The sequence below is a fragment of the Rhodamnia argentea genome, chromosome 6 (assembly GCF_020921035.1).
Source record: "Rhodamnia argentea isolate NSW1041297 chromosome 6, ASM2092103v1, whole genome shotgun sequence".
In the NCBI taxonomy this organism is placed as follows: Eukaryota; Viridiplantae; Streptophyta; class Magnoliopsida; order Myrtales; family Myrtaceae; genus Rhodamnia; species Rhodamnia argentea.
Window position 1 is genome coordinate 27,349,458 of NC_063155.1, and position 140,776 is coordinate 27,490,233.

Sequence of the window (140,776 nt, forward strand, 5' to 3'; positions counted from 1 at the left end):
TCCTGTGACTTCTCTTATGGAGCATGATATTAGAAGAGTGCTCTCTTATTTATTTCTAAGCGCGGTCGCAATTCAGAAGGTATAGGGCCGATTTGTCTTAATCTTTCGCTTTTACTAAAGGAAGTGAAAACCAGCTCACGGTGACCCGAGAGTTAGGAGTATAAGTCGGTATCGTAAACTCGTCTTTCCATCTTGTCAATCGATCAAAATAAGTGAGTTGAGAGATACGTTGGCGACATTGATTATGCAAATTAAATATGTTGCTGTTTGGTTCGGTAGTTGCCTAACAAAATGCTTACTAAACTCAATTGATCTTTCAGTTTCATAAATAAATGTTAACCCTTGTTCGACCACATGGGTCCAAGAAATTCCAACCTTGGAAGGCTATGTCCACTTTAATTCGTACGAAATTTGGTAAACTCATATGTAGCTGCTGAGGTCAAGCGGTAGTGTTGGTAGGCATAGTTATTTGCAATTTTTTGCAGAATGTCTGTGGTGGTGGGGAAGTTAAACGCTAGAATTGGTCATTTTGTTCTGTCGGGTGATAACGTGCGTGGAAATCGAGGGACCTAAACGTAACAAATATAGCTTTGGCCACGCCTGTCCTCCGATGGATGGCGACGCGGATTGTCTGAAAATCCTTTGCGGGTCGACACAACACGCCCCCAATGGACCACTGTTCCGTTCACTAGTGTCGTGTAACGTTTTTTAACTTTTTCACCCCCTCTTTGGCTTCGAGTACGTATCTATGAAATGGATTTGTACTACTGAAAATAAGTAAGTTTCGAAAAAGGAGTCGCGTTTCCTTCCATCCTTGGTCGTGCCAATCCAGAACGGCGAATTATTTCTTCAAGAAATTTTTGACCTAAATGACTCAGACTTTGGAAAAGAAGAATGCACACCCACATCCTTCTCCTCCACAATACTCTCTCTCGAATTGTGCTGCTGCTATCACCGACCATGTTTGGATCGTCGCTGTTGCTTTCGAAAGGTCTCGTCTCCTCTCTCTCTCTCTCTCTCTCTCTCATAGCAATTGAGAGGGGATACCTCCCGCTATATGATTTCAAATGACCTCGAAGGTTGAGGGCCGAATCTCTCCACCGAGATCGTGGTGGGGGCCTTTGTCCTCCAGGAATCCGATCCTTGCTCGAGATCGCGCTCATGAGAGAGCAAGATGGAGGGGCAGGGGACATGCCAACTACCAATATGGCAGGAGATGATGGGCACATCACAATTCCAAGGCACGTCTTACATCTAATTCTCTTCTTTGATTTTTGCTCTGTTTCTTTGCAGAGCGCAAGAGTCGAACCCCATATCTATGATATTAGCATCCCTACCACGTAATCCCTTTACCACTAAGGCCGCATGCCTATTGGCTTTGATGCTAGTTTTACATGTCAATTTTCATAGGAGTTGTGTAAAAGTATGCAACTCACCCATTAAAAGTAAAGTTAGAAGGAATTTTCCTCTAATGAGAGATGGAGAGAGTACAGTTAATAATTCATGATCTGGCATATACAGAATGATAAAAATAAATAGAAATACTAGTAATAATAGGGGGGATGTAGATTAGTGCCAAATTGTTGAGAACAAAAAAGGAAAAGGGCCACAGAGATGTGCCCTGAGAACTGTCTTTAATGTTTGCTTGCCAACGTCGTATTGACGTTGTTTTTTCTGGTCTGATAGGCACTTTCCCATTCTGCTGCTTAAGGAATTTCTTCTTGGGGTAGCATCTTTTCTTCATATGTTACCATCACTTTTACCTTCTTAATCCTACTTAACACAAAGTAAGCACTTTTTCGACCTTTTAATTATTATAATCGGTCCGATTATGTGGACCTATTTAAACATTGCCAATGCCTTATAGGATGCATGCAGAAATTAGAGAAAAATGAGAAAATAAAGGATCACTGCCTTTAGAATCAACTATTGCGAACTTGCTCCATCAACTTTATGGCTATATCAAAACCGGAGGTTGCGAGTTCCCTATCTTTATGCCGAAGAGCGCTTGTTTTTGCGCTAGAACTGCTCATTGTGGCACAAGATACTTCTTTACCGGATTACCATTTCCGTCAAGAAAGTAGCTCGACATGTATTGCAAGTAAAACAACCCAGAAAAACTTGGTTCCTAGGATTTTTTTTTTTTTTTTCATTAGGTTCCTAGGATTAAGCATTTCACTTTTTGGAGCTTTTCCCGGCAATAATAGTCTCATACCGAGGAAGTAAGTACTATGCTCAAGCCGAAGTTTCGGATTGAAACGAGAATATTTTGCACTTTATACTTTTTGGGATGCCCATGGATATCTCTTCCTGCTTTCTGCCAAACAAGAAATAGCCACTTCCGTAGAAGAGGCAAATTTGCTGGCCACCTTTCCTCAAAAAATGATCAAGATAAACTTATTACCATTTTCCTTTCTAAGACTTCGTTTAAACACTGAAAATGAATAATTTGAAAAGCATTTTTCTAAAAATGATCGCTCGTATATGCCCGGATCTTTTGTGAAATAGAATAAGGCATTGCACTTATTCATGCATTCTTGTACATGTCATTCATTTGAATAGGCCAATGGCCTGAATTTTCGATAGAAAAGATTATAAAGTATGTATCAAGAGATTAAAGGTGGAATTTGGGAGATAAAAAGTCCTAAACTTTCTAATTTAGTCATAATACTTTGACGATTTGCTAAGGCCAAGTTTGGATGGAAATAATTGATGTGGACATTGTCTGTGCTAACACGAATGCTTTTTCAATTTTGCCTTTTACTTTTTCGAATTTTTTCCCTTTTCTTTTCTATGACACTTCACCGATTGCTCGGGCCTCGGCAATGTCCGGTGGAAGTCGCCAGGCCCTCGCCGGATATGAATGGATCTACAAACTTCTAGCAGGGTTGTCGAGGCATTGTATGTACTTTTACAAGAAAGTGGGACAGATGTTAACACATGCACAAGATTCAAATCCTTTTTCTCGTGTATTGGTGGCTTTTGGGGTCTGACAAAGATCATGTGAACCGCATCCTCCCCTCTATTTCGGCCATGAACTACATCCTCCGGTTGCGGGAAAAAAAAAAAAAAACATAAAAAGACAAGCGAGACGCAAAAGAGACCACTTCCAGCAGCAGTCATTTCACAAGTCGGCCTATGAGAGATACCTTTCACATTCAAAACGCAGAATTTAGTTGACATTTATGTCACTCGCGTGTCATAACTATGAGATTGATCCATATATATGTGCATGCGAGAAATGATTAGGCAAAAGAAAATCTCGCATCAAAGATATGGTGTAAGGTGAAATTATTGGCCTATCTTAATTGATCATAACTCATTAACATCACCTTATGTCATAACTATGAGATTGATCCGTGTAAAGGCACACGTGAGATATTATTAAGCGAAAAGAAATAATACTTAAACTTTTGAGTGAAATTTAGATCTGTTTGAATATGTTAATGGATTCGGACTTGTATTTCCTCATAATGATATTGACATGCTCAGGCTCTCTCTCTCTCTCTCTCTCTCTCTCTCTCTCTCTCTCTCTCTCTCTCTCTCTCTCTCTCTCTCTCTCTCTCTCTCTCAGAGGTTAAAGTCCATAACATTTCAAGAATACACGAGACTTCACGGCGGTGCTGCTTGCACACATACTTCTATTTTCCCTCCCAAGGACAACATGTGGCGGAGGCTGGGCGTGCCCAATACAAACGACAACAAGTTGAGGTCGACCGAAATGATAGGAACCAGGAACAAAAGATAGGGATGAAAGTGAAACTACATGGGACTGACGCTAGAGATGATGCAATCGGAAGGGAAGGACGAAAGACAACCGAAAGGGAAGAGCACTCGATCTCGACCCGGATCACGGATTTTGATGATGGCGTCACTTGGTTTGACGAACAAATCAGAGCTTCAAAGCAAGTTTGTCTCCTTCCTGGAGGTGTCTTGTACGTACCTTCTTCCCATCACTCCCCAATTTTTCAGCGGTTGATCCGCGAGCCGCGTGCCCAGCAAGTTCATGTGGAATCTGCTCAAGATGATCATACTTTCCACCGGCCGCGGCCCCACTAGTGTCTCTCTCTCTCTCTCCCTCTCCCTCTCTCACGATTCATGATCAGTTGAGTTACAATTGGTACAGTAAAACAGATTTACTAAATTAATATGCTAAGTGATGAGGTAGTTAACGAACCTAGATATTTCGTGGTGGTCCAAAAGTTATTTTAAGCAAGTGAAATGGCATTAAATCTCAAATACAATATGAACTTAACATCTTCGTCCGACTCAATCAAGTGATGAGTTTTTTCAAGTGGAGCAATCGGATCTCAACGCTTTCCCCATAAGTACAATCAAACACTAAGCATATATTGAAAAGTGCGACTCAAAGTTATCACGAATGCAAATTTCAAGTGTCATGTATGCGACATTTTTTTTATTCTATTCATGGAAATAATTGATTGCACTTTGCGGAGAATATTTAGAACTTGATTATACTTTAAATAAAAAATATCTATGACTTGGTCATACTCCATGCAAAATATTTAAGATTTTGCGACACGCTTTCCTTTTCCATGTAACAATATTTTGTTGAAAGAAGGATGTCTCTCCCTAGTCCGTAAAGCACTTGTTAAGCAACTAAACACAAAAGATGTCCCGATTTTTTTTCTTATTTCAATGCCCTAGCTTTTTCCATTAATATTGTAGTCTACATTGTCGAGTGGAATCTTTCGTTGTTAAGGAAAATACCAAATTAAGATCCTAGATACTTCTCACATCAATTCGACTTGTATTTCTTCTACTTCTTAGGTAACAGTTAATTTGCATTCTGAATTAGGTCTCAGACCATAATTTTATTTGATATCAGCCACCATCGTGCCTTTATTTTTATAGAATCATCATCGTTTTCTCTCGTGAATTATTCCTATGACGATTTTCAAATTCCTCACCCACTAGAAAGGCAAGACCCTAATCCTAGCTTCAGCCTTCAACCGCACCAACACCGCTTACCCTCGTTGCCGTTGCCACCTGCCATCTGCTGTCAAAAGGGTTGCTAGTTGCTACCACACCCCATGGAGAAGTAGAGTTTTCAGGGATTAAGATTCGATGATTTAGGAGTTAAGGGTCCTGCAGGAACGTCAACTGGGTATAAGGACGTCTGAATTGATCTGTATAGCAAAACATTGCGTCCTTTCTTGTGAGGGGAAAAAAATATGGGATAGATCTCAATCATCGTGCGTGAAAGTAGTGGCGAAATCGTACACAGATTTCAATCATCATCTTTGAAACGTGGGGGGAGATCTAAGTGATACCTTGGAAGAAACGTGGCGCTTGAATGGCCCTAATTATTGAACCTCCATGTAATCGTCGCGGCCCTCAAGAGGTGAACGAAACTTTTACTTCCTTGTAATCTTCGAGGATGGCATGAGAATAAGGGGAAAATTAACAAAAAACAATTCTAAATTTATTGTAATTGTGCCAATTCAATCGTAAATCTTTTTTTTACTGATTCAGTTCTAAACTTTTTACAATTATGTCAATTCGATCAATCCAGCAAATTTTGGCCAGGTGGCAACCCGAGATTTTAATAATTTTTTATTTTTCTTTTCCTTCCCCTTCCCCTCCCCTGTTTTACCTCCATCTAGTCGCCGAGGCTCGGCAATTGGCCAGAGGATGAACGGTGAGGCGAGGCGAGGCGAGGCCGAGCCTTGCCGGCCCAGATCCGGTGAGGTAAGCGTCGCCTAGCCATGGTGAGGCTCCGTTGTCTTCGCCCGGCGATAGCAAGGTCAGCCTCGCTCGGCCATGGCGAGGTCGGGTCACGCCCGGCTATGGCAAGGCCGGTGAGAACTTCACAGGGCTATAGCGAGGCTGGCGAGAGCCTCACCGATCGTTCTCTAGCCGGTCCCGAGGTCCGGCTATCGGCTGGAGGTAGAATAGGGGAGGAGAAGGGGAAGGGGAAGAAAATAAAATTAAAAATAAAAAAAATTTCACAAAAATTGAACAAAATTATTAAATTTTAGGTCACCGGCTAGCCAAAATTCGTCGAATGGGCTGAATTGGCGTAAAATCAAAAGGTTTAAGACCGAATCGACAAAAGAAAAAGTTTAAAACTAAATTGACATAATTATAATAGATTTATGACTTTTTTGCTAATTTTTCCAGAGAATAAGAGTTTTCTTTTATCATAATGGTGCGCAGTCCCGAGACATATTCATCTTTTGATTGCCTTTTGAACTTTTTTTTGGTAACGTACTTTGTTTCTTTTCCTTTGGCCACTTTCTATGGTGACTTCATGGTGACAACCAAAAAGATGAAATACATAATACCTAACGAGAAAGAGAGTAGTAGTCCGGTGTCCGGGCCTTTCTTGGGAGAAAGTAATGTTCTAGAATGTAAAAGGGGCATCCTCCAGATTTCATGACGTGTTGTGTGTTATTTGGAAAAGTGCAAATCATTCTTTATTTGTTCGTATTCGAAGTTTTACCGAGGAGTGGAAGTAGGACAGGCCACCTTTCTTTCCTTTTTTCTTTTTAAATATTTCAGCTACATAAATATATAGAAATTAAAAAAAAAACAATAGAATGAAAAGTAATTCTAAGGTTTAGTGTTATTTTGTGCTGTTGCTTTATCTATGATTTTTGTACTATTTTTCTCTACCATCTAAGAAATTTTGGCTTATTTTAGCCTATTTTTATTCATTACTAAATATCAAAGCAAGATTAGCAATGGAACACACTGTATAACCTATATTATAAATACAGGGATAATAACATAAATAGTCATTGAACTTTAATTCAATGTGCAATGTAGTCCTTGAACTTTTAATTTAACCAATATGGTATCTAGAACTTTAACGCAATGTATGATATTGTCCCTAAAATTTTAATTTGAGGCAATACGGTTCTTGAACTTTTGGAACATGTTCAATTTAGGTCCTGAACTATAGGAAGATGTTCAATATAGTCCTTCAATTAATTCAAATTCAGGGACTAAGTTGAAAATGTTTCAAAAGTTCAGGGACTATACCGATCAAATTAAAAGTTGAGGGACTACATTACATATTAGGTCAAATTTCAGATACCATCTTGTGTAAATTTGCCTTGAATATGTGGAAGGCAGGCCTCCAGCCTGCTCACCCACTTACCTGAGCTAGGATTTTTGTTTTTTCCAAGCCTAAGAAATTCGGCGAAACTTGTCCATTTATGGGCTAGCCTGAGTCAGCCCCGTAGGCCGCTCACCTGTTGATCACATCTTTGCAAGCTAGATAAGCCGGATAGGTTAGGTCTAGGTGATTGCGAGATGCAAACCACCCTAGATATCTTTAATTAGTGATTGTACAACGTTCACACTTGTGATTGTGATTGCAAAAAGGAGGCTTATAATGCAAACTAATGATTGAAACCAATAAGATTAGATCAATCAGATGCACGCCAATATAAGACGAATAGGATTAGAGGGCATGAATGCATTATGGTCGGATCTCCAATTGGATCGATAGCTCTTCACTCGGTCCTTGAGCTGTGATTACTATCTTATCTAATATTTTTTTACAGAATAGACAGCTGTTGGTCGGCCATTAATCTCTTTCAGTGCTCATTGAGGTGCAAAGTTCACGATGTTTTGGTTGTGTTTATTACAGGACAATGAATTGCCTTACTCATTGCGACTTTTAGAGGCAGGGTCCTTATTTCGTACACATCATGTAGAAAGTTTGATATCTACATATTGTTTTAGACGCATGTCCTAAATTTTAAATTCCAAAAATGACTGCATGGTATCGCATCTAGGGGAGATCTGACTTTATAAAACTTGTGTACGAACAAAGTTGATTCGAATTACTAGCATTTTTAAACGGATTTTATTACAAGTGCCCTTCGAATATTGTGTAACGCATATGTCATACAAAAGTATATGTTCTACTCAAATACACTGACTATGCATAATACGAGAAATCACTGCATTGACCCAGCCCTAAGCCGAACATTTAGGCTTTAGACCTTTATAGCCAACCCAAACCAATCTGGCTAAAAGCAATCATTTATTCGCAGTGGCTAAGGCCCAACCCTATCCTTACCTGATTATTTCGGTCTTGTCCGTGTTTTCGAGCCCTGTGTCTTTTTTCGCTCAACCCTACTTGGGTTTGAATTATTGACAATTGCATGCGAGAAAACATAGGCATTTTAAACACATGGAGAACGTGTGAACAAAGGTTACCTAAAAAAGGAATATTCAATCTGGTAGAAATCTTATCAACCGATAAAAAGTAAGTCACGCAATACATGACTACCCCTACCCTTTGCCCGGCAGAATATCCATTACTCTTGTGAGTTATGGGTCCACTATATCTCGCGTTGTTTTCTGACGATAAAGTGAATTATTAAATACTTTGACTCAATTCTAGATAATCATTTTAGAAATAAAAAAAAATTCTTAGCTTCAACATGAAATTAAAAGATTTGAGCATTTATGTTCTTGATACATTGAGGTTCTTTGAAACTCCCTATGACGTGAGATTGACTTATTGGGCATACGTCTCTAAAATTGCATGTCATCTATGTCTTACCCATAGATAGTAGAAAACCATCTCTCCTGAATTTTGCTTGGTAATATATTACAATGGATTACAACAAGATTAAACATCTTTTGTTGCTGAGCCTCACGAACAAACCACTCCGCATGCGGTTGTTGACACTCGATTTTTTTATCATTCAAATTTTAGAAAAATAATAATAAAAATGATAAAATTAAAAAAAAAATCAATTTTGGAGTCGTTGGCCACACCTAAGGGATCTATTGTTGAACAAATCTACAATTCTTTTCCTTCAATTTCTGGAATTTCTTTCCATTTAATTATGGCCGAAAATAGAGAAAAATACCAAACGAGGTCAAAAAAATATGAACAAATAGTCATTCACCTCATTTTAATTCCAATTGCATTTTTTCAGCTTCAATTTTACAAAATTCAATTTGGGTCCTAATTTTCCCCAATGGAGGGGAGTCATACCCAAATTGAGTCAAAACTATAAATTGAGTCTTTTCTTGTCATTTTCTCGTCTCAAGTCAGCTATGACATTTGATCTGGAGACTATCAATTACATATGGGTCAAGCCAATTTTATGATTTGAGCATAGTGATAATTTTCCCCAATTTCTAGGGCATTTTGGACCAAATTTGGGGGGTTTTGTCCAATTGGCCATTTTCGATCAAATCTGAAGCCTAATCTAGACAAAATTGATTATGGACAACTAATTGGTGGCATCAATTTTACAAGAAACGGCCATTAAAAGTTTTAATGGCCTTCGACAAAAAAAAACTTTTAATTGGCCAATTTAAACATAAAATTGGCACATCAATTGGTCAAAATTCCCCCATACCTAGGCCCTAAATGTGCCCTAGATTCCAATTTTAACTTCAATTTCATGAAAAGAAGTCAAATTAGGACCGAATTAGAACATTTTTGCCAAATCGGGTCGGCTAGGTCAGACTCGACCCAACTCAACCAACTTGACCCGACCTTCATAGAACCATTTTGGTTTTGCTTTCTCGCGTGCCTAAGAACACCGAAGCTGCGGTGAGCCTCTCGGTCACCGTCACCGTTTGTGGAGGAATCAAGCAGGCCCAGGCCACTACCCACCATCACTCGAGTGTTAGGCGTGCGGCGACCGACGTCGAGCCGGATCAATTGTCATCCACGCCACCGCGGTGCGTGCTCTGTTTTTGCTCAATATTGATCGTGATCGTTGGCTCGATTTGATTTTGATCCAACCAAGCCAATCTAGGGGATATGTAATGCCGATTGAGGTCTAAGTTGCACGAATATTGCTTTCGTTTTGATCGATTTGGTCTGCTGACCAACAATTGTTTCACCTTTTCACGCTTTTGATAACTACATGCCATGCGTTTGATGAAATGCCTCGATGAGATCCGATTTCTTGCGTGGCCTTTAATCGCAGGCTACCATCTGTCGACGGTTGTTAGTCCGTGGCACCGGCTAAGGTTCGGGAGGTAAGAATAGCTCAAGTAAGCTCTCGATTCATACTCGAAATCGGATCTCATTGATGCATTTCAGCATGTAGTTATCAAAAGCGGGAAAAGGTAAAACTACTATTGGTCTGCGGACCACATCAATAAAAAAGAAAGCGATATTGTGCAACTCAGACCTTGATCGATATTACCTATCCCCTAGCTTGGCTCGATTTGATCAAAATCAAACTGAACCAACAAACAACCATAGTCACTATCAAGCGAAAATAGAGCACGCTGGTGGGAAGGAGAGGACTGACTTGTTTCATCGTTGCGACGACGTCAACGGCAGTGGATCTTGCTCGATGTCGGTCCAGCAGCTGAGTAACACTTGAGCAATGGTGGATCGTGACTTGGACCTGCTCGATTCCTTCACTAATAGTGGTGGCGACTGAGAGGCTCATTGTTCCAACAATGATCAAATTGAGCTCCTCTAGCTCGAGACTCTCTCTCTAACTTCTCTCTAGCTAGACTCCTTCAGCTCGGGATACGTAGAACCAAGTCCAAAGATATTCCCACCCGAAATTTGTTACACCAGCTGACACCCCGTGATTGTCACGCGTTCGTGCCAGCTGGTCGACATTGGAAACTTCTGGGCAACTGGCCGGAGGTCTTAAGTTGGCTGGATCTTCTCTAATTTGTGCCAATTCCTACGTTGCAGCTTCGATATTCTTAGGCGCACAAGAAAGAAGAACCAAAATGGTTATGTAAAGACCGGGTCAAGGGGGTCACGTCGGGTTTGACCCGGCCGACCTAGTTTGGCAAAAATGTTCTAATTTGGTCCTAATTTGACTTCTTATCATGAAATTGAAGCTAAAATTGGAATCTCAAGCACGTTTAGGACCTAGGTATGGAGGAATTTTGTGTTTTTGGCTCAATTTGGGTATAGCTCACATCGATTGGGAAAAGTTAGGATCCAAATTGAATTTTGTAAAACTAAAGCTGTAAAAATGCAACTGGAATTAAAATGAGATGAATGACTATTATTTCAGATTTTGCTGACCTCGTTTGGTATTTTTCTTAATTTTTTTCCAAAACTAAATGAAAATAAATTCCAGAAATTAAAGAAAAAAAGTGTAGAAGATTATTTTTGTTAAAAAAATGGACCCCTGAGGTGTGGCTAAGGACTCCAAACTTGATCTTTCAAATTATAATTTCTTCTTGATTTTTATTATTTTTTTTAAATTTAAATGATAAAAAATCAAGGGTCACATATTGCATTTGGAAAAGAGAAGAAAGTACACTACGAGAATGAAGGGAAAAGTGCATTTGGAATTGGAAGTCCTAAAATTTATCACGAAAGTATAATTGAGTTTTAAAAACTCGCAAAAAAAAATACAATTATGTCATAAAACTTGTTAAATTAGTGCAATCAAATCCTCCAATTAACTCCGTCCAATTTAGCTAACGAAAAATGCCGACGTGACATTTTATCTTATTATTTTTATCATTCCATTTCCTACATAGTGAAGACGACCCCAACAGGCCATCCCCACCCTCTCGGCCCTTCATGACCATGGTAGGGCGGCGACTATGTATCAATGAAGACCCCAACAGGCCATCCCCCACCCTCACTATCCCTTTGACGGAAAATTAAGAATGAATTTAAAAGAAAAACTATGTAAGGCCAAGAGAGTTATTTAGCGAAAACTAGAAAAAGAAAGTGGAGAGAAAGTGCTTGTGAAGATAAAATGTTGCAACGGACCGGTTGATCTAGCCTTCCCTTACTTGACCTTAGTCAGCCTTAGTCACCACACTCACAAGGATTCTAGGGAGAAAAGTTCTTAGAGAGAAGCTCTGGAAATGATACAAGTGAGGAGGAGGGAACACTTATATATACAAGTAACCTCTAATTTCAAAGGGCAACAGGGGAAATATATACTATTTTAGAGTGTTCTTGGAGTCAATGTGGGTAGTTGATAGATTGGAAGATAGAACCTCCACCGCCTTTAGATTAAGAAGAAATGTACCTACTTCAACCAAAAAAAGGGCTGCCCCCTATTCAAATCAAAAGAAGAACCTCCCCTTACTTACGAAGAAGTAGCTTTATGGCTCGCCCAATCTTCTTGGATCATCCTTAGTCCTTCGTGCATTGAAAACCTCTGGACCGTGATAAATGCCCCTCCCAAGAACTCCCCTTGCACATATATTGAAATATTAACTTGTGTGTAGCCACAACCAAAAAGTTTAACGATCACAACACTATCAATATATATATTTGTAAAAGTAAAACTTTGATATTGTAGATTGCTTAATCGTTTGCTTATAATAACATTTGTAATAATCTCTCTAATTTCTTGATTATCTAAATAAATTTGCAAAGTTTACAAAGTTTTATTATAGACATTGCACGCTGGACAAAAAGTTCAAGACTGTATTGAACAAATTAAAAGTTCAAGGATGACATTGTACATTAGATCAAAATTCAAGGACCATTTATGTAATTGTTTTTTGATTAAACGAGTTGAGAGCGAGTTCTTTCCAAACCCACTAAAACCTACCATTAATTGGTCGTTGCTTTATTAAACCCGTTCTTACCTATATTTCAAATCTTAGGCAACCCATATATCACCCCTAAACCATTAAAATATGAGTTGTAAAATCGATTTATGACTCATTTTGACACCTCAAAATCCAATATAAGACTTTCGTACTATATCCTGCGAAATAGAGTCAACATGAGTTAAATGCATCGTTTGATCTAGAGATGGCCGGTTCCGGGCCGGATCCCGAGCCGATTCCTTCCGGTTCCTTTTTTAATTTTAATTTTTTAAAAAATAAATTATAAAATAAACATAATAAATTATAAATTATAAAATATAATCAAATTGTACATTGTAATAAAATGTGGGGAAAAAAAAGAGAGAGGAGGAATGGGCTTGAACTTAATGAATTATCATTAAGCGCCTACATATCTTCTTGGGGATAGAAGAATCAAAGTCCATGTAGTTCTTTTACCTTTGATAACCCCAACTTACCTCATCGTCAATCGTCGCTACCCGTTGTGGTACCCGTGGCGGTGGTATCTTCACAATCTTCGCTAAAAAATTCGTGCTCTCGATCCAGCTCTTGGTGTCGAAATTTCGTCCTTGTCCAATCGTCGACACAAGCTTGAGCTTCCACGGACTCCGTGCCTAATCTTGAACGGCGAGAGTCCAAAACTAATTCTCCAGCGCCAAATGATTGTTCAACCGCAACTGTTGAAGAAGGGGTTGCTAATATCTGGCGAGCGATGAGGATGAGAACTGGGTAATCGATTTGGTGACTCTTCCACCACTTTAGGATTTCGAAATCTGTACTATGTTCTGCATCATGAAACTCAAATTGAGTGGTTAAATATTTTTCTAATTCAGAAATACTACCTGTTGCCCATTTTTGTTTTTTTTTTTTTGCCTACTCTTAAGCATATTATACCCTCTACTAAGTGAACTATCACCTTCGCTACGTGAGGCAGTAGATTGCAAAAATCCAGAATCACTTGAACCATATTTACTACAAAATTCTCCATATAATACTACTATAGATTCTTTAACATCTTCTTGTATATTTGAAATATCTATTTAATCTTTCAAATGTAAACAATCATGATAATACACATTCAAATAATCTAGTAAACCGTCTAATTTAATACGTGGATCAAAAACAATACCAACTAAATAGACAAAAGGAATTTGTAAATAATAATGCAACCATTTTTCTCGCATTACTAAAATAGTTCGAGCTAATTTAGTATCATTTTCATATTCACTAAAAACACTACCAATAGTAACACACTCTATTAAAAATAAATGCGTAGTAGGATAATAAATACCAGATACAGTTTTAGTAGCATCATTAAAAATTTTCAAAAAATCTAAATTTTTTTTGCAAACGTTCCAATGTTGCGGAAGTAAAGTAATTTCGGGAATCTTTTGTGAAATAAACATACATAATAAATCTTTGTAATCAAAAGTTTGCCGAAGCAACTCGTACGTAGAATTCCAACGAGTCGGAATATCTTTTGGAAATCTTCTTGTCATTCTCCCATGTTGTTTACAAAATTTTCCCCATGATTTCATAAAATGGGGACTTCTCCATAAAAATTTAATTGCATCCTTTATTGGGGCGAGAGAAGTGTCAAGAGTTCGTAAATCATCTTATACACATAAATTTAAAACATGACGATCACATCTAATGTGAAAAAATTGTCTACCAAAAGTGGGTTTGCAAATATTTTCTAATTCGGGAATAGAAGCGGTATTTGCGGCGGCATTATCAAAACCAATTGAAAATACTTTATTTATCAAATTATATTCTTCTAAAATTTGCCTAATTATTCTATAAATATTATGAGCCGAATGTCTTTCATTAAAAACTCGAAATGTAATAAGTCTTTTTTGAATGGTCCAATCGTCACCTATCCAATGACACGTGACACCCATATACGAATGAATTTGCCAAGGATCACTTCAAATATCGCTACCTATATGCACACGTCCATTGAATTCCGCAAAAAATTTTGCTAAAGATTTTTTTCCTTTTTTATAAAGATGAAAAACTTCGCGTTTAAGAGTACTTTTTGGAATTGTTGGTGCTTGAGGAACCAACGCAGTATTTTTCAAATATTTCATATTAAAATTTTCACCAATATTAAACGGAGCATGATCAAGGGCAAACATATTCAGCTAATGTTTGTTTATAAAGTGCATCGGTGTAACGGAGTATAGGATGAGGATTAGAAGTGGCGTACCCAAAAATCTGTTCTTGCGTATTGTCCATTCCCGCTTGCGTTGGATGTTTTTTCGTTAGATGCGAACGGAATGTTCCGTAGCTGTTTCCTTTCGTAAATTTATATATTTGCGAACAATATTTACATTTTATATTATACTTACATTTGCCTTCATCACGTACCTTATCGAAGTGTAGCCATAAGTCGGATGTATTATCTCGGCTCTTCCGTTCTGGCTCATTTGCCGTTGACTTTTTTTTCGACACCGGTGGGAGGATGAAAACTTTCTTGTGTTGGAATGTGCTCGACGTTCGGAATCGGGACATAGTTGATAATATCGTCGTTGTCTTCTTAACATGCATACTCACGAGGATCATATTCGGGAATGGGATTATCGAAATCTCCCATAGTCATCTTGCCCTTGTCGGCATTTCTGCTTCCACTTGCCATTTTTTAGAGAATTGATCGGAAATCCGATTAAGAGAATTGAGGCGGGATTGAGAGAATTGAGCGAATTGAGAGGATTTGAAAGAATTTGAGAGAATTTGTGAGAAAAATGAAAGGGAGAGGATAGATATTTACAGGCAAGAATTAAAAATAATTCACAATTTTTTTTTTGAAGGCAACGACTAATTCAATAGTCGGTTCCGGACCCACGATTCCAAATGGCCACCTCTAGTTTGATCTAACGTGCGGCTAGCCAAATCCAACCCTACAAATTCTTTTGCCACCTTTAGTTAAAACAATAATTTATGAAGAATCGTTCTGAATTAGAAAAAATAAATTGAGATGGAAATGCACCATGAAACGTCCCTATCTGTCATTGAAAGAAAAAAAAAAGCCCCTATTTAAGTGCTTAATTTGAATCCATCAAATTCTGTATTCAAATAACAATGTCACCACTTGTATTCACCGTGGGATTTGAGTTTGTTAATGTTACCCTGTGAATGGACCCTCATTCGGTGTGCATGGATGGGCCAGTTAGCGTGCATCCATGGGTCCACTCAAATGGCAGAGTTCCGACATCCGTTGTATAACCCTTGCCCCAACTTTCCATTCCCATTCCATTCAAATCGATCGACGTACACATTGAATTTTTAACCATTCTAGGAAAACAAAAGTTTAATAATTAGCCATATGGTAAAACAATGACCTTCTCACACTACACTATTGCTGTAACATGAGGACTCGGGCCCGTATACATAAGCTGTGGATTATGCGGGACCTATTCATGGGACCCGCATTATTTGGTTAAGATACAGGAGGGTTAAGTAAATTCGCAATTCAAACAAGACTTTGCCAATGGAGAGAGTGAGTCCACAAAAAGAGAAACTCTTAGATGTATTTTGAGACTATTGTTAGTATTGCGGGACCATCTACTCAACGAATCACGAAATATCAAATTTCATCGAATTTTTTCCAGAGAAAAGATAAGTAATTCATAAATTGAAGCCTTGCTGTTAATTCACTGGTTGGTTATACAACAATTAATAATCACAAAACTTCCCCTTAATAACCTTAAGAAATTGACCGACTGATCAATCGCTTTAGTTGGATACGTCGGATCTCACATTCCAACCTTATTCTCCGTCGCCTAGAGCGATCTTTTGAGAATGATAGCCACTCTATTGAGCCATATTCGATAATGCAGAGATATGCATTTCGTTCTTGTGACTACTCGAGCTGCCATTTCAAATACCTCATGTAATTGAAAAAAAAAACTGAGAGAAAAGGAAAATTTGCCCGTAGTAAACGAGAAAGTACATTATGTGGGACGTTTATACCATGTAAAAACAACACTTTTGGGTCTAAAAGAAGTTGAAGTGATGTTTGAAAACTCAAGCGATAAATGTACCGAAATACATGCTACGTAGTGTTAATGTGATTTGTCGATCGTGCAACCAACCTACAAAGTATAGTTTTCCACAGTGAAATGACTGCCCTTGGCTTCGTTGAAAGACCACAATGATCCCTCAATTTATAAGCTGAGAATGAGCACGTTAAATAAAATCGCATGCTCTCGTCTCCTCTCATGGGGCATGTAGCGACGTTGGATTGAAGTCTCCGGAAAAATGTTACATAGATCCGTCTATTTACAGTTCATCGCCTTATTTAGGGAAAAATTATCAAAAAAGTCCTAAAACTATAACACTTTTATCAATTCATTCCCAAATCTTTTAATTTTGTCAATTTAGTCCTAAACCTTTTACATTTGTACCAATTTAATCCTACATCTTTTTTTTATGTCAATTCAGTCCGTTCGACCAATTTTGACCGACAGGAGCGAAAGTCAATTTTAAATATTTTATTTTATTTTATTTATTTTCATTTATTTTATTTTATTTTGTTGTTCATCTTCTTCTCCCTTCTTTCTCCAGAGGGGTTCTCGCTGCCCCTGGTGCCACCATCGTAGGACGAGGCCGAGCCACCCATGACTAGGAGAGGTCCAGCCTCGTCCAGCGATGGCGACAGCCGAGTCTCGCTATTGTCCAGCTGGTGCCACAGCTGTTTATGAATGAAATGGTTGGGGAAAACTTATGAGATCATATCTGCACCACTCAAATGCTCGACACATGCCTTGAAATTTTGTGCCTGACCTGCTATTTATGAATGAAATGCCTGCGAAAAGGATGTGGTGGATCAAGACGCCGCCTGTCGCGGAAGAATCCGCATTTCACGTTTTCAGGATGCCACCCTTCGCGGAAGGAGCCACATTTTGATATGACCAAATGAAAAATCTCAATTGGACCAAAAAAAAAAAAAAAATGAAAAATCTCAACACAATCTCATAAACTATTTCTTGACAAAGCAGGAGAAATCACCCCATGGACAATCTGTTTCTCCAAAGGAGAGAACCAACAAGTGGACAATCTCATCATGGTTTACTAACTTTCTCTATGAATCTGCAACTAGAACTCCATACCGGCATGTGATCACGATTCACAAACATCGTCCTGTGATTATCGTCGACATTTACATTGTCTTAGCGACAGCGGCGCTAGCCTCATCCAGTGCCGGTGGCAGTGGTGGCGAGGTTCTTGCCGATCCTCTGGAGGAAGGAGGAGGAAGCAGATAAATAGTAAAAAGAAAAAGAAAAACAAGAAAAAATAATAAAAAATGGAAATATATTAAAATATTATTAAATTTTGCCCCGTCAGTGTCGGTCAAATCCACGTTAGCACTGGCCTGCCAAAAATTCAGGATTGAATTGATACAAAAAAGGTTTATTGCTGAATTAACACAAATATAAAAGGTTTAGGACTATAATGGTAAAAGTACAATAATTTTATGACTTTTTTGACAATTTCCCCCCTTATTTAGCATATCAATCTACTAGATCAATCTTATTATATTTAGTAATTATCGTTACTTGTTTAATAAATCGCAATCGTATCGCATGTCACCAATAGATGTCATTTATATCATCCAGTGCGTTTATTTCTTGGGATTCTCAAATGCATATTAAAAATCATGATATTTGATTGGGTGGGAGATTTCATATTTCTCACTTACAGCAATCAGTTAAAAAAATGTGGTTTCCCGGAATCCCTTGGGCAGCATGTCTAGAACTAATAAGGTCTAGGAAGCCATGGTTTCCAGCTTGAGGCAATCCACAAACTACGTCATTTACACAATTCCTCGATTCAACCTTATACTCCGCAAAGATTCATTCATTAATTATTCCATTAGAAAAGACATAACAGAGCTTTGTAGCTTATCAAGCATGGATAGTTATTTGTTATGTGTGATTGCACTGACGTGTTTTACTCATGAGAGGGTAGGATTGTCGTGCAGGTGGGGCTGGAGGTGGGTGGACAGAAAGAAAACAAGAAAAATAAAGAGATAGAGAAGATGAGAGACAAGCAAAATCAAGCTGACTATTTAGAAGTCCTCAAAATGAGGACTGACAATTGGATTAATGCCCAAAACTATTCAAATTTAAGAGAGTACAAGGAAATTTCAAAAGTACCTTCACTTTTGAAACCATATGATATCTGACCAACGCTAATTACCAAGTAACAAACCCTAAAACTTGATATCGTGAAATGAAAAATCTATCTTCTATCCACGAAACCATGGATGCAATCTTTTGCAATACTTGTTTCTCTGAAGGGGAGGTCCATTCTTGATACCTATGGAGACTCCCTGTGAAATCTGTGAAGAGTTCATCCACTCCAATCTTGTTTATCCAATAATCATATTCGAGGTACAGGGTCTTGATGGAAGTGAAAATGCAAGAACGAATTCTCATTGCGGTAAGTGTAAGGGTGCACCTGCAACAAAAAACCAGAATTCATAACCAAAAGCAATTTTGTGCCTTTGCAGTATTGTATGAATTGGAATGCTCACCTACATGCCAAGAGCATGTGCTTTCGCTATGTGATTAGTCAGTTTCTACAAATAATTACCTACTGAAGGAACAACCGTATCCTTCCATGGTCCGATTCCCATCACATAATCCTTGATATAATTAAAATAACTGTCCGAAGTAATTTCGTAGTATGTTTGCACAAAGTTGTAATTTCATTAGAAAGAAAACAAAATATATAAATCACATTCAAAACTAAACTAACCGGGATAAGAAAGAGGTCGAACCTTATTAGTGTCCTCTGTTCATATGGTAGATCATCAATCAAGGAAACTTTCGGCAAGCTTGTGAGATTGGAAATATATACAAGTGAAGTGGGCACAAAGCTCTGGATAAAGGCAAGTCGCTTCAGCAAGACTTTCGACAGGTATGAACCATTGTATCCAAATTTTTGGAGAGTTTCTATGAATCTGTCTTCGAGCTTCTTTCCATCGGACCTGTTCTAAGAAGTATGAAACATTGTATCCAAATTTCTGGAGAGTCTCTACGAATCTGTCTTCGAGCTTCTTTCCGTCAGACCTGTTCTAAGAAGTATGAGTTGCTGATGACTAGCAATAGTGTTTTGCAAATGAGAGCCAAAAATATATAATATTATCAACAACTAGCGTACATGTTTGTTAACAAAAACCGGATTTTTTATCTCTGGATAAATTCCAACTATTTTTTTCGCATCAAGCACAATTGAGATGAACTCCTCAAAGGTAATCGGTAAAAACTTAGGTCTGATCAGAATAAATAGCGACTTTGATTTTGCTCTTAAATGGTCGGAATAAATAAATAGCGAGTTTGAAAAAGGCAGTCGTGAACCAACCATTGTATTGCTGATCCCGGAAAGCATATCATTGCTTGTTTTCAACTCTTTCAGAGTGAAGTCAACTTCACATGACCAGATTAGCTATTAGCTATATAAATAGATAAACTTCACAACTAACTTCGTATGTCCTTTTTCGGTCGGCAAACTGTTTACATTCCGCAACATCGGTTCTATGTCCAGCGTTACGTCATGATTGCAGACCAAGATTCCATAGGCCTGGATATCTGTTTCTATGAAATCTGCTCCCTCTTCAATTGCTCTCTGTCATTAACAAGTCAAACATTGCATTAACTCAGATCCATTCATCCGTGCTTAGTTCCAATCGAAATTATTATTGCCAAAAAACTGAAGTGACCGCTTGACAAAGAAAGAAAACGAAAAAAAAGAAATCATCAAATTGGTAATCATATGAAATATGAAAACATAGTAGAAACCAGAAAAGATCTGTGAAGCAAGATTTTACCATGTAACCGGCAGCCGTTTCATCTGGAAACTCCCCGTTCGACCCTCGATGCACCATATTGTATGGGCGAAATGTTTGGAAGGGTTGTTTTTCGTCTTGAGGACACTACTCTGCAGTGGATACGTCAACGGTCTTCCAGCGCTTACATTAGCAAGCTTGGAAGTTAACATTACCGCAAAAACCACACAACCTGCGAATTCACTATATATATAAAATTCGGTAACTATGGCCAACATGAGCAACTAAACCAGAAAGTCAAATAAAAAAAATGCAACAGAGATATGCATCTGCGTTTTTACTAATCAAGGCCATGTTTCCCTTCATCTTGACTTGCTCTGTAGCTACTGTTAGAGTCCCTGTTTTGCTTTCATCCTCTCTTTGTTGCGGTCAAGCTCATAAAGAGTTGGAGATTTGCCTTCTTGTTATACACTAAAAATCTGCATTCAAACTTTCAAGATTTGGTAACCGTGGAAAAGATTCGGCAATTTGTTGCGATCATAAAAAATCAGATTTTCAATTCTTTTCTATTTCTATTTTTATGATTCTAATTGACATGACACATACGCGTTTCCAAATGGGGTAATATACTAATGTTGATACTGATGTTTTAATTGATACAAAGTTAAAAATAGAGTAATTTTGTATAAGTAAATTGGAGAGCCCTTTTCATTTTGTATGACTCAAACTTGATGCACGTATAATTAACAAATTTTAATTACTAATTTGTTGAGTGATAATAAATTCATAATACCGTATACTTTTTTTAAAATTGTCAAATGAACTGTGTTAAACTTATAAAATAACGCACTAATTATGCCTGCCAAACCAAACTTTTAAGTTATTGTAGCCTGCGTTAACTTATGAATTATGATGCTGAAAACATTTGATAAAATCTTATAAATGCCGGCAATTTGAAAAAGAATATAATAAGTCAAAAGAAGAGAAAGACGACGGCAAATTGAGAAAGAATATAAAAGGAAAAATATGTAGGGCAAAGAGAGTTGTTGAGAGAAAATGGAAAAAGAAAGAGTGAAGAGAAAGTTCACGACTCGCAACAATTCTAGAGAGAAACTCTCAGTGATAAAAGTTGTGAATTTCTAATAAAGGGAAGGGGACCCATATATATACAAGTATTTCTCTAATTTCAAACCTACATCTCTCCATAATCAAGTGGTGGAGGTTCTATCTCCCATCTATCAACTATTGACATTAACACTCTAGAATAGTATACATTCACATATTGCCCTTTGGAATATTCTAGAGTATTCAAAAAACCCTAAGTCCTTAGAAGCGTCAAAGCTCGCCCGCTCTTCTTGGATAATCTTTGGTTCTTTGTGCGTTGAAACCTCTGGACCGTGACACATTTCCCTCCCAAGAACTCCCCTTGCATGTATACTGAAATATTAATTCGCGTCCTGCCATGACCAAAAAAATTTAACAACACATAATTATCAATGTTTTCGTAAAATTAAGACTTTGATATTGTAGCTTGCTTAATCGTTTGCTTAATCCTTTTAATTTTATTAATATAAATTTGTAAGGCTCTCTGTAATATCTTGATTAATCTAAATTCATTTTTCAAGTAAAGTTTACACGGTTTTATTATAGACATGCTCTAAGATACTTGAGGATCTATCTATCAACCAATGAAAAACATAATTCCAAAGTTACCTTTGCATGTAACGAGTTCGTGTCAAATTTGAAGTTGAGAGACTTATTAAAATGATTACGTCATCCATGTTTGGTCATAATAAAATGAAAGAGGTAATTTTTTTAAATCGGAGATTACACGTTAACAATAAATGCTTAGATGACTTGATTAGTGAAAAAAGGATAATTTATAATGAAGTTCTAACAAGAGACCAAGAAGGGTGAATTGGTCTATTTCAAAACTTTCGTGGAAGACTTAAAACATAGTCCACTCTCTTAAGCTAGCAGCCACAAATCAGGCAAATCCACCATTAATCTCAAGAGATTGCAGATTATAGCTGGTGCCACTTTTCCTCAAAGCTTAGTAGACAACTCTACAATATCCAAACACCTCTATAGCTATAGACACCAAATTCTCAAATTACAAAGCCCACAACCCTTTCAGAGAATGCCAATCTCAATACTAGCTGTATAGTACAATTGAGAGAATGAGAGTATTCAGGACGAGAGAATAGAAAAGCTTTTCTAATTTTTGCCACTCCTCAATAAATCCTTAAAGTCCTTTATATGTAATCTTGCAAGCTTCATCCTAGCGGTTGGAAGTCTTCTCAAGGTCAAAGCATCCATTTGAATTCCAATCAAATTAGAATATGATTTGTGTCTTCCTAACCAGGAACGCAGAGGCACTCAACCTTGTTTTCGCCTCATCGATAGCAAGACCTTCTCTACGGTTCTACTAGTCATTTCACGTTTTTGGCTTAAACTGATTATTTACCTCCTATTCCATGGTTCTTCCAAGCATATTGACGAGTTTGATTCTATGAAGTTATTCACCTTATATGATCCATCCTAGTCTTCCTTTCTTATTCAACTTCTACTCGCATTATCCGATCAAAAAAAGGAAATTACCCTTATGCTCGTATCCATCTAGCTTTTAGACACTTTGTTCATCCAGTACCAATATTGACCTTTAGTAGAGGAAGAGCCCCCCCAGCTTTTTGATGATCTTGTTAGGACTCCATCTTGCATATATATCGGCATTTGCGTCTATCAACTGGTTCTACACCATTAATGTTCATTAATGCTCACATCAATAGCTTTTGATTTTTGTCATCTTCAAGGCGTTTTCCAACAACTAATTTACACCTCCTTTGCAAATAGTGAATTCGTGATCATGTATAAGACGTATTTTTATGCGGTCACTATCGATGAATTTCGATATTGTGAAAGCATTTTATTTAGGAACTCAAATAGAAATTTTGACATCTACTAATTACTCATATCAAATTTTGTATATGCACTTTAAATTTTGGCACAAGAAAAAAAAAATTGCCAAAATTTGTCAAAAAAGTCCTAAATCTATTGCATTTTTGTCAATTCAGTCATAAAGGTTTTAATTTTGCCGATTCAGTCCTAAACTTTTTCAGATTTTTTCATTTCGGTCCTAAACTTTTCAATTTTGTGATTCAATCATAAACAATTTCACATTTTACTAATTCAGTCCTTCCTATTAATTTAGGTTAGAAAAATGCTTACCAGGATTCCTAGTCAGCATCGCCCATCCTATGTGGTCGGTCCTAGTGCTGATGTGGACGCCAAAAATTAAAAATGATATTTTTTGCTAGTTGAGTCCTAAACATTTTGCAATTGTGTCAATTCAGTCCACTTTGCTAGCCAACATTGCGTTGATAAATTTTATAATATTTTTAATTTTTGTCCTTTCTTTATTTTTTTCCCCTTTCCACTTATACTGTGGCCGGTGAGCTCCAATGAGGGTCACCGGAACTTGCCATCCACTGGGTGAGGGATTCGCAGCCCCCAACCGGCTGCGGCCAAGGGCGACCTCGCCCGTGGCCGGCGAGGCCATGGCAAGGGTTTCATGAGGCGCGGCTGTGGGCGAAGGTTTCATGAGGGTTTCTCGTTTTCCATCTTCGCAAGGGTTTCGTGAGGTGCAACCGCGGGCAAGGCCATAGCAAGGCTACCCTAGCCCGGACCTAGGCGAGGCCCAGCAAGGCCAATCGAGGGCCACGAAGTCCTTGCCGACCACAGTAGCAATAGAAAGAGAAAAAAGAAAAAAATAAGGAAAAAATATTTAAGAATATTAAAATATCATTAAAAAAAATTATCCACGTTAGCGCCGACAACAAGACATTAGCGTGGCTGTCAAAGTGGACCGAATTGGCACAATTACAATAGGTTTATGGTTTTTTTTTTATAATTTTGTCTATATCATCATTTACCAAAAAAAAAAACTAACAACCAAAGATATATTATTATTATTATTATTATAGAGCATACATTTTTAAGTTATTAGTATGCATCACATATATAAATATCCGTCACCGTTTAATCCTTTATAAGGAAAGAGGATAAAGTAACAATCTCTATCATCATTGTGAGGAGAACAGCTTTTGCTACACACATTCAATCGATTTCTTCTGAATTGTATTCTACAAAAGAAAAGAAATGAAAAGAAAAGGCTTGGCATGCACGTAACATGTTTTCGGCCTAGTGGTGAAAAAAAAAAATCAAACATCTTCGATTAAGTCACGAGTTTGATTTATATCGTGGGTGTCGTATGAATAGACTTTCTGCATGTTTGCATATTGATGATTTGTCTCCTTTTTGTTTTTTTTTTTTTATTTTTTTTTGCTTTTCTTTTTCATTTTTTGCTCTTCCACAAATATAACTGCCATTGTTGTGTCTGGCTCCATCACCGCCGTCATCCCCTTCAATCATAGCATCACCGCCGACGCCTTCCCACTCTCTCTCTCTCTCTCTCCCGATCAATGATCGGATGAACAACTCCGACAGGTGGCGATTAACCAAGGACAGTTTCAAATCTTATGTCGTAAACCTCTACGTCCAAATTCGGAGGCTCGGATTAGGGTTCATTAGCACTTGATTAATACAAATCAATGAGAGTGAGGACGAAGAGAAATCGTTGACAAAGAGTGGTGCATAGGAGTAGGAAGAGTCGATGCAAATGGTTGTACGGTCACGTTGGCGGTTGGTGACACCGCTAGTGATGTCCCCAGTGGCGAGATCCGAATCATTGCAAATGCAGCAGCACCTATCAATTGGAGTTACATAAATCTAGTTAGGTTCGTCAAACAGTTCTTGTTATTGCTTGGACTCATTCCAGCAAAAGTAGATCCCGCTCTCATAACTGCGAATAAATTAAATACACGCTTCTTAGTCCACAACAACAAAAACATTTTTTCACCCTTTCATATACTAGGAGATTTCACTTGAAAAAGAAAATGTTCCATGCTAATAGATTCGGATCCAAACCATGGGTTCCATTGTCTAAGATCTCGCATCAATTATCAATGAGGCCCTATCAATTAATATTACATAAAAGAAATCAATTCTAGAAACTAATACAATTAGATCCGATCTTCATAGACAAACTTGGGATTTGCGATCCCAAGTAAGGTCAGTTCAAGATCACGGTATCTTTTCTATGAGATAGGAAGGGCTATTGCACAAAATTTACTTCTAAATGAGTGCCCCATAAATCCTATATCTACCTATATGAAGAAGAAATCATGTAATGAATGTGATTCTTATTTGTACAAATAGTACTTCGAACTTCGTACAAATATGAAGAAATTAACGGTACTTCTTTATCTTTTAGTTGTTCTGTCAGATCGATCACTCAAATATAATATGTCCACTCTCTCGCGACGTTCATGGAGCTTCAACACAAACAAGAGAGTTACGAAGGAGGAGACTCTTTCGATGTTTTTATGAAACTTTGATGTGAACCAAAGAATTATGAAAGAGAATGAGCTTCAACATGCACCAAAAGAGGAATCGCGAAGTTTCAATACGAATCAAAACCCGAGAGAAAAAAATGGTGTGCTTTTTCGGGGGATAGCCTTTGGCATCCTAACTTGTATCATTCTCATATCTCTACCCTTATCCTATCTTGAGCAGCACCCCATATACGATAATATTAAGTCTATAATATACCTACTCTTATTCTAGTCACCAAACGTAGCAATAGGCATTTCCAAACTGGTGGAGAACATTTCAACAACTATTACCTCAAAAAGGAATATTGAACCCGCTCGAAATCTAATCCAGTGTTGTTTCCTATCATAAAGTGAATTATCAAATACTTGACTCAATTCTAAACACCCACTTAATAGAAGATTAAAAACTTCAGAGTTAACGTGCAATTAGATTGTGATCTGAGCATTGCTGCGTTTGATGCATGGTTCCTTGAGGAGACGAAACTCCCCATGGCATAAGATTCTTTTTTTGGCAACTACTCTGTAAAATCGCATGGAATGTGTGTTAGTCTATGAATAGGATAAAAACAATCTCTGCCAAATATTGGGTGGTAAATTATTGTAATGGACTGCAACGAGAACAAGGCAATCATCCGTAGCTGAGCCTCATTAGCAAACCAATCAAAGGGCAAAATAATCACATTGGTGCACGAAGCTTGGAAAATGACAACAGGCAATAAAAAGTGAAGCAAGTACACTATTAGAATAAATAACCAAGACAACTATGTATAGAAAACAGAAATTCACAGTAACCAGGAGAGCCTGAAAGACCACAGGGTGAGAAGGAAAAAATACATCATCCACATTGCCCGCCGGACTCAGACACTCCGATAACACAAAATATTAAAGGTCGAAGGTTAACAAGATGCAACTGGAAAGGGGGAGGACACTGGTAGACATTGAAGGTGAAGCTTAGAGAGAACAAATGAACCATCCTATTTCCTCGAATCAGTCCTCATATTCATGTATGTGATCCAAAAGGTAATTAGCAGCCAGCTCTTCATTCTTGTTGCAAGCAAAATACACCTCTAGAACAATTGCTCGATCAAATCCCATCGCTTCCAGCTGAGTCAAGGAAATAACATTAACAATGGCAAGACAAACACCGTTTGCCAAAAAAAGGAACAAAAATAAAAAAAACAAAGAACGTGCAGGACAAAAGTGAACTTCATCCGAATGAAAACTACCACCCAAGATTACATAAAAGGTGGAAAGAGAGTAACTAACGGAGTCTGACTGTAAAATCTAAAAGCTCTAGTTGAAACAACCCGAAAATTTGCGCTACACACGTACCCAATCTTTCCAACGACCACAACCGAATGACATCAAATGGGTAGACACATAACCAATCAGTCGTACAGAGAGTTAAACATAAAGGGTTGTAAATTGCCAGCAGCTAAACCATTTGCTGCAAGCATCTAGCAGCATCGGCGGGTGTACCACCATAACATGTCATGAAAGTGTTCATGCATAGTTCAGCAGAAAGCACTTTTCAGAGTAAAGAGACAACGAGAAAGACATTGTAACATCATCATAAACGGAATCACAAGCCATCTTAATGAATCAGTACACACAGTATTCGTTAGTAAAACTATCCAACAACTCAGATATCAACAGTGGAAAAGAATACTTTTACTTCTCCCTACGACTTCTATTTTCAATGGCTTTTAATGAATTAACAGATACTAGTTGAACTCCAACTGATGAAGGGAGGAAAAGAAGGCATAAAGGAGGGTCGCTACACGGATGGTTAGTCAGATAACAGAATAATAAAAACTTACCCTCTCTATTGCTTCACGTTCCTCAGGCGTGACAGTTACTGCCTGTGGCATGGCTGATGCCAACTGGCCAAGGATGTTCCTGACAAGATTGATCAATGGAAGCACCATAAATATTCGACCCTAACACCACTAGAACAAGCAATTGTCATCATAAGTACTAACCCTTCTCCACCCTCCAAAGGTTCATTGATCAGCCGGAGGAAGTCAGCTTGATGCTCTTGAATAAGCCTCATAAGGTGCGGATTTTGTTTTCCAAGTTCTTGAAGCATTGGCTGCAGAGTCACAAAAGAATATGTACATTGATACTTCAAATGAGAGACATTAACAATAATTTAACAAGAAGAATAGGCACAAAAACCTGCAATATCTGAGGATTGGCCTGAACCATAGCTCTCAAAGCTTGGAACTGCAACAGAAATATGATCAAAAACATTTTTTTATTAGCAAAGACATACAGGTGCTCTGCAGTGAATGCCAGCATGCATCAACAAACTACGCTCACACATTCATGTGTGTTTGCGCTTGAATGTGTTTGTTCATGTGAGCCTGGTGTTGGGCTCGAGATTCAAGGGGCGCCAGTTGGTGGACAGAGAGGAACAAAGGAATAAAGAGGGAGTGAACATGAGAGAAAGAGAAAAAAAAGGGGAGGGGGTGGAAATATCACCTGCTGACTATTTCGAAGAAAGTCTAGAGTACCGGCACCAGCAGCACCTGAGCCCACGCTCGGAAGACCCTGTCAAGACAGATACATGATTCATTTAATTCCAACCACATGGCCATGAAATTCATAACACTCCAGCAATAGGTACCTGGGGAAACAGATCAAGGGGATTGGCATTAGGTCCAGTTGAAGGGACCGGTGCAGGTTGGGTAGGCTGTGCCGGTTGGGCAGGCGGATTTGCAGCTTGTGCAACAGGAGGAACTCGAGCAGGAGGTGGAACTTCAGCTTGCTCAGGGATACCCTAAAAAGATGGCAAATACAGATGGTCACTGTTTTAAACTAACAGGTGAAGAAAAGAGTTGACAAATTGCAACGGTTTGATAAAGAGGTTCAAGTACACAAATGATGAGCATTTGCCAGCACTTTTCTTCAGAAGCTCTTGAAGTCATACAATGCCAAGAACTTCAAAATTCAGGTATCAAGAACAATGGTGACTTGCAACAGAGGACAGTGAATCCAGATTCAAGTAAGTCCAAAAAGCTAACAACATTCACGGACCGAGTATAAATATTCAACAGCTCTCTCTGGATTGTTGTAAGCCGCACGAAGAGCACGAACAACAGTGTCCCTGTCCCATGTCCCTCCACCCATATCCAATATTTGTTGGACCGCTCCCTCTAAATTGCTTCCTGCAACTAAATTAGAAGCTGCTTGGCCATAGACATCAGACTCCGACCTGAAAATACATTAAATCATTAGGCAAGATAAAACAGTACTGGGGAGAAAAAATACACCAGTATGCTAAGAACTCACGTGAGCGGAAGTAACAGGCAAAGACATCAAGAGCATGTTGGACGAATGAGTTAGAAACAATGAATCATAACTGTAAACATCCAAATGTCTTCCCACAAACACAGACATACAAGACATGATACTTACCCAACAGGAGCAGGAGAGGATGCAGGTGCAGGTGCAGGAGCAGGAGAGGGTGCAGGTGCAGGAGCAGGAGTTGCAACAGCAGCAGGCCTGTGAGTGACAAATAACGATTGCTTAGATGTGCATGCAGACAATTGCACTACTCCAAGAGAACATAAGAGGCATTGCAATCTAAGAACATACGTTGGAGTAGCCAGTGGAGCCTGAGGCACTGTTGAAGGTGGCACTGGAGCAGAAGGTGGGGCACTCGTTTGAGGAGCCTGCACAAACAAACTGCTTCATTTTCTATATTCTGAGCATATAGGAATTTCAACACAAAAACAGCTTTCGATGTGATTTTTTGAGATTGATATCCTTCAGGTGCCAAAAGTTCCCATAGTATGGCTAACTCTGTATCATTGTAATTATGAAGTAGATCAAAAGACAAAATAACATCATGAAACATGATATGGAAATCCCACAACACGGCCACAAACTTTGCAGATCACCATCATCGGAAAGCATCAAATACCTTTGTTGGAGGTGCAGCAGAAGCAGTTGATCCCTCACCAGACGCGCTCTTACTCTAACAATGTGTAAGCAAATAGGGAAAGTTAGAAAGGACAAACCCAAAAATTGCAAAGCAAGATCGCCCTGAAAGGACACCTAGGAATTAACACACAGCACCAGGAATCTAGTTTTATTCTTATCGGCAAAAAGCCAGAATGATGCCCTTCGGCACCTTCAAACGAATGGATATCGGGCAACAGAGATACAGGGGTCTAATTTCCAGGCAAAGAAAGATAGCCTGTCCTACTCAAATGATTCACTTTCTGCCCATATGATCAATAGCTTTATGTGAGAAATTCTCCTGAGCAAGTGTTCATCGTAATAATATGAATACTAAATAAGCCATCTCATACTTGCAAGACACATTTGAAGCTCAAAGCAAGTTGATTAGCCAGTGTTACCAAAATTGCGGGTTGACTAGATTTTCCGATTCAACGCTGGAAAACGTGTTAAAATTGGAAGAAAATCATTGGTAGGGTAAATTGGGTGAACACGTGTTTTAACTCTGTAAAATCACTAAACTCGCAAGTTATCTGTGTGACTCGGTGTACTCTCCAGTGAGCTTTTTTAGCTTCTGGACTTGGAGTTTTGGGCTCAAAGAGGCCCAAAACAAAATAAAAGAAAGAACTGCAGCCCAATGCCCATCAGTTGAACTCACTGTTTTATTAATGAAACTGCCTTTCCTTCGAGAATACAACTAAACTAGAGCAAGCTTTCTTCATCTGTACAAACAGAATCCTTTGGAATACACTTAAGACGAAACTAGATCACCTAGCGATTCACTGTTACATGTTCAGCCAAAGTCTTGTGTTAGCTACTCCAAGCATAGTTGACATCTGGATCCAAAATGGTGCTACACAGATGAATTGCTTACGCATAGTACAAAAGAGAATTCAGCCTTGGTTAGTGTGATCCAGTTGATAAATTGCAGAAAATTTTCTCTAGATGACATTTTATTAGCAAATGAACAAAAAATTATTCAAGTTTGGTGACATCAGAGAAGGCGTCTTTTTATTGACGACGGTAATTTGACTCATTTCATTCTCATTGTTCTCATTGCTTATTTTGTAGTCTAGAGCTTTAGGACCCATGCAAACATAAGTCATATTACATCTTGCAGTTATTTTGCAAGATTCTCAATTTTACAATCCGATTTATGGAACCCCATCATCCTATGTGAAAAAGTGAGTTTGAATATCCAGGATCTTTTAACCAATTTTACCAGGAAAGCCCCTTCATATAGCAAGCGCCTCAACTACTTCAAAAGGTGGTACGTCAAGCGAAACGAATTTCAAAAGTTCAGTTTGTCAGGATAGACTAATCCCTTTACAAAAGACTTATACTATCCTTCAGAACCAGAAGTTCAAATTGGTTAAAACCATTCACCCACCGGCACATCCTCAATCAATAGCGACGATATAAGTCTTATTCTACTGTGCCAAAGAAGCCATTTCGGCTTCCTAAGAATCAACTTTTGAATTCTGTACCAGTTCAGACTGCTTTCGAAAGTCTAGGATAACCGTTCTAAAAAGTAGCAATATACTATTTTTAACTAGTTCATTTCTTTCCCCTAATGTTAAAAGATAAATCGAATCTGATTGCTCGAAGTAATTTTTCCAACAATGCTATGCATATAAAGATGATTGCAAAAATTGTAGAGTAAATGATGTGATATGATTGTCTTTGAAATTTCTAAATAAATAAAAAGTCTATTATCTCTTACGTCAACACACTCCTCAAGATACTCGATCAAACCATTAACACGTTAGTAAGTTTACCATATCTTCTATACCATTAAGCATAGCTATCATTACTCTAATCCAAAAGAGCAGCTCAATAACTATGTCTAATTTTTACTTCAACATAAACAATTGGGTATATCCTGCAAAATAATTTGACCGAGATTGATAAAGAAAGGGTGAGTATTGTTCCGTTGGTGACATCATATTTATAAAGACGATACTATGTAGCATAACTTCCACAGAAACTTCAAACATTTGGAGGTATATACTTATGCCTACTATAACTAGAGGCTACTTACTTCCGAACAAAGAAGTGCTTCAGCACAAGTGAAGCATACTTCTGGCAATTAGTTCGCTTCAATTTGGCAGCAATTCAGGTGCTGCATGTCTAGAATTGATGATAAGGTCCCTGAAGACACTTGTCACTACATGTGGTTTTCTGTTTGAGGCATTCCAAAACTACACCGTGGAGACTTCACTAACTTCTTCAACTCAACCTTATCATGGCTACATCAGTGGAAATTTATTCCAGGTCTTGGTTCAAAGAAAGTCTATTATTAGTTAACCATGAGTAAAATTTATTCCCTCCCTCCCCCCCAAAAAAAAATGACTTGCAACACTCAATGTGAAAGATCTTATCTTTCTACTGCAGATATTTCGTCCATTCTTTGCAATTCTTGAAGTATGTGCCATTTATCTAGGAAAAATATTAAAGCAACACACGACTTTGCAGCCTCCCCATCGGTAATGACACCGTTGATTGCAGTTACACATAGTAGTTCTTTATAAAATCAGGTGTAAGATATTGCTTACCTTTGTTAACATGATTACGATAAAACTATTCTCGGCAACTTTATTTTCATCCAAGGTAGTTTCATCCTTGAGAACTTTCCCTTGATGGATTAGCATCTGTTGAGAGGCTGGGAACAAACTTACTCCTTGAACAGTTTCAATTTTTTTCTTTACATCAGCAACCTGTAAAAAATGGCAAAAAGAATAAGCAATTAGGAATTGGGTACCTACATTTAATTAGTGAAAGTTCTAATATCAAGAAGCAGATCAACTCCATTCCCACAATTTTTGCATACAACACGATAATCACAGACAAACCAACAGAGCTTCCACGATGGAGCAAAACTTCCTTCCTTCCCTTCACTTCAGAAGGAACAACAACAAACCCAATCAGAAAAATAGAACAACTTGATACACGGAAGCAGGTGAGGGGGAAAAAAAAACACAAGAGACCACAGGTGAGACAAGCGATATCAGCAGAACTGGAAGCCTGAAACTAACACCAAACGGAACGTATCAAATCCAACTTTTTCAGGATTTCCAAAAGCTAAATTGGTTAAGCTATTGCTGCATCGTTTTTGGGCTTGCTTTTACACAGCAATATCTAAGTACCACCACACCAGTGCAGAAACTTGTAGTCAGATTCACAACAGCAAAACTGGCGAAATACTGCATTTCTGCAGCACAAGGAAAGGGGCTTGGAGAAAAGATGTCACACTTGCTACAAATCACAAGCCCCTAAACATTCAACTGGTAACTAAGGTGCTTCTTATTGTCAACATCAAGACTAGAGTAAGTTGCTAAAACGAATGTGGACACACGTCATCCCTTGGTCAGCATTTGAATTGTCACAACTGAAGAAGCCCACAACGTCTCATCATATGATGAAACCATATTTCGAGTAGTTAAATGCGAACCCTAACCAAACACAAAAAGTTCGACAGCAATTGCATTGATGACGAAAACCCCTACTTTGGCAAATCGACCAACAATATCATACGAGCCCAGAATTAACAACGCGCAATTTAAAACCAAGATTTCTACTCAGCCAAACGAAGCACAGAGCCAAAAGAATTCCGAAAAAAGAGCAGGACCAATCGACGAGCAAGAAGAGCAACAATCAACAAGATGTCCCCACCAGAAAAAAGGAAGATACACCAAACACACAAAATCAGATAGCACAGAAGCAGGCCAGCGCAAGGCAATCGAATTAAACCCTAAAAGCAGCCTCAATTACGCGGAACCGAAGCGCACACAAAGCAGCCGGACACACTAGGGATCAATCCCGACGCCGCAATCGGACACCTAAACCACCACTTAGAAAGCCCAAAGACCCCCGAGAGCACCGATTAGGAACCGAATTGAAGCTCGGAGGACAAAAACCACCAAAGAGTGGGAAGAAACTGACCGATTCTTCGGGCTCCACTTCGATTTCGAAGTTGGTGCCCTTCAAAGTCTTGACGAAAATCTTCATCTCGAAGCGATCTCCGCACGATTTCTCTCCTTCCCCCTCTCAACGCGAACCGATCGCTCCGCTCTTCACCGATCGGGAGGAACAGCGACTTCTAGAGAGAGAGAGAGAGAGTGACCTATCGCACAAGCAATGCTTTCTTGCTCCTACTCTCGCCCCCCCTTATTATTCTTATTGACGTGCTTGCCGTGCTGCCGCGCGCACGCGGGAGGGAGGGGAGTGACGGCACGCAACCGAACTCCCGGCGCTTAGGGCGACGCGCGTGTCGAGGACTCGCGATGAGCGTGAGTGGGGATCGGGTTCCTGTGGGTAAAAAGAGAAGGGGGGGAGCTAGATTTTTGCGACTGCGGGGGTCTCTCCTTGCTGTGTACAGTATTGTATCCAAAGCGGATATGTTTTCGAGTTTTTGGAGATTTTTCTTTCCCCCATCCCCTCAACTTGCTTGCCCTTTTTGGCCCTTTTCAAATCTTCTGAATTAAGTAATACACTTATTATTCATATTGATTTTTTTAATTAATGTGCAGCTAAAATAAGAGTAATTTTAGATCGGCAAATGGGACGGAACGGTGCGCCTCACTTCACGACGGAAAGAAATCGATCGATATTCGATGGAAATTAGCTTTGCACCGCGCTCTTAACACAGTTTGAGTGATAAAGAGACAGAAAGACCCGTCATTAAAAATGTATTCTTTCGTCCCCGTTATCAAAGTTGACAACACACCGTCACTGTCATATAGATACCTAACTTGGACATTGAACAACTCCGGCCACTCTCCAAAAGTGTAAGGAAAAGTTGGGCATCATTTTTGGCCGTCTCGGAATTACCCAATACAAGCATTTTAATCATAAAAACACCGAAAATGATGTACTTCGTTGTATATACCTTACGACTATAATAGCGTAATGTATCAATCATTGGACAAATAGATGGTTTCGGATGGGAAACAAAATTTTTTTCCCTTCCACCACTAAACTATTGAAGTTGAACATGCCATGGAGAGCTAATTTCCGTCCGATCCGAGGATATCTTTGCATGCCTTAATTACCTTTTAATCAAGTCACCGGTTTTCTCGACTTTCGGCGAGCATTAGCTATGATGAAAAGTAATTATCCTACATAAATTCTCGATATCAATTACCCTACGTACAATAACAGTAAGAAATCATGCAAGTTTCCTTCTTCTTCTTCTTTTAATTAAGACTTACTAAAATGTTTGTAAGGGTTACCTTATTTTGCTTTTCTCCTCCTTCCATCTTGGTCTCGTTTTGGTCCATTTTCGCTTGTACTAGCAAAAAAGTGACCCTCTTTTTTGGACCGAAGTAAAAGAGTGACACTTACGCATATACAAGAGATATAAAGAGAAAGAAAGAGAAGTGTGATTTGATTTATCTCTCTATTTCATCCATAAAAAAAAGCCCAAATTTAAATTAAATCTTTCCCATCCTCTAATAATGCACTAGATGAAGGCGTGATCACTCTTATGTTGGGCTTTAAGCGAAAGTTTTGACCTTAGAATCTCCCATTTTAGACCATAACAGATTTTATGAGATAACCGTCAACTATTTCAAAAACTTAAATTATTAGGTGCAAACGCGGCATAATAGTTAAATGCGCTAACAGCATGCGTTTTTACGGGTGCTCTGTTTGCTTGTTTTAAGAAATTGGTTTAGTTTTGTAGGAAGAAAGAATAATACACATGAGAGACAATTACATAGGATAATAAGAAGACATTTCACATTTGCCGGTATCGGTATCGGTATCACCATCGCGCGCATGTGCACAGCGCAATAATTCAATGGACCAAAACCTTACAAAAGGTGTACTTATGCTGTACGATGAAAACTAATGAAGAAACCTTTCAAAATTTTTGAAGATGGTGACTGTCTTAGAGATTTATTCCGGACGAGTGGTTAGATAGCTATTAAGCTTTTGAAGAAAGAAACTAGGAGAGCCACTCTCATCCAATTACTTTAATAGCGTGCTTTAACACGTGGAAATAGAGGTTCACGACAAAGCACGACGAGCGCAAATTATCAATTTAATCGTGAAGTTACGAAACAGACGAGGCCAAGGTTTTGTCTGTTCTATAAAACTTATTTTTCGTTCCTAAGTTCGGTTTCAAAAGTGCTAGGACCGCATTTGATTCAACTTTAGAACAGATTCGACCACAAAAAAAAGAAATCTACTTCTCTGTTCTCGAGAATAAAATTAGAAAAAATTATTTCTATTCGAAAATTGCTCTTGGAAACAGTATTTATTACCGAACAGGCTCTTAACATCCGCTATATTTACTATGGCCAAAATCTGATTAATCTACCTTTTAGCTTTTGGAAAAATGCACTTGATGGAATGATCCAAGTCCAAAGGAAATGCCCACTTTCTTCCCAAACATAATCTCCTAGTCATTATTACAGTTTCTCTTTCTAGGCAGAAGTAGAGCCCAGTGCAGTGTCTACAGATGTTGGACCATTGGGCTCCCAGAGAATCGCGGGCTTAGCGAAGTTGCGAATCGAGACTCATCATATTCGTTTTTGGTTTGGCAAAACATTGTCAAGTGACTTTGAACCCATAAAAAATCTTCGACAGAAAGAAAAATGTGTTTGGTAAATGCAACGCATCCACAAAAGCGTCTCTCTCAAGGCAAAAGAGGCAGTGCTGAAGGTGAGAGTTAATTAATTTTTTTTATTCCAATCTTGCCCTCCATATCATATCCGTTTTCGTTTTTTTTTTTAAATGTTGGAATTGTTCATCATCTCTCTCGTTTGGTCGCCAAAGCTAATCTCATAGCTCCGCTAAGAGTCGCTAGCCTCTAGTCGACGCTCGCCGAGAGTTGAAGGTCGTCGACGGTTGAGGGTTGTTGAGGATCGGCTATCAGCAGCCAAGAACATGTCATAGGCGAGACATGAAGGATTGTGAGTCTATCAGCGACGAGATCTAGAGAATGTCACTTATGGTCGCACGAGGCTTATCCATAGGTCGCCGACAGTTTCTAAGGTTGCCCAAGGGGAGACAAGGTTTGATCCTGAGGTCGCACGATTTCAGCGGGCCTTCGTGTCGTCCAAGTCACGTAGACACCAAAATGCAAGAGGTGTCGGCTGATCTATTTACTGGCATTTTCAGGTATCATTTCAACTAGCTAGGTGAAGTGCACGGTTGTAGTATTGGCCCCAAAGACAATAACAACGAGGGTCCCTTTTCTTTTCCTTCTTTTAAGACATCCAACCGTTCGCTTCCCACATTAATTTTACGGATGATAAAAAAGAATGTGATTTGTTCACAATGAATAGAAGGTAAAACGATGACTTTTAACCATTTAGGAGGCATCTTTTAATGACCTTTTACTTTTTAACATTTTGCTCCTTATTTAAGTTGGATTTCGCGATATGCACTTTATTTCTTTATTACGCCCGTATTATCTGAAGCTTTTGTAATATACCTATCTGTACATGTAAATCGCAGTAAGATTTTGTACACATAATGAAGCATTCCATTGGGGCAACTTATCATAGAATATAGTATTAAATGAGAACCAGCACCATAACTGTACACGAAACATTTGTTAAAAAATATATAAAAAAGAACTACTAAAAATAAATAAATTCTAAATTTATTTTAGCAATATCATTTTGTTAATAAATTATAAAAAATAAATATTTTATGAAATAAATAGACGATTACACTAGCACAAAATTAATAGACTAAATATAAATTATATAGTATTTATTTTATTAGCGATATGAATTGATTTCATAGTGACAAGACATAATTATTTGACTTGAATATAAAAAAATTAAAAAGAAAAATTATACGTTCTGATTTTTTAAAACTCGTCCAGGAACAAAATTAGAAAAAACTAATTCTAAACGGAATTGATTTTTGGATCAAAATTGAATACGAAACGTTCACTGTAAAGAGGGAAAAAAATAAAAACCTCCGCCCGACAGAATTTTCCGCAAACTATCCCGATAGACTTTCCGCAAATTAATATTATTTGCGGGATAAAAAAAATACACAAAAAATAGAAAAATAAAATTTTGTAAATCATTTGGAATGATTTCCTCATAAGAAACTTCCGTCATCAAGAAATGTTTTCATCAAACGAACGCACCAATCGGTTCGTTCCCCTTTCCTGCTGGACGTGCGACTTTTGTTTCGAGGATTTACATAAATTGTCGTGTGCCAATATTTGTCAAACCCGTCAAAAGTTTGAACCGGTCGCTGACGTTGAATTTGGTATCTGCCCCAAACATTCTTTTCTCACTACTTTCTCGTCATTTCCGGGAAAAAAAACGAAACAGGAAAAGGAAAAGGGAGAGGAGAGGAGAGGAGAGGAGAACTACCCTGTTTCAGCTCTGTGTTCTAGCTCCTGCTAGTCTGCTACATATATTTTTTCTGTTTACAAATGAAAAGTCAAGACAAAAAGAAAGTTAATTTATACAAATCAGCGCCCGTCGGCGCTCACGAACCCCGTTTCGACCCCGACGCCTATAGCGCCGGCATGGTCTCCCCACGCCGCCACGAAAAGCCCGGCAGATCGGACGGATCGAAACCCGCGTCGGAGTAGTCGAACAGCCCATCGAACGCCACGTACTCGCCCTCGTCATCCCCGCCGCCGTACCCGTCCCCCGCTCCTCCGAACTGGAACGAGTCCCCGTAACTCGAAATCCGATCCTCGAACTCCCAGAACTCGCTGACCCCGGACGCCTCGGACGCGGCCCGGACCAGCTCGGCCTCGCAGCTCGCCGCCTCGCCGCTCGAAGGGGTGGTCGAAGGCGGGAGGCCGAGCTCGTCGTCCGAGGCTTCTAGAAGGTACCCGAGCTCCGACTTCGAGTCGCCGGACTCCGCCGTGAGGTCGACCACCTCCACCGCCGCCGGGGACGGCGAGGAGGACGCCGGCGCCGCCGCGATCTCGTCCTGGAAGCTCCGCATGAGGGAGTCCAGATCCGGAGCCCCCGGATCGGGGTCGGAGTCGTCGAGGAAGCTGAGGAGATCGTCCCTGAGCCTCTTCACCTCGGCCGACTGGAAGTCCAAATCGTCCGAGTCGTCGGCGTCTCTGAGTCGCTTCCTGCTGCTCTGATCCTCCATGGGAATAAGCAACCACGACGCGAACCGTGTTAGGGTTTTGGGTAGGTTTTCCTTAGAAGATGTGCCAAGAAGAAATGATTGTGGGTTTTTGCTTGTGCTGCGAGAATCGCCGACTGGTTTTGCGAAGGTTTTATAGGGGAGACAAGAGAGAGAGAAGATGAGACAGATTGCGTGGGCGGGGCGGGGGGAGAGAGAAGGGTGGGTGGGTGGGGCGATGGTAACGTGCAGGGCGCGTGGGGATGTGAATCGCTTAGGTCGTCACGGACGTCTTGCCTTCTTCCTTTTTCTCCTTTTCTTATTATTTTTTTTTTTTTTTTTTTTTTTTTTTGTGTTTAGTGCGTGTCCGGCGTTTCCATGTTTTGGAATTAAATCGGGCTTTGAATTCCGTCCTGTGAATACGGTCGGATAGCGGTGGGGCCCGCTGGCATAGTCAATCACGGCCGCGGCTTTTGCCCCTTTTTTTTTTGTTTTTTTCCCCCCCTCTTTTGTCTCGTCTCCACTGGATTTCTCCGCAGTTTACATTTGGCTCGGCTCGGCTCGGCTTAACCAGCGGTCTCCGTGGCGGGGTCGCTGACCTGGCACTGTTGATAATCCAAAATCGTGTCGGGGAGTGTCCGATTTTAGTCTTACTTTGAAATGTGTTTTGGTTACTTTCAACCATAGAATCGACCAAAAAAGACTCGGTTCGGGGACGGTGACCAGCGCTGGCGGCCCTCTTTGGATTTAACTATGAGGATTTTTAGAAAGTTTGCACCGCATGTAGTCCCCAGGTCATATATAAAAATGATCACCGCTAGTTGGCTAGCAACCAAGGCTCCATAGTTTCACGAAAAATAAGTGATTTGAAATATATTTTTCAAAAAATAATAGTTTATGTTGTTTGCAAAAATAAATGAATGAAAAATGTTTATCGCGATCATTTTTTGATAAACATTTTTCAAATCGCTCGTTTTTTACGAAATTACCTGTGCCTAAGATACAATTATTATGAGTCGGAATTAGCTGACTTTATGAAGTGCACAATCTAATAAGTCTAGGGGTCTACCTTTTTTTTTTTTTTCTTTTTGGGGTAAGAAGTGTCTGCTTCAATAATTACAAGAGAATAGAGGTTGGCATGATTTTTCTAATGGAAATAGCGTGGGAAAGTTAGGGAGTCCTGGTCAATTGGCTGGCTGGAGCTTTTCAAACGGCATATTTACGTTTAGATTTGATCGAATCTTGTGGTAGACCTTGGACGAGGGTAATGGGCATTGACCGTGCGAGACGGGGCTCTAGAAAATCAAATAAATTATCGTCCGGGTTGAGATTGTAGCGCTCATTGGCTGGCCTATTAGGCACTGCACCGCCACGATATCTTCCACGTTTTATTGGTTTTGTTTTTTTAAACTAGCGATGATAGCGACGGGCACTCAAGTTCGTAGAGTGGGGCCGGGCCGGTACGAGGGAAGATTATTAGTCTTTATCGAATGCCGAGATTTTCCTCGTGTCGTGGCACGATGGGAAGGAATCAAATCAACGTACTGGTTGCTCTTCTAGAAGGGGACACAATCCAAAGGCAAATTGGTGCGCAAGGCCTCGTCGTGCGTTCTCGATTGTTGCGAAGACCGTGCCTGGAGGAAGTCGTCAAAAACCGGCACAAAAAAACAATGTGGACGGCCTCGGATTCTGACCGGCGGATGACGAGTGCGAAAGGGAAAGGATTCGAGTTCGCACTAGTACCTTTGTCTTTTCTTTGGCCCTAAGGGAACCCGAACGGGATTAAAGTAATGGGAGCTCGGAGGGAATCCCTGGTCAATCACCGGCCAATTTGCCGATTTCGGGCTCAAGGTTTGATCTGCAATTTGGGTAGGAGTAGGTGGGGCAGTTAAAACTGGAGAGGAGCTCTTGATAGGTGGGGATTAGGGGCCCAATTAGTACATATTTTGCTAACTAATCTTTGCCATGACAAGAAAAGTCTTAAGCACTAAACCAATAAGGTCTGTTGAGGAAAACCCTAAATTCTTCCTTCGTTACTTCCCCGATGAGCTCAGCCACCGCCGCAAAAGCTACGCCCTTTCAGGATGCCATGTCACAATCCCACCCCCCACGGTTGGCTACTGCCGCGATGATCTCTCTCCCTGCACGAACTCGAAGCACGTTGTAGATGGCCTAATTGATCGTCGTATGGGTGGCGAGCAACCCGACTCGTCATTGGATTAACAAAACCATTTTCCTTAAAACAGCTTTGATCCCAAGTTTGCAAGAGACCAATGATTGGTGATTTACTTTTGCTTTCAAAGATGCTCCACTGCATTTCTTCCCGGAATCTTGTTGGACAATGACCTTATCGATTTAGCCAAGCATCCAAATAGAAAAACATTACTGTTTTAAGGTACATCACTTTTTCTTTATAGTATTTGTAATCTTACTTTGAAAATTGAAATTCTAACAAATAGAATTGTCAAGAGTCATATTTCCAAATATCAAAGCATTGGGCGCAACTTTTTTTTATTAAGTATAGCAGAAAAATAATGCTATTTTAACTATTAAAGACCAAACAATTGGGGTTGATCTTCATTCATACCTTTTCCTTGTTTCTCATTTGAAATTTAGCGCCAACACGTGTTGACTTTATTTATCTGAAATACTTGGAGTTTCACAAAATGCAAATATCGTTTTGTGCGTTTACGTATAATTGTTTCATGGTGTCTTGAAATTTGAATAAACAAACGCCGCTCGGTTCAATAAAAGACTACAATGAAGGTAATTTGGTAATAATATTGTTATAGATTACAACGGATAGAAGATGCAAAACATATCTTTATCGTTCACGAAAATATCGAAACATAATCTGTCGTGAAATCATTTATGGTTGACTAATTATTTCACCCGATACAAGCGGGGCCTATGCTTATGCTAAAAGCTTTACTAAGAAAAACAAATCGTGCAGGCAAAGGTCTTCACTTCAGGCTGGCATTGTGCTGGAAGATCCCAACCCCATTTGCATCAAACTAGCGTTGCGATGATCGATGGACGAGGCCGGTTTTATTAGGCGGCTCTCTGAGGATAGTTCTCTCTTTATCCTTAATCAAGCCCTAACGCCGAGTTCCCGTGAAGGTGGTTGTCGTTATGGATGACCTCAAGTCAAGGTAGAGAGAGAGAGAGAGAGAGAGAGAGAGAGAGAGAGAGCTGAGGATGGTGTTGGTGATAGTGGTTTGGACAAGCGGTGGTGGATTGAGTGTTGGTGACGGTGGTTTCCACAAGCCGTGGTGGATTGAGTGAATGCTAGGATTTTCATATATTGGAGGTTCGGGATTATAATTCGCACAAAATGACAACTAGGTCTTTCTCGTTTCATCGGTCTTCAAGCAATAAAAAAGTATCGACACATCACGTGTAAGTGATAGATTTGTCTAGAATTTAAATGTGAATTCATACGTAGCAGATTCATCGTGATAGATAATTATAATAATTATACGTGATTAAGATACGTGAAATTCACGTGTTCGCGAAAAGTACTTTTCCTGGAGCAAGAGGTGCGGTTGCTCGATGGTCGCAGGCGTGGAATAGCATGCAAGAAGTGTACAAATGCTTTTCAAGATGGGAATTGGTATGACCGTACCTTAGAACCGAGGTCACGCAAGCGGATGTGACTCCAACATACGACGTGACAATTCCACTCAGTGGGCAACGGCCTAATTGAGTGCCCTTCAATTTCATGTCGTGCATCCAACCTCACCTTTCACGTTCTCGCCAACATGACATTGGAAATAACGCAAGAGAAAACCACTTTCTAGTTAATTGCCCTTGCGAAAATTGGGCTTCACGTTTCTCCCGTCACGGCGAAGAGCAGGTGAAGGTCGATCTACATGAGCAATTGAGTCGGCGGAGAACCGTGATTGACCTAATTCGTCGAGACATGAAAGAAATTTTCGATTAGAGAATTGGAAGCTATTTATACAAATCTCTTAAATTAGATGTACAAGACCCTGTAAGGTGTTTCATGAAATTCTAGGTACAACTCAAATGTCTAGACTTAATAACTTTATAAGGCTTGCAAGGTGTTTCGTGGAACTATAGTATAATGAGTTTTTTGCGTGGTGTTCTTGGGCCCATGTATTCGTAATAATAGCGTATAAGTCGTGTTGCACTAGTATAAAGTCCAATTCCAAAGGAGGCGATTGACAAGTCCACGTGAAAATCAGGAAAATGAGCAGGTAGATTTCCGAGCATATATGGGCAGGCCTTCTATCGGCGGTGGAGTCTGGTTCATGATCGAAAGACCCTTACCCCTCCTTCGTCAAAAGCACAGGTGAACACATACAAAAATTAATATGGAATGAATTTATCATAATTATGCTAATTTAAAGTCCGTCGTGGCATTAACCCCAAAATTAAATATCGGATGCAATTTCAAACGAAACGGCAAAGCGAGGATGCTAATCATACATCTTTTGGAACCGGGGACGCAAATTAGAACCCGGATAACTTTAACCCCGGTTAGACGCGGTTGTGCCGTAGAAAATAGAAATGTCATCCACGAAACCGCGAACAAGGGCTCGAGGACTAGCCGCCGACTGAAGTGGCGCGCCGTTTCGAGAAGCCACGTCCCGGGTCCAGCAATGTTAACGCCGCGCCGCTTGTGTTGGTTGGTTGGTGCGTCGCTGCCCAACTTCCGATCCATGGTCTAAATTGTAGCCGTCGGGTCGGCTTCGTCGTAGCCGCTCCTAGAGACAACCACCCCGCTCCCTCCTATTAATGGTCAACTTGCAATTTCCCTGCTGGCCAGAAAAAACAGCAGGACCTGCAACTTGCGCCCACTCCTTACGTTGGCGCTCTTTCTCCATGTCTTTTCCTATTCCGATTTTTCTTGCCCTTTTGTCGGTTCGCTTTCACGAGCCAAACTCATTTCCAACTCGTAAATTATTCTCAACGATTAAATATATATTTTTTTAAATTTCTCGTGATCCGCGTGACTCTCGTGCAAAATTTTAAAGTTTGCGATTTACTGCACCCAGCGAACATTGTTTAAGGTACTTTCAAAGTTGTTTTTATTAACTTTGCCCGTTTGTGATAGAGGCGTGCAATGGGATCGAGTATACTCAGAACCTAAATTCGATCACTCGAAAAATAAGTCTGGAAACCGATTCCCATTCAAACTATTTTGGAAATCGATTCTAAATTTTGGGAACCAATTGGAAACGAGCCGGTTCTCCGTTCTAAGGTACTTGAAATCGAATCTATCTTGGAATCGGTTTTTAACAACTGTTAAAGAAAAAACCCTAGTCTCAGTAGATATTAAGTTTTATTATTCATCTTTTATATTGAATAGTTTCACTTCAATTCATATTATTTTGATGGAAGAAAAAAGAAAAATAAATTTTCGGGGTAGATCTTGAAATCGGACCGACAAAATATAATAGGTTCAAAAACGGGTTCCAGGACAAACATGATAGGTTTGTGGTTCCAAAAATTTGGAATAAATTATAACAAGGTCGGTTTTTAGATCTAGGTTCAGAATCTATCTACCGGTCCATGCTCACCCTTGGTTTGTGATCCTTTTATTTCAAACTTTTTTGTGGCAAAAAAAAACTTAAAAAAATTATATTTATGTGACATATTTACTTTAAATTTTTTATCGTGACACCAAAAATCTTAAACTCATAAGCATGTGACTTGGGTAAACGTGTTTCATGCCAACAAGTTCAAGATTTTGTGGCAAATTTGTTATGAGAATAAAAGTTTGAAATTTTTGGTGTTGCAAAAAAGAATTGAAGTGGACATGCCATGTGGATACAAATTTTAGGTTGTTTGGTCTCGGAAAAAAAGGTGTTTGATGGAAAAAGTGTCGACATAATGTAAGATTTTCGGTTCAAAAAAAAAAAGATCTTTATTTGATGACTTAACGTGTGACGATGACTAAACGTGTGACGTGTTGGCGCTCGGACAATTGTTCCTTTCTTTTTTTTTTTTTTTGGGGTGGTGGTGGGGCGCTCATAGGATGAGGACAGGATCTAGAAAGGAGGATACGGTTTCAGAGGGATGGGGCCCAGCGTGTTGGGTAGTGGGAGAGTGGAGGTTTCATAAAAGCGATCACGTGATGCGATTGAGATTTAAAAATCTAATGGCGTGGGTGCTCACATTTCACGAGGTCCCGCTCGCGGGGGGATTTCCCGCCCCCCTGCATCGTCGCGTACGGGAAGCGATGGTGGGGTGCCGTGCCGGGGATACGCGCACCTCTTTCTGAGGATATTCTCTCCCGATGCCGAATCCAACGGTCAGGATATGCGTCGGCATCGCAACGGCTATCGGAGCGTTAATCGATCGGTGCCAAATCAAAAATTTAACATCGATACAATTATAATAAATTTATTTTAAATTAATTTTTTGAATTACCAAAAAATTTCAAATTGATACGCCCTTGATTTATTTACCTTCCGTTAACTTCCGTGATATTTTGCTATGCAATTATTGAACTGGATAACATATAGCAATAAGTCAATGGTCGTGGCAAGTTCACGTGAAAACCTTTCTTTCTTTTGGATTTTTTTTTTTTTAAATCATGGCTGTTTTAGGAAAATATATCTTTTCTCCTCTCGTGATTTTGACCTTGATCATTTTTATTTTTTTTTCGACTAATGAGGACGCAGAAAAGCATCTTACAAGATCCTTAGTTAACAAGAGCAGATAACCATTTAGGATACTTGTTGGGATTATCCCACATCTCTTATGAAAGGGGCACGTGAACGATTTGTAAATATGTGGGAAAATGATGCTTTCTTTCAAGTCCTCCAGTATCTCAATTAACTAATGCAAAAATGATCAGTTCCAAAATTTATCCAAGACATCATGTGAGATGGACAGCCTTCATCCCCCCACAACGGTTCGAACCGCACTCCCATTGAAGGAAATCTGAACAAGATATTATACGAATCGGACTCTGTTTGTTCCTTGAAAAATATATGAAAGTTAGTCAACGAGTAGAGATTTTTATATGGATTTGGAATGTGTCGTTGAAATCAAAAGTAGATAAGCGGGATCTCCGTACTTTCCCGTAGATTTTGAGTATGAACCGCACCTCAACACTTCATTTGATATAACCAATAGACTATGTTTTTTTTTGGGTAAGGACCAATAGACTATGTTTGTTCAGCGAAAAATTAATGATTTGAAAAATATATGAAAATTAGTCAACAAGTGGAGATTTATAAATGGATTTGGGACACATCATTGACATATTCAAACAATCCGTATTTGATTGTGTGGTGATAAAAAATCGAAAGTCATTGAGCGAGATTTCCTTACTTTTCGATCGATAGGAAATATGAACCACGTTACGACGCCCCTTACCATGCCTCATCACTCCATTGAATATAATCCTAGCACTAAAGCATTGAAAAGTAGAGACGGAATGTCTTACCCGTATTTATATAAATGCTGGACTGACACGATCAAAATGAGGACATATTCTTCACGACACGTGCTTAATTTTATGCACCGCAAAGTCAGCTTTCAGAATATTGGGACAACCACTACACTAAGTCGTCCAATGGCATTTTCACTAAGCACGTGCAAAGGCCTGCGAATTTGATCACGTGACCGAAATAAGCGATCATGCATTGCCTCACCTATTACAGCCAAAGTCGCTAGGAATTGATAATGACTGCCAAAATACAAACGAAGGAGGTTATGACAGAAGTTTCCTATAATTCAGAGTATAAAGATCAAACGACTTTCGTGGACAAGGAGGAAGCACTCGCGTGCGATCGTTGCCAAAATAGGACGATGGCACAGATGATTCGGGAACTTTGATCTTATGTATAAATCAATACATAAACTTTTAATTTGATCAATGAGATTTACGAACGTTAATCAAATGAGCAATGTGGTTCACGAACTTTTAATATGTTCACGTGATTCTTAAATTTTTGGTACATGCTCAAACTAATTAATGGACTACATGATAATGATCAATATTATCATTCCATTATTTTATGTCATTTTCCCTCGCCAACAATATAAATTGGGCTGCGGTTCAATGCCTCCACACTCGCATGCAATTCGACACGGATGGATAAGTCTATCCGTGAAAAATAATTACGAATGAGTGCATTTGAGATCCCGAGCTTTACGGTTGGATCTTGGACCCTCCTTTTCAATCGATTGAGTACCATTTATTTTGCATCTTGTGCAATAAATTGAATATGAGCGAGCATGGCGGCGGCATTTGATTGGCGAAAAATCTAGGTTTCATTTATATCGTGAAAAAATGAATGATTTAAAAATTATTTTACTAAAAATAAATCGCTTGCAAAAGTTGAACAAAGATAAAATATTTTTATCATCCTCGAAAATGTTTGGACAAAAAGCGTAGCCGGTAATGATAATATATTCCATTCACAGATTATTTCGAGCGACGTAAGAGATCATTTTTAGGAAAATATTTTTCAAATCACTGTTTTTCGCCAAGTAAATGGAGGCCTATTCTCTTTGGATATTCTTGAAATCAACGAAGCTTAGCAAGAAGATTTATGCAGCGAATTTGATTACATAAATTAATCGGGAAATAGAAGATGCAGGGTCATATTTTGACACGTGACGACTCGTGCTCTGGTCTGCATTTTCCTTTGGGCTAAGCCCTTCAGAAGTAAGCCCAACTGATTTCTTTGTTGACTACGAAGATCTTAAGAAATTACGTCCGTAATTAAATCGGATAATTGCGACCCATGAAATAAAAAGAAACACAGCTACCTGAAGACCGTGAAGATGACACTAAATTAGAGAAATTTGCACTCAATCAGCGCGGATTGAAAGTGACGTCTTGGTTTGAGCAGGAAATTGCAATGGTTTTTTTTTTTTAAGCTTCTCGACGAATTTCTAAGCGGTTAACGTGTTTGATAACGATACAAATTTTTTATCCTGGAAACATAAATTCGTTTGATAACATCATAAAATATATAGGGTTGCTGTTGATCGGTGAATGGCGGGTCGGCGAACGGCGTAACGATGATTGGCGGATCACAAACGTGAGAGAGAGGCAGTAGGTGATAAGAAGAATTCTTATTTTTCATTTATGTTCTAGAAACAGAAAAGCTAAAAATTTTAACTTTTTTATTTCTGTTCCAAACTTGTCTCTAGAACAAAGTATTGTTCCAGAAATAGAAAAATGAAATCGCGTTATTAAACGGGTTTCTGTTCCAAATCTATTCGAGAGAAAAAGGTATGAAACAGAAATAGAGAAACATAATGACTATTGTTCATTTAGAAAAAAAAATTAATGATTCTGACAATCATCTTCCACAAAATTATTTAGACATAAATTGATATCGATAATAAAACAAAATTTATCGATCGATTATTTTAAGTGATATAAGCGAATATTTCTTAAACGGAGCCTTAACTTTCCTTCCTCCTCCTATTTTTGCCACCGCTTCATCTTCCTCTTTATTTTCTTATCTTAGCGCGCCAAACTAAGCTCCTTATAATTTGGCTTCCTCACCCTCACGATCCACGATCTCGACTCGAATTTGCCCTAATAGAAGCGCGTATCTATAGGACTCCTGGAAGTTTTGCCTTATGGCGATATTAAAGACAAGTCATCCACCTCGGATTTATTATGAAATTCATTTTTCGTTGACTCAAAAACTTACATCGGACAACGATGAAACTTGGATTTTCATACTCGCTAAAGTAAGAAAGTAGCGCCATTTAGTCCACGAAATACCCGGTTAGATAAAAAGATTAGAATTTCAGAGCCCTACTCTAGGATGAATTTGGAAGTTATCGCGTAGCTAGGACTAGAATCTTGCGTCCAACGTTAGATTGGACCGGAGACGACTAAACAAAGAACGTAGCGTGGCGTGGAGGATGGTTCCTCCGTCTATTTATGCCACGAGTTTGACGTTGATAATGGCATCTTCTTGCTTTGGACCGTGTGAGCATTTGACTAGCAGAGCTAGCGATAGACGTGCTATTTCCCACACGGCAAAGACCCACTCCGGTTCAAAATTTAGGTCAATAATTGGTGCTAGACTGCCGGTCCGAATAGAAATGAAGAAAATAAATGGAGATGTGTTAGTTACTCATTCGAAAGTCTTAGCCCACAAATTTAAATTAATAAATAGAGAGAGATCGTGTGTATATAAATATTATAGAAATATCGATGTTAAGCGATATGAGATGTTTCAACATCTCCTCTTGTGTGCAACCCAGATTAGGAGTGGTATGTGAAAATTTGATTGAACGAGTGGACGCCCACGCCAATGGGCAGAAGCAAAAATCTTAACCAAGTAGGACGACCCCACTCACATGAAAGAGCATATAAATGCCATCATCAAGTAATGTCGAATATTCCAAGAACTTTCATGTGACCACGTATTTATGAAAGAGCGTGTAAATACAACTATCAAGCGAGACATCATCGATCTATTCATTCTTAATTTATGATCCCCGCTTGATGAATTTTTTGGACGATTACATCTGGGGTATATATCATCTGACTCCTGCTCCTATCACATATGTTTTTCTCGCTAGATTATTTTGGATACTAGATCACACCCAGTTTTAAATTTTTTAAAAAATTAGCAGTGATTTCACATTTTTCTTGATGAGTATCAAAGCAATAAATCTTGAGTTCAAATTTTTCCGTACCTCTTGCTGGCCTTCCTAGCCAAAGTTTCAAACTCGTGGTAAAATTCCTGACTAGGATCAAGACAAATAATAGTTTAGGCATAAATTTGTTTACATATGTTTTTACAACTATTAGGCACGAATTTAAGTCATCCTCGTGGTCATCTATATCAAATTCTACTTTTCTATATTCTCTTTTTTTTTTTTTTTTTTTGGTAAAAAACACGAAAGGCTTGGAAATATTAAAAGAAGAAACAATCAGTGTGTAACCTCGAAATTTCCACGAACGTAGCAGGCCTACCAAACCTAGCTACTGATCGCCCCGACAAGCCCAAGAGCTTGTCGCCACCTGTCACCTCAGGGACACGCGTCGCTCCGTCCCCAAGGAGAGAGTAGGTAATTTGGCGGGAAAGGAGCGGTCGTTATTGCCACGCCGGCGCCATTTGGCGGGAAGCCGAAGCAATCCTTTCATTGGTCGGTCCACCCCCAACTCGGGGTCATTGTATTGTGGTCAACAAGCACGTGCGCTCCCTGTTTCTTCCTTTTCTCTGTTTACGTTTTGGCCTTTCACTTTTTCTTCTTTTCCTTTTGTTTTGAATTGTTCTCATCCCTACATGCTTGCATGTATGTATGTTGTATGTTGTATGTATGTATGCATGCATGCCGGTGCATGTACGTTTCCTCCCGCCCGCCCGCCATGTGCACGACCTTTTGTCACTCTTGATTATTCTCGGGACTATTTTATCCTTAGATACCTTTGGAGAGGAATTGTAGTTTTGCGACGTTAGTTTACAATTGTGATTATTGCATCGTGGATAATAATCAAAATTGATGGATGGCCACGTTCTGAAACTATGCTTGCCCATTCTATAAAGCATAATACCTGCAATGATTGATGATTTTGATTAAGCTTTATCTAAGTGTAGATATGGAAGGATCCAACAAGGCAACGACCAAGAGAGCACTCGGCTGTAATTTTCAAACGTCGAGGTCAAGGTCACCAGTCCACATCTAGAGAGGAAAAAAGACCAAAAAAAGGGAAATCAAAGAAGAGTCGTGGCGAATTGGCAACATCCGCCTAGCCACGTGGTCGTTGTTTTGACCCTCGTCCATTTCTTGGTGATTGATGAGGGCTTCAGATCCTTTTCCCCCACATAGCAACCAGCACCATTGATAATATGTTGTGTAGTTTGCAGTTGTCACCGCTCCGGTTGGGACTGCTCCAAGGTCTGCTCCGATGAGAACCCCATTCTCATCGTTCTTCGTTATGCCGGTCACGTTATTGTCTCTATATTATACGATAATGGTACTGAAGACGTTGAATCTAGGTGCATACCGCCTTTTGATAAAATCGTAGCTACCGAAGAGAAAATTTTTTGCGTGTGCTCATTATTAATGATAATGTGAGATTCGGTGAGTGATTACCGTTTGTACTTTGATGCTACGAAAGATCAATGGGTCTATGCTGATTCATTTTTTAACTTTTTTTACTTTGTCGACTTTGTGTTTTTATGTTGAAGTTATGTATCTTTTATTTTTTTCATATTAAACGAAAATCTATCGGCAAAACAAAAAGAAGTCAAGGAAAGTGTGCGGCAACCCCTTTTACCTGTGCAGACTTTGACCTCAGCCTCCTGAAATAGTCCTCCATAACAAAATTGCAAAGGCTGAAAAAGAAAAAGAACCAACAAAATGGGATTCGACTCACTTCCAGAGCGTTAGTGGGGTTCATGGCATCAAAAAAGGCATGATGCAATTAGGTGAGATGTCATGCGCCATGGATGTGGATGACTCCCCCTAGGCCACGACAACACATAGGCCTCAGCATATACTTAATTCCGGGTTCTCATCTTCTCTCCTTTTGATTTCTTCTTTTCCTGACACTCCATCCTCGCAAATCTCTTTACTCTTTTATTCTCCTCCTTTCCACGCCTTGTCTTTAATGGCGTTTTGACCGCTCAGAAAAAGGTGAAGCGAGCGGCAATGAACTAGAAGCAACAAGAGCCAGTGTGGAAGCGGGCACTAGCAGGAGCAAGAACAGGGAAGCGAGCTCCGAAACATCATCACAACTTCATCATCGCCGAGGGACGCTGAGTTAGACCACGCTGGTCTTGTTCTTCTGGGTAAGTTAAGAGGTTTCTTGTTTTCCCCTCTCTTCTTTCTCGCTTGAAGTGTTTTTGTTTGGCTCTGTTTTTCACCGTCTGAGTTAAGATCTGCGAGGCTTTCGCGTGATGTGACGTCTTAGGAATATGTTTTAACTCTGCTTCTGCGAAGGTAATGGATAACATAACTCGGGGGAGACATTTTTGTCTCGTTCTAGAGAGATGAAAACGTAGTCTTGGCCGTGGATATCTGATCCTGTAAGGATCGGTTGATCTCTTTGTTCCTGCTACTATGTCGATCACGATCTGATGCGACCCTTTTTCCGCCTACTGCTTTCTGTCTCAACAGCGAGAGCACTAGAGAGGTTGAACCGAGAAAAGGGGCGGTTGAGTTTTGGGATTTATGTCGGCTGGTTTTGAGTTGGGATTTACCGGGGCCCTACTTCAGTACTCTCTTTCTTCATCGACGCCTTCTTGTTCGGCCTATGATCTGTTCGTAACCGTTGCTTGCTGCACGCTCTGCTGCTTCTGGCAGAGGTTGAATCTGGTCTCGTCCTCTGTTTCCATGCGGTTGAGACCAAAAAGGTATGTGGGTTCTTGTTATCTTTGTTTGTGAATTTGTGCAAGTTTCATGTTATAGTTTTGTTGATTAGCGTTGATTTTTGGGTTTTAATCTGAAGTTGGGTTTTGGGTGGGTTTTTGCAGGAGGTGTTCTGGAGAAGAGGGTTTTGGGGGGTTTCGCATAAAGCCATTTTCCAATCCGTTCTTGTTCTTGATGGTTGTTCTTAATTAAACAACTAGACAGTAGACACCTTTTGTGATCTTGAGAGAAGCACCCGCTTCCTGTTGTTAAATTGAAAATTTTGCTTGTGGATACTCGAGGGGTTTTTGTTGAGGGTTTTAGCATTTTCCTCTGCCAATGTCTGGGTCCTGTCAACTGTTTGACAAAAGTTCTTCCCTCAAGAAAGTGAGAGATTCCAGAATGGTGAGAAAGATCCGTGTGTTCTGTAGAGATCCCGATGCCACCGATCTGTCCTCTAGTGAGGATGAATCGGATGAAATTGATAAGAAGCTCTTTGTTCGCCTCATTGATCTTCCACTTCCTGTTGTGCACCCTAATGTTATCGATGCTGAAAGTTCATCTCGAGATACCATTGATAATGTCAATAGCGTTCATAAGAAGAGAAAGCTTGGTGAGAAAGGTGATCTAATCTTAAAGAGAAGACGGGCAGATTTACGGTATAAGGGGGTCAGGCAAAGGAAATGGGGCAAATGGGCTGCGGAGATCAGAGACCCATTCCGCCGGGGAACTCGAATTTGGTTGGGCACTTACAATACTCCTGAGGAGGCTGCTAAGGCTTATGAGGCCAAGAGGCTTGAGTTCGAAGCTACAGCCAAGGCCTCTGATGAGAAGAAGACAAAAACCTCCTCTTCAGAAACCTCTCTGTCCATGAACAAACCTATCGCCTCAGAAAATTCAGTGAGTGCATCCTCACGCACCTCCCCATCATCCGTCCTTGGCTCAGGCATGTCAGCCTCAAATGCGTCTGAAAGCTGTAATGTTTCGACGAAGAGAAGCGTTAATACTGATCCCAAGCAGCAACCGCTCACCCGAATCGAATGTCTGGAGGAGATGTTGATGCCTGGTCAAGCTGTGCAGGACTTGAGCTTGGGAAATGACTTTGATATGCTACTCATGGATGACTTTGGGCAGCTCGTGGATGATTTTTGCGGAACAGATGACTTCCAAATGTTCGGATTTGGAAATGAGATGAGCGAGCTCCCTGATTTTGACTTTGACATTGGAAACGATGAATTCGGCCATTGGATGGAAGAGCGACCTATTAATATTGCCTGCACCTAAGTTTTGTAGCTAGGAATCGGTATCACTGATGTCATTAAATGTTAGTCTTTTAGAATATGCTTGGGGCTCTCTCTAATTTGAGCGCTTGAGAGGAGTGTTTTTTTTTTTTTTGGTTCTTTTTCTGCCAATGAGCTTATTCTGATTTGTTTGTGGAGTATTGAAGAGAGAAAGAGAGAGAGAGCGAGAGAGATGAGAAGGATGAAAGCATTTTTGGAAGGTGAGGATCCTTTGGGTTTTCTTGTGCCATTAGAGCCGTCCAAAGGTTAATGCAAAGTTTTCAGACGATGTTGTTGCTCTTTGTCCTAGCAATGTCTTGTTTGCTGTAATGTGATACCCTTTGTTTTAATGAAGCAGGGTTTTTACGCCATCTCGCTTGTCAAAGGTGAAACTTTCAAGGTTTTGTGCGTTGCGAATGCATATTAGAGTTACAGAAAAACCCAAGGAGTTTCGACTTGTTATGATCTGAGGATCCGTTTCTCGGTGGGTTATTATAAGACTCTAGTTTTTTGTGCTTTGGTTTTTTTTTTTTTTCTCATCTCATTTGATGATAATTTAGGGATATGAGATGATCTTTGTTATTTCCACTTGTTAGAAGTCCTAATAAGCTCCCAGGTTGACGGTGGGAGAATAGTAGAAGATGGGTCTTTCTGGGTCCGGCACTTCTGTTGGGATATTTTGGGTAGTTGGGGGAATGAAAATGACAAGTTCCTAATTTTCCTTTTGACGCCACTGAATGGTGCTCCCAACTTGTTCTGCTCGCTTCCTGCCAAAGATCTGTAGTGAGGCTGAGTCAAACACAGAAGGTTGGACTAGTAGTGCAGCGACTAAGGTGCTAGTGCTGCTGATGCTGGCGTTGGGCCAGTGCTCGACTTTCTCTTCACAGAAGAAATCCCAAAAAAAGTGAAGGTTTCAACAGCAACTGGTATGCCTCGTCACTCTGCATTCACATCACACATGTTCAAACCGGCAACCTGGATTACTGCGTTAATGTTTCCTTTTTCTTTGGCCAAAATGCACATTTGAAGATTGAAGTCAACGGTTATAGGTCCTCCGGAGACCATGCATTCACACGCGTTTTTTTAAGATGAGACGCAACCTCGATTGATATTTGCTGACTTCGGGGCCTAGATCGACATGCGGTGTCGGAGATAATTAGGATAATCCACTAATTTTGGGGTTGATTTAGGATATGTCCAGCAGTTCCAAGCGTACGAGAATTTCAGTGCACTCTGGAACGACTCTGCTCTTTGCATTTGCCATCCGATTTGGCTTTCATTCAATACCGAGCCCCTTAAAATTTGCAAATGATAAACAGTTTCCTCGGTAGAAAGACGCAGTTACTTCTTTTTTGTTTTTGTGGGTTTGGAAATCAACCGACTATATTTAGATAGCGGAGAGCAGTGGAGAGTGGCAATTGACGACGGTTCTCACTTTTAGGCTCTGTTTGTTTCGAGCAAAATGAATGATTTAGAACGTATTTTCCAAAAAATAATTCATTTATATCCATCAAAATAATTAGTCAATAATAAACGTTTCCATTATTGATAAAAATTTATGTCTGAACATTTTCGTGCACAAGAAAATTCTTTTATTCATTTTTTTTTTGGAAGCAATACAAACGTTCGATGTTTTTCCAAACAATTCATTTTCAGCGAAACAAACGCACCCTTAAATGCTGGATGACAAAAGTAGCCCGTGGATTCATTTGACAGTAGTTTTTTTTTTTTTTTTTTGGGTCCAAATTTGACAGTAGTTTGAGTCATTGTCATAACTTGATGTTGACAGTAGTCTGAGAGACCAAAAGAGGAATTTCTCCCTTAAAGAATGATATAGAAGTACATATATTGAGCTTTCTGGGTAGATCCTTCATACTTGTTGGGCCTATATATGGTACGCACCCCTGCCTTGTTGGGTTATAGGGAGCCCATGGGCCCAATCATCCATCTTGATGTCATTCGGCCCATATTGTTCATCTTCATTACTCATTGAACTCCCCCTGAAGCCACGTTTAACAGCATGGGACCCAGAAAGTACAGATAACATAATCCATGTAAGATAAAAGCCACGTTGGGCGATATTGATGCTGCATCAATCATTCAATCGTAGGAAGTAAAAGTGTTATCGTTTGCCGAGGATGCCTTATTGGATAAGTGACGCCACGTCAGCACGTCAAGTGATATAAGCGTTCAATATTAGATATTTATCGAGAGAAATAGACTTTATATGTTATAACGAAATAGATTCTTTTGCTCAGCGCTATCTTTAATGAAACTAGACTTTACGAGTCTAGTAGTTCTTAGACAATATTTAATTACAAAAGGCGATTGGACTTGCACATTTCACCACCAATTCAGCAGTATAGATTTAGCCATCGAACGTTGCATCCGTTATGATTTAGTTCACTAGGATACGGTCATGTTAAGTTCCTCAACGTGAGATGAGGAAAGATCTTGTGGTTAGGTGCTTCGGTTCTCCGCATCGTAGCTGTTCAATTCCGAGACTCACGCTTGAAGGGCATTGCGACAAGATCCGCAAAAGAACCCTCGACTAACCACAGTTCAATCCCTCTTCGGTACGAGGAGATTACCAAGAGTGAGCGTAAATGCGAATTTTGAACTCATTAATGTATAAATTTATTTGTGCTGTTTCATAATGTTCCTCACCAACGATAGTGGGTCTAGTTTCACTGATTAAAAAGTTTAAGCAATTGAGATGTGAACGAACAATTTAAAGGTTCTTCAATATTTGATTATTTAACATTACACTTTCTTACACCAACCTTAACACTCGCAAACAAAAAACCTACGTACTTATTTTTCGAACGTAAGAGAGCAATGGAATTGATAATCCTAAGTCATCCACGTTTTAATCTGTTCGGTTGTCTTTCCAATCTTTCATTTCCGAGCTCCTTACCGCCGTATATTCTCATCATTCCCCTCCATATCTTTCTCCGTGTTTGGAAAACAAATCACAAAAAAAAAAAAAAAAAAAAAAATGAAAAGTCCGATTACGATATCTTTTATTGGGAAGATCACTAAGAGAGAGCCAATGTTCGAGCTTGTTAACATATCCAGTTGGGTTCTGACAAAAAAAAAAAAAAAAAAATTCCAGATGGGCCACATTCACTCAAAAACTTAAACCAAGGAGATATGGGTCAACTAGAATATGTTAGCTGCTTTACACTACACCAATTCTTTGTTGTGGGATTTCTCTAACATAACTCGCATATGCATTCTAACACCATCATTCTCATGCCAATCATGGTTGGTGTTCCCATTCAAGCTTGGCGCTTTCCAAATCTCGATCTTGTTCAAATGCCAAGCTTAATTTTATTCCCAATCTACGTTGCGACCCTTCATTTCATGTGCAAGCGGAGGACAATCTACCTATTGGGCTGCTTGTGCTACAAGCCGAGCCGCGCGACGTGTCCCCCTTTGCCGCCTTCATGGAGCACTCCAAGCTCATCCTCCAAGACAATCCCGAAATTTTGGCCACTAGAAACTTCAAACACGGCCGACACTTCCGGTTGTTAGGATTGACGTGCAATCATAATGAAATAAAACGTGAAAATTGATATACAAGGTTTTTTCCGGGTTCATCCTTAAACTAGGGTTACGTCTAATAGAGGATTCAAATATAACTAGCACCATACACTTCTCGTTACATCACTCAATTGCAAATGAAAGACAATATATATAGCAGTAGCTATTCATGAACATATGCTCAAACTATCAATTAAAAAATATGGGCTCAAATTATAAAAGCACTCGGACCTTGAGCTCTCTTTATAACTTTGTGTCTTGCACAATCAACAACAGCGGAATCCACAGTGTCGCAGCACTCATTCATCTACTCATCGGCCGCGCAAATGGTCGAAATCTATAACTCAAATCCATACCAGTGAAGGCCGTCTAAGGGTGGAGAAAAAGGGCAAGGAAGGCCTGAGTCTCGATTTCTTATGGCTTCCTTCGTATTGATCAATCTAAAGACGGTGACTTACTCAGCCAGACGTGGAATGTCGATCCAAATTGGTATTTCTTGGCATTATTTTGTGACCAACTGTAACTTCTTGACGCTTGTCTGCACGTCGCGTTGGATCGCGATTCAGCCCGACACTTGCTGCTCGCTACCTATTCCGATTCCGAACATCTCTCCCCCGAGAAATGTTGGGGGTCTGTGAGAAAAAAGCGTCCGCGAGAGAATCCGCAGCTCGCACCAAGCGGAACTCAGAAATTCCCGAACTCCGACGACGATGCCCTTTTATTGCATGGGCAGCACGTGTCGTCCACGCTCTCTCCACCGCATGCCCTTCTTCTAAGTGTAAGCCAAAGCCCACTGCCACACCGCACCCCCGAACCAGATGTGTCGTGACAGGTTCTCGAGATAAGCAAAGCGTTTGTCATATGATAAGCAGTGATGGATCGCTTGAGTTTCTGCGTAATCGATCACTCGCAGCGTTACCGGAAGAAAATGTCTGAAAAATGAATGCCTTCCGGCTGGCTGGTGATGTTTTATTCTGTATCTCCTCGGTCAAGTTATAGGTATTAAGTATATGTCCCAGGGTGGGTTTTGGTTCAGTTTTCCCGAAGCCCATGGGAGCCCCGAAGCCTCTTGGAAAAAATGCAGGGCGTTTGGCAATCATTCTCAAAAGGGCTTTGGAATGAAAGTTGGACATGGGAATGCTGAAAGCTCAATGCAGGTAGAGACCAGCTTTGAGCTTTCACCATTTGACCAAACATTGAGCCATGATTTTTTCTTCCAAATTATCTTCACTTTTTCTTTCAAATTTCGATTTTGTCCCTTAATTATTATTAAAATAATTTTAAAAAAGAAAATGAAATCCTAAGCTGCCGTGGTCGTCACATGGGCCACTTGAGCGCAAGCAATGGCCGTGGGGGGAGGGGTTGCGTGACCTTAAGCCTCGTTATTGAGGTTGCGCGACCTCGGCAGCAGCCACTTGGGGTAGCACAACCCATGAGACCATTGTCGGAGGCTGCTCGACCCCCGGCGGTGTTTGCCATTGGTGCCGGATATGGCTCGTTAGCGGTCGCTGGCGTTTGCCCTAAGTTTGATTTTCCATTTTTATTTTTATTAATATATTATTTAAAAAGAAATATTGTAAGAAAGCTCATTTATAAATTTTTCTTGCCAAACACTAATTAGATCAAAATTGTTTTTCAAAGTACTTTTTTACCAATCACTATTTGCATTTCTCCGAAACCCCTTAGGCTAAAGGTATTTGGATTTCTCCGAAGCTCGTTTGTAAAGCCGAGCCAAATCCACTCTCAATTTGAAGACGAAATGTGGATATTAACGATAGGGAAATGCTTTTATGACAATCAGTTATTTCTGATTGTAGATCCACACATCATCACCGTGTGTTTTGCATAAAGCACTTAACTGAAAAATCATAGGATCAGAAATAACGACATAACTGAAAAATCATAGGATCAGAAATAACGACAGATCTGTCAGGTTGTCATGATAGCGACTCCCTAAATGATATATTTCGGCTATATATACGCATCGAAATCTGTCGCCTCATCACAAAGATCAATGAATCCGAACAATTTGAACCGCGAAACTGAAACCTCGATGACGAATTAAACTAAAAATGACGACAAAAGGATAAGTCCAAGAAGAATAAGAAGAAGAAAAATCCATAAGCAAATGCACTCCCAAGGTTATACCCAGATGGAAATGCTGAGTACACCTCGGTCTCAAAACTGCCCACCACTCAGATCAACGCGGGCTCGCTCGGATGTGACGACGGTTTGATGCGCAGGCTCAGCTCCAACTGGAGTTGACTCTCCGGACTCTCCTCCGCCGGCCGGTCGAATCTCAGCATCCAGTTCGGCTTGCCCATGTTTGCCAGTGAAGCCTCCACGGTCTCCACCGAGAAGATGCTCTCGGCCTCCGCGCTGTCCCAGTTCGCCACTGCCGCCGCCGCCCCGTGCGTCACCCACGAGTCGAGGCTCGTCTCCTCGTAAATGGGGCCTGGGTAGATCCACTTGCTCCTCCCTGCATGGCCGAACAGCTCGCCGGGGTCCGTCTCCGGCTTGGCCTGATTCGATGACTGCTTGAACCGGGTCCTGGTCCTGATCTTCTGGGGGTCGCCGGGGCCAGACATCTTCCGGACGTGGCGGATGTCGCAGGGCTTGAGGTGGGGCCCCGTGGAGTCGAGCGAAGGCGATTGCATGAACTGGGAGGAGCCCTGGAGCACCGCCTCGACGGAGGACTGGCACTGGGCCCAATTGCCCGAGCAGAGGAGCCCGACCGAGCCGTAGATTGGGTTGACGACCCGGCCACAGGCCTCGTACAGCAACGACCTGAAAATGGCTGTCCAAGAAGGAAGACGCTGTCAGCAACCCTCGACCGTGGCAACGCGAATAATGCATCTTCCTTTATACCACAACTCAGGCTTGAATCATTTCCTTCCCTTTATGTCCTCTTCAAAGAAGAAGGGATTTGATACCTGGGCGGAGGTGGTCGGGGCCGGCATTAATGAGGTTGATGAGGCCGGCGCGGCCGTAGAACTTGGCGAGGAACATGGTGGCGTTGGCCTGCGACACGGGGGATTGGATCCACTGGAGGCAAGGCCTGATGGTGCAATCTTCGGTGCAGCCTTTCCGGAGGACTCTGCACCCATTGCAGCTCATTCTGATTCTCCTCCCCAAGTTGCAGAGAGAGAGTATGAGATGGAGGAGGAGGAGGAGAAGAAGAAGAAGAGGGGGGCTATTTATTAGCAAAGGTGGGGTTTGGTGAAACAGATGGGAAGGAAAGTGTAGCTGCTTTTATGTTTGCCCAAAAAAAAAAAAAAAAAACGAATATGACATTACTAAAAATTGATTCCTAAAAAAATAAATTTACCAAATAATACGATAACATTTTATTTTTGGGTGTTGTTCAGCAATAAAAGGTATTGAGTATTGTATATAGGATGTACATTAAACGATTACTTATAATTCCACGCGTCGTTTTGTAAATTAATCTTCACGTATTTAGCATTACTCAAAAAATATAAAATGCATCAAAATATGTCTTGACCGCCTTTTTTTTTTTTTTTTTTTTACTTTCGCTAAGTGAGTTGGTCCTTCCAACCAAGTTTCCTTATGCAACCTTCTGGGTCGCGAAAAATTTGGGCGATAAACTCGGTATTCTCTCGTGTCTTTTTCCCTTTTTATCCGATCCTTTGACAATTAATATCACCATAGATGTAGAGACTGATAAATGACGTATCCGATTTTCCTTATTGAGTTATGACATAGTTACTTAAGAGCTCACTTTATTATAGTCTCCTTTTTTTTTTCTCTGATTGAATAATAAAATTATTAGAATTATATAGAGACTGGCATGCAACGTCTCAAATTTCTAATAAGTGCTTAAATATGATACACTTATATAAATATATTTTGGGTATTTAATATGAATATTCTTAGCATTATTCTTTATCAAAAGTGAGTTACTCCTTGATAAAAAGAAAAAAATCTAGAGTGCACTCATCAATTATGAACTATCGCATGATAGTATCGTCAGACTATCAAACCAACAACTCCCTGCATGCACAACCATATTCACAAAGGGAACTACTTTCCTCACAGTACTACTAGGGACTGTACAATCTCAACCGTAGATTCACATATCATCATGGAGTGTTTTATATAAAACACTCATTGATTGGGAGATCGTGTGGTAAAAAATAACCGACAATCTTGCCAAACTATCAAGCTAGCAACTCGATCACGAATTCTCCAAATGTCTTTTTGGTTGCGAACCAAGAAGAGATGTGGAATGTACGACATACATGGCATCTTATATGAGTAGGTATTTGAATTTCACATTCTTATGTTGCATATTTTGATCGATTTTGTCCATCATAACATCCCGACAACCTGTGCTCAAGTGTTTGAACCGGATTTTCTAACCGTGCCAAGTTGTGTCACGGAAAAACGCTGCACTACAATCGTGTCTATTTATGTCCCCTTCGGCTTTGCATGGAATCGTGTATAAATGTGTTAGTTCGTATTGGAAATTGCCAGCTTATCACATGAAGTTCGCACGTGGATGTTACAAATATTTGTTACCCGCCAATCAAGAGCTCGGAGATGGAAGAGAACACATCCGAACCCATTACATTAAGCGACGGCCATGTCGAACGGGACCGATTTCTTTCCACAAAATTCGTCATGTATTTGCATCTTGAGATTACCAACATCATTTCCTTTCCGCCATTTTCCCATCCCACACGCATGGAAAAAAAAGCGGGTAAATCGCATGGATCAGCTTCGATTTTTAGTTACCAAATACCAACTCAATTTGACTTGTGGAAAAGTTGACTGAATCACGATAAGGACAAGAGAGGAAGCACGTAGGGAAGAGCACAACGGAATGTCGCGGGCTCCAATATTTTATTACAAGGCGCGTGGCCAGCACAAGCCCCTCTCTTTTTTTAAGGTTTTCTTTCTTTTTGGCCCCTCCTATTTTGTTGTGTTCTCTCCTTCTAGAGCGCTCGAAGTCGTGCCCAATTGAAATTCCTGGTCTTTAGCAGTCCCTCCCACGCAACCCCAACTCGATCATTAGGGAAATCATCGAGTTCGTAGAGTCGATTTACGCTTCGTTCCGGTCGCATTACTGTCGAAACCGCTAAGGGAAAACGCGAAAAATTACACGGGAAGAGAGCGAATGTATATAATATTTAACACGTATGAAAGCTTGCCGTTCGGACCGTGTAACTGAACGATATGATAATGAATTGAATCTAGGGTTAGTAATATGGAACTCTAGAAACCGCTCGTGGTATTCCATTCATTAGTCTGCGGGCGCCCCATGTACCGCAGCCTGCTGCTTTCTTTCCTATGAGGGTTTTGTTCACTGCAACTTGTGCGGAACGTTACGAATGGACTTAGCTAAGCCTTTGGTTTTTCCCTTCCCTTTTATCCTTTTCCCTGCCCTTTTTTTCAGGTTCCATCTTCGCCAAATTCTTAGTTCTATTCAGTGTACTGATTACTTTTCCCCATTATGCTGAAGGCAGCCTTGGAGAAAAAGGCAATTATATTCGTGCTGACAGAAGATTAACGCCGTTGATTAGGGTATCTTGAGTTAGGGTTACTATGTTAGAGTCCATACATACTTGGTGGGCTATGAACAACAGAAGAGAATGATCAAAGTTTCTCCTGTCGATCGACCTTCCTGCGTCGGCCACTTAAGTTAATCCCTCATACTTGGCCTTCCTGAGTTAGGCAAAATGTCTATTGGTCCTCCTTGGGATCATGGAGTCCTAATTGACATCGCCTACTAATTAAATATGCTCCCAAGCCTCCTCATATCTTTAGATTCATTAAACAATTACCCTAGCTCTTTCCAATTTCCATTAGTCATTCGAGCCAAGAATAAGTATTGAGTTCATTGAACCCATCAATTCATCCTGATGGGGTCCTCTCAATACTTCAGCGCAAAGGAATAATTAACTATAGCTTGTCTTTATGTCTTGGTCAGATACAACCTATTCACCATCAATGGATGGGGTTGGATTTTTGGAAAGCTTAAGGTCAAAGGATATCAAATGCCCGAAATTAGAAAGCATAACTGGGGTCAACAAGAGATCTTTCCTGGAGCAAAGGCTGGACTGTCATGACATGGACGTTCTCTTGTCGTAGAAGACTGAAGTCAAAAAAAGAGGGGGGAAAGGAAAGAAAGAAAGGAAGGAAATTAGTGAAGACTAGTGAACCTTCTAGAAGTTTTGACTCTTAATTAACTCGACCGCCACAGGGCTAAACCCGCTCGCGCCTTCTGTAATAAATTAATAATCACGTTTGCTTCGCGATAATCAGAACATTAAACTTTTATTTCTTATTCGCTTTATTAGTGTACATATTCTGTAAAGAAAAAAGTCTATGTGATTGTACTGAAGGCATTAGGGATAAGTACATTGTGAGTGTCATAACTTGTGTACGGAGTTCACTTGAGTGCCACAAATTCAAAAAAACAATCACTTAAGTGCCATCACCGATTTGCCCCGCCGGAAATCCTACGTGGGCGTTGGAAAATCTAACGTGGCATCGCCGGACCAAATGTTTTGATTTTTTTAATGTACATGTGGATTTCTATTTTATCTTTTAAGTTATTTTGAATTTTATTTTGTTTTGTTTTTTTTTTTCATTTTCCCCTATTGGCTGGCAAGGGTCACCGGAAGGGCCCTCGTCGGCTATGGCTGGCTAGCTCGAGGGGAGGGCCCCCTTGCCCTCGGCCAGGGGGGCCACGACGGCCCTCAAGGCCCCACAGGCTAAGGTGAGGTGGCCCTTGTCCGGACGTGGCGAGGGTCGTCGCGCCCTCCACCACGATTGACGAGGATCCTCGCTCGCAGCCACCGGGGCCCTTGACGGCCGTCGCGCGCCCCCCACCCCCCCGGCCGAGGGCAAGGAGGCCCTCGCCCCTGGGCGAGCAGGCCGTGGCCTACGATGGTCACGGGTGACCTCACCGGCCAAAGGGGGAATCCAAGGGTTTCCTTTTTTTTTTTCCAGAAAATATTAAATAATTAAAATAAAAACAAAAACATCATAATAAATAAAAAATAAAAAAATTCATAAAATATTTAAAAAATGTAAAAAAAAAAAAACTCACGTGTCACTGAAAAATAATATAAAAAGTCCACGTAATACGATTTGCTTGAAATAATACTCAAGTGAACGATTTTGCTTCGATATAACACTCAAGTGAGCGAAAAAAAAAGTTATGGTACTCAAGTGAACGTCGTACAAAAATTATGGCACTTACAGTGTACTTATCTGTCAAGCTCAAGACTAGCTAAGTTGGGCATTTTTGTCTAAGGCCGATCCTTTTGCCATATTATGCACTTAATAAATTATTTATGTCGCTGATGCCTAAATTTTGGTGACTTCATTATTGCATAGAAAAAATTAGGTTTCGACCCCGATCCGTAAATTAAAATATTGTTAATTCTCATGAATATTGGGAGCATGGAGGCTCTGTGCTTAATTAGATTATCTGGACTAAGTCCATAAGAGCATAAAATTCGTCCAAGCCCATTGAATACTTTAGTAGCCAAAAATTACATACAGGAGGCACATGAGGAGTTCCAAATTTGAAAGATGGAATTCCTCAAACATATTTTGGAGCAATAAGGTCATTATCTTTAAGAAGTTTGATCTTGGAGAAATAAGAGAGAGGTATACTCAAATTTCCTAGTAAAAACAAATCACATGATCTAAACTAGAAAATCCTTGCTCTTGCAAGAGAACCATAAATCTAAAGCCCCTACAACTACATTAAAAGGGGTTAACAATTGGGGGTTGAAATTTGGAAATAGAAGAAGAAGCTCACGTACAAAGACACAAACGGAAGCTCTTCCTCCGCAGCACGGGCAGTGCCTTGCCAAGCGTCTATATCACGCCGCCATGCCTTGCCTGTTGCCGCACAACTTTGCTCATTGTCGCGTTACCACAACCAGCAGCCGCACCTCCTCAAGCCTTGATCGCGTCTAGCTCCATCTAGCCGTCGTCTCTCGCTTGCATCGACGATTTCCAGTGGCGCCAGTATCTAGTCCAGTCCCGATGTCACTTGCAATATGCAGTAGTTTCCATCAGTCATCGGTGGCGTCAATGAGCAACTGCAGTACCACCGCACCCAGCCTGCACTGGTCTTATGGCCGAGTTTCCCCCCAGCGTGCTTTCTTGCAGGTCAGGAGTGTCCGCGCTAAATGTTTGCTTAGCAATTCATTAACTTTCCCTTGGTGACCCACTTTTGGGGAGGTCGCAACAAATGTAAGGAACGACTCGAATGCAACATCACTCTTGCCGTTATTTCGTCTCAAGTCGGCGTCGAATTATTTGGACCAACGATAGCATTTACTGCATGAAAAATATGCCTATAGAAGCTCCGGATGGTTCTTCTGTTCTAACAAACCTAGTGGCATGATTATCTGCAAATGGACCGCACATGAAATTGTTACATGCAAACGTCCACTAATTTTTCTGACTGGAAGAGCATCGTTATTTAACACCATAACGAAAAGCAAGGTGAAATTGACAAAGGGATTTGTTGATTTTCTTGTGATTTTGACCTATATGATGCGCGAGATTCTAGACGATTTGAAGGAATTTTTCCATTCCCAGTTGGCTTCGTTTGGCTTCTTAAATTATTTATGAATGATCCATACGAACAGAATCTTTCCCTAGTTTCACATAGACAACCACTTGTGAACCAATAAGATTGTTAGGTGTTAGATGTTGTGCAAAAGATATGTTGAATTCTCTTCTACGTAGCAATTACCATTACCATGTACATCTGTTTGCTGCTGTTAGATACATTGTCCACGAAATGTTAAAACAAAATGTATAATTTCTTTGTAAAATAGCTTTATCAATAATAGTGAAAGTTATATTTGAAAACTCTTGTAAGCCAAGCAAAACTAATCAAGCAAAAAGATTTTTTTTTAGATTTTTAAAACGGATTAGCAGTGAAGCATAACGAACAATAAAGCTAGGAAAACTGCTTACGGATTCAAACAGATTAACACGACAACTGCTCACGATAATACTCCCACAATTTACCTCGGCCGGCAATCCTTAAGTTTCGATTGATAAGTTTCGAAGCTGATATAAAAATAATGATCTTTCAAGTATGGCAAGTGATTCTTTTATTTGACAAACTAACTTATGCATGCAATTCATAGTTAATCTATTTCCAAATGCAAAATTTTCTTACGATTAAAGATCCTCGCATTTCGATTAAATTTCCCTTTTTACCATTACTTTATAGGAAAACTCTTAGCCGATCGTCCCACCAAGTCGGATGGTGAGATGGTCGACTAATGACCACGTTGGATCATTTGCCGATCCGGTTTCCACACTTTGAAGATAAAAATATGCAAGATAATTCTGTTTCTATTTTTTTTGAGTTACTAAGAATTGAGAAAAACTAAGAAGACATTTCGTGAGAGCGAGAGGCCTACGCGCACCACATATCATCGTGATATACTCGTCGGCCCTAAAATCCACGTCGACATGTACATACCATATATCCGCGTGATATACTTGTTAGCCAAAAGTTTACGTCTGATGTGTACGCACCATATATTCGCACAATATGATTATTAGCCAAAAATCTACGTATGACATGTACGCTACGTGATATGTTTGTCAATTGGATATGTTTCATTATAATATTGATTGCGCGGGTCCCTTATATTTTTGTCTTATAATTTTAACTTATAATAAAAATAAATAAAAAAAAGGAAATATCGGGAGTCAAAGTGTGGAAACCGGTCACCACAAAATAATTTTGTCGTCATTAGCTGACTGCCCCGCCGTCTGGCTTGGTGGGACGGTCAACTTAGCTAAACCCTAAACAGATACTGCATGTTTATAATTACCGTCACCGTTAGGAACGGCGGTCAACGTCCCAAGCTTACGTCGTCGTATTTCCGGGGTTGAAAATTCAAAGGGCTCCCGAATTTGACTACGGAACGTGTCCGCCACCAATTTTTTATTGGGCAGAAAATGAAAATCACGAGACACGTTCAAAGGTTCGTACGAGTCAGATTACCGTCCGTGGGGTCCCCACATCTTGGAATGTCCACACTTTTTTTTTTTTTTGGTCCAAGACTATCCACAGTTTGGAAAACAATATTTAGGCTCCAACAATTAAAGGAATAAAACTATTTAGACTTGGTTTGCTTCGCGAAAAGATAAACGATTTTGAAAATAATTTCATTAAAAACGAATGCTTATATCGGTCACGAGAATGAACTGAGCTTAAAATACTTTTACCATCCACAAACATGTTCGGGCATAAATTAATTTTTCATCGACTAATTATTTCAAGCGATTATTTTTAGAAAAATATTTTTTAAATAATTCAACACTCACGAAATAAGTAGAGCCTTAATTGAAAAGTATTTCTATAAACACTTGCCGATGCAAGAATATTAAATAATAATGCTCACGGTTTAGAAACAACTCTTTCGAGGAAGCTCATTTTTGTGGTCCCATAGCAGCACTTCGCGTTCGATTTCAGTCTTTATTGCTTTTGGAGAAAGTGGACAACGAACAATGATTCGAAGTGAACACTATTTTAAACAAGGGCTTGAATTAGCCAGGGTAGTTTCAAATAAGTGCATTACCTCGTCTGACATCTAAATATTTCGACTGATCAATAATATTTCCATTGAAGGACAATTTGAATTTGAATTATTTTTGTTTTTTCTCTTCTCATTTATCTTTTTTTTTTCCTTTGCTATGGGCGACGGCCCGGAGACCCTCATCGGCCACTAAGCAAGGGCCGGCCTCGCCTATGGCTTTCGAGGGTGGCCTTGCCCAAGCGAGGCCATACCTCACTTGTGTCTGGCGAGAGTGACATTGCCTAGCCCTCTTTCGAGCATTGTTGGTGGTGGGCCATCACCCGAGATCGGCCATCAGCCAAAAGAAAAGAAAAGAAAAATAGAAAAAGGGAAACAAGAAAGAAAAAAAAAAAAAGGAAAAAAAAGTAAATGATGAAAATGCCCTTGACTAGCCAAAAGATTTTGCGGGACAATTAGGTCGGGCTTTTCTTTGAGATTGACATAACTATTTCAGACCCTTATTCGAAATAAGATCTTTATTTAACAAAACAAGGACATTTCAATTTCTTATTTGAAACTTCCACATCAAAAGTTAAAAACGTACTACGACTTCATCGCATTGAAATTAATCATAGAAAATCCAGAACATCGATTCCCCTGCCTAGGCCACAAGGCTCCGATGAATGGACCAGCAGCCCTTAGGCAATTGCTTGCTCGGTCCAATCACATATAATGGGCCTTTCAGTTTCGGTTTTGATGTACTACTACACACCGAGGCCCATTAAGGAAAGAACATGTCCGCCGATTCTGGGCCACACAACGTTTGGAGTTTGCTTTGCATATGTTGGGCCTTCCTGATTTGGTCTAGGTTTGGTAGAGATTGTTCCAAAGCTAAATATCTGGGGTTAGGTTGGTGTTAGACACCAAAACATTTCTATAGTCTACTTCCGTCGACTCGGACTAGGAAATATCGAGCATGATGCGAAATAGATAAAATTCGCCGCATGTTGGAAGTTCTTAGTCGGCAAATATAGATGGTTGACAATGTGATAAGTATTTGCCGATAAATATTTGAATCGTTGTTTGCAGTAGGGACCACCAATCAATCAAATGAACACCTGTCGTTCAATTTTGTCTTACTATAATCTATACATTTTAGTACCCTTTTACATGGTTGACCGCGATTGCCTCAAGTCTCAATATGTTTAATTTTCTCTTGTCAATTCGTGTCTCATATCCAAGAATCAGCCTAGGACTTTTCCTCCCCTTTGTTGATTTCCATATCGATCCACATTTTGAGATGTTTTGTGTTGATAATTTTTTTGGCGAAATCAAACCATATGATATTGAAATTGCTCCTTAAAAGATCTAACTACTCTTTAACTTTGCATCATTGTAAATTCGGGTAGTCCAGATGTACCCCCGGAATATCATAACTCCCAAAATTGAAAGGATGTCTTTAGATGGGGTCAGACGAATGGATGCAATAGCCAATAAGGAAAGGACCCAAGATTACTTGAACGCGAGTGATATTGCATTCACAACATTAAATCACTGTCCAAAATCCTAAAAAAAAACCACCAACTTCTGATCCAAACTATTTTTTTATGTCGTAAAAAAGCACCAATTCTCGTTTGGTACTCAAATATGATCCGTATCAAGTTTTCTTGTTGAATGACGCTGTTGAAGATTCGATATGTCATTTCACGTGTAACCGGTGGAATTTGACGAGTGCGGGATATTGGTACCGATTGAAAATCAATTCTTTTTTATTTTTTATGAGACAAAAAAAAATTTGGATCCAAACTGGGACTACGAGATAAAATTGTGCTTTTTTACGAGACAAATAAAGTTCAGGCCAGAATTGGAATGAGAATTACAATTAGGAGGCACAAAAAGTTTCGGCTAGAATTTAGACTTGAGCTACAATTTGCGTTTTTTTTAAGAGAATTGAGCTCTAAGTTAGTTGGACGAACCCCTTGAACTTTAGAAATTGAGATTTGAGCCTAAAATTTTGCCTAAATGTGGTTTTTGTCAATGAAGGTCGTTTGTATCCAACATAGGCCGTAATTTTGGCAAGTGGTGAAGTTACTCGCCATGTGAAAATATTATTGGAATTTATGTTATATCGAAGTAATTCAATTTGAAAATTTAATGCAAATAGATGTTAGAAAACTAAAACCACACACAAAAAAAAAAAATCATGTGACGTTTCTTTCCGTGTACGAAACTGCATGACAATGTAATTACATGATTGACATATAAATAGTTAAAAACAAGCATGTATAGCCTGTCGATTAAGATACTTGATGTGAATGTAAGGTGGAAGGCTAGTCCATGGCACTAAGACCAATTGCAAATAGGGCGGAATATTTTCTATATTTGCATACATAGTGTTTTGACATATGACATATATTGCATGTTAAGGGCATAAATGTCAATAGACGTTTTCTTTTTCCTTTTTTTAGGAAATTAGAGGAATAGAAGACAGGAAAATGAGGATAAGTAGATAAGCCATGTCAATATGCGAATTATAAGATAATTACATAAACGGCTTCTAAAATTTGACTCAATATGCATTGTCGTCCTCGAACTTTTAATTTGGTCAATGTGATCACAGAATTTTTTGATGCATGCTCAATCTAGTCTTTTTGGATTATATAACAATATTCGATATTATTCATAAGCTCGAACTAATGGAAGGACAATAGTGAACATTTTCGTACAATTCAAGGATTATAAATTGAATATGTATTAAGAGTTTGACAACCACATTAAATAAACTAAAACTTCACGAACTACATTATGTATTGCGCTAAAGTTTAAAGATCACATCGAATAAATTAAAAGTTTATGAACGAAATTACACCTCGAATCAAAATTCATGGATGGTTTGCGTCATTTTCCCTAAAATAATATGTTCCATCTCACCCACTTGGTATTGCGTGGGGGGTAGTAGACCTACAAAGGGCAGAGATCTCATTATTGTCGTAATTATTGTGGTTAGAATAATTTAGGTAGGCAGCGCGTGGATCGGAGAGCTAACTTGTCCTGTTGATCAAACACAATCGACGAAGTCCCCCAATTTGATTCCCAATCCAAGCCGCAAGCAGACAAAAACCTCCCCAGGCTCCGAACTCAGTCTGCAGCCTTTTCTCTCTCTCTCTCTCTCTCTCTCTTCCCTTCCTTTCTATCTTTCCTCCTCCTCCTCCTCCAAAAAAAAAAAAAAAAACATGCTCTGTTCCGCCGCACAGTACGTGGCTGCCTCTCTCTTGTTTTGCAGTACCATTACAAAAGTTATTTAAAACTGGTAATGAAACCGCTTCGTCTTCTTCTGCTCGACGGTGCCTTTGTCCTCACCCCGCCCCCCTAAATTCCATGACGGGACGATGTAAGTTTGACCTCAAGAAAATATGTGAAGATACGAGAGGTTTCTTTAATACCATCTACTTCAGTCCCGTGCGCTAAACTCCATCCAACTTTCAAGTTTTTCAAGCCCCACCCATCATGTTGTCCTCCGGCTTCTGATCTCCAGTACCTTAAATTGCACCAGACATCGGGTCCTCGTTTTTAGCTCATTTATCTTCTGTACCTTCGTTTACGAATTGCTCAGCCTAATGGAAAGTCCACTCGAGTTAGAATCCAGAATTTAACTGAACATCGAAAGGATTCTTTAGGAGTAAAAACTCCAAACTGGTATATCCATGATAAATTTGTCATAAACTAACTTTTAGACAACCAAAAACCTCAAATTGATAAGCCGATGACAAATTTACCTCCGTTAGTTTCCGTTAAATTTTACTGTCAAATTACTTAAGTGGATAACACGTGACGGTTGACAGATACGCTGGTTTGAGATTTTTACCTCCTCTTGTCACGGAAGTACCGGTTTGGGATTTTTGCGTGGTAATTTGATTTTACGGAAATTAATGGAAGGTAAATCTGTTATAAGCGTATCGGTTTTGAATTTTTTTATGGCCAGAAATTTAATTTGGGATAAATTTATCATAAATGTATCGGTTTATGATTTTTTATGGTAAAAAAAATTAGTTTGTGGTAAATTTAATGCAAATGTACTAATTTGGAGTTTTTCGTAATATAAACCCATTTCCGTATAATTACTCTACACGGGAAGATTTTGAGCCCGGGAAAATTTTGCATGAAAATTTGTTTTGTATCGGACTATCTTTGTTTTGGGGTTCTTCGCATGCCTAAGTGAGTTAGGGAAGACTGAAAGCTCAAAGTACGCAAGGAGAGAGAGTTCGGACACGCCTATACAAGGCAAGCCTCCCTCCCTAAAGTGCACGATAGATACATACGACTGCCCATATCGATCGTGCGATGGACTCGTCTCGATCACCCCACTTCTTCTTGGTACTTCTTTCAAACCCTCGCTTGTTCCCGATGTCGCCCTAAAGCTAGCTTCCACTGGCTTAGGTGAAAAGGGCATGAATCATATACTAAGCTATGAAGGTCACGTTTTTATTAAGCTACAGAATTTTGCTGTCTTAACCCATGGGTAAAGATGTCGATATGGGTTGAAAACCTATATTTGGTCTATTTTATTGAGAATAGGTCAAATTTGAGTTAGTCAGGTTCTAGTAAATATCTGACAAAAAGAAAATCTGGTAAATGAATTGTTAATGGGTGAATTTTAAGTCTAATAATATGTGGGTTGCAAATGGGTTTGTCTTCAAACCCACTCACGACCCATTTAGTTAGACAAATTCAATCTATTTATAATTCCCCAGACTTGTAAAATTTATCCGTTTACTTTTTTGTTTTTATAATTATTTTTTATAAGTAAAAGAAAGAAATTAAAATTAAAATTAAAAATTAAAATATAAAAAATGTTCAAAGAAGTAGAATGTTGCCATCCGCTGCCGCCGTCGCTGTCTCCGGCCACCGGAGAAAAAGGAATAGACAATAGAGAATAAAATTAAAATAACAAATCCTTTTTAAAAAATAAAAATATACTAATTTAAAAAAACTTCAAGAAATTAACTAGATTTGTATTGTATGAAAATATTTAGTATTATCATTTTTCTTAACAAATTATAAGAAACAAATATTTCATAATTTGGTAAAATATAGAAGTGCTTAAGTAATACGGATTAAGTCGGATATGATTTGGATATTGGTCGGGTTGAGTATGAGTCGTTAAATTTGTACTTCATAAAAATGGATTAAAAACGGGTTATATGGATCAATATAGGCCGGATCATATTCCACCCGACTCATCCAATTGACACCTCTACTTGTGGGTGAGGACTGCATGCCATACCGTAATGAGCAAGCATTTCACTCTCGCATTATATAGGAGCTAGGTAGCTCCTGCCCATTAGGCGAAGTACAATTCATGATAATATAACCACAAATGCACGCATTCATATGTGCATATATATAAATCAATAAGCTCGCATGAAACTGAGCCACGTGATACGCTAGCTTGAAAATTGACATTAGCATCATTTAGAGCGGTAATAATGCAACATAAACGAGGGCAAACGTATTGAAAATAAGATTTTAAAGTCGTGAAAATTCGTATGATGCTGACTGAATTTTTTGAAGACAACTATTTCATTGGATCTTTAGAAAGACGAGAGGTTATACTCTTCGGTTTGATCCGTGCAATGCACGGGGCATCTCCCTAATCTAATTCAAAGTTTGGGACTCAAAACATTTTTCAGACCGGACACGAGCTGTTAGGTAACTTCTGTGACCTGTCCAAAGCCAAGTGATAATTTTTTCCCAACACTAAGCACTCAAGGAGTATATTCCATCTCCCTCGCGCACTGTGTAAACCACACAAAGCCACAGTAGTCAACCTGATGGGATGCAACGCTGGTTTTCACACTACAGCGTCGGTGAGCTTTCTGGAGGTCAATGTAGAGAAATCAGAACAGACTGTTGCGTTGTCCCCGGAATCATGAATGAGTCCACCAAATTCCACGGCTACTTCAACGTAGGTTCAATCCAATATAGACAGACAACACCCCCACATCAGACAGAGATCTTTCACGAGATGGGGTTGGGGTGGGTTGATTTCCTTTTCGTTTTCTCCTGTTTCAGATAATCCTGGAGGACGTCTGAATGAAATCACACTTTACTTCTTCTGGGAAGATAGGGGGCGTACCCTCCCCCTCCTCTGGAGAAAATATTCAGCGAGTACGGAGCAATGACATACACCGAGGAAAATGCATCGAAAGGACAAGCCGCTTCAAAACAAAACCCTCGTCCTCGAGGTGAAAAACTCAGAAAAGAGGGAAAAGGAGTTTTACTGAATTGAGCCAGAAATTGCCTTTTTCTTGTTCTTCTTCTACTTTTTGAATTTGCTACATTTACTCTAAAGGAAAAAGTTTCCTAGAAAGAAATCCAAGGAAAAGATGGGTTGAAAAGATGGCAGGTTTCTTTTCTGATGAATAGAAGATTGCAATCTTCCTTGACAACACTCTGTGCGCAGGCCAAGTACAGGGCGCACACAGTGAAATGGCCTCCGCTTCCAAGCTTGAAGTTTGAGGACATAATTATTTATTTTGTTCCATCTTTCTTTTGTTGTTGCCGGGCACAGACTGTAATAGCATTTCGACATGAGCTTTTCAACTCGTTATTGCGTTTCTGCCACTCTTTCTCCTTCTCCTTCTCCTTCTTCTTCTTCCACCACCGAAAGGGCCAAACATATGAAAATCTAAAGACGCAAGCAACAAGTCACCTAGAAGATCTCGTAGATACAAAGGAAAAACAAGTGCCCGTGTAAGTTGAACTGTCGAAACTGATCAATTCTCGGACATCTTTCTCTGTACACATCAGGAACCTCTCTCCAGATATTTCTGGATCCTCCTCAGTCGAGAAAAAGGAACCCCAAAAGGGTTTCGAAATGCCAAAATACCCCCGGTTTTCCCTCCATTGACTTGCTAGGAATCCAGCTTTTAGACGAGAAAATCGTGGGTATTTTGGGTACTCAAGAACAAAATTCAAGAAACTGATGAACAGAGAAAAAAGAAAACACGGAGAGAGAGAGAGAGAGAGAGAGAGAGAGAGAGAGAGAGAGAGAGAGAGGAGGAACACTTGGGGTTCAATTGTGGAGAGGATCTGGGCAACTGGGCACTGTTCTCTTGCTTCCTCCAAGAACCGACGATGAGTCAGTAGGAGTCGTGTCGGGTCTTCCATCGAAGTACTTGTGCAACAACTCTTGCTTAGTCTTCTTGTGCGAGGCCACCACTTGCGATTGGCTCGTCATCATCTTCTCCCTCACGATCAAGCCGCCCCCGCCGCCGACTCTTCCTGGCGTCAACCGTATGGCATCGGCTCTGCAATCGCGAAGTACACATGCTCCTTGGAGCAGGAGAAGGATCGCCAGCTGAAGCAGCACCAGAGAAGCGAGCGTCGTTCGTCTCTTGGTGCGAACGGGAGGAGGCATCGCTTCGCCGCTCTCATAAAGTCAACAACCCCAAGCTGGCCGCTGTCGCTAGCCGCAGGACGACGGTACGAAAGCAACCGAAAGGGAAAAAAGAATCAGGCTTCGTGGATCTTATGGCGCCGTTTGGACAAAATCCGGGATGGGATGCTCCTCCTCTTTCTCCTCTCTGATTTTCTCGGCAAAGTGCAGGAGCTCACACACAGAGTCTCTCTCTCTCTCTGTATCTATCTCACTCCAGGCTATAATGTACCACCGGTCGACAAAGAAATTGACGGCTATTTGGAAGAGATAGAGAGAGAGAGAGAGGGGATGTCCCATGGATTACGGGGACCCACGTGATGAAAATACATAAACTAGCAGTAAGATGATGAAATTTCTGTCATTTACTATACCATATCTTTCATTCAAAATATTATATTCAACAAGTACCTTAAAAAAAAAAAAAACAGTTCTTGACATGACCAAACTACAGTGCTCAAATCAAAATGCCAAGAAGGGGGATGCACCATTCATCTCATATTCACTTTTGTGACCACCGTATAATAAACTGTCCGTAACTTTCTCGAGCAGCAGTAAAAAGTTCACCGATTTTTTTTTTTATTAGCTTTGATTACAATATTATTTCCTTTTCGGGATTAAAAAAAACACGTCCGAGCTCTAAAAAAAGCGAACTTTGTTTGGTTGTCTTTGGCATAAGATCTCCTTCAAACGTTGGATGTCGGTGATATAATCGCCGGAAAACCGTACTTACCTCACGCCCTTGAACTGTCTCTGCTTTCTTTTCTTCTCTTTTCTGCCCTTACATAAATTTATATATATATGTTCGTATTTTTATATAGTAGTAATTATTTTGATTAGGGTATATATTGATTATGTACATACGTGAAATTATCCTCAATTATTTCGAAACCCGTCTCATCCATTCTCGACATTTCCGCGAGCGCCTGTCACATATAAATAATAAGACAACCTTGTAGAATTATTAGGTGCATCAACCACTTTCCTAACCAAAATATTCTCTTGACTTGACGTCCATTTTCAATGTCCACGTCTCGTAAATAAATCACCTATATAAATGTGAAAAGGACGTGTTTTTTTTTTAAATTTTGGATTTATTTTTTACACGAGTTAAAAATCTTTTTGCTAACGCCATTTGCATCAACTACAGCACATATCTTAATATTGATCTGGAGACAAGTCAAAAGAGCCCCGAGACTAATAGATGGAACAGAGACCTGAGCCGACCCCCCCCTTAGGTTTCGAATACCGCATTGTGGGCAATTGAAAAACATTGGAGCTATACAGAAACACGCCTATACAAGGAGGAAGACATGCTTATACATTCTAGGGAATGCACGATAGGCTCTAGGGTCGAAAAATTAAAGTATCGATTTCGATGGGTCGGTTGAGGTTCCGGTTTCAGGTTCCACTGGAACCTCAACCGACGACCCTAGAGCTGCTCACTCCCGATCTACATGATCGATTGTGCATATGTAGGTATTAACGTTCGTAAGGAATGGCCCTAATTGGCTAACAAACCGTCCCCTCCCCTGTTATTCCAAATCAATGGCGTAAAAATCTTGTGCAATCGAAGTTCCATTCCATTGTCGAATTTCTAGACTAGAACCTCATTCGTAGACTATGGTCCGAATTCCTTGTTACAGCTCCCTTTCTTCTTGCACGCCACCAGCAAAACGAGAATTACAAATGGGACCCTTGTTTTCAAAGTGACCAACCAAGTCTTCCCCAAAAAAATTTCCCGAAAGAAAAGAAAACATCAAAGTCCCATCCATCTTTGTCACTATTATGAGCATTTAAAAGAACGTACACATCGCACGCCCCCTATGATCTGTCCTAGAAATTAATCTCCCCCCCCTTATTTATGTTCACTTAATTTTTGGTACAATGTCCTTGTTGTCATTTATTTTATCAATTGCCAATAAGTTATTCAATAAGAGCATGCAATTAGACAAGAGGTGTGAAGGTAAAAGCCCGGGAATCGCGGCACGGTGCTTGACACCCTCCCTGTCGACGTATGCGATTTTGCACAGCAAAGGCAAAGAAAAGAGTTAAAAAAAAAAGGGCCGCTTCGTACTAAGGTTTTACCAAGTTTTGATGCGATCTTGTGATTTCCCCTCTCGTTGAGAAGAACCAAACCGTCCTTTCAATGGCGACCAATTGGGATTTTCTATGATTACCCCCATCGGAGTTTCAAAAAATTGCGAAAGTGGTTTTGACCTTGCTCGTGTCTGAAATCTTTGGTTTTGACTTATGTGACTGTCTTAAAGCTCGTTTCGGAGGGCGTCGGTCGATTAAAAAGATTGCAGCTGGATTCGGACAGAAAAGTGCCGGTGAAGAAAGTACGGCGGGGATTAATTAGCCTAACCTCGGTCTGGCATCGACCGTACGACAACGTAATTAAATGGTAATTTAATTTAATATATTCCCGGGCTTTTTGGTGCATCACCTAACTAGCTATAGAGTCCCCGTGAAATAATTTACCTATTCGGAATGGAGACTTAGGAAGGAAATTGGGTAAATGAAAGAATCCCCGTGGAAAGTCGTGGAGTCGAGATTTCACATTTTCTCGAACCGAATCGAGCACTCTCCAAACTGATCCGCCCTTGTTTCAGTTGCCTAATTCCGAGGCCGCATTTGCCAACTTTTATCCTGAGTCTCGTGAGATGCACGTCGATAGGGCTGTTGGAAGTGCCCCAAAGTGCGAGATAGATAGTTAGGGAAAATCTTCCAAAAAGTTCTAAACCCATTGTGCGACGCCCAATTCATCTATAGATCTCTCAATTATGTCGATTTAATTCTAAACCTTTTAACGATTTTCCAATATAATTCTTTCAGCCTATTATCCTTCGCGTACTGAACATCGCACACGCTTGTGGTCACGGCACGTCAAATCAAATAACACGAGTTTGGGAATGATTGCCAAACCTCTGTTAATCCAACCAACATGTGAGCCCAATAAATGCCGGTGAACGCTCGCTATGTGCTATGCATCATTACTGATATATATTGGGTCGATGGCTTAGCTGGGACGAAGGTACAATCTCACGTGCCAACGGGGATGTGCAGCAGCATCACATGCAAACGCTCCTGAAAACCCAATGACTTGAGCTGAAATTTTAGAGATTTAACACCGTACCTTATCATGTGCATCTCCCTCTAATTGCCTCGCAATTTCTCTGTCGCTATCTGTCGCTATCAATCATCATTTGGACGATGGCGCTATTATATGACCGGGGGAGAAAGTTAATTAGAAGCTAGGGTTTTGCATTTTGAAGTTTTAATAGTTGCTACAAGAGTTGACAAGATAGCACGATAATACCTATCATAATGGTTCACGAATCTATTTCTTAGCCTGTTACATGGGTTAGTTATTCCCAATAAATGAGTTAAACATTATACATGTGTTAAATGGATCGTAAATGAGTTGTAAATGAATTTACAATATAGTCAAACCTAACTCACCTCTATGACTCTCTCTCTTCATTTTTTCTCTCATTCACTCGATTTCGCGCTTACACACTCAGCATTTTCTCCTTAGTTTGGGTATGAGCTTTTCTAGATTGGATTGAATATTGAAGTGATTTAGGATATGAACTGAGTCGGGTATCAATTATGTATGAGCCAGGTCGAGTGTGAGGCATTGGATTTCAATTGCATAAAAATGAGTTAAAACTGGTTAAATGTGTCTACTTGGATTGGATCATTTTCGATCCAGCGCAAATTTAATCTGTCCCACCAGTTTGCAGTTTGGTAGATGTCGATGGTGATGTTAAGGAAAGGTCATTTCTGTACGTGGATTGACGAGACGTAGCATGGGAAGTAAAGGCAATTACCGGAAGAGATCTATGGGCTCCAAGCTCGGCCATTACCGCCAGACCAAGATCTGCAGGTGAGAGTGGCGATGCGGCACGTGATTCAGGGGGCGAGGAGCACGCACTTTGAACGAAGAGATGACGACGGAGGGATTGAAGCAGAGAAAGCTTTTGAACTCGAGGAGGATTGTCTCGAGAAAAAAAAAAGGTTGGAGAGAAAGTTGGCCGAATTTATTAATTTGCTTTTGGGCGGGCGTCGCAAAAAAGGCAAATCTGGTCTCTGCTCGGGCAAAACAAGAGAACAACAAGATAAAACCAAAGTTCGAATGAGTGTGGTGCGTGAAATGGCAGGATGGTACTCGCTGAATTCAACGAAAAAAGTTGTCAAAACTCTTCTTCTACTGATCTTTCGCTTTGGCCGACTTAAATGCCGTCTTTGATTGCGTCTTGCCCTTTTCTCTTGGACCCTTTTCCGCTGTCATCCCCTCCCTCTGTCGCTTTGCGTTTGCCCTCTTCTCCTTGCCCCGCCCCCCCCCCCCTCTCTCTCTCTCTCTCTCTCTCTCTCTCTCTCTCTCTCTAAGTGAAGACGAAACGAAAAAAAAGGTGGGGCCATTGAAGAAGGTACTGAATCTGCTTTATGCCATGGTCTGGTAGTTTCAAAATGAGATGCGTGGATTGCATTGGATGATTGTAATCGAAATAGAGAATTTCATTTGGTGGCCTTACCTAGATGCATCTGGCTTTTGGTACAGTCCAATGTTGATGCTACTTCGATTGGTTTCCCAAGTTTTAATTTTGCTGGGTATGAGCACCGCGGTTCGCGCGATGACTCCTCACCTGTTACTCATCTAAGCTAAGGTGGATTGTGGTGGGAGAACAATTTGGTGAGTAAGTATGCTTGAATCGTGAAAAATCCAGTGATCCTGACCCAAGTCTAAGACAATGTAGGAGGATGAGAATTTTGCTGCTGGTCTCTGCCAAACATTACTGTTCGTCTTAAGAAGTTCCCAGCTGGGGGAGTGGAGCAGTCTTAAACTGGACCTTTGATTTGAAAGTAAAGGGACTTCTTTCGAGATGATGGACATGCCCCAACAGGGAGGTATTGCTTTGCTACTGGTGTCATTCAATACCCACTATTGAACTCCTGGCGGCCAAATTGATACTGCAGAGAGTTTTGAGTATTCTGTTTAGTCTTTGACTACTGAATCATATGAATTTAGGCGTTGTATACATAACACAGTCTTGATTTAACCCCGTGACATTGAGATATTCGCTGTCGGCCGGGGCAAATGAACCTAGAAAGAAATCCCTCCGACATCGGACTGTAACCTTGCTTAGTACAACTCAGTTCTTTGATAGACAATTTTCCATCTCAATCTTAGGTTGATATGCTGTTTGAAAGTCTTAACGCTCGCTCTGGTCACGTCCCATAATCTTGAGAGTGCAAGATTCCGCGATGAATTGGTGATCACAGCACCATACATCAGCACTAGATGGATCGAAAACTTGCAGCTGTTTAGACCTCGATTGAGCTGATTCTATGCATACCCAGTCATTCCAGCATCTGAGATTGATTGAGTTGCATTACGATTCGCTTCTTCCTTCGCAGCCTTTGTCAAAGTACATATAACAGTAGATATCGATAAGGCATCACTGTTTCTTCGATAACAACAACCACGGCTTCGGTGACAAACACACCTCTTCAGAGCATCCCCGAGTAGATATTTTGGGCACATATCAGTCCCCTAAACTTGGTGTGACAAACATTTGAACAAGAAGAGATCATGCTATCGCAAATTTGAACAAGGTTCAAGGATCTGCACGCCAAGGACATCACAATTCCAATGCATTCTTAGGTTCAAACTTAATCGACTTCTTCGGGGTCAAACACGAAAATACCGTGTCTGAAAAACTCAAACATGTGCTGCTACATCCATGAAATGAAATAGGCATCTCAGGACTTTCTTTGTGAGTTACGGCACCAGTCTTCTCGAGCCGCCTTTTTCTAAGTAAAGATATAAAGGAGAAAGAGGGTGATTAAATTAGAAATCTCTCCAAGAACATGGCGATTTGAAGCTGTCTTCAGTTGCGGTTTGCTCCACCGTTATCGGAGTCATGGACATGTTCAAGTATCATCCCCTGCCGTGTGAGAAAAGAGAATCTGTCTATGGCAGATGCCAACTTGACTGGTTTCATCAATCTAATTCGGCAAGGCCGATTGATAGATCAAATAATGACGTTAAATAGACATGTAACATTCCCTCTCTCACAATTGGAGTGAGAAATCAGACACTAATCACTTATCCACGAGAAGGGAAACACAAAGTAACACTCATTCCGCATGCACAGAACGCGGATACAGAACAGCAGGATTATCATCTAGCAATTGTCGATCCCAACATCAGGGTTCACTTTTGGCCGGTGCAGAGAAACGCAATGGAGCATACTGTTGTCACTTGCATCTTCTTCCCCAAAACCTCTAAGGAAGAACATCTCGAGAGCCCAGCAACTAGATTCGACTTGACTCTGAATGGGAAGAAATTAGGGGGGGAAAGTCTCCGGCCTCAAAAAATTATTGGGCTGCTGATCTCACATCGAGAGCAGCTCCTTCCTGTTCAGGGTCTGTGATTCGGCAAATTTGAATTCCTATATATCCACTCATAGAGTACTTCATAGATCCAAATTTCCCGCCGCTACCATATAGTATTCATCTCTACTTGGAATAAAATGGAGAATCATCCACTCATGGAAAAGCCCTTCCCTTCTGATCGATCACAGATTCTCGGCCTCTATCCACGCAATCAACCAACGTTGCTGGCCTCAATCCACAAATTTTGCTGCTTCCACTTAGATATCATCAGTTATACTCCTGTCTGAAGAAGTCATGGAGATTGCCTTCCGCAAATCACGGTTGGCACTGTGCTTAAAAACTCACAGCAACTTTGGAGTCTGTAAGTGACAAGATAAAGAAGTAATTTTCTGGAGCATTTGTTATTGGATTCATAGTAATCATCTCATCGTTTAATGACGCGTCCACTTACAAACTAGCTATTGCCTCAATAGGACAGATATGATGCAATGCAAGGTGATCTTCTTGTGGCGCTAACCGTGTCGCAGAAAGACAGGTGATTCATCAGGAAGGGTCTACATTATGCATCATCGAGGAGAAATCTGCCGGTTGGATTCAGCAGGAAAAAAGTGATCGACTTGATTGTTCTGACTTTACTTTCTTTAAATCGCTCTCGGAAATTAGACGACATTTTTGAGTTCCATAATGCATCAATCTGAAAACACAGAATTCCAATACTGCGTCACATTGAAACACCAGGGGACCTAGGAACAGCCTTTACTTCTTAGGAGTCTCCTTCCTTGTCGTCCTTCAAATGAAATGCCTCAATCTACAATGCTTGAAAGGAAAGGAACAGAGTACTCCCTAAGTGAGATAAGGTTGTCTTGGGAAAGAGCATTGGTGAAGGGAATGTTCTCTTGTTTCATCTTCCTTCTCACACAGCAGACAAACACCCATCAATGGAATGCCGCCATTGATCTGCAATCTATTTAAAATAGCAAGCCTTTCAGCAAGAGCCTGCTTCGGAACATTTGGCCTACACTGAACGAGTTCTCGTGCCAATAAACCTTGGCACCATGAGGGCTTAGTAACTTCCATGTTTTGGATAACTTCCAATTATCAAACCATTAGTAGACGACGATACCTCTTATCTTTAAGCTTAGGCATGCTTTTCATTTTGGCTTCATTAACCTTTCTCAAACTTCGTTGCTCCTCCCATACTTTGGCCAATGACATGTACTCTCAGTATTTCCTACACTTGTGTTTTGGAAAATCGTCATAAACGTCATACTTTCATCAGGATAACGCTTACAAACAGTCTTTTCGATCCTACTACATTGGTTTTGATACTCAAGCTTGTTATCACTAACAACACGGTAAGTTGTTCTTAGCATATGAAATTCCTCCACCGAATGTATATTTCCTCTTCCAACAGAGCAAATCTTGGAGACAATGACCCATGTTGTAGCTTGATTAGTTCCAGGCAGCAGTCCGTCCTAAATCGGCAAACTGGTTATGAAAATCCAACTAATAAGCAGGATACTTAACAGATAGAAATATAGACGCTTGGAAATATATCTCAACCCCATCTATAGTATGCCAACGGAGTCGGTGAACTCATGCCATTCGAGGCCGAAAGGAGATGAAAACGACGGGGCTGGCACCTTGGCGGTGTGATCTGATCAGTCTGAGTAGAAGCTGAGTGGGAGCCATGAAGCTTGAACGAATTCTCTAGACTCTGAACAAAGAAGGGAAGATCACAAGAACACTGATGAGGCAGTCCTTGCCTCTCGTTTCAAGCCATTCCATAACCACAAGCTCGACGGTCGATCTCCATCGTCCAAGAAAAGAAGCAGCAGTGAGAGCGAAAGCGAGACCCTATCATCGTATCCAATGAATTGGGGTGCGCCACAGAAATTGATCTCTTTCAAGTTAAGCAAAGTTTGAGAGATGATAACATAATTGAACCAGAACGGAGCACCTCATTCCTGGACGTGGGGGCAAACCCCCAATCAGCTCCTTGAACTCAGGACGCCAAACGAAGCCTTAAATCTAAGATGCCAATTCACTCATAAAACATTTTAACTTTTTTTTGGTTAAATTTAAACTTAAACTTTTTAATTTGACTGATGCAATTCTAAACTTTTTAACGATGTAGCCCTTTTGGCTAATTTATGCGACATGGCTGGAGAGGACCGGCCAGCTCTGAGTAGACGACTTTTGTAAAATTTTTAATAGAATTCTTGAAATTTTATTGTTTTTTTATTTTCTTTTCTTTTGAATTTTGAATATGGTTAGTAAAGGCCGCCTCACACTCGCCGGCCATCATGAAAAAAAAAATAAAAAATGCGAAAGTATTTTTCAAAAATTGCAAAAATTATCCACATCGGTGCTAATCTTCTAGGACGGTTAGCGTCCACCTTAACTATTACCAAAAAAAAAAAAAAAAAAAATTGGCTGGAAGGACTAACTTGACAAATTACTAAAAAGTTTAAGACTAAATTAATTTTTTTTTTTGTTGAATTGAAAGGCTTAAGACCAAATTGATATCCGTATAATAGATTTAATTATGTTCTCGATAATTATTCGGCTGTATCAATCCCTAATATCTTAAGACAACTAAGGCTTTACTTACCAAGATCAAGATAACCGAGGTTTAAATACCTTATAATGTACTCATAAAGTATAGACTTCCGCAATGGATGTCGATACAACTCGGATCCATTTAAAACCGATGCAGATACGGCGATTGTCCTTTTTCTTAATCAAACGAAAGACTCAGAGATGTTCAAGTAAAATCACTAATAATTTATTTTTTTTAGGAAGAAAAAAAATTTGTGTTCATCGCGTCTCTTATCCGGATAAAATGCCCCGACTGCTAAATCCGTCCAAGCCCACAAATTCCTCTTCTTCTTCTTTTCCCATTTTCACATTATTTTGCAAATTATTTCTTCTTCTTTGTTTTTTTTCCCAATTTAAGTGAAATTTACAACCTAAAATTGAGAGGTCGAGTGGAGCTATAAATAGAGGGCATGGCATGCAATATTCCCCTCAAGCAACGAGAAGAGAGTGATCAGCCCTGTGTGGCGTCGAAGACAGCTTTGCACCAAGGAGAGATCTCAGATGGCCTCGTCCTCAATGCTCTTGTCTCCAGCCGTCCGGGCCGCCCTGGATCAGGCCACCATGGTCGCTCCATTCGCCGGCCTCAGGTCCGCCCCTGCTTTCCCGGTCACTTGCAAGTCGAACGAGGACATCGCCTCTCTCTCCAGCAATGGTGGACTCTATCATTAGGTAGACTCTTATCATTCTCATATTGTGAATGCTAATAACAACAACAATGCTAATCTCTAGATGACTTGTTAAAATTGCACGGACTCAATTCCACTGTACTTAAACTCTGACTCGGCTTCGAAATGGCATGCTTGGTGCGACATTCGGGCTTAATCGATCTTGAGATTTCTATATACTCGAGCTCTAGGACAGAAATACTGAAGAGTGGAACATGGGTACTAAGACGGCTTTAATGGCGACTGTCAGGTGTGGCCTCCTATCGGCAAGAAGAAGTTTGAGACGCTGTCCTACCTCCCTTCCCTCTCTTCCCAATCCTTGGCCAAGGAAGTCGATTACCTTCTTCGCACGGGATGGATTCCTTGCCTTGAATTCGAGCTCGAGGTAACTGTTTCCTCTTCATCCTCTCTAACGCCACTCGTTTAGGAATGTGTCTTCGAAATCTGATGTTTGTGTTTGCAATCTCGACCTTGCGCAGAGTGGGTTTGTGTACCGCCAGAACCACAAGTCGCCCGGGTACTACGATGGGAAGTACTGGACAATGTGAAAGCTCCCCATGTTCGGGTGCACCGACTCGTCCCCGGTGCTGAAGGAACTGGAGGAGGCCAAGAAGGCTTATCCCAAATCGTTCATCCGGATCATCGGGGTTCGACAACAAGCGCCAAGTGCAGTGCATCAGCTTCATCGCCTACAAGCCCCCGGGCTTCTAAATTCGTGACCCGCTCGGGTTGAGGAAGGGATCGTGCCGCGAACTTTTCTTTTTGAACTCTTTCGATCACTCATGCTTTCGCAATGCCTGCCTGTTGCAGTTGTTGTCCGTCTTTTTCTTCCTTGTGTTTTTTGAACAATTTGGACTACCCGGAACGATAGAAGGGCCTCAATGTACATAAATGAGTAAATCAAATGTCAGATCAAGTCCTTTTATCGCTACACTGGGTTTTCTTTGATTCTCTCCCTCTCCACTCTATATCAGTTACTTTAGTCCGCTCATTCTACTAAATCAAGCCAATTACACACCAAGAAACAATATAAAAAAGGAAGTTGCTAGAATAATATTCTGACAGTATTGTCGGTTATTTCTAATCACACGATTTTTCAATCAATGAGTGTTTTATGCAAAATACATGATGATGGTATGTGGATCTACGGTTGAGATTGTACAGCCCCCGACAGATCTGTTAATGAGCATTTTCCTGAAAAAAAAATATTCCGTTAGCCAAATGAGTACGGTTTTTCAGTTATAAACTTAAGGAAAACATGTCTTAACTTGCTGTTATCCGACGAGATAAACAGACTCAACCTTAGACGACCCCGTCTTGGGAAGCTAATTACACATTACTGCTTTGTGTATAGTTTGTACAGCCAATCACAATAGCGATGAAGAGCGACTATGTTGGCAATACTCCGAACTTCAAATTTCGCAATCAGATGACCACATATCAATTTGAGCTCTCTAAAGCTCATGCCCAAGCATGATACTTTCCCCAAAGAAATTGCATGGTAAAAAACTAGGACAAAATATTTTATTGACGTTATTTTCATCACAAGTGCCATAATTTTTATGTGACGCTTTATAACTTTTTTTTTTGTTTACTTGAGTGTAATATATGTATAAAATCGTTCACTTAGGAAGAATGTCTTTTGACATCAGGTGTCACTTTTGCTTGGACAAAGGAAATGAATGATCCATGGCCGAAGATTTTTGACCATCCAATTTGCTCCCCATTATATTTTTGATAAGGTGATTTGTCCCAAATTGAAGGGAAAAATTACCAAAAAAGTCATAAATCTATTGCAATTGTGCCAATTGAGTTTTCAACTTTTTTTTTTTCCAATTCAGTCCTAAACCTTTTGCAATTGTGCCAATCAATCATTTCAGTGAATTTTGGCCAGTCGGCGTTGACGTGGACGCCGGCCTGCTGATGACCTACTAGTTTAATAATTGTCCTGAATTTTTTTTCTTTTTTTTTTATCCCCTTTCCCCTTCCCCTTCCTTGTTCTACCTTCGGTCGGTCGCCGGTCAGCGAGGCTTGGCCATCCTCGCCTGGTGATGGTGAGGTTGAGCCTCGCCATGGCTGAGCGAGGCTTTACTGAAGGTTTGCTTGCTGGTTTGAGATATCACCTGGAATTTAAGGATGAAAGTCAAGCTCGTGGCGCGTTTAGACTGCAATTTCGTCATCAAGGATGGAGCTCGAAGTGGTGCGGCACGAGGAACCGGAGGGGCTGCTTCATGATGAGCATCGTCACAGCAGGGAGGGTTTGCTAGTCGTCCGATGGAGATTGCGACGACGTGACTTGGCGATCAGGCATCAAACTAGAGCTGGGCATCGGGCAGCGGCATCGTCGGAGCAGGACTGCAATGTGAGGTGAGTTCTCACCTAGAAGTGCTCGTTGAAGATCACTGGCGATGTTGGCGGGGCAGGTAGCGCATGGTCGTGAAGGAGAGCTTCATTGTTGCTTGGCGAACATTCTTCCTTAGGATAGAGAGGGAAGTTGGGCAGAAGGGGACAATGCATGGTCTTCTTCCTTGGGTCGACCTCGCTCGGCCACAGCAAAGTCGGACCTTGCTCGGCCATGACGAGGCCGGCGAGAGCCTCGTCGGTCATCTTCTCACCGGTTGTCGAGGTCTGACGAACGGCTGGAGGTAGAATAGGGAAGGGGAAGGGGAAGGGGAAGGAAAAAAAAAAGGAAAAAAATAATTAAAATATTAGGTTGTCGGTCAGCCGGCATCGACATCGGCGTCAATCGATCAAAATTCGTCGGATGGATTGAATCGACATAATTGCAAAAGGTTTAGGATTGAATCGAAAAAAAAAGGTTTATGATTAAATTGATACAATTGCAATATGATTAAGACTTTTTTTGTAATTTTTCCCAAATTGAAGAATTGGGGTTCGGTTAGGGTTCGTCAAGAAGGAAATTGACTTTTTCCCCACTTCATTTAAATTGGGTTAGGGTTCTTCAATTAAATCTCTAAACAATGTCATCTGCCTTCTCAATTGCTGTTGTCACCTTGCTGACAAGTCACGTGGGGGTTCTCAAGTGAACGAAATAAAAGTTATGACACTCAAACGCTCGTTTGTCCGAAAGCTATGTCACTTTCAAGGTTCTTATCCCCTTATTCTTTGATTTACCCCCATCCTGGAAATATTACGGAAGAAATGCATGTGATGCTGCGATGTTTGCACGACCCGCGTCAATCATTCGATTGTTTCGAACGTCCATCAAATATCACTTTCGTGGAGCGTCTGAGAATTCAGGCCTGGTGTCTTAACTATTTTGAGTGTCAACTTAGACCACTGATTACAAACAGCCACGTTGGGCCGGCGCTGGACCCAACTTTTTTCGTTTCCTTGCTGTCCTTGATTGCGATGTCCTAAATCTGTGTGTACTTCCAAAGTAAGGAGGTTCTTCCGTGTCTCAACCACCTTTCCAATCTCCAATTCATAAGTTGATAAACTTCAACAAAAAAAAAGGGAAGAATCAGCATTTTAGATGCTTAATTTTAGGAGCAGGGCATGATTTTATTTGTTCTCTTTGCTAAGTTTTCTTCTCAGCTGTGTTTTGTGGGCAATCAACCTTTGACCTGAAGAAGAGCTTTCGTGGGTAAAGCAATTGGCCCATGCCGATGCTTGGAAGAAACATCACGAAGAGCCCCAAAAAATGGATGTTGCGTTCTCCTCTGATTTGAAAAATGGAGTGTAAGAAATTGATTTCTACCTTGATGATTGAACTGTCGGTGGGAAAAATGTCCAAAAAGCTATAAGCCTATTGTACATCGGTCAATTCAGTCTTAAAATTATTCCAATTTAGTCTTAAACATTTGAGCGATTTGTCGATTTAGTCCTAATCTTTTCAATCGAGCCAACTTAGTCCCAAATATTTTGACGATTTATCAATTTTACTCCCAAACCTTTTTAGAATTTGTCAAACTTTTTTTCGAATTTGTCAATGTAGTTCTTTCGGCCAATCATCTAAATAGTATGTTTAGGATTGAATTGGCAAAATCTCAAAATGTCTAGGACTTGACACAATTGAAATATTTAGAACTAAATTGGCAAATTATCAAAAGTTTTAAGATTAAATTGTTTCAGTTGAAAGGTTTAGAACTGGATTGATATAATGTATTTAGGATTTTTTTGACAATTTATCCCAATTATCCGTCGAAACAAAGACACGATCGAAAAGACATAACGTGGATTTAATGTTCGTTGGCAAGTGACACCTATGGCCTTGGAATTAGCAATTACTTGTACAAGAGAAGTCCCAAAAAGAACAAAAGCGAAAGAAGAAAAAAGGATTGCGCAAATCTATCATTAACCTTCGCTGCAAGGAAGTTATCAGGAAAGAAGATTTGTGGCAGAAGCTGCGCAATCAGACAGTAAGACATTGGCTGTCTGCCCAATCAGACATCACTTAAACTGATTTTTCTTAATTATTTTATTTATCAACTACTAATTCACCATCACATTATTTAGAAACAAATTAAAAAGAGAAGCACGCGAAACAAATGCACGGTAGAATTGACGAGAAAATATTAATTGGAGGGGGTGAAAAATCGTATTTACAGACGCAAGTCGAATTCACCACGCTGTTTTCGACCCGATCGCGTCGACCATTATTCTAAAGCACGACGCACCGAACCACCGGCGAAACGAGGAGCCCCGAGTCAGAAACGCTCAGCCCTGGACTCGCTCACCAACTCGTCCGAGACGATCACCGCGTCGGCGTCCCACCACGTCTCCACGTCGGACTCCGTCACGCTCTTCAGCGGGGAGCTGACGTTCCTCATGTCCCCGAGCATCAGCTCGCCGCCCGCTTCCAAGAACAGCTTCTCCGGGCCGCCGCAGTTGACTCGCTCGATGTTGGCCGGTGACCGAGGAGCCCACTCCGCGATTATCGACGGCGCCCGGGGACCCGTGCGCGTGTCCCACACCCTTAGCGCCATGTTCCCCGAGCTGCCCACCCCGGAGGACAAAATCGCCGCCTGCGACTGCAACGGCGCCGCGGAAATCGCCGGGATCCCAGACGTGGCGGATGAGAACGAGCTCAATCTCTGCCCCGTGTTCAAGTCGGTGATGGAGATCGCGTCCCCAAACGAAGACGGAGATTCTCCTTCGGGGTCCAATCCAATCTCGAGCCCTATATTCCAGAGCTTGACGACGTTCGTTCGGTCGCAGAAGCCCGATAAGTGGTCGCAGAAGAAGCTCCGCCTTCGCCGGACATTCGAGCTCACGCCGTCGCGCTGCGCACTCGTCGAGCCCTTGACAACGAAAACTTCGTGGTTTCGCGATGGGTCTTCTATGAGCTCGATTTCGTCTTCCTCCATTTCTGACGAAGAAGCAGAGCAAGACGATGACGAGCAGGCATCGTCTTCTTCGCTACGATCGATGCAGCTTCTGAGAAAACGCTGGGACTGCGCCGGCGAGGCCGAAACGAGGTCGTTCTGGTACTTGATGACGAGGAACCTGATTCGGTTGATTATGGTGCCGAAAGACGCGACGAGGGCGAGGATCAAAGCACCCCACTTCCAGAAACTGTAGGCCTGCGCAATCGTTCTGACGGAGAAGGAGAGAAACTGCGAGAGAAAAGATGGGTCTTGCAGAGAGCTTATGCCGGCTTCGAAATCGCTTAATCTGTTCATGACCGGCATCTCCATGATGATGGGATAGAAGAGAATCGTTTAGCAAATGGAGGTGCTTTCAATGGCGAAACGAAGGACGAAGGAAAATAAGTCCAAGAACTGATAAGAAACAGAGCTTTTCCTTGCGGAAGAGGAGGGCTTGGGAACTCCCACCGCCTCTTCTTTTATAAAGGCAAAACGCGAGGAAACGACAATTAGATAAGAAAAAAGAGGACCTTAAACAAGAAAGGACATTTGCCCTTTCCTTTATCCTCCTAGGTTTTTTTTTTCCTTTTTTAAGTCAGATTATCCTCCTTGGTTAGGTCAGCCTTTTTAATCATACGCCACCTGGACAGTAATTGTAAATTAGATCGAAATCGCATGCATCTCTCGCTAACGGTGCGTAAACCACCTATTTGTAAAAACAGCTTGTAATTTTTAGATTACGCGAATAAGCCCATTTACACTGGTCAAACAAGATATCCAAACACGACGACGCGATTTAAAACTCTGATCTATTCGGAGAAACACGAAAGAAACTACAGAAAAGATCAATCCTCTTTCCTAACTAATCGTAGTCATGTAGGATAAAATTAGTCATCAATTTGATTTCGAGGGCTGTTAGACTGGACAAACCGACTATTTTTACGGCGATTTTAGGAGTCCACCTTGTATTCGATATATACATAGAAATCGCTAGACAGACAAAGAGCATGGACGATAAAAGTAAGAGGAATGACCCGGTTTGTGGTGGATGACGTGGAAGACCATTATTGGCTGTGCGGCGAGGGATTTTCTATCCACGTCAGAAAAGGGCGGGTCTTTTTTTTTTTTTTTCTTTTAACATTTTCTAGATAGGGACGGCTGAGTCAGCAATATTCCAGACGAGGGGGCTATGTCATTTGGGTGAGTCATATGATGGATGAGGCTCAGAACGTGAGCAAAATCTGACCCTACAATTTCATTTTCAGTGGGACGAATCCAATTCGTGGTTTTCAGGTTGGGTACGACTCCGACCATCTAGATGTTGACACGTGGCAATAGTACGGAGCAAATCACCAATTTTAAACGATTGCCCCGTATATCATTTCTTACCGAATCACACCTAGGAAAGAAAAAAAAATTCATCTTGAATGTGCTGACGTGCCTAAGCACGAGGAAAGTATTATTTTTTAGGATGAGGTTGGCCCCGTGCATTAACAAGTGCCGTCGTCCTTCTAATTTAAAACTCGGGTTCAAATCGCCACATTTGCCAATGATCGACAGTGTAATTAAGCAGGACGGAGGATTGTTTGGTATTACCCAGTGTTTTATACGCGACGCACGCATTGGAGGCTTTGGACACGTGCACCCTCAAAATTGATCGTCGGTGAAGATATCTTAGCCTATCATTAAGCCGAGCCACAATAGCTATCAACGGTGAGCACCAATCCTGAGCCAACTCGGGAATCGGATCGGACCAGCCTGGCCGGCTCCGACCAATATTTGCAGGAACCAGTCCAATTCCTAATTTCCAAAGTTTCAAACAGGATACAACCGATCCCATTCCCAATTTCATGTGCGGAACCGGATCGACTAGTCTGAAACATACCAGTATACCATGATATTTTTCTTTTTTGTAAATTTTGTTTCTCTTGCAAACTAAAGAGACGGCACAATTATCTTCCAAGCACGTAAGGATGGTACGAATGAATTGGACGACTGAAAGGGGCTGGGAGGGACTAGCAGTGATGTTACAGCATGCGGGTGTAACTTTTTTGATGGCTCGTGTGACAACCTTGTAAGCTGTAATCATCTTTATATCTAATTAAAGAACAACACCCAACGAATGGTGGCAATCATAAATCGAAGAAATAAAAAACAATATAAAAAAGATTTGCACTACCGTTTCGATCCAACTTAGGAACCGAATCCGACCGACCAGTCCAGTTCCCAGGTGGATAGGATCGATTTCAGATTCCACAAATGGGAAAACGGCCCTATCAATTCCAATTCATAGTTTTAAGGTGAGAACCGACCCGGTTCGAAACCGATCACCCCTAATAGCTATCAAGACCCGGACCGACCCTTGCATTTTTTAGAGGTTATGCGCGTTTAGGTCAGCCACGATTGACATAATTTAAGAACTTACATTAATTATTAAGCATTGATTGACTAATTAATCCTGAAAGAAACGAAAATTGGGAAGAAAAAGAAAAAAAGTCCCAAAAAAAAAAAAATTTGTGGACTATGACAGCAAGCAAGAAAATGATTAGCGCTGTCCACCCGTTGGCTTTGTCATTAGGTGGGAGGTCATTGAAAATGGGACGAAACGTCCCCATCAGCAAGCCAATAATCAAAGCCTTACTCTTTTTCTTTCATTAATAATTCTAATTGTGCGCAATGAATTGTACAACTTCTTTATCTATAGATTTATTTTGGTGACCTAATGGAGTACCATAGAGTAAGTGCTAGTGATAATTAAATGCAAAAAAGCAAATGATCAACAACCGCTCCACTCAAAATGGCGAAATTAATGTTAGCTTTTTCAAACAAATTAGAAGGATTATTATGTCCAATTTGAGGGGCAAATTACCAAAAAGTCCCAAACCTATTGTAATCGTGTCAATATAGTCTATTTGACCAGCTGGCGCTCACGTGAATATTTTTAAATTAATTTTAATAATTCTCGGAGTTTGACTCTTTTACATGAATTTCTGTGATTTGTTGCTTTTTTCTTTTCTTTTCTTTATTTTTTCCCCAAATCCTCAAGGTCGGCAAAGGTCACCGGCTGATCACTGCCGGCCATAGGCGAGGGCGTCCCAGCCTTCATCGGCCCAAGGGTTGGGAGAAAAAAGCTAAAGAAAAGAAAAGAAAAAAGAAAAAAAATCATAAACATTCAAAGAATTATTAAAATATAATTAAAAAAGGTTCACGTCAACGTTGACTGGCTAAATGAACTAAATTGACAAAAAAAAAATTCAATATTTATGATTGAATTGGCAACAAAAAAAAAATTATGATTGAATTGGCACGATTGCAATGAATTTAGGAATTTTTTTGGTAATTCCCCCCATTGTGTAATGTTTGTTTTTTCGCCATTCAAACTACCAGATTGGAAGCCAAAAAAGCAAATTATGTTAACTTAATTTTAATGGATGAATGGTATTGAATTTTTTTTTTTTTGTAAGGATGGTATTGAATATTTTGATATAGTCTAGGGACTAAAATTGAATATAAACCTAAAGTTCACATATCACATTGAACAGATTAAAATTTAGGAATGACATTGCACATTGGACCAATGTTCGGTGACAATTTGTGTTATTTTTTCCTAAAACAAAAGCAAAAATCTCTACTTGCCAAAAGCAACAACCGATAAAAAAGAACATGTAAAATAAAATGACAAATGAAAAAAATCTCAACATGTAACATGAAAATGAAACTATAGAATTTCATTCCTCATTCATCCATAAAAGATTGCTCCAAATTCTAACCACCTACAAACAAAACAAACAACTAATAAGTTGAAATGAGTTTGGTATGGTCCAGTCGAAGGTCTACCCTGGACCGATGCTCACCCCTGGAAATTCCACCTTGTGTTACTCCATCCGTTTGTACTTTTTTTTTTCCTCTACATTTTCTAAAAAGATTTACTGCTTTTCACACAAACAACTATTAAGATTTTCAAATAATTTCACGTTCTTAATTTTAACATAAAAATGACCATGTCAACGACAATTTGAGTGTATAAAGGTATTAACGACAGAGGATTCGATTGCACAAATTGCACCATTTAATTAGATTCGGTTGCATAGAATTGAGAGGTCGATGAACTATGTGTGCTAATGGCATAAAGTTGGAGAGAAGGCTGAATGACATTTAACGCAACTGATGGGGCACCGTAGTTTGCCGTGCCACGCCCGACCCGTTTTTCGAGCGGGCCGTGCTCTCGTGCCATGGGCCTGAACACCCCGAGACTTGTTGGGCCGAACCCCATGTTCTGATGTTTGGCTGGTGACGTGAAATGACGTGCCCATGGTTGCGCCCTTTCCGGTTTTATGATACATGAGACTATGAGAGGTTCAAAATAAAGCAAATCCCAAACAGCAAAATAGAACAATAAAGAACAAATTGCTATGATAAGCGGATAAACACACTCTCATTCAAAAAAAAAAAAAAAAGATCTGTCTCTGCATCAAAACAGAATAGAAGGTGATTGTTCATCAAGTCTCGCATCATCATAAGTGAAAATAATTTGATTTAGGATTTAGAAAACTAATTCAATATTGGCCTGAACCGAACATCTTGTTTAAGATTTTTTTTCTTATTTATTATGATATGACAAATAAGTGTACCGATGAGGAAAATAAGAATCCCCACCGAATAAAACATATTAAAAAAAAAGTGAAAACCTCTCTCTCTCTCTTTAAGTACCATTTTGAGATTAAGATTAGGGAAAAAGCTATCAAAAACCCTAAATTATATCTATCACGACACAATTACCCCAAATTTTTCTTCGTGTCACAAAAAACCCCAAACTTTTATCCATGTGACACATTTACCCCAAATTTTTACTAGCGTGACACATTTATCCCATACTTTTATTTGTGACACTAAAAATCCTAAATTTGTATCCATACGACACATTTACCTCAAAATTTAGAGCAAATATGTCACAAGTCTACAAGTTTGGGGTTTTTTTTGTGTCCCGAAAAGATAATTTGGGGTAAATATGCCACATTTATGTAAGTTTGAAATTTTTTGTGTCATAAAAAATGTTTGGGGTAAATATGTTACTCGAGTACAAGTTTGGAGTTTTTGATGTCACAAGAAAAAGTTTAGGGTAAATGTGTCACGATGGGTATAGTATAGGATTTTTGGTGGTGTTTTCCCTTAAGATTATTTAATCTAGTTTCGCACCAAATCGTAGTAAATCGGAGATGCGATAGCACACACCGTAACCTTCTTCTCTAATAGTGACGGCATGCCCAATGTGCGGTGCACTGACTTCCAGATATAAATCTAGACCGGAAGAGAAGAGCTCGTAGATTTAGATTTACATCAGGAAACGAGAGTTTCGCACGGAATTTCAGACCAAATATGGCTGTTTTCCACATTTCAGACGGACGAGAGTAGTCTTGCGCAAAATTTTGGTTAAAAGATATTATGCACCAATAGAGACAAGTGCAGCAAATTTAGATTTTAATTCCCGCATGCTTCGACATTTTTGGGATGGAATCAAAACGGAATAATTCCCTCGTTAAGTTTTTCTGGTCTCGACATGAATGACCTTTACTTTCAATATGATTGAAGGGATGAATTCAGTCCAGTGCAAAGAAACGGAAATATCCTATTGCCTTGATTTGTTTCCTTTTCCTGTTTCGAATTGCCGTTCCTTCAGTCCCTCAAATCCGACGCTTCAACGCGACTCCTTACCTTCCCAACCACGTAATCATATCATATACTCATGAGTTATATGCACTTCGTAAGCGCAACTGCACGGTATCGCTAAGCGCAAATCGACCCTATTTGGAAAACCCGATGGGTCGTGTCTCGCGTCTTATTTGATTCATTCAGTTTGAGGAGTATCTTAATTAACCTAGATTTACTTACCCAATGGGTCTGATTTTGTTTCGTCGTCCAAGGAAAGAGGAACATATGTAATGTCTGGATTCATTACCAGATTTGTCCGGTAGCATGCGCGAAAATGGACAGCATCGATGTCCGTATCAAGACATTTAAAGGGGGTACGCAGCAGCAATCCCCGATGCAGTTCACACCAGCCCCGGCAACGGGAACCGTTAAAGAGGCCTCTGTCCTGGCTTTTCTCCTTAAAAAAAGTCACAATCACGATCCCGGCAGCATATAAGGCCAGTCAGTCACGAGTCCCACATTGCCTGTTGCTTCCCAGGTGAAGAAAATGGAGCGTCACAGAGCTCAAATGATTGGTTTTGTGTTGGCATTGTCGATTTTTCGAGTCGCTCATGGTTGGGGGATTGATGGGCACTATACCATCTGCAAGATTGCTCAGGTGAGTTCCATCTGTAACCACGCAAATAGGGTCGTTCTGCGCGTTGGTGCTTTATGGTTATAGCTTAGTCTGTACGGGATTCGAGATTTTGTTTGTTGGACAGTCTCGGCTGACCGGAGCAGCAGCGAATGCGGTGAAGCAACTGCTGCCGGAGTCGGCAGAGGACTTGGCGAGCGTGTGTTCGTGGGCGGACCGAGTGAAGTTCCATTATCACTGGTCCTCTGAGCTCCACTTCATCGATACGCCGGACAACCTTTGCAATTACCAGTACAACAGTATGTCATCACTGCCATAACTCCCTGTTTTAGTCTCTCTCCCCTTTGTTTGTGGTTGAATTGTTTTCCCTTGCCAGACCACTCCTAGACTTCCTTGTTAATGTCGTAGAAAGATTAGAAACACATGGATGAAATCGAAGATCCATCTTCGGTATCTTTACATGACAAAAAGTCAGCCCGAGATTAAATTTAAGTCGCAGCAACAGTGGCTTTGATCAAGTCGAGATCACAAACGACACAATCTCGCTCGTAAAAAAAGGAGTCTGTGCATGAGTGTAGTATATGTACTAAACCGAACCTAGACCAGATTGGACGGGGAACCCACCAAGTTAGACGGTTCAGATTCAGTACCTGTATTAGGTTCACAAGATAATTTCTGAGAATTGGCATTACGTGTGCAGGGGACTGCAAGGATGAGAATGGAGAGAAGGGAAGGTGTGTCGCAGGAGCAATCAACAATTACACCTCCCAGCTTCTAGGTTATGAAAGCAGTTCTTTTCGAGCCGCATGTAAGAACTACTTAATCATCGTTCCGCCAGTCTCTTACTCGTACCTTATCTGATCGATTTCGCTAAGCGACTCCTCCTTTGAACTTGCAACAGATAATCTTACAGAAGCGCTCATGTTTCTCTCTCATTTCATGGGAGACATTCATCAGGTACTCAGCTTACTAAAACGAGATGTCGCGATGTATGGACAAATATGCACGTATTCCATGTCACGAAGCCCGCCATCATCTAAGTCTATTGCTATGCCATGTTATGTGCAGCCTCTGCATGTAGGCTTCACCTCAGACAAAGGGGGTAACACCATTGATGTCCACTGGTACACCCGGAAACAAGTCCTCCACCACGTATGCGAACTCGATATGTGCTGAAGTTCAATACTAGGGCAGAATTTGCGATTGAACTTGTGAATTGTGCAGGTTTGGGATGATAATATAATTGAGACAGCCGAAGACAGATACTACAGCTCAGACGTAGACGTCCTTGTAGCCGCTATTCAGCAGAACATCACGGTCTCTTAACATATCAAACTTTTCAGATCTATCGAACTAACTTTATTATTTTTTCAAGAGTTGAATGCACTGAGATGGACATTCCTTTTCTTACTTTGCGATGTTCAACGACAGAATGAATGGGCAGATCAAGTCAAAGACTGGGAGACCTGCGGTTCTACCAAGCCACCTTGCTCAGACACGTACGTTTCATAACCACACTAGATGAAAAAAACAAACACTAAAGATTGAGATTCTACAGTCTTCTGAAGAATTGTCTATATGTTTCATAGTCAACTGTCACGCGTTTCATTAATTTGTTTCAAGTCAGTAGCAAATTTTATCTATCGTACGGTTTATGAGGTTGAATGAATGTCACAGATATGCATCCGAAAGTATCACCGCGGCCTGTGAGTGGGCATACAAAGATGTGAGTGAAGGTTCGGTATTAGAAGGTACGAGATTCTACAGCCCATAGTTGGAAGATCCTTCAGGCAGTCTCTATGGCAAATGACTAACAACAAGCATGCTATTATCTCGCAGATGCATATTTCCTGTCCCGTTTACCTACCGTTCATCTTCGGTTAGCTAAAGGGGGAGTTCGACTCGCAGCCACTCTAAACAGCATTTTCAAGTAAGGGGGTTCAAGTTCTGCTTGAAATTATGGTACTAAAAGGAGGATCAGGCGAAGATTTAAGGCATAGTGGAGTAACAGAGAGCTATCACAGACTACAATTGCAGTTCATGCTTGGAGGTGTTCATATCATACTACTGAGCATCTTCTCGTGTTGAACATTCTGTCTATTAATGTGTTTATCAAGAAAAAAATCGATTCACCAAAGAGATAAATTCACAGACACAAAGTGAGTTGCAAAAGTGTAAAGGGAATGGAACAACATCCTTCAGCTTTCGATTGACAACTATAGATGAGATTACATGTATCGATTGCTTGTCACAGCATGCAACAACAGACACAAAGAGGGAATGGATTTATAAAACATTCACACTCCACATATTTTCAACAGCCAAGACATTTACATAGCAAGCTGTCGAACAGATTTCAAAACAAACTGTACCAACTTTCCTATCTTCACTCCGCTGCCTTCTTCACAACAAGAACAGGACACTTCGCATACTGAACACAGTAATTACTCACGCTCCCAAGAATAGCCCTGTAAATTAGAAAAAGATAAAACATCACTTCAACAAATGGTGATAGGATGAGAAGGATCCGTGGTCAAATCATATGCAGTTCCTCATCTTCATGGCTCTAGCTCATGTTTACCTCCTGAGATTTATTTATCCTACCCAGTGCAGAACATGTCCGACTAGGGAGTGACACAACATAAATCAATAAGGCAGGAGTAATTGAAGTCAGAGGAAAACAACTACATCTCCTCTGCCTCTGTTAATGTAGTTATGAGGCTAACCGTTTGATCTTTCCAAGTCCGTGGTCGCCTAAAATGAGAAGGGTGACATTGTTCTTTTCCACTGCATCACATATTGCTACTTTCGGATCCCCAACTTCTGTAATAGTCTCTGCAGTAACCTGCAATTTCACAACAGAGTCCGAACTCAAACTCTTCACATAAACAAGCTCATTCCAATGACTCCAAGCATGTCCTGTCCCGATCCTCATGATGATTCCAACGCAACGCGAAAAAGAATTAAAGGGAATTGAACGAATTACCCCTCGAGCAGCGCAAATCTCCTTGGCCTTCTCCAAGAGAGCCAGCGTAAGCTTCCTGTGTTGCTCTTGGACAGAATTCACAAAGTCTGGAGCTGTAATCGCAAACACAACATCCAACTAATTCTTCGCTTACTGTATTAAAAACAACCTTTTACTTTTTCAATGCAACTTCACAAGAGGAAAACTCTTTTCTTTAATTGAAACCGAATACGAATTTAACCTGCACGCCGCGACAAATTATAAGTTCACAGGACAGAACCAAAGTGATAACAGGGGAATAAGCAGACTATCAGTCAAGCTTTTGAACTGATAACAAAATCGACCTGATTACAAAACCTCAAACGTCAATAAAAATGGAGCCACAACAATACCGACCCTTTTCTAGAGAGAGAGAGAGAGAGAGAGAGAAGTTCTGGGCTTACCGGCAGAAACAGGGCAGTACATGCGAGCAAGGCCGAGATTAGCAGCGAAGGAGAGATTCTGCTGAGATGGGGGTCGAGCCATGAAGACGACGAGCGTCGAGTTCAGGAGCGAGTCCTTGAGATTGTCGAGGGTCCACAAGAGCGCGTGGTGGCTGCACTCGCTCTCGTCGATCGCCACCATCACCTTCCTCTTGTCCACGCCATTGGTGGCCAATACCTCCGCCATATCTCTAGGGTTTAACAACAAGAACCTCAGCAAACGACAGACAAAGGAAGACGATGCACACCGAAAAATGAGAACCTTTTTCTGAGAGAAACCGCAGGTTCATTTGTCTCGCACGCTGAGTTTATGAGCGTGTGAAGGGTCGAAAGAAAGACGGTACCTCAGTGGTTTTGGAGGTTCTCCAGAGCTGGAGCAATTGCTTCCGTCAAGGTGGTTCGGAAACGGGAGGCGGTTTTCTCTTTTTCGCCTCGAAGGTCAAAACGACCAGTCAAAGCCTCGGAGTTTCGCCGCTGAATGCAGAACTAGAGTCAAAATGGCGGATAAGCCTCTCCCACCCCCCTAGCGTTTCGCTTACTTCTCTTCTCCATTATTTCCTATCCTTTAGTTTGCTCTTGCCACGTGGGTTGTCTGCAGAAACGCCACGAGCACGTTCTTCTCCAGCGGGAAAACTTTGGAGGGAAGGCGAAGGAATCTGAAGAGGAAAAATCCATGGAAGGGTGGGGAAAATGGTAATTTGGATCCTTCAGGTTCGTCTCCCACATGGGTATGCCCCATCAAAGTTGTCTTTGTGTCGCTCTGGACACTTGAACTTGGTAAGATCGTGATCGATATGATTGAGATATGGTAGGGACACTTCTGGTAGCGCACGCAATGGGCTATAACTAATGCCGATAATTTACTTTGAAAGCGATCGGATCCCCACAACAAAAGCGAAAGAACCGGTAGTGGCCATGAGGATTTTGAGATGAAATTGACGTAGATCGCGAGTAGGGTACGTGGTGAGCCGAAACAAAGTGAAACTTTGGGGCTAATGTGAAGCAGGGTGCCAGTTTTCAGGAGAGAGACAGAGCCGTCCTCCTTCAGTTATGCGTCATATGTTCTTCTGCCCCACTTGACGGGTACCAAGTCAACATTCACCGTGGATACATTCAGACTGTGTTGACAGCGAACCGGGGTCGATTCTCCTTCTATTAGAAGGAGCGATGTCGAAAGTTAGGAATGCGACATTTGTCCGTATCTGTCTCCAATTCTCTGCGTTAAGTAATCAAATTCAACACTATCCAAAGATATCGCACAGTCGGCAAGTGATATTTACTGTCCTTGTTTTGTATATCTAGTCTAGTTGTCGAGTGATTGATAAGCTAGCCTTTGTCTGTGTCGACATCTGATGAAATATGTCATCGCTATGAATTTGAAGTTTCAGTAAGATTCTAATGGCATCGACAAATCTCACTCAAACACGTAGCTCCAAGCTCTGTTCCTCTTTCCTTTTCTCTGTCATCTGGCGATCAATGTTGCTTAAAGCATTGGATGGGATGGCAGAGGGAAGGAATAGAAATGTCACCGATCTTTTCTGATGAACCACTCGTACTGCATAGGCTATTCCTGGAACCGTCAAATTGGCGAAAGCAGTGCTCTCTCTGCTTTTCTTTGCAGGAACGACTAATATGGTCCTTTTCAATCTCATAAACTGAAGAAGCAAATCAATCTTGCTCAACGCTTTTCGAGTGTCATCTTATTCTCTTCCTACAACTGCGCATGTAGAGTCGCGTCCTAACTAAGAAACCATGTCGTCTCACTGTGGTCTGCAAGAGATTTTATAGACTAGAGAAAGACACTCTTCTGCATAGAAGATGACAATACGATCAATGTTTAAAAAGATAGAAGGAGCGACGGACCATGGTGATGATGACTGGGGTTCTCGCACTTGGATTCTTTTGAACGGTGATTAGTTATAGACAATTCTGAATATGAATTTACAGACCTGATAGATTTAGCTCAGATGAGATAATCTGATAATTCTTACACAGTGAGGACATAAATACATACAATTTGGTCGGTCATCATATAGCGGACATAAACCGATATAAGCAGTTTTGGAACGCCTATTCCGGTCTCTTCGCCACAAGTATTGGGCACTTCACATTATTCAAGTGGTGAGGACTTCAATACTTACACTTTGGCCGGTCGTCATATAGCTGACAGAAACCGATATAAGCAGTTTTGGAACGATTATTCTGGTCTCTTCACCACAAGTATCGGGCACTTCACATTATTCAATTGGTAATCGCTCAGAGTCCCCAAGAAAACCCTGCAATGACCGACTAACTTCGTCATTCTCACAAAACAGAACCAAGTTTTATGCTTTGGTGTATGATCTAGCACTGCACCGTCAATTGTCATTATCGATAGGATGGGAAACGTCAGCTAAACATTATAAGAAGAAAATGATAGATAAACGAAACGCTGGAGTAACGATATGGAATTGAAAGTGACAATATGGCACCAATGCACAAACTTTCCTGGACTGAAATAGAAAAAGGAATTTAACCTCTTGAGGATTCCATGAGATTCATGCCCCAGTATAAGAAGATTGATGTTGTTCTTGTGCACTGCATTGCATATGGTAACTCTAGGATCTCCGGCCTCTGTGAGTGTCTCCACTTTCACCTGTCAAAACAATGAGATTCACCTCTCGAAATGCAACCTTAGAAAAGATTTCCAGAATTTGGTGTTTCATGGGTATGACTCAAATACAAGTTTCGAAAGATCGTGCAATCGGAATGCTGGCTTCAAAAGGAGCTAGATCATGAATTTGCAGTAAAAATTGATCGAACTTTTCGTATGAAGCCATATGTTTTGAGCCTAAACAGATGATCCATGGACATGCGTTTCAAATCTGCGGATGCAATAAGACTGATAGGTTTTGCCGGTAACGCCAGGATTTGAAGTTTGACCGGAAGTAGTGCGATGCCCCATATTTTCCTAGGCTGAAAGCTCTTGCACTAGATATTTTTGAAAGGTTAGAGGCTGAGGTTTCCTCAAATTAAACCTGTAGGAAAGTATTCATCACCAGAACTTTTTCTCCTTTTCTTGTGCCATACGTTCATTGAGCGATAACCATGAACTTGCCATCTCTTGAAACTGCCTAAATATTGACCATAAAACCATGATAAAAGATTGAGAAGAAAAACATCCTCTTGCAGTACCCCTCGACTCGCGCAGATGCCCTCGGCTTTCTTCAAGATTCCCAAGCAAATCTTCTTACTTCGTTCTTGTGCCATGCTAAAGACCTCCGGGGCTGTCCCATGTTCCAAAAGAAAGCAAAAGATTCTCATCAGGTAAAACCATAGTTTATCAACAGTTCATCAACTTCAGGAACACAAGGCCAGAACTTCAATTTTTTCTTTTTTAAGGCGCAGTGATTGAGAACCAACGATAGCCTCCAGCCATACACAATCTCTCAACAGAACAATGAAAACTACTTGAAGAGGAATGTATCTGAGAAACGAGCCTGCCAAGCCTTGAAAATATAGGCAAGCCAAACTGAATGGAGCTCCGAACCCAAAACTACAGGTCGGCGGTGGCTGCGAGGCGAAAAGCACCAGCGAAGAACTCGTGATCGATTCCTTGAGATTGTTGAGCACCCACATAAGGGCATGGTAACTGGAATCGCTCTCGTCGATGACCACCATCACCTTCTTGCTCTCCCCTTTCCCTCCTCCCTCCATTTCTCTACCAGTTTCTTACCTCAAAAGCCACACCTTTGATCTTTGAAACTCGCTTCTGTTCTGATGGTCAAATCTGTCATCAAAATGCGCAAAGACTTCTTAAAAGAAGGGCAAAGGAAAGGCACCATAGGAGGCAAACTTTATTGCCTGGCATTAAAGTACAATTTAAGAACCTTGATTCCAATTCCGGGACCTCCGCCTAAGCAGTGACTTGAACGCTGAAGCAATTCAAATCCACCTCACCTATGGTTGTGATATAAGCAAAGCTTTTGTGTGATACTGAATCAAGTGAAGCTGACTTTATATCGTATGACGCATCTTGCATAATAGCAATTGAAGGTCTTATCGCAGTCCCGCATTATAGACTGTTTGATATTCTGTTTCGAGCTCTAGCCACGATATGTTTCTTAAGTATCCGCAAGATTGGCCAGTGAATTCCGGATTTGCACTGTGTTTAATAAGATATCTCGATGTCCCGACGCCCCAACTCGGGGCCAACTCACACGTTCACTCATTCGATATTTAGCTAATTTACCATAGAAAACGGCGAATATTTCCGTGCTGTGTGTCATGAGATCAACCGTACTTGTAAAGCACAAAGCTTTGGCCATTGGAGGAGCTAACGAAACTCCAACCGAGTAGAAGCTTGCACGGAGCTACTCATACCATACTCGTACTAGAACATTTTTGGCAATATTCTATAACAACAAGCATGGTAATGAAACACTTTCAAAGTTTTTGTTGAGTGATTATGTGAGTTCCATGTGAGACCCACAAATTTAAAAGCTTATAAATGCACCTAGTAATATTTTTCCATAAAAATCAAGCTATAGGATAGGTGCTCAGATTATTTACTAAATCTTGCATCATTCCAATGCAAAAAAGTCTCTCTCTCTCTCTCTCTCTCTCTCTCTCTCTCTCTCTCTCTCCCATAAATTGAAAAAGAAATTGGACCACATGTAAAGTGATCAAGCCAAGTCGCTGGTAAATCATGATCCAAGTGCATCCCTGTTCTGTTTTCTTGCCTGTGAATGTTTTTCCAAGCCATCTCATTCAACGATTCTTAAAATTGGAAGATGGATGCTGCTCTTACTAATCTCGGGTCTGGCACAAGATGTGATGTGACGTTTTTCTGGGTCTCTGTGGTCATCGGCTGAGCAGTTCCGCTCAACTTTCGGTGCCCCCATTGAGCTAGTAGAAACGATTCTCTCTCACGTCATAAAAAAGCTTCTCTTTTTACCGTGGTGGGTCTCGCCTCGCCAATGAAAGTCACGCCCTTGTGATAATGACACAAATAGATTCTGAAATTTCATCTGATGTATAATATATTTTTAAAATTTTTAATTTGACACAAATGATCTAAGAACTTTAACTCAATGTACAATATGATCCATGAATTTTACTTGGACCAATATGTTTCATGAATTTTTAAAATATGTTCAACTTAGTCACCGAACTATAGGAAGATATTCAATATAGTCCTTTCATTGATTCAAGTCTAGGGATTAAGTCGAATATGTTCCAAAAGTTCAAGGGCAATATTAGTCAAATTAAAAGTTCAGAGATCATATGGAATATTGGGTTAAAGTTTAAAGATCATGCATATTTAGTTAAAGTTTAGGGACTATATTAATCAAATTAAAAGTTAATAGACTACATTACACATTTGGTCAAAGTTCGGAGACCATTTGTATTATTTTGCCCACGTCCTTCTCACAAAAAGGAAAAACGAAAATGAAAGTCATGTCCTGTTAATTCGTGGACCAGCAAAAGGTTGGTACTTTTTTTTTTTTTTTTGAAATAAAAGTCACCAAAATTTCTAAACTATGTATATTGTGATACATTTATCCTAAATATTTTTGATAATACAAAAATTCTAAATTTGTACTTGTGTAACACATTTACTCCAAGTTTTTTTTTTTTGACACAAAAACCTCAAATTTTTATTCGTGTGACATATTTACCTCGTTTTTTTTTTATGAAAACAAATGCTACAGGCTTACAAGTATGGGGTTTTTTTTTATTTCATAAGCAAAGTTTGAGGTAAACATATCACACTGGTACAAATTTGGAATAAATGTGTCACTCAGTACAAGTTTGGAATTTTTTGTGTTGCCAAAAAACAGTTGAGGTAAATGTGTCATTATTTAAGAATTTTGGTAGCTTTTACTTTTTTTTTTTGGTCGGAACAAAAGGTTGGTACTTTACCATGCAGAAAAAAGAGAGTTTCTGTTATTTGCAACATTATAGAGCTCAATAGAGGAAAAGGGTCCCGGGTAAAATCTACAGAAACTTGTGGTTGTGGATTATTAGGGTTTGCATGGCAACGATTCTCATTCTCTGATTCTGTTCTTTGGAACAAAAAAAGATGAGAATTATGTTTGGTAACGTAAATTATTCTGATTCTGATTATGTTCTTGGAAACGGTTTTGGAGCAAAAACAAAAACAAAAACAAAATTGGCTTTGAAAAAAGAATCATTTTTGAAAATCACAAAAGCGAACACATCTCTCGGTTTTCCCTTTCAATTCTTTTATCACTTTTTACTCGACCTAAAACATAACGAGCTCTCATTTTCAAAGAAAAATATATAAGATAATAAAAAAATTAAAAATGACAAAATTCTATAAAAAATTCTAAAAAATTCTAAAAAATCAGGAAAATTTCAGAAAATCCATCAAAATAGAAGAAGCTTAGATTAGCCTAGTTTGACCTTATTTTCATAAATTTGGGCCTAGATTCCCTATATTTCATAGATTTTATTCTTTTTAAGGAAAATCATAAACACCTTTGGAATTAAACACGAACTACATTTCTCTAAGCTCTTAGGGCTTCATTAGGGTTTTATGATACAATTTATCAATGTCATGATTTCTTAATTTAAGTACTTTAGACTTAGTCTAATTTTAGAAAATTTGGACAAAGACAAAAACTACCTGCGTGATACTTAGCATTGGCTTACCTCATAGGTTTAAAAATGAATTAGAAATTTGCATAAAACATTTAGAAGACACACAACTTCGGTGCCAAAAGGGCGTTGGACCTTAGATTTCTCTAGTGCGTAGAATTAAATGGTTTCTCCTGACTGTTCGATAAGGTTTTCGATCTACCTTCTTCAAAGACTAGTAGCGAATCAAATTGCATATACACATAAACATGCCATCAATCACACTAAGGCTTTGTTTGTTTCACAAAAAATGAGTTGTTCCTGGAAAATATTTTCCAGAATGTCAATTTCCAATAAAATGACTACATTTTGTTATGTTTGGTTGAAATATGAAAAAGATCAGGAAAATATTTTCTATTGTTTGGGATGGGAAATTGGATTTAATTTTCCTCCATGCACTTCATTTAATAATTTATTTTTTTTTCATTTTTTTTATTTTTTCCTTTTTTCTCCTTCCTCTTTTCTTTTTTTCTTTTTAATATTTTTCTCTTTTTTCAATTACAGTTTTCTACGTGTCGCCGGCCCCGACGACGGCCGGTGACCTGCTACAGGCAACGCCTAGCCTTGCGCGAGGCCGCCGACCGTTGGCCCGGGCTCCCGCGAGGCTGACGACAGTTTGCCTGGCCTCACCAGATCGGGCGAGGCCTGGCCTTTATCGGGGCCGATAGCGGCTGGCCCGGCCTTGCCAAATTTGGGAAGGCCTAGCATCAATCCAGGCTGGCGGCAGCTCCCCTTGCCTCGATCTAGGTCGGCGACGGCTCGCCTAGCCTCGCGCGAGGCCGGCGATTCTGGGCCGGGCCTTGATCAAGGCCGGCGATGCCTGGCCGGGCCTTGATCGAGGCCGGTGAAGCCAAGACTCACCTAGCCAACCACCGGCTATGGCCATGGTCGGCGACCGCCTAAGAATCAATACAAAAAAAATAAAGAAAAAAAGACGAAAAAAGGAAAAAATAAAGAAAATTAAAAAATAAATTTCAACCGAAAAATAAAATTTTTGAATTTTGAAAAAATAAATAAAAATGAAAAGAAAGAAAAAAATAATTAGAAAGAAAAAAATAGCTGAAAGAGAGGAGGAATGAAAAGTGTGAAAATTGTTTTCCGCTTCTCAAAATGAGAAAATCATTTTCCTTAGTTTTAGAAGTTTTTTTGTTGACTTAAAAATATTTTCTATTGACCGCTCATTTTCCACCCCCCAAACACTAGAAACTGGGAAAAATATTTTCCGTGAAACAAACAGTGCCTAAGATCGAATTTGATATTCTTTCGTTACAATTTGATATAGCCTGCGAGGACCCGAGCTAATCCGAAATCACACAGTAACTCAACATAGTCTATCCTTTTTTAAGCTTAAAATGACTCGTTATGGCATAATAATTAGTTAGAATAGCACGAAAAAAATATTATATACAATATGCAATATGCAATATGTTAGATAAGAGAATCAATATAAATTAATCTTCAATTAATTCCAAATACAGGATAAAATTTCGCAGAGTAATTACGTAATTATTTAACTTAAATGATAAAAAATGAGAAGAGAAATCATTTTCGGGAACAAAAAATTTGTGCATACCAAATACATTCTGATTCTCTAAAACTCATTCAGGGAACATAATAAAAAAAAAAATTTTAATCAGAATCACTTTTTAGAATCGGAATCGTTACCATGCGGGTCCTTAGCGATCGATGAGTGGCGGGATTGATTAATGAAACGCTATCTCAAGCACCGTCGTTGCACATTTACTTGTGCTAAAGAGCTAGAACGACAACATATCGTATGTACAAAAGATTGGAGAATGCACAAAGCGTGAAGATTTGAGGGCTGATACAGCAAGTATAGTACAGAGTCTTAAACATGTATCACGGTGGGAGACATCAATATTTGACATTGTGATGAAGTGATGAAACAACACTGGGGGTTCGTTGAACTGTTGCAACAGCCTCGGCAACGACAAGTTCCATCCCCCCCATCAATCGCACGAATTGGTTATTGCTTGCAACAGGGTACCAGCTGCTGCTGAACTTTCTTGACTTTACGCTTCAGATAGGAGATGGTAGATGCTGACAGGTCAAGCTGGTTTCTTCACCACAAGGACGGGGCACTTTGCATTATGAACACAATAATTGCTGACGCTACCCAGAAACGCCCTGTCACAGCGTAGCAGCATTGATAAGCATGCAGGAGACGGTCTCACAGGCGACCCCAGAATGGGAAACAAGTAAAAGAATTCGACAGGATCCACAATAATTCTCGAGCATATCTCATTTTTACGAGTGAAACACGAGATATAGACATTGCTTTAAGGGCCCTGATAGTAAGGTGACTGATATTATGTTATCTACAATTTGATTAGCTAACCAAGTCTAAACAAGTAGTTAGTCATTTGTAGGCTAAATTATGCAGAATGAAGTTGACAGAGCACGCCTGTAACTGAGCATTATCCATATCATCATAAACAAAGTTATTACAATAGGTTCGGTCCTACTCGGTTTGGACCTTCGTGGCCAAACTGAAGGACCATCTAGACTTAGACAATTTTGCAAACCAAACTTAATTAAAGGGTGTCAAACCAAACTTAATCACATTGAATGGGCTGGTCCAGTTCAGTTCCAAGCTGGATTGGATTTCTATCTTTTCTTTATTTTTCTCTTGTCCAAAACATTAGCATATTAAGAGGGCGTAGAACAATGCTTAAAACCCACTGCTGCACAGACTAAAGAATTGGTGAAAATTAGTAATAGTTTTTGGCGAAAGGCTAGAACTATGAATTTTTTGCAGCAAAAGGGAAAAACGTGTCATGGGATTGCCCATTAAATTTCAATTGATTTAGTCACTTTAGAAGCTCATTGACAACTGCCTCCATATCCAAGAAAAGTCAAAAGGGAAAAGAGAAAGAAGAGGAAAACTTCAGCTTGGTTCTGCTGTTCAGTATGGTTAGAGAAAAGTTCAGACTGAACCGAAAAGTGAAAAGGGAAAAGAGAAAGAAGAGGAAAACTTCAGTTTGGTTCTGCCGTTCAGTATGGTTAGAGAAAAGTTCAGACTGAACCAAACCGCTGTGACACAGTTCAGTTCAGTTTGTTAATCGAAAATATGAAAGCACACTCCCGGCCGAACCAAACTGGAAAAGTAAGCTAGGCTCGGCTCTGGCACTTGGCAGTTCAAACTAACTTGAGCTCTATAAGACAGAGAAAGCGACCAACCTTTTTATGGCTCCACGGCTATGGCTGCCCAACACAAGCAACTGGATATTGAGTTTATCAACTGCCTTGCAAATTTCCTCTTTAGGATCCCCAACTGCTGCCACCGTCTCTGCATTAACCTGTTTTAAAATTCATTCTACCGTATTAGACAGGTTTTTGAATTAGTATAGTTCCACAAACCATACCCAGAAGAAAACTCACAGAACTAAGCGTCCAAATCGTTCTCGAAGGCATGAGCTTTAGATTCCAAATTTTTTCATAATTTGTTTGAAAGAAAATGCTGCTTTCAGGGTAGTGAACTGCTCATCTTGCTCCACAAATTAAACTTCCATGTTCTTCCCAACCTTATGACTAATCTTGATTGTACAAATAATAATTGCCCAATTACCACCATGAAATTAGTAATGCATTGGCCATCATTCACTTTTGAAGGAACGTTTGCTTTTTCTCTGGTCAGACAAATTGCACATTCATATCTACTTAGGCAATGGATGAGGTCAACAAGCCTCTTAGGTGCTGTCTTTGCACTCCCCCTCCACACCGCTCCCCCTCAACACCTACTATCTTCCCATTTATGATATTCTTCGGCTCTCAAAATTCACAAACTCGATACTTCAATTGGATACCCTACTAGCAATCTGGTCGTCTCATCATTTTATCCTTTTGAAGGGTACTCCGAATAGTGGGGAGGATGCTCTAGTGGATGAACGGACAGTACAATTCAAGTTCGACATGCTTCTCTATACTAGTGAAAGACCAACCTGTCAGCTGAGCAGATCATCAGTTGGTTTTATCACTGTGCAACAGCAATGAACTTGGTCAACTTTGTGGCACAAATTCTGCAACAACTGCACTAATCGACAATGGTCCATCTTAACAAATGACGTTGGATTAGACTATAAAGAGAAAGTTGTCGATCTATTCCTCTTCAACTGTTCCACAGTTGAGACAGACAAGCTGTTTTTATGTAGCCAGACATTGATCAGTGAAGTTGATGTACTCAGGCTGTAAAGAGGAAAGTTCAAAGACGGAAAGGCTTCATTGTTGGATCTCTGGGATTTGTAAGATGGCCACGTTATTGTCAGATTCATGCTTCCTACCTCTTTTATTGTTTTATGTTGCAGCGTCTCATCCTTAGCTTGCTATTTAGCCATACATTAAGTAGCTTTAACTTTCATCTCTTGGGCATCTTAACATCATTTTTCACTCACTTTGCTATTTGTGTAACAGTTCACTTGCTTCCATTTTGTTTATTCCTCTATCATGTCCTCTCCTGCTGCACTTTTTTATACAAAGACAAAATAGACCAAATTCACTTAGCAAACTTCAACTGCAGGAGGGCACATGTCAGACGCATTTGGGGAACACTTCAAGGGAACAGAGATGCCTTTCAGCTGAAACAGCTAGAGACAGGAAATAAAGTTCTCTGTAGGCTTTGGTTAATCCCTTCAGTTAGGATTGATGAGCATTTGACTAGTGCAATTATGGAAGAACTTCTACCGAACAAATTTATGGTAACATTTACAAACGCTAATGATAATCAATCGCCGACTTGTTCAGCCGAGAACCCAGTGCTTCCTAGTTCGTATAGGGATTGAGATGATATGCCGTCACAAAGATGAATAAATTGCCAATTTGTATTCACTCACAGACTTCGCTTCAAGCGATGAATCTTGAAAAGGAATGTGGATGAATGCTAAGTAGAAGAAGAGTGTATAAGCGACAAGGAGGAGCATGAAAGTCAACACCAATATAAGATGTGTTAACACTATTCAATGCATAGATTCAAATGTGATTGAGAGAGAGAGAGAGAGAGAGAGTTGGTGCTTAGATTTCCTACTTATGGAGATTTCCCCTGCTGGAGGAATAAGCAAACTTCCTTCTACACAAACTAACAACTCTTATGCATCCCTTTTTAGAAGCAGCAACATTCGTCTCACACTTCCTCTGTCATCTCTACCTTCCAACTTTTGAACTTATGACCTGGGTTTAATTTAGGAAATGCCAAAGTGTGAAGTTGGTAAATTAGGAGTTGGTGCAAGCATTGGAAAGCTAAGCTCATTGTGCACAAGTGTTCAAAGTAAAACGAGTCGTCCTGTGTACCAGACAATAAGTGTTTCGAGTGAAGTCTTCTGTTAACTTCATTTCTTATGATTTCCTTTTCCATGCTGCACTCGCACTGTTAAAGTGTTAAACAAATGCATGGATGAGGATTCGTAGTATGACTTTTCACAAACTATTTCGAATCAAACCGGGGTCCTCTTTCTTACCCCAAGCTGAGAGCACATTTCCTTAGCCTTTTCTAGTAGGGCTAAAGTGAACTTCTTGCGATTTTCTTCGAGGCTTCTAATCAAGTCCGGAGCTGCACAGCAGAATGGATTATCTAAGACCATAAGCATTTCCTCAGCTAAAGACAAATTAAGTTAGAAGAAGACGAGGAGCACAGAGTATCAAGATAGTATATACAATATTTAGCAAGTGAAGATAATCTAAACATAACAACAACCGCCAAGATCTGCGAGAAATTTAACAGCTTTCGAAAACTCAGCAGGTTGTTTTCTATAGATCCACTGAGACTCAGTGATCAAGGCACAAATTTGAGAGAGAGAGAGAGAGAGAGAGGGAGAGTCTTACGGGCAGCTCCAAAAGTAGCAGCATAAACGGAGCCGTAGTCAGATGAAAGCTGGACTGAGAAGACGATGAGCTCGGAGGCGGCGATGGTGTGGCCCAAGTTGTCGAGAGCCCATTGCAGAGCATGTTGGCTGCACTCGCTCTCGTCGATCGCAATCATTATCTTCTTCTTCGTGCTTCCCCCTTCCATTTCTCTTGCACTCTCTCGAATGATCAACGCTCTTCTCTCTGTTAAGATCCCTTTTTTTGGTTCCCCTCCCTCCACGTTTGATCAACGCGATTTATGGTAGAAGAATCGGACGCTCGTAAAAAAGCTTCGGTGTCGTTGTCCTTATCCTTGCGACTCTGGCATCGCCTCCTCTTCCTGGCGAAATCCAGAGTCCAGTCCAAGGTTGAATCAGGTGGCTCCTGAACCACCATGGATTGCGTAGACCAGGGTGGAGACGGCCAATCATAACCCAAGGCGGTGGAACAGTAACGTGGGTTCGCGACAAACGTTGTTGATGTCTCAAAACCATTCTCCCTCAACTACCAATCAAAGCGCGCATGTAGTTCTTGGCGGATCATTTAAAAGTTAGTTGGGGTCAAGGAGTGAAGACTAAGAGAGGGACCCCGCTCCAGACTCGAGAGTATTACCGTGTGTGCACACGGCAAATCTGTGGTTAAATTACATCTGGACTCGATTTCTGTAACCTAGAGTTGATTACACTAACTTGAAAACCTGGGCTTTGCATCAAAACCACAGTTTAGCAACCAGAATTTTCTTTAAAAAAATACGCACTTTGGCACCATCAATCTTTGATTGTTTCTTGAACTCAAGGGTTTATTGTTTCGTGAACTCAAGCGATGTAAACCGTGTGGATTCCCAAGGTACTAAAATGCCATTTGTTTCACTGGAAACTTCATAATAGAAAAATTATTAATTTTCATTTGTTTGGTGATTTAGGGAAAGTGAGTTTTTTTTCTTGTCATATGGAAAAATTATTTTTTCCCGATCTAAACTTGTTGTTTTCAGCCCATGGAAAACGTTTTCTGTAGAATAACTAATTTTTTGTCATCCAAACATCGGACAATCGGAAAATAATTTCCACAAAATAGTTTTTCTTCAAACAAACGAACCCGAAGACTTCTCGGTGAAAGATATGTTGTCGCAATTGCTTTTTTGCTACGTCACGATCTTGTATGCAATGTGTTGTCGTTTCGGAAGGACATTGTAAGTTTCACGCTACTTTGCCTATGATGATTGAATTTAAACGAAGGAAGACGTTACTTCATGCTTTAAGAGTACCTATACAGGTTTCTCTATTCTCACACGCTTCGCACATCAGGTGGAATCACCATACGCATATCCAGGTGCTCAATACTGCTGAATGCAATCTGTTCCACATGGAGTGATACCCACGAGAAATACCTATTTCTGTTTTCCGTATCTGATTCATGTAGAGGCATCAGAGGAGAGTCATCACGTTACTAGCCACAAAAGATAAACGTGTGCAACGATCGACCATATCCAGCATAGCCCTTTGGCACCAACTTTCGCGTAGGCGTCGAAACTGCAGAAAATTTTCAAGTTTTCAAAAGATTTAATCAGCTTGCAGCGAGTTTGTGGACCCTTCCTGTGATCTGAGAGGGAGAGGGAAAAAAATTCGGGCGGAGATCGATCGTAGTCACTGCATATTGTCGACATGATTTCTGATTTTGCTAATGCATGCATGAAGGTGCTCATGAACTTGCACAATATTCTCTCCCTATCATTGCGGACCTACAGAAATCGAACTTCACATTCATTAGAAATGGTTACTAAGGGACTGCTGACTACCCCGACGTTCTGGCAGATCTATTTGGAGAAAAAGAAGCTGAGAGGAAACAAGATTTGCTAAGCAGCTTCTTCAGCACCAAGAGTAACTAAAGAGAGCAACTGCATAATCAGAATGATAAAAATTTGCAATTTTTGCCATGATTTCGGTCATTGGAAAGTCAGTCAGACCAACTCGACGAATGCTATGCTTTTGAATCAATGATAGTCGATGTATGCATTACAAAAGATAAACAATTTGACTTCCCAATTATTAGAAACTGAAGCTTACACCTTCGAACTCCAAATTCGCTAGTTTGACATCCAGGGAAGCCTTTCCCCAGGTAAAGAAGCCCTTCAAATCGGCATAGGATGTTGTCACAAAAATGAACAACTCCCATTTTTCTGGGGTTACCAATACGCTTAGATAGAACATGACAAACTGTGTGTAAGCTTACAGACCAACCGTAATATTCAATATGCAGGACAACTTAACCAGATATTACCTGTCGTAGAAGAAGTGGAACTGCTCTCTATATCTTTCTAGGCACAGTATACACAAGCATGCATGAGTACACAAAAAAACACTTATCTCCTTTCCTCTAGTCACCTATGAAACAGATCCACATACACATTTTGAACAACTGAGTCTTTGAATTCAGACAAAATGAAAGGCTTCATACTCTGGAGTCTCCCATTTGGTGAATCTTGAATTGAGCAAGCACACAAATTTCATCTAAAGGTGCTTAACTGCCTCAGTGCATATAAGATTAATGTTCGGCATAGAAGTGTAATCATCGTGTTAGAGCTTGTGTTTGGACGTGACAAGATACCATTGAAGAGAAGTAGGGATGCAAGTGCAAGGACAGTTTCCATGTATGTTAATCAGTACTATCTGTGAGTGATGCACAGCAGATAGTTAGATATTCCCTCATGTGTCATTTGATGAACAGATACTGTATACAGTAAGAGAGACGTATTTCATAGATAATTGGTAGATTCCCGCAGATGCCCAACTACACGAGTTCAGAATGAAGGACTAGATCATGTGCTCCGAACATAATTGAACTCTATGAGCTGCTTATGTGGCAGGAAAGAGCTCAATTGACATGTTCAAAGATTCTTTCTCGTGGATGTCTATCCTAAAAGTAATTTTAGTAGCTTTTTTCTTTCCCTTCTCTGTCTATCTTCATGTTTTGGGCTCAAACGAGGGGTCTCAGCAAAAGGGAGGGTTCTTTAACCAAGTATTCTATCGCCAGCTTCTTCTGCACATCAGTTGGCCTCCTCATGACGAATGAATTGGACAAACTTAGATCTAATTTCTGGTGGAATACGGATAGGACGATAGTTCTTGTCAAGCCAAACAGCCGTAGCCTTTGCTTCCAAAATGGGCTGTAGAACATGTAACAAAAATATCTCAGCGCCAAGACAAGATCCATTATGAAATAGTTAGATGTAGTTGATAAACAGACCTCGTTGTTTGGCAGCCTGAAAATAAAGTGATCAAAGTATAAGCGAGCAGCCGATGAGTTAGAGACCCTCACCTTTACAACGAACCTGTCCCCACTCTGGTCGCACAAGAAAGGACAACAAAACAACTAGTTAATGAATATCAAATGACATTACAATCGCAAGCAAGCACGTCTGCATAGATTCATTTAGTCGTATATAGTGTTGAAGACATAGCTTTTTCAGAGTAAAATGTTCTGTAGTGTCTATTTGAATAGAAGGGACCTGGAGCATTTCAGTTCCTTACTGCCATCAGACAGCATATGTAGGTTCATCTGTCTCCCTAACAACATCAACAATTACCAACCCTTTTTCCATTCTCTCATTGTACACATGAGGATTAGTCTATGTGATTGTGCCCTCTCTGGGACTATAACCCCTCATCTGCTTCTTAGAAATCTCCTTGGATTTCCCTTTCTTTCTCATTAGCCCTTACCAAAAAGTGATACTATTGTCACATTGAAAGAGAATACTTCTACATTTAAATGAATATGCTAGAAACGCTAGTCAAGAGCAGAGGCACCCAGGATAATATTTTAAATTTTTCTCAAAAAAAAAAAAGAGTGAAATGAAATGAAAGGCAAAAGGGGAAAGAAGACAAGGACAAACTCTGAAGGACCTTAAATATCTTGGTCTTTCTATTGTCTTGTCATTGTTGCCACTAAATTGAACTCTATATAGGTGCTAAATGTATATCTAGGATAGTTTTGGACCACATAAGGAATTGTTGAACATTTGGTAGGGCGAATACCAGCTCTGATTTTAATCAAAAGTGTGTAAAGTCTGCATAAATGAATCTAAAGTTGAGGAGGACTCCAAAGAAAGAAAGGCAAGGCATACCATGATTCATGACCAAATATCATTAAATTAGTTTTGAAGTATCTTTGCAAGAAATTACAAATGGAAAAACATACCCTTAGGGGAGCAAGAAATTTGAGCGACAACTCTGATAATGCCAGTGCATTACCATTTCTGGCCACAGCATCAGCACTTATACCGATTATTTCCAGAAGCTCGTGTCGACCTGATTTAAGACCAAAATAGTTAGTTCTGTTGTTGAATCATGCGCAGACTTGTTAATCTAGTCGAATAAAAGGAACTGTTCAAGCTTCCCAAAATGACAAATCGTCAGAAGGAGAACCTTCACCTCTGAGTTTCGAACCACAAAAGCAGGGTGCCAAAAAATGCCTTGTGAGACGAGTCATTATTGTCTTATGATTAGCATATTCCCATCCAAGGAAAGAAGCTACATTAGAAAGAGAAGTAGGAACGATTTGTGGAAGTATGAGATTTCGGTTATTACTAACCCTAGCAAATATTATAAATTGGACTGGAGTTCTCCTTTCTATCACTAGTAAGTCAAGACCGCTCCCAAAGCTCTATGTGGGACATTGCATACAAATAGTTCCTGGTTTTGACATATGAATCCCCAGAAAAACTCGAATCTTTGTCACTAGAATCTATTGCACATACTAATTAAGCCACAACCAGGAACCATTTGTATAGCAGCACAGCTGACAAACTAATGTATGGAGATTTGAGAAGATTGTTATCCAACTAGACCAATATCTTCCAAGCCATTTTGTTCCCTTTTCGTGAAACACTCGAATCTTTGTCACTAGAATCTGTTGCATATCACTGATTAAGCCACAACCACAAATTTCAACATTATCCCCCTAAGTTATTCTTATTACGACTATTTGAAGAGAACCAACCCTGTAGTCACATTGCTCTTACTAGCCTTTGCCAGATGCTACTCGAATGAGGCGACATGAGTACGAGACTGAGCTTATCCCCTCCTATTCCAACCTTCCCCAAAAAGAATCTCGACCACACAAGGGGGCAGGACCGGACGCAGGAAATGCGTTTGTCGTATAAGAATGTCATCAGCAAGGCAAATGTTTTAAGGAAAATTCATGCATAACATAGAAACTCCGAGGATCACCATGTTGACAGTAGCTCGCGTAGACTGCATTGTTCACCACACCATACTGATCCAATTCATAGTCACGGACCTTGAGCTCCACATCAATGAACCCACTCATTCTGCAAAAACGAAACAATTGCGAACCTCATCAGTCATCATCAACGCTTGATCATTATCTCAAATCTGTCTTCTTCATTTTTTGCAGGTAATTCTTTCGCTCCGATTTTATGGGTAACTCTTTAAAATCTCTATCCGCCCTCGAATCAATAGCTTCAAGCGAAGTTAGCTAAGACCCTACTGCAAGCATGGAAAAGGAAAATTCTCGCAAACCCACTTAATGCAAGTAAGATTCATCATCGCAATGCCCAGATAAATGCATTCGACAAAGGTGGCGAGTACCCTGTGCCACCTTTGAGATCAAGAAATGAAGACGGCGCGCATCGGCCCCTCACGATGGACAGCGGCCGGAGGCACGTCGGCGTCGGCTGGGAGACCGGGAAGGCCGGCGCAGGGCGACGAAGAGGGAGCGAAGCGGCGCTGGCACGGGGCAGATGGATGGTCACGTGCGCGGGCGAAGCCGAGGCGAGGGCTTGCAGCATCTTCGACAGTCGTGGTCCGATTCAGCAACCCCAAAAGACGGGAACCGCGGACGAGGAATGGATTGTCCAAACAAATCACCCTCTTCACATTTTATTCTGAATTAAAAGAGGGGTGTCGATACAATCTATGCTTTCGAACAAAAAAAAAAAAAAGATACAATCCATGCAGCAAAAAATTTAGGTGGATTGATTTCGCTGCGGCATCACCAAATCGCACAGTTTAACAACTTTAACTAAACGGAAGGCGCACCGCGGTACCAGACATGTATATATGCACAGCTCTAATCTGACGAGGACGACTTGGGAGGAATTGAACCCAGTTAATGGGTAATTTGGATTTCGGGATTGGACTTGGGCCAAGCCCCACCAAGATGTAAGCCCAATATCCAATGGGCCACAAGTCAGGCCCATCAGCGCTGAATTCTGCTCAAGGACGACGGCGGGTCGGATTAACTTTGTGTTTCTTGACCCGCCCAAACCCTTCTTAGCTATCTCAACTGTTTGGGGACAACTTTGGGGTGGACTCGAGAAGTGCCGCTTTGGAGCTTTCTATTCATTGACGCGTCCATCGAATACCAATCGAGCCCACTCGGATTCGGTAACTTCCGTAGCACAACTTTCCCGTCCGTCTAGATCAATTTCATATAACTGGGGATGAGCTCATCTCCTCCCTTCTGGCCATTGAAAGCATTTCAACTGTTTTTAGGATTCGTTCAAAAGGGCATTTCCCTAATCTCAACTTATCCCACCTCTAAAGGCAGCTATTGACTCGATAACTCAAGAAAAATCACAATGAGTTTGGTATTATCATTTTTTTTTTTTGTTTCAAAAAGAAATAAGAGAATTCATGGTACTTGACACATAATGATCAATTCTTCAAATAGCTGGAATGTCGGGAATATTGTACTTGATGTAGTTTCTCGAGCTCAAGAAGTTGGCTAGACACGGCCAATTATTCTACCACCACCAATCACAACAAACCATATGTCGTCCCTTTTTTGTCTATAATGCACAAGTCATAAATATGGCATTAGAAATATTTGAGAAAATTACAAAAGAAAAGGTCCTAAGCTTACTATACAAATGGAAATTTAATCGTAAATATTTTAACAATTTGTCAATGTAATTCTTCCAATTAATTTTGGCCGGAAATTACTACTGTGGACAACACCTACCAAATTACATGCATCTAAAAGGCTAATCAAACTCACTTAATGGCGCTAAACTCAAGTGCACTAGTAATTTCTCTTATTTCAAAAGGACACATCGAACACGTGATAATTGTCTGAAAAGTCCTAAACCAATTGTAAGGCGATCAATGTAGTCCTAAATCTATCAATTATGTCAATTTAATTCTAAATATTTTGGCAACTTGCCAATTTAGTTTTAAACCTTTCAATTGTGTAAATTTAATCAAAGACCTTTAAATATTTTTACGATTTACTAATTTAGTCCTAAACTTTTTAACGATTTATCAATGTAGTCATTAGCCAATTTTAGTCGAAAATAGCTGATGTGCACTCTAGCCGTCTTACATAACCCAACCAATGCTGATGTGCATAATTGTTGTAATATTTGTTTACCCTTTTTTTTTCCTTTTTGTTTTCTTTTTCTCTTCTTTCATTTTTCCCTTGGTTAGCAACCACAAGTGAGGGCCACCCTCACTTGGGCGACACTTGCCTGCCGCCCATGGGCGCGCCTTCGCCAGCCACACGGGAAAAGGAAAATAAAGTCAAAAAATGGAAGGAAAAAAAATAAAATAATTCAAAAAAAAATTAGAAAAATTTGTCAATGTCAACGTTGGTCGCGCTATGTTGGACGGCTGCTATCCATGTCCATAATTTCATGATAAAATTGACATAAATGACTAATTTGACAAATCATAATAAAGGTTTATGACTAAATTAACAAATTATCAAAATGTTCGGGGCTATATTGACACAATTGAAAGATTTATGGTTGAATTATCCGTCAGACAATAGATTTTAAGATTTTTTGGACAATTTTTATCATCGTACGCATAAAATTACATCATGAACCAAGAAACATGAATTGGCTATCATACAATAAATTTAAGATTTTTTTGGATAATTTTCATCATCGCACGCATAAAATTACATCATGGACAAGAAACACGGGAACTTACATTTAAATTGAAACATCCAATACAAGCAGCAATTACTTGGTCGAACAAAAAAAAATGGCAGTCAAACCTCCGTGTATGTCTATATCATTGAAAATGATAGAAAATGTTTCGAATTTTAACCCTGAAGCGAAATTATGAATATTTCGAATCGAATATTTTAAGTACGTCCGAAATCAAGCAATAAGGTAATACGCATGCTATGGATATCTTTCGCAAGAGGATGCGATTTTGACGTTGAACTCTTGCTTCAAGATTACAACGAGAAAAGACAAAAAAAGAGGAAGTTAAATCTTGTTTTAAGTCGGTCCACGAACGGCACAAAAGGAAAGACAGATTCTTGGACTTTGACCGGTTGACTGAATGTTCGCTGTACATGGTTTGCTTTCCGTGTTGGAGTTGGTCTCTGCATATTTTAGTGTTTGCAAATTATATATATTTAGAGGGAGTGTCTTTCATAGTAGTGAGTTGATGTGTGCAGAGGATTTTTCGTGAAGCTTGATGCCGTCATATATAATCGGTGTTAAAGCTGAGAGTGCTTGAGTTTGAGGATACTGTATGCGTCATTGGATGTAATTAAATATTGTGTGCAGAAATGGCATGACAGTGTGTTTTCATACTCTTGGTTTGAAATGGGAGTTTTGACACCAGCTGTTAAATATTAGACTTCTTAGCAGCTTGGTAATGACTCAAGGAGGAGATGAGCAAAAAGATATGTGTTGGTTGTGAAATACATTTTTATTTATTTTTTTTTTTCGATTTGATTTTTCTCTGTTTGCTTATTTTTCATTGGAGTCTGCAAATTTAGCTAAAATGGGGAGGAGAAATAAATTAAAAAAAAACCCAAAAATACAAAATGGTTTTATGAGAGTTTTTGTGGAAATGGTTGAATCCATTTTCTCTATTTGCTTTTTTTTTTTTTCGATTTGAATGTGTGATCAAGTAACGTTGCTGATTATTCTATTCTTAGAATATTTGGTTGCCCATGTTATATTCAAATTGGTAATGGAAAGCTCAATGAAAGGGCAAGGAAGTGCATGTTCATAGGCTATGCACAAGGTGAATGTGGTTATCGATTGTGGTGCCTGAAATTAAATTCACATGATATCAGCAAAGAAGTTACATTTGACAAGTCTCGAGTACTTCTGGCTATGAATGATTATAACAGTGTTCATATGGATCTAGACGGTATTTAGCTTGAGGTGGAGTTGCAACCAGAAACTTCTGAGGTAACGAGTACTAGCGTAGTAATAGACATAGATAGTGCTTGTAGCAAGGTGGAACCCGTAGAGCCAACGGTTGCTGTAATCGCTACTATTGAAAAGGTACGTATTCGGTCTCCCGACAAATATGGATGCAAAAATGATTTTGCTTTATCTGTGATTAAAGAACTTGTGTCAAAAAGTTCTTATGGTGTAGTTAAAAGTGCATGTGCAGTTTGTATTCTGATGAGATCCACGATTATAGCGAAGTTCAAGCGCAGCTTGGACTTGGAAGACATTTATAGCGGTTGAGCTCATTGAGACCGTGGAAGAGTAGTAGCGGTGGAGTTCAAATACTAAAGAAGCGATTGTGACTTGGCTCAAACATCGAGTTAAAGTGGATATTGTTAGAAAATATCTCGAGTTTTGAGTCCGAAGCACAATTGTGAATATTACAAATCGAATAGTTTACGGACGTCCGAAATCGAGCAATAATACAATTCGCGTGCTATGGATATCTTTCGCATGAGGATACGATTTTGACGTGGAACTCTTGGTTCAAGATTGCAACAAGAAAAGAAAAAAAAAAGAGCAAGTTAAATCTCGTTTTAAGTTGGTCCACGAACATCACAAAAGGAAAGATAGATTCTTGGACTTTGACCGGTTGACTGAATATTAGCTGTACAAGGTTTCCTTTCCGTGTTGGAGTTGGTCTCTGCATATTTATTGATTGCAGATTATATATATTCGGAGCGAGGGTCTTTCATACCAGTGAGCTGATGTGTGCAGAGGTTTTTTTGTGAAGCTTGATACCGTCATATATAATCGATGTTAAAGTTTGGTGGTGTGTCGCAAAATTGCAGCCAACAGATTAAGTGTTAATAATTCATTTGCAAAATTGAGAGCTTATTTCGTAAGGAATTAGGACTAAACATTGAGTGTGTTGTTGGGTGTAACTGGGACTAGAAAACATTGAAAGTGCTTGAGTTACTCGAATTTGATCTGTAATTTTCTTGTATTGCTCGTTCTATAATGAAATTTATTGCTGCTCTCTCCGTGGATGTAGGTCTCTATGACCAAACCACGTACATCCGATGTCCGATTTAATTTTCTTGTTCTGTTTGGATCGCTTATTATGTACAATAGAAAATTCAAAATTCAAGAGTGGAAACTTTTTAGTCACGAGCTGATAGTTTAGATAAACATAAACTACGAGGTTTGCTCGTCACCGGGTCACCCTTCAAACTTAGGAATATGATTACTGATTAATTGAGAGTTGCGTTCAAAGAGAGAAAAATGCAGTATTCCGTAATATTTTAAATGAAGTGTACTTGAGCCTAGGACCCTATTTGTGTCGCGAAAAATATGATGTTTCTGAAAAATATTTTTCGAGAAGTCATTTGTCGGGAAAATAATAATATTTTTCGATGTTCGGCGAAAATCTGAAAATGATTTGAAAACTACTTTACGTCGTTTTGTAAGGAAAATAGTTTCCGTTATTGAATTTCTGCATCGTCATTTGGTAAAAAATTGTTGATGTGGACCCGGCCATCCTACGTGGCACGGCTGACACTAATGTGAATTCCTTTCAATATTTTATAAATAAATGGTATTTTTTAAAAATTATATTTGATTTTTTTATTTTGTTTTTTTATATTCTTTTTTTTTCAGTGATGATCGGCAAAGGAAGAAACAAATTAAAATTAAAAGTAAATTTAAAATAAAAAAATTACAAAAAAATTACAAAGAAAATGAACGTGAAGTTGTGTAGTGAGGATAGGAAAGGGAAAATGATTTCCTCTTTTTTAAGAGAGAAAATCATTTTCCTCACTTTTGAAGGTTTTTTTTTTCATCAATAGAAAATGTCTTCCTTGACTAGTTTATTTTCCGTCAACTAAACTCCGAAAAATTCGAAAAATATTTTTTGTTCTGAATTTTTGTTTTTAAGAAACGAACGGAGCTTAAACACCAAGTACAATCAATCGAAACCCACAAAGGGTGATATACAAAACCTCCTAATAATATCTCTTAACACTCGATTGACAGGATCAACAAAGAGGCGTCCAAAAACGAAAGGCCCCCAAGCGACCCGGTCGCTTTCGCTCCCCCCGCGTCCATTGAGCAATGCCAATCGTCTCTCCTGGGCGCCGAACCCCCCACCACGCACGCACGCACGCACGCATTACATATGGTCACATTTTATCCACACACACGCACCCGCGCACAACTTGTATCCCGAATTATTTGTACTAAGAAACGGGTCTCTCGGCTTTTTCCGCTTTCACATGACGCTCGCCCATCTTCTCCAAACTGCACAAATTTGGCTAAAGGACAAACCCATGGGGTTTGAAATGTGTACGCCCCCAAATCACCATGAGCATTGATCCCAATTATTGGCCGCTGCGCAATGCACCTGCCCCCCTCTTCGGGTTTTCAGTCCCGCGTGCACAGTGAATCGACCCCCCCACCCCCCCTTCTTGCCTTGAAGATGCCAAATTCTTCGCACCGCCCCATATCACTGACGCGCGCAGCATGACATTGTTTTTTTTTTTTTTTTGGGTCGGAACGCGCAACACGACATTCGATTGGGGTGACTTTTGGATGCGTTCGAAATCTTGTTTCGCGTCGAAACCGTGTCGGCAACCCGTGTCTGGTTCTTCTGATTTGATAGCCTGCTCGGTTTTGGAAAAATTACCAGAAAAGTCTTATACTTATTGCGATTATGTCTAATCATTCATAAGCATTTTACTTAAACATTTTACGTTTATGTCAATTTAATTCGTCCGATGAAATGAAGCTAGCCAAAAGTTGATGTGATAATTTTTAATAGTACTTAATATTTTTTCAATTTTTTTTATTTCTTTCTTCTTTTCTTTGTTATCTTCTCCTTCTTCTTCCAGATGGACACCGGCCCTCGCCAATGGCTGGTGAGGGCAAGGTCGCCCGAGCCTCACCATGGCTGGGCGAGGTTGACCTCGCCGACCCTCGCCTGGCGACCGGTTGGAGGAAAAAGTAGAAGAAAAAAAGAAAGAAAAGGAAATAAATTAATTAATCTAAAAATATTATAATATTATTCAAAATTGCCACGTCAACACCGACATGCCATAATTCACTTGATGGACTGAATTAACATAAATGCAAAATATAGGACTTAATCGGCCTAAAAAAAAAGGTTTAGGACTAAATGGCATAATTACAATAAGTTTAGAACTTTTCCGATAAATTCTGCACATCGTGGTTTAAGAAACTTACCCATGGTCCGCATTCCTTTTGTCATCGCGAGAAGGTCGAGGAACTTTCACGAAAATCGTCATTTGGGCTATTTGATCATACGCGTGGTAGGCGAACCTCACCAACACACCAGCAGTCAGGAAGCCTCTCTCCACACACGAGGTGTGCCGAAACCAAGCGACGCGGCGTGGGCTGTCCGGAGCGAGTTCATTCCCGACGTGAATCAAACTTATGACTTCGCGTCAAATACCTAACTCCCGACCCCTTTGCTATTTGCCTAATCACGTTGATGGGGACAGCCCCAACATTAACATCTTGGCGAAGCCGACAAAAGAGAAGTCGATCCAATACAAAACTAAACCACGTGGGACGTCCATCCAACTTAACTTAAACTGGATGCTCCAATGGGCTTCTTAGTTTCTAAGGCACTGTTGCTGCACAAGGGAAGTTTATGACTTCTGTCAAGAGGAGCCCCCCCCCAACCAAACCCTACGCTCACTCCCACACAGTCAAATTTAGCTGCTCCAAATTAGAAAAGAGAAAAAAAAAAAAATGGAAAACATCCTCAGATTATTCGTATTGAATGGGTTCGATGCTGAGATTGCTTGTCCGAAGAAAACCCAACTTCTGCTTGACGTAACCTTCATGACAGAAACTTTTGGCTGTTCCGTTCTTTTTTGAACTTTTCCAATTATTCCAAGATTGGTAGCTAGATGCCGCCCCTATCGAGGAGCATACCCGCGTAGTCCCACGTTTACTCATAGTATTATTATGTTCAGTCAACCACGTTTGTCATCCAGAGTCTAGAAGCACCAGAAGGGGGGGAAAATGGAATAAATCATACCTCAGAAGAAGAAGAAGAACTTGTTCTTTTCACCAAGAAGACCCACCAAGGTCTCTCTCTCTCTCTCTCTCTCTCTCTCTTGCCCTTCATTTTGGGTTCATGATGATCCATCACTTCATCCAAAGCACATGCATCAGAATGAAACTGAGGGCTCCCGACATGACAGCTTAAATTTGATTTTAATTGCTGTTTTGGCATGTGAAATGCGAGCTTCACAGCGAAGAGTTTGATCAACCACCTTTCCAAGAGGGAGAAAACTTTTCATTTGCACTGTTGGATCCACAGCGTGAAGCTGAGAAATTAGTTATACGAGTGTTCTCCGACGGATGTTACGTGGGTCTCACCGGGTCTGATTGTTCGCGTCAAATTGGATATGAATAGTGAATACCGAGGAGAGCGATGACTCTGTGAAATCGCAATGCGGCGAGAGGGTATACGTATGATTCCAAAGGCTCTCTACATTCCCTAGCCCATCAGTAACAATACATTAGTGGCGTGTAACTAAAGCTCTATTGACAAAATTTTTTCTGACTCCACGAAATAATCCCAATCTTTATTACATGCATTTCTAAAGAAAAAAAGTTACCAAAATTACATGAAAAAGATTCACTATTGCTTTCAATGAACACAAGAATAAAGGGGCTGTGCATCGTTTTCCATATTTGCCGCCTCATTGGGGGTAAGAACTTGTTGGCCAAATGCATGTTCTGACCCCAAAGAAAAATTATGTTCCGTATGACTCTGTATATAAAGGCAACGAACATGTGGAAAAAGCTCAAAAAAACAAATGTTTACTTTACTATTCTGAGTCTCCTACTTCTAGATTGGAATCATTAAATTCTTGTTCTCACTTTCGCTTGGTCTATCACTCAAGAGTTCTCCACAGAAAACTTCACAACCGTCCTCTGCTCTCGCACCAACCATTGTATGCCTGGTTTTACCAGGACTAGGAGGATGAGCGTGGCCGGAGAAGAAGAGGCCGACCTGCGAAGAGGGCCATGGACTCGCGAAGAAGACAATTTGCTCATGCACTCGGTCGCATGCCACGGCGAGGGACGCTGGAATCTGTTGGCGAAAAGTGCAGGTAAAACAGAGGAACCAGAGTATGATAGGTTTTTTTTTTTTTGCTCATGCCAGAGTAACAGAGTATGATAGTTCGACAGTCATTTGTGTTGGCAATTAGAATGTCTAATGTTGCAAAGAAGGAAGGTATGGCGTAAAATGGATGAACCTGTTTTTCATGGTTTTAGGATTGAAGAGAACTGGCAAAAGTTGCAGATTGAGGTGGCTGAATTACCTGAGACCCGACATCAAGCGCGGGAATCTCACCCCGCAGGAACAGCTCGTGATACTTGAACTTCACCACAAATGGGGCAACAGGTGAACATTCAATTGAAATTTTTCCTTAATAATTTCGTGACATAGGTTGTAGACGAAAGTCTGTTCTATAATCCTTACCAATCATATGTAACATGTGTCTCTCTATCCGTCTCTTTAAATTGAATGGCTACATGTCAGTGTTCAGGTAATTTCATTGTTCATCACATGTCAAATTCGTTTGATTTTTGGGCGAATTCTCAGGTGGTCGAAAATCGCGCAGTATTTGCCGGGAAGGACTGACAACGAGATCAAGAACTACTGGAGGACCCGGGTGCAGAAGCAAGCGCGGCAGCTCAACATCGAATCCGACAGCGAGAGGTTCCTCGACGCAGTCCGCCATTTCTGGATGCCCCGGCTGCTCCAGAAAATGGAGCAAGCTTCATCCCCCGATCAAACAACAAGGGCTTCTGACATGAGCATGAACTGTTCTGTTTCTGCGTCTCCAGTACATTATCCTTCCTCCACATCCCCACCCAGCAAATTGACCCAGAACTCGAATTCTTCGATGGAAGTCTCGAGTTATCCGATGAGCACCGATGCAGATATCTGTCCGAACTTCCCGAAAACGGAACAGACACCTGAAATTCGTGAAGAATTCTCAGGTGCAGATGTAGTTGGCATTGGCAACAGTACTGTGTACAACCCGATACTTGCCGACGACAGTTACTTCGGGGATGGCGCCTGCTACGACTACGCCGCCATGTCAGCAATGGGCGCTCACAACGGTTGGCTGTCACAGGGCCACGTGGAAGGAAGCAGCTGGGCTGTCGATGACGTGGCGGATGCATATTGGACGGTTGATGACATATGGAAGTTTAGAGACTAATGACAGGGCTGGAGGATAGCCTGGTCATTTACGCTCCATAAACCCAACCCAAGGATCTTTTAAACTGGGGTTTGAATTTTTACTTAAAGATTTCCTTATAAGCTTCTTCTATGACAAACTAGAAGTGGGTTCGATTTTGTAAGCAGATGATGTGAATAATTCTCATCTTGTGAAAATTTATGGCACGGCCTTTTAACACTTATCCAAGCAGTGCCCTAAGATAGGGATCTTGTTACACTTACCTTCGAATTAATGTCAAATCAAAGCATCGTCTCAAAATGGTAGATAACTTTCTTTTTATTGATCAGCCCATAAATGGTAAATGATTGTTCTTATAGTATATAACATTATGTTACGTCTTACCATCTTTTATGCAAATGAATATAACCCTTATCCCGGACACTTTCGTTTCGATAGGGGAAATGAGCATTTTGGGATCCAGATTTCATTCCATATATCACAATCGCCCTTTAAATTTATTCGGCTTTCATTTGACCCCCAACATACTATCATTATCCCCTAAACCCTCCATCTCCATTGTATTTAGGGCAGATTGATAGTGTTACAAATTTAGAGTAGGCAAATTATGCTATTGACATTGTCAAAAGATGGGTCCAGGTTTGGTCAGCAGGCGAACCACATTCTTCTGCGGGTAAGTTAGGGCGCGCATGGTAACACTTCTCTCCGAGAAATCAACTTCCGATCAGAAGTTGATTTCTCTACTTCTTCTCAAAAGTAGAAATTGATTTTTCTACTTCTACTCCGCATTGACTTCTGATCAGAAAAATTCGTTTGATAACGGTTGAAAATTTTTACTTTTGAAACATTATTAACAAAATTTTCGGCGGTGATGGTCGACGGCGGCGGTGGTAGTTGGCGGCGGCGGCGGTGCTCGCCGGGGTGGTCGGCGATGGTCAGGCGGCGGCGACGGCGGGCGATGGTTAGTGGCGGCGGTGGGCGACGACGGCAACAGGTGGCTAGCGGTGGTCGGCGGCCACATCAGCCGTGGTTGGCGGTCGCAGCAACGGTAGTCGACGGAGGCAGGTGTGGTCCAAGAAGTAATTCCGGAACCGAAAAGTTAAAATTTTTTACTTCTCAAAATTGACCAAAAATCCTATTAGAAGTGAAAAATCCTACCATAAGTCAAATTTTTTTACCAAACGGATTTTTACTTCGATCAGATTTTTATCAAACACATTTCTCTATCGGATGGGCTTCCGACATAGAAATGAAATTTCAAAAGTAATTTCATGCGGGCCCTTAGTCTGAGTGAACTTCAATTATTGATCTGCTGACCGGCTGAAATGAGATCAGAGGAAATGTCTTTTCGAGGAAAAGAATCTGAGTTTCCTCAGTTTCAACACCAGTTGAGCTGAGGTGGAGTCACATCGACGGTGGAGACAGGGAATGCTTGGGCCAATGCATGTGTGTTGCTGGAGTGTGCGTCTCATCTTGTGGTGAGAGCACTTAACGCAGAGCCAGGGCTGCACATGTTGCACGAGTCATGAAAGAGATCAATTGAACATGGCATGCCATCCTCTTTTTCCTCTCTCTTTTTTTTTTTTTTTTGTCATTTTGTGGAGTGAAAAGTCGAGTCTACGATAACTTCAGCAGGAAAAAGTGTCGAAAAATTTCTAAACCTATTGTATTAATATTAATTTAGTCCTAAACTTTTTATTAGTGACAATTCAATCCTAAACATTTTGTATTTATGCCAATTGAGTCCTAAAATTTTTGCATTCCTGTCAATTGAGTCGATCCAATGAATTTTGGCCAGAAATCTAACATGGACTTCGGTTGTCCTACGTAACACGACCGGCATTGACATAGATATTTTTTTGATATTTTTAATAATTTTTTTTTTGTTTTTTCTTGCACTTTCTTTTTTCTTTTGATTGGGGGCCGGCCGGGGTTGCCGGCTAACACTTGTCGGCCCCAGGCAAGGGTGCCGCCGCCCTCGCCCAACCCCCATGAGGGCCGCAAAGCCCTTGCTTAGGGTCAATGAGGGCCGCGACACCCTTGCTTGGCCGGATCCGGCGAGGGCATCGTAACCGTTGCCAGCCCCTCACTGTGGCCAACAAATCCCAAATAAAAAAAAAATGAAATATAATAAAAAAGAAGGAAAAAAAATAAAAATAACAAAAATATTAAAAACATTAAATGATATTAAGAAAAATATATACGGCAATAAAGACGGTGCCACGTAAGATCACCGACGTTCACGTCGCCGATTTCCGACTAAAATTGATCGGATTGACTCAATTGGTAAGAATGCAAAAAGTTTAGCACTCAATTAGCACAAATACAAAAAGATTTAGGACTATGAAAGGTTTAAGGCTGATTTGACGCCATTGAAATAGGTGTAGGATTTTTTTTACACTTTTACCACCTGAGCTAGCCAAACCTTAAAAAATAGAGTTAATCACAAAAATCGGCGACCATAAGGATTTGACAGGTATCAACCCAACCTGTCTTAGGTGAGCGAAGCCACGACATGAGACCCTTAAGCAGCTGCACGAGGCGGCGACCATTTCAGACTAAGCCTTTCTTACGACTTCTTAAGTTCCATAAGAACGACATCAGAGGGAGCCACCGTTATCCACGAGTCAGATCGAGGGCGTGGTGTTGAAGATTGAGACCATAATTTCAAATTTCATCACCAATCATAAGTTACATCTAGGTAGCTTGTACTTGACATATTGATGCGTCCGATCTACAGTATGCGACAAAATAGCTTTGGACAACTACTTTTCTAAGGAGATAAACACTAAACGAAAGGTCTACATCATGACCCTTTTGTCCCAATCAAAGAGTTTCCCCCCTTCGTAATGAAGCTGAACTTTGCGTGTTTGCGTACGTACGCTCCTCCTCTCGTTTTGGCTGTCATTCACTTCCCCCCGTGATGAGCAGAACGACCCCCACTCGACCTGAATGCTGAGGATTTCATGATAGAGCGCAACTGAGAAAGTTCACAGCAATCAAGAACGTCCACATCCAAAAGGACGCAGAACTCCTCTTCTGGTTCTGAGCGTCTAATCATGTGCGCCTGACTGCAGCCCAGGATAATAGTCGAGGTTGGACAATATCACAAGCGACTAATAGCGACGATCAAGCAAAAATTACAACCCAACGACCATCGTAATCAAAACCATACCGTTGATTCCAGCTCGAAGTTAGTTTCAATTGGTCCGAAACCCGACCCGTAATTACGTCGAAAGTAAACTCGGACAGTACTAGGCAAGTCTAAATTGGACTATTGCCAATGATATTGGGGAGTGATGCGGAAGGAGATATTAGTTTATCACCAAGTCTAAGTCGAAGTCCGTGTTGAATGGGTTATAAATATGTCACTTCAAACAATGGATCATAATGGATTTTAAATTTAAAGCCTAAAAGCATATTGATTTTAGTGGGTTGGTTATAAACCACTTTCAACTCACTTCATAAAAAGGTTAGGCTTAGCTCGCTTTGGTTCTTCTTCACCAGTCTCTTCCCTCTCTCTCTTTGATTTCGTGACTTGTGACATTCTTTGTTCGTTTGCTCGGCTTCCGCCATCATTAGAATTTTTTCAACCTCTGACTCAAAACTCCATACTATTGTGACAAATTACAGTTTTGAGGAAGCCCAAACTTATACCACCATCTTCACGCTCCCGTCCTAACCCGAACCCCGACCTCCCTTACTATCTTAACGAGTTGGTACATGGAGGAGCCCATTCCTCAAAGGCAACAATTTGAGAAGAGAAGTTCTTAGTAATGGATTCATGGTTAGGTCGATTTAGTTCGGGGTTGAATTGGGTATGGGTCACTGAATTTGCATTAGATATAAATGGGTCAAAAAGGGTTAATGTGTTAATTTGGATAGAACCATTTTCGATCCGACTCGACCCACCCTGTTTAACGGGTCTACTACTAAGAAAGACTTAGTCTTGCATGTGCACGCGCACATATATTCTCTGTTGTGAAGTTTGGTCTATGGTGCATGGGGAGTACGCTAAATATGTGCGAAAACTCGCGAGGGACTTAAAGAGATACGAGAGCTGTCATCAACGTTGGGAATCCGAGAGAATTCCTATCTCGTGATTAATTCTTGTGCGTTCGGGTTTAATCTAGGGTTGGAAAATCCTTACGAGCGGGTATAATCGAGCGATTACCGCCTTGCCGACATCTTCCGGTGAAGTAAGCATGCCACCAATCCACGTACATCCGTCATGCTCAGATTTTTATGCTGCAAAGTAAGCCAGTGCCTTCGTTCACGCATCCGCGTCAGTCAGGACACATCTCATTCGGAACTGGACGTCGAACGTCATCCGAACATACATGATATTGCGATGGAATAATCGTGCTCGGGCACAGTCATAAAGATGTTCCAATTCCCCTTCCTTTTTTGTTTGCGTGGCTTGATTTTCGGAAGGAAATGGAAAGGTCGGCATCCGCGTGACGGAGGCACAAATTCAAAGGTAGATTGTTCCAGTTGAAAATTCACACATGCCGCAGTTGACAAAAAGAACAAACAAGAGCCCAACACCAACAAAAGAAAGAAAAGAAGGAAAGAAGGAGGAGAACAAACAGAGAGCTCCAGGTACTTTCTTCCAGAAGTGAGAGAGAGAGAGAGAAAGGAGAGTAGAACATGGAGTCGTGGCACGAGAATCGAACCATGACAAACGAGCAAGAAGAATCGCCAAGGTTCTTTTGCAGGAGCAATATGTCAGACTTCTTGAAGCTTTGATCTGTTATCACGAAAGAACGTAAGAATGAGGAGATGATTCTTTGGATATCAACTTGGGAGATGGAAAAATCTCCATCAAGGGGTGAAATTTACATCATATATTTGCCCCTCTTAAGAGGAGGACGCATCAACAAATTAACCCGACCACTGTATCTTCCTTAAAACACTTCAGAAACCAGAGATTCTTCTTGCCAGTAGGAAAACACATCAAAGTTGATGGGAACAAGAACAACGTTGGGATGCTTCTCTAGAACAACACATGGCAAAAGATGGCGAAGCCTGATCATCGAAAGGTGCTCACTCCACTATTACGACAACGATGGTCTCTTTTTTTAAGTTGGTGTGCACCCAAGTCAGATCAATCAATTAGCTGAAGTGACTGAATTATACATGAGTTGGTATTTAGAAGCATGAAGGCAAGTCTCAGTCATGTTTCTCATCACCATCTTTTTCAAAATTTTCAATCAAATTAAAAGCGCTCTTTTCTCTCTCTCTCTCTCTCTCTCTCTCTCTCTCTCTCTCTATCAAAGATATTGGCGTGAAGAAACTGGACTCTCTTTTTACTTTTCAAGAAACAGATTATTGGTGTTTTTTTCTTCTGGGTGCTTTGAGCGCCGGGGAGTTCAGGGCTAGGTTTGGACGACAGCGATATGTTCAAAATGATGATCTCAAGGGTCATTTCCTATGGCGAGAGGAAGGCGAGCATCATGAACGTCTGAGACGGCTCTTAGGTTTTCTCGGTGACGTATAGAGAAGAGAGGAGGAGGAAGAATGGTTATTTTGAGAGGGGTGAGAATAAAAGAGAGATTGTGTAAAAATTATCTGAACCGAAAATCTAATTGAAAAGAAATGCATGAATTTTTCAGTTTGACTCGGTTACACCCTGGAGGATATTGAATATGACTTAGATAATTTCGGCGAAATCTCAGGTTATCATATAAAAGATTATGTAATTCACGACAATATTTGTTCATGTGATACACATTCTTTCAAAGAGATTGTATTCGATCCTTTAAATGATATTTTTACGGGCCACTCTTTTTCCACTCCTCTTTTGGCTAAACACTCCCCTTTTACAATACTTTGACCATATTACCCCTTGCGTGGCCTCCCATTTAGCATGCTTCAATATTCAGAGTGACTGTCCCTTTTTTTTTTTTTTTTTGAATCTTTTCTTAAGGTCCTACTCTCCTTACGTATGCTTTTGACGTCCAACTTACAAAATCGAGAATAATTCAAGGCAAAGCATAACCTATTCTTCCAGCAAAACCACAGATGGCTTGTCGTGCGGTGATAAGCCGGCTAAACTATCCAGTGACAATAAAGGTGAGGTGGCCACGACACTACACATCAGTAACAGCGGCAACTCAGCTTTAAACCGCGAATTGTATTGACTTGGCACGCTTATGGCTAGATTGAAAATAATCCATGAAACCAAAACAGACAAGGTGAGAGAGCTAAAATCTAAACAGATGAACAACTCAATAAATCAAAAGGAATAGAAACAACTTGGCAATGGCTTTTGTGGATTGAAGACAATGATAAAAAGTATCTAGGTGGGTGCTTTCTAGTCGTGTCTCTTGTTCGTGTGCCCAGAATTTATTTTCTAATCGATAATTTGCAATCTCGGCAAACTCTCTCTGTCGCCCTCGTTTACATCCCCGATTTCCAATCTCTAAGCATATTTTATGTGGCCCTTCCCTTGCTAAAAAAATCTGAAAAATGGTCTTCCGTACCACGCAACTACAATCTTGCATTCCTCAATTATACTCCCCATTCCCTTTTTGGGTGGAAAAATCAAACGCGCGTTCGCCTGCACAATGATTAGGTTCCACCCACCAAGCTCAAATTCATCCCCCTCTTCTTCCTAAGCATTACCACCACACCAAAAAGAGAAAACCTTTAACCAGCTCTTGATTGACAATACTATACCAAACAACGTTGTTGTTTGTCGAAATCAAAGGTGTGGAAAGAAGAGGCTCGCCTGCAAGAGAGAGCACAGAAAGAAGTGAGTAGAAGAAAGATTGTAGGACCACAAAGAAAGAAAGAAAACATAAAGAGGGGAACCACTTTATTTACTTTACTAGAGTTTTTTTTATTTTATTCGAATACTAGAGTTTAATTGAAACATGCTAAATAGTGGGCCATAAAAAGGGTAATATGATCAAAACACTTGTGAAAATGAGTGTTCAAGTCAAGTGAGGAGTGGAAAAAGCACGATCCTATTTTTACCACCCTTTCTCAAAACAGCTCGTGTAAAAAACTTGTTATATGGACAATAAATTAGTTTGCGCACGGACAATATGATTGGCAAGTGGTAGGTGGGAGCGTAAATACAGCTTTCGACTCCTCGAAGAATCATCTATTGCGTGGAGGACATGGCCGATGGGGTCCGATCCGGGTGGGTATCTGCTGTCCAGGACAAAGCTTGTTTATGAAACAAAATAGGAACTTATTCGAGCATTCCAATTCCAGCAACCATTCGTTTTGCTTTCTTGGTTTAGACCTTCACAAGTTCGAGGGAATCTCCAATTCACAAAACTTGGTTGTGTGAAAGAATGAGATATAGCTCTTCGTTTCCATTGGACTCCTCCCTCACCTTCTGAATCTTCAAAGCAATTTTAATTCTTACTTTTCAAGTCGATTCACTGTCAATTCGCCTATTCTATGCGTGGAATGTTGTTGAGTCAAATGTAATAATCTCTCCAATCAATGTCCAGCAAGGGTGCAGAGGTCCTCGCCCGTGATTGCCTCGGTTAGACCAAGCGCGAGTTACTGACCTTCACCTGCGGCTGAATATGATCAGTCGGCCACCCCGCCAGCCCAGAGTTGTGAAATTAAAAATATTCTGAAAGTTTTCAAAAAAGTATCGTCGTTTAGCACGGCCGGTGTCCATTCAGCGATTTTCAACCAAAATTGAATGAACTACATTAGCAAATTATCAGAGGATTTCGAACTCAATTCATATAATTGAAAGGTTTATAACCCCATTAACACAAATGCAATAGATGTAAGACATTTTTTATACTTTTTTTTCTGAAACAATATACCATCCGTTAGCATCTACATAAGGTTTCACATGGAAAACAATACCGAGCTGAATCCACGACATTTAAGCCTTTCACGTGGACCATGCAATTGAAAGGCTCAACATGCCCGAGCCCTACCCCTTTCCGTAGTGATTCATACAGGGTGTTCACCGAAACAAGGAGTAAATGAGCACGACAAATTTCTCCTCACTCTCTAGGACATTACATCAGAATCAGATCGAATAAGGCGAGATTTATGAGGCCAAAAGCAGGAATTTCCGGTAGGAGTCTCAGAGAGAAAGGTGGGATAATTATAAGTTGGCTAGAGTGATTCTTTGAACTTTCTGGGAATTACTTCTGTTGAGTTGAAGAGGCTGTGCCGGTGATGGTAACTAACAATCTTGGGGGCAGCAGCGATCTTCGCAGTCTCACAAAGGTGATGCCCGGCTGAGCAGGTGGAGAAGGGGTGGTGGTGAAGGGGAGCGTGCCTCGGAGGGAGCCATGACAATGCTGGAAGGTTAGAGGTAGTGGAGCTAACACAAGAAATGATCGCTGTGGAAGAAGGTAAAGTATTAAAGAAGTGGAGGACACCAAAAACTAACTAATTGAAGAGGGAAAGGAGTATTCCATTTTACATGATATTCATGACAATCGCACGTAGCACTAAACTTCCCCAACTGTTTTGCTTGCTATAAGCAAAGCAGCAGACACCAGAACTTTCATCTGAAGACAACAGATTTCCATCAAAAAATGAACAAAATAGGTACATCATATGATTAATTCAAAGATATACATGGTAGTCCTGTGGGAAATGATTGATACACTCTGGTTAATAATTGGTGCAACTGTTTATACATCTGTAAAGTATTCAGACCTGTGCATCTCGTGGCCTCGCTAGAGTCCTATCCTATCAATGACGACCTACTTTCCACCTTTACCATAGCTATCTCGCAGTGTAACCGTCCGGTTGAAGACAAGTTTCTCAGATGTAGAGTCCCTGTCAACCACGAAATACCCTGCAATTGCAGATTGTCAAAACAATGATGATCAGACAATATATGAATAGAGTTTCAGCCCTATTGAACAAGGTACACATCCTCCAAAGGTATATGGGCAGAACATTATGCCAATAGAATGTAAATACCTTAACATAGCTTTTAGATGGATGCCGTGCGGATGTCAGACTAATCACGAAAAGACAGGAAGTTTCATCTTTTCTGGCAGAATCTAACCTCTGTACTAGATCACTCATAGGGAACCGCGCACCAATTCATAAATAAGTACTTCATGATTGTTTTTCGTTATAGAAGCAATTCAAAGATTTTTTCTTGCCTAATGCTTCTCTGATTAAACTATTCAGAAGTCCATCGTCTATGCAACAGCTGTCTGAGTGGATGTAAAGCGCAAAAAAGAAACAACCTTTCCAAGAAATTCAAGACAGACTTAAAGAGGAAGACCTAAAGAGGATCCTACCAAAATGGCAGAAAAAAACGATGCCGCTGAAGGCGAGTTTAACAGAAGCCAGCACAGAGGACAAAATCTAATTAACTCGTGGCCCCACTTTGCTAGATGAGGAAGAGATTTAATGACAGAAAGATACATTGGCTCTTGGTAAGCTGGATTGTGGCTCTTGATCCATCATGAAGCTACTCAACATACCATTTTAGGGATCTCCACATATCCTAAAAACTTGCAAATGCTCTATCAGGAACTAACCAATCACTAGAAGCAACACACACACACACACATATATGAGTTTCCACTCACCAAAGCTGTGCTGTTTTTTAAAGGAAACTTACGAAGAATAGTTGAAATAGATAATCATATGCATGGATTGCGATAGAGATTACAGTATCTCCTCAGAAAAGCACTATTCCCAGCTTCAAATGCATAATTCACATCCTTCAATGATGTCAAATAGTCCATATGCCAGTATATTAATGCCACTAATAAGTCCCAGTACATACCGAGCCTTTCAAATTGAAATCTATCTCCCACTTTAGCTTCTCCAAGTGACGGTACAGCATATGCACAAGGGACCACAACTTTTGAATGTGGGTTGACATCACTGAGCCAATCATTACCAAGCTCAGCCGGACTCTAATTCAGCAACAAATTCCACCAAGTATTAATTATTCACATAAAACAGATAATGCCAGAAGAAGAATAAACAAAATTTCCGAGACTAAATTCCAACCTCTGACAAAAATAGCTTGTCAAATAATCTGACTTCCACCTGAAGTGGGTCAACACCATGGGACGATTCAGCAACCCAGTGAAGCACCCCCTTAAGATACAATTTGGGGGAAAAAACATAGAATAAGAGTCAGCACTACAAGTACCAACAATAACCATTTTCCTTCAAAGCAATTTAAAACAGGGAATGAACAACGTTAAACATATCAACCTTAGGTTTTGTTTTCTTGGAGGGATCATATTCAGCGTGAATCTCAACAACAGTTTCCTTGTCATCAGCTAGGATAACATTGGTGCACTTTATGGGGAATGCATACCTACCATCGCAAAAAAGTTTTGAGCATCAAGCATGCATTTGATAAAGGTGAAACCTCAAAGGAAAAAATCTAGTGAATACCTTAGCATCACTGTTTTACCAGGAGCAAGACCATAGTAATCTTTTGAATCCTTCATCCGAAAATCTGACCGTTCTATGTACACCGTCTTCGAAAAGGGGACCTAGTGAAAATGTTAAAACAGCAAATTCACTTCACAATCCATCTGAAAGCAATTTTAGCAAAATTATGGATGTGCATAAATAGCAAACAGTTCAAGTTCAAATGTCCAAAAGAAGTACTAAAGACCTGACTGAAATAATTCTCGAGTGATCACACAACATAAGTTAGACCAGAGCATCCAGGCATATTTTACGTCATCGAACCTATGGCTGCACTTAATGTCAATTACAAATTCCCTCATAGTTTTTTTTGGTCAAAAAATTCCCTCATAGTTGACATGTAAAAAAGTTCGGATTTTATAAATGACATGTATAAAAGCATCTGTGCCTCGTATGGTGTGGCCATTACCTGGTAGATGGCAGACGTATCTGTTTGAGCATCAGGCCATTTCTTTGCTTCAAGATCCATCACGCTGCCAGCATCTAAGTTGGTAATAACAACCTTAATAAAAAAAACAATAATCAGTTAATGAAACAGCAAAAACAATTATTGATCCACATAAAGAACAGATCCAGCACACACCTTAAGTGGATATAGAACAACCATGGTTCGAGGCGCTGTTTTGTTCAGTTCTTCTCTAATGTGATACTCTAGGCGATCCAACCGAATCGTGCTACCATCACTGGTGAGAAAACAGAAACTTTAAAGTAAGAGACAAACAATTTGATATTCTTTTATGTTGTTCATGTGGGCTCCATATTAACAAACTCAACCTTCTAGTGATTCCGATTCCTCGAACAAAAGCATTGATGGAAGTTGAAGTTACACCTCTTCTTCTCAAACCAGCTAGGGTCATCAAACGTGGGTCATCCCACCCATCAACAAATTTCTTGGTCACTAAATAGTTTAACTGCAACGCAACAAGGACACATTTCATAACACATGGAAAAGGGATCAACAACTTTACTTTAATCAAGAATTACCCAAGGTTCAAATTTCTGCCTCACCTTCCGCTTTGACATTACAGTATTAGTGACATTGAGCCGTGAGTACTCCCATACATAAGGTTGGTATAGGTCTAGAGCATGCAATAGCCAGTAGTAGGAAGCACGCCGCGTCTCAAATTCAAGAGTACAGAGCTGTTGACAACACAAGCAGAAGACAAGAAAAATTAACAGGCACAAAGCCCAGAAGGAAAGACGAGCCTAGACGACCAAAGACCACATTAGTGAAGGAAAACCATTCACATATCCTTACTGCTTTCAGCATCATGAAAATGCGCTATCTGCCCAAGTCTAGAAACCAGCATACAAATATAACAAGCATGAATAAAACTACAAAGGATATATTTCTCATAAGACAAACTAATGATTGTCCAAAACCATCAAATTGAAAATGTATATCTCCAAGGCTAACATGGATAGGTCTACCTACTTCAAGAACATCTGGAAGATGCTATTTTTAAACAAGCAAAAATGGTTTACTCCCTTAATAAAAATGATACTGACAGATTTAAGTCATTGAATGAAAAGCCTCAGAGTTGAGCCATCAATCAAGAAAGATCCCACTTTCCCTTAATAAAAATGATATTCCACCTTATCTCAAACCTGAATATAGACAAAATCCATAGCTTTAGCCTAAAACATAATGACAAAAATCCAATTTAACTATCTTGACTCTACAGGCCCGTTCCTCATTTCGCTCATAATCATACCCAATTAGAATAGTCTGTGCTATTAAAATATCTGCGCATAGTTGTTCATTAATTAGCTGAAAATAAACACAAAAAAAATCTAATGTGCCACAAAATCCAGAACCTCATACCATATACCATAGTTCATTTGCTTATGACTTCTAATGCTGCCTTAAATATGCATGAGCCCACATCATCAACTTATTTGTTATTCACCTGAAATCCTTCATTTTATTTAAGCAGGGCACAGGAGGTTTTCATCAATCCATATAAGGCACTTCATTATCATCAGATAGAGGAGCAAAGGAAATACTACATAATGAAAGTGCCTCTAACCAAAGCCTCGGCTTCATATCAACTAGCAAACTTAGGACTCTCTCTTTATGGTTTCCCATCCTTAAGTTCCTATCTCGTTAGTTTATTGGACATAAGGAAAAGTAAGCACATGCATCACTACCTCAAAATCCTCAACACCGAAACTAATTGCTGACGTTTACACTTAGAATGACGCCAAAGTTGCCCTTCGCCATCCTAACTCCACATGGAGGTCTATCCACAAGACTTAAGGCTCTATTATTCTCTTATCGACCGTAGTACCAATATTTGTTCAGGAACCATCCAGCAAATGAGAAAACCATAGAATTGAAGCACGAGATACAATAAAAAAGAAACAAGAACGAGACATACCGAATGGGTGATATTTTCAAGGGAATCAACAATGCAATGAGCGTAATCATAGCTTGGATAGACACACCATTTATCTCCAGCATGAGGATGAGGAGTAAACTACAGATAATAAAACCAAAATGTGAATCACCATGTACTAACATAAGAGCAAGCTATTAAAGAAATATTAGGTAAAAAGGCATACCTTTATACGATATGCAATGAGATCATACATATTATAGTTATCACTCTGCATATCCTGCTTCATTCTAAGCGTTGCTTTTCCTTCCTCAATCAGACCCCTTCTCATATCCTCAAAGAGTTTCAATGACTCCGCAACCGGTCTGTCCCTCCATGGACTATTCATCTTCTTTTCCCTATACTCCTTTATTTCATCCGGTGTCTACCGATATAATTTCAAGCATTGAAAGAAAATGAGATTAAATCAAGA

The 140,776-nt window shown here is 40.3% G+C and overlaps 13 protein-coding genes, 1 long non-coding RNA gene and 2 pseudogenes across 24 annotated transcripts in view; 5 read left to right on the forward strand and 11 right to left on the reverse strand.

Annotated features, from left to right (window-relative positions):
- Positions 1-11,409: 11,409 nt before the first annotated feature.
- On the reverse strand, positions 11,410-20,529 carry LOC115756160 (annotated as a pseudogene).
- Positions 20,530-26,486: 5,957 nt separating this feature from the next.
- Positions 26,487-42,006, reverse strand: LOC115756533 (ubiquitin receptor RAD23c-like). Of its 3 annotated transcripts, none has more exons than XM_048280229.1 (13): positions 41,955-42,006; positions 33,679-33,844; positions 32,292-32,453; positions 29,699-29,752; positions 29,371-29,447; positions 29,191-29,277; positions 28,810-28,987; positions 28,400-28,552; positions 28,255-28,323; positions 27,949-27,996; positions 27,753-27,862; positions 27,591-27,669; positions 26,487-26,874 (listed from the first exon to the last, which is right to left on the reverse strand). In XM_048280229.1, the coding sequence occupies exons 2-13, from the start codon at positions 33,742-33,744 to the stop codon at positions 26,758-26,760; spliced, it is 1,200 nt and encodes a 399-aa protein (XP_048136186.1). In that variant the 5' UTR covers positions 33,745-33,844; positions 41,955-42,006; the 3' UTR covers positions 26,487-26,757. The 3 variants fall into 3 exon arrangements, with proteins under 3 accessions (XP_048136186.1, XP_030552230.1, XP_030552222.1); XM_030696370.2 differs by having other exon boundaries at positions 33,679-33,838; positions 41,956-42,005; XM_030696362.2 differs by having other exon boundaries at positions 33,679-33,855; positions 41,973-41,993.
- Positions 38,083-38,947, reverse strand: LOC115756547. Its single transcript, XM_030696382.2, has one exon. The coding sequence runs from the start codon at positions 38,824-38,826 to the stop codon at positions 38,227-38,229; it is 600 nt and encodes a 199-aa protein (XP_030552242.1). The 5' UTR covers positions 38,827-38,947; the 3' UTR covers positions 38,083-38,226.
- Positions 42,007-51,285: 9,279 nt separating the features above from the next.
- On the forward strand, positions 51,286-53,761 carry LOC115727030 (ethylene-responsive transcription factor ERF118-like). 2 transcript variants are annotated; one of them, XM_048281126.1, is made up of 3 exons: positions 51,286-51,557; positions 51,759-52,121; positions 52,242-53,761. In XM_048281126.1, the coding sequence occupies exon 3, from the start codon at positions 52,456-52,458 to the stop codon at positions 53,398-53,400; it is 945 nt and encodes a 314-aa protein (XP_048137083.1). In that variant the 5' UTR covers positions 51,286-51,557; positions 51,759-52,121; positions 52,242-52,455; the 3' UTR covers positions 53,401-53,761. The 2 variants fall into 2 exon arrangements, with proteins under 2 accessions (XP_048137083.1, XP_030513006.1); XM_030657146.2 differs by having other exon boundaries at positions 51,886-52,121.
- Positions 53,762-59,123: 5,362 nt separating this feature from the next.
- LOC115756151 (LOB domain-containing protein 40-like) lies at positions 59,124-61,531 on the reverse strand. Its single transcript, XM_048280752.1, has 3 exons — positions 61,485-61,531; positions 59,876-60,135; positions 59,124-59,739 (listed from the first exon to the last, which is right to left on the reverse strand). Exons 1-3 carry the CDS (start codon positions 61,529-61,531, stop codon positions 59,138-59,140), a joined length of 909 nt encoding a protein of 302 aa, XP_048136709.1. The 3' UTR covers positions 59,124-59,137.
- A 13,021-nt stretch (positions 61,532-74,552) lies between these two features.
- Positions 74,553-74,897, reverse strand: LOC125315548 (CLAVATA3/ESR (CLE)-related protein 27). Its single transcript, XM_048280753.1, has one exon. The coding sequence runs from the start codon at positions 74,895-74,897 to the stop codon at positions 74,553-74,555; it is 345 nt and encodes a 114-aa protein (XP_048136710.1).
- A 9,348-nt stretch (positions 74,898-84,245) lies between these two features.
- Positions 84,246-85,491, forward strand: LOC115727136 (annotated as a pseudogene).
- Positions 85,492-89,101: 3,610 nt separating this feature from the next.
- Positions 89,102-90,363, reverse strand: LOC115728830. The gene has a single exon (XM_030659235.2). It carries the CDS (start codon positions 90,244-90,246, stop codon positions 89,257-89,259), a length of 990 nt encoding a protein of 329 aa, XP_030515095.1. The 5' UTR covers positions 90,247-90,363; the 3' UTR covers positions 89,102-89,256.
- A 5,593-nt stretch (positions 90,364-95,956) lies between these two features.
- Positions 95,957-98,242, forward strand: LOC115756904 (endonuclease 2). The gene is made up of 9 exons (XM_030696879.2): positions 95,957-96,223; positions 96,327-96,498; positions 96,900-97,007; positions 97,101-97,156; positions 97,268-97,351; positions 97,424-97,516; positions 97,631-97,698; positions 97,877-97,950; positions 98,039-98,242. Exons 1-9 carry the CDS (start codon positions 96,113-96,115, stop codon positions 98,131-98,133), a joined length of 861 nt encoding a protein of 286 aa, XP_030552739.1. The 5' UTR covers positions 95,957-96,112; the 3' UTR covers positions 98,134-98,242.
- Positions 98,243-98,383: 141 nt separating this feature from the next.
- Positions 98,384-99,991, reverse strand: LOC115756910 (universal stress protein YxiE-like). Of its 2 annotated transcripts, XR_007198751.1 has the most exons (5): positions 99,608-99,991; positions 99,186-99,277; positions 98,926-99,044; positions 98,509-98,667; positions 98,384-98,474 (listed from the first exon to the last, which is right to left on the reverse strand). XR_007198751.1 is itself a non-coding variant. In XM_030696888.2 (4 exons), the coding sequence occupies exons 1-4, from the start codon at positions 99,831-99,833 to the stop codon at positions 98,586-98,588; spliced, it is 519 nt and encodes a 172-aa protein (XP_030552748.1). In that variant the 5' UTR covers positions 99,834-99,989; the 3' UTR covers positions 98,384-98,585. The 2 variants fall into 2 exon arrangements, 1 of the variants encoding a protein (XP_030552748.1); XM_030696888.2 differs by having other exon boundaries at positions 98,384-98,667; positions 99,608-99,989.
- Positions 99,677-101,064, forward strand: LOC125315579. The gene is made up of 2 exons (XR_007198753.1): positions 99,677-99,842; positions 99,971-101,064. It is a non-coding gene; the product is annotated as an uncharacterized LOC125315579 (long non-coding RNA).
- A 456-nt stretch (positions 101,065-101,520) lies between these two features.
- LOC115756917 (universal stress protein A-like protein) lies at positions 101,521-103,671 on the reverse strand. Of its 3 annotated transcripts, none has more exons than XR_007198752.1 (6): positions 103,516-103,671; positions 103,126-103,415; positions 102,821-102,912; positions 102,163-102,281; positions 101,796-101,935; positions 101,521-101,664 (listed from the first exon to the last, which is right to left on the reverse strand). XR_007198752.1 is itself a non-coding variant. In XM_030696914.2 (6 exons), the coding sequence occupies exons 2-5, from the start codon at positions 103,340-103,342 to the stop codon at positions 101,844-101,846; spliced, it is 507 nt and encodes a 168-aa protein (XP_030552774.1). In that variant the 5' UTR covers positions 103,343-103,415; positions 103,516-103,657; the 3' UTR covers positions 101,521-101,664; positions 101,796-101,843. The 3 variants fall into 3 exon arrangements, 2 of the variants coding, with proteins under 2 accessions (XP_030552774.1, XP_048136845.1); XM_030696914.2 differs by having other exon boundaries at positions 101,796-101,922; positions 103,516-103,657; XM_048280888.1 differs by lacking the exon at positions 101,521-101,664 and having other exon boundaries at positions 101,817-101,939; positions 103,516-103,668.
- A 4,406-nt stretch (positions 103,672-108,077) lies between these two features.
- On the reverse strand, positions 108,078-112,439 carry LOC115756944 (universal stress protein A-like protein). The gene is made up of 4 exons (XM_030696939.2): positions 112,124-112,439; positions 111,760-111,851; positions 109,490-109,608; positions 108,078-108,436 (listed from the first exon to the last, which is right to left on the reverse strand). Exons 1-4 carry the CDS (start codon positions 112,308-112,310, stop codon positions 108,358-108,360), a joined length of 477 nt encoding a protein of 158 aa, XP_030552799.1. The 5' UTR covers positions 112,311-112,439; the 3' UTR covers positions 108,078-108,357.
- Positions 112,440-114,773: 2,334 nt separating this feature from the next.
- LOC115727979 (acyl-acyl carrier protein thioesterase TE3, chloroplastic-like) lies at positions 114,774-118,201 on the reverse strand. Of its 2 annotated transcripts, XM_030658304.2 has the most exons (6): positions 118,112-118,201; positions 117,751-118,075; positions 117,370-117,470; positions 116,339-116,448; positions 115,388-115,483; positions 114,826-115,307 (listed from the first exon to the last, which is right to left on the reverse strand). In XM_030658304.2, the coding sequence occupies exons 2-6, from the start codon at positions 117,948-117,950 to the stop codon at positions 115,188-115,190; spliced, it is 627 nt and encodes a 208-aa protein (XP_030514164.1). In that variant the 5' UTR covers positions 117,951-118,075; positions 118,112-118,201; the 3' UTR covers positions 114,826-115,187. The 2 variants fall into 2 exon arrangements, with proteins under 2 accessions (XP_030514171.1, XP_030514164.1); XM_030658311.2 differs by lacking the exon at positions 115,388-115,483 and having other exon boundaries at positions 114,774-115,307.
- Positions 118,202-126,065: 7,864 nt separating this feature from the next.
- LOC115757493 (transcription factor MYB62-like) lies at positions 126,066-127,732 on the forward strand. Of its 3 annotated transcripts, none has more exons than XM_048281441.1 (3): positions 126,066-126,454; positions 126,621-126,750; positions 126,889-127,732. In XM_048281441.1, the coding sequence occupies exons 1-3, from the start codon at positions 126,298-126,300 to the stop codon at positions 127,574-127,576; spliced, it is 975 nt and encodes a 324-aa protein (XP_048137398.1). In that variant the 5' UTR covers positions 126,066-126,297; the 3' UTR covers positions 127,577-127,732. The 3 variants fall into 3 exon arrangements, with proteins under 3 accessions (XP_048137398.1, XP_030553597.1, XP_048137399.1); XM_030697737.2 differs by having other exon boundaries at positions 126,080-126,454; positions 126,952-127,732; XM_048281442.1 differs by having other exon boundaries at positions 126,346-126,482; positions 126,526-126,750.
- Positions 127,733-136,050: 8,318 nt separating this feature from the next.
- LOC115757478 (glutamine--tRNA ligase, cytoplasmic) overlaps positions 136,051-140,776 on the reverse strand; it is a 9,875-nt gene continuing 5,149 nt past the window's right edge. Inside the window, exons 13-23 of one of the 2 annotated variants that reach the window (XM_030697718.2) lie at positions 140,531-140,728; positions 140,347-140,445; positions 138,974-139,105; positions 138,740-138,876; positions 138,549-138,648; positions 138,375-138,467; positions 137,927-138,027; positions 137,741-137,846; positions 137,531-137,620; positions 137,301-137,433; positions 136,051-136,349 (exon numbers count right to left, since the gene is read on the reverse strand). In XM_030697718.2, the coding sequence (XP_030553578.1) occupies positions 136,255-136,349; positions 137,301-137,433; positions 137,531-137,620; positions 137,741-137,846; positions 137,927-138,027; positions 138,375-138,467; positions 138,549-138,648; positions 138,740-138,876; positions 138,974-139,105; positions 140,347-140,445; positions 140,531-140,728 (1,284 nt within the window). In that variant the 3' untranslated portion in view covers positions 136,051-136,254. The remainder of the gene's footprint in view (positions 136,350-137,300; positions 137,434-137,530; positions 137,621-137,740; positions 137,847-137,926; positions 138,028-138,374; positions 138,468-138,548; positions 138,649-138,739; positions 138,877-138,973; positions 139,106-140,346; positions 140,446-140,530; positions 140,729-140,776) is intronic. The other variant, XM_048280491.1, reaches the window with a different exon arrangement.

Bases quoted from the DNA above. Each gene is read 5' to 3' on its own strand.
- LOC115756533 (XM_048280229.1), bottom strand. From the start codon at position 33,744: ATGAAGATTTTCGTCAAGACTTTGAAGGGCACCAACTTCGAAATCGAA. The intron at 32,454-33,678 runs GTCAGTTTCTTC...CATTTTTTACAG, and splicing joins AAGTGGAGCCCGAAGAATCG to GTTGCTGATGTAAAGAAAAA. The intron at 28,553-28,809 runs GTCCGTGAATGT...CCATCTTTTTAG, and splicing joins CTGTTGAATATTTATACTCG to GGTATCCCTGAGCAAGCTGA.
- LOC115756547 (XM_030696382.2), bottom strand. From the start codon at position 38,826: ATGGAGGATCAGAGCAGCAGGAAGCGACTCAGAGACGCCGACGACTCG.
- LOC115727030 (XM_048281126.1), top strand. From the start codon at position 52,456: ATGTCTGGGTCCTGTCAACTGTTTGACAAAAGTTCTTCCCTCAAGAAA.
- LOC115756151 (XM_048280752.1), bottom strand. From the start codon at position 61,531: ATGGGTTCGGATGTGTTCTCTTCCATCTCCGAGCTCTTGATTGGCGG. The intron at 60,136-61,484 runs GTAACAAATATT...GCTAATAAATAG, and splicing joins TCCGAGCTCTTGATTGGCGG to CCCCCCTCTTCTTCTTCTTC. The intron at 59,740-59,875 runs GTATCAAATCCC...CTTCTTGGACAG, and splicing joins CCCCGACCACCTCCGCCCAG to CCATTTTCAGGTCGTTGCTG.
- LOC125315548 (XM_048280753.1), bottom strand. From the start codon at position 74,897: ATGCCTCCTCCCGTTCGCACCAAGAGACGAACGACGCTCGCTTCTCTG.
- LOC115728830 (XM_030659235.2), bottom strand. From the start codon at position 90,246: ATGGAGATGCCGGTCATGAACAGATTAAGCGATTTCGAAGCCGGCATA.
- LOC115756904 (XM_030696879.2), top strand. From the start codon at position 96,113: ATGGAGCGTCACAGAGCTCAAATGATTGGTTTTGTGTTGGCATTGTCG. The intron at 97,008-97,100 runs GTAAGAACTACT...AACTTGCAACAG, and splicing joins CAGTTCTTTTCGAGCCGCAT to ATAATCTTACAGAAGCGCTC. The intron at 97,699-97,876 runs GTACGTTTCATA...TGAATGTCACAG, and splicing joins AAGCCACCTTGCTCAGACAC to ATATGCATCCGAAAGTATCA.
- LOC115756910 (XM_030696888.2), bottom strand. From the start codon at position 99,833: ATGGCGGAGGTATTGGCCACCAATGGCGTGGACAAGAGGAAGGTGATG. The intron at 99,045-99,185 runs GTAATTCGTTCA...GTGAAATTGCAG, and splicing joins AGATTTGCGCTGCTCGAGGG to GTTACTGCAGAGACTATTAC. The intron at 98,668-98,925 runs GTTAGCCTCATA...TCTAATTTACAG, and splicing joins GGACTTGGAAAGATCAAACG to GGCTATTCTTGGGAGCGTGA.
- LOC115756917 (XM_030696914.2), bottom strand. From the start codon at position 103,342: ATGGAGGGAGGAGGGAAAGGGGAGAGCAAGAAGGTGATGGTGGTCATC. The intron at 102,913-103,125 runs GCTCGTTTCTCA...AACATGGGACAG, and splicing joins ATATTTTCAAGGCTTGGCAG to CCCCGGAGGTCTTTAGCATG. The intron at 101,923-102,162 runs GTTAAATTCCTT...CGGTCATTGCAG, and splicing joins TCTCATGGAATCCTCAAGAG to GGTTTTCTTGGGGACTCTGA.
- LOC115756944 (XM_030696939.2), bottom strand. From the start codon at position 112,310: ATGGAAGGGGGAAGCACGAAGAAGAAGATAATGATTGCGATCGACGAG. The intron at 111,852-112,123 runs GTAAGACTCTCC...TCTGCTGTGCAG, and splicing joins TGCTACTTTTGGAGCTGCCC to CTCCGGACTTGATTAGAAGC. The intron at 108,437-109,489 runs GTTGGTCGCTTT...ACGCTGTGACAG, and splicing joins AGCCGTGGAGCCATAAAAAG to GGCGTTTCTGGGTAGCGTCA.
- LOC115727979 (XM_030658304.2), bottom strand. From the start codon at position 117,950: ATGCTGCAAGCCCTCGCCTCGGCTTCGCCCGCGCACGTGACCATCCAT. The intron at 117,471-117,750 runs GTACTCGCCACC...TCGTTTTTGCAG, and splicing joins GATCTCAAAGGTGGCACAGG to AATGAGTGGGTTCATTGATG. The intron at 115,484-116,338 runs GTATGTTTTTCC...TTGTGCGACCAG, and splicing joins AATTTCTTGCTCCCCTAAGG to AGTGGGGACAGGTTCGTTGT.
- LOC115757493 (XM_048281441.1), top strand. From the start codon at position 126,298: ATGCCTGGTTTTACCAGGACTAGGAGGATGAGCGTGGCCGGAGAAGAA. The intron at 126,455-126,620 runs GTAAAACAGAGG...TCATGGTTTTAG, and splicing joins TCTGTTGGCGAAAAGTGCAG to GATTGAAGAGAACTGGCAAA. The intron at 126,751-126,888 runs GTGAACATTCAA...GCTACATGTCAG, and splicing joins CACCACAAATGGGGCAACAG to TGTTCAGGTAATTTCATTGT.